This window comes from Asterias amurensis, chromosome 8, assembly GCF_032118995.1.
Source record: "Asterias amurensis chromosome 8, ASM3211899v1".
Lineage (NCBI taxonomy): Eukaryota > Metazoa > Echinodermata > Asteroidea > Forcipulatida > Asteriidae > Asterias > Asterias amurensis.
Window position 1 is genome coordinate 24,000,230 of NC_092655.1, and position 143,635 is coordinate 24,143,864.

The following is a 143,635-nucleotide window of genomic DNA, read 5'->3' on the forward strand; positions in this document are numbered from 1 at the left end:
ATTTTAAAACTAATTGTGAGTTGATTTTTATCTTCTTAAAAAAAATTCTTGCTCCCGAGTTACTGACTATTGTTAACGCCATTAGTTCTCTTTTCGGCAGGTTACACATGTTATTATGTTTAATTATCCAACGGGATATTAGTTTAATAACCTATTATATGACCTTGAAATCATCTTCATTGAGAATATCAAATTTTAATCTACGTTCTTGGCATTAGTTTGATAACAAAATGATCATATATAATGTACTCACTAAATTACAGCCAAGCAGCCTGTTGTCGGTTCAGTACTCAGTTGACCTTGCTTCAAATGATGAAACCAAAATATCAAGACTATATAGTCTAACATGAAGATGAAGTTAAAATGTTGATATAATAATCGCTGGAAAGATGATATCAAACACTCAATGTTTTTTCAAGTCTTTGTGCTGTAATAGTTGCGTCATTATCCGTTAATTTATCCAACATTTGTCCTTCATTTTGTAGGTCTACAGCATCCAAAATAAAAAAAAAGCGAAAAAGCGTTACTCAAAAAAGAAATCTCCAAACAAACAAAAACGGTGCTCTGGTCACTTAACTCGGCATTTGATGCATTTTAGATGATTTGAATCTATTTCCTATAACGATAACAACACCAGTAACATCTTCCACTAGTCCAATCAACAGCTTCCGTTTTATATCAAGATGGCGTCTGACGATCACTGTAGATGGCCACAAAAGACAAACGAAACGTAAAAAGGTTGACGGTTCGGCACTTATCCATTCAGATTGACAGCAATCATAGTTCAATAGACTGTTAGTTTCAGATGGTTTCAGTTAAATATCAATTAACTTGTAGATTAACTCAACGGTTGATCTATTGTCTTACATCCTTAGATACAATTACACAATTATTGAAGAATAGCGTCAAATCAACAGATGATATTGTTGTTCTTACAGGTGTCTCCTGCGGCGAACTGGTTTCCTGTCCCATTTGTCTTCTTTGGTCGTTACTTTACCGATTGTTCGAATGATTTGCCCACACGCACCGAACTGAAAATTGCCTCTGTAATCTGCCTACCCAAATGGTCAAATTAGTTTAAAAAAAGACAACGACTGTTGACAAGGGACTGCGTGTTAATTTACACCGATAGCAACTACCATAGCAACAGGTGACTTGCTATAGCGTATTGTCTGATGATCGTGTACATCACGTTGTCTATTGTCAATTGAACAATGTCGTGATGAGGTTGGGTGAGGTCTTCATGGTTTCAAATTCTGAGAGGAGTCAAAGGGTTTGAATAAACAGGCAGGATCTCAGAGATTTAAGTTTAAAACTATTGATTCAAATGAAACATTGACCATAAATGCCTATGCGGTAGACTTGTTCTGTTTCCCGCATTGGTTCCATTTGTCCCCCTGATTATATGTTTGTAATGAAGACATACATGTAGCATTGTCCAAAGGTCAATGACGAGTCAACTTGATTCAAAATGGACAATCTGACCTTTGACATTCTGAAATAGAAATCAGGTGGTGGTCCTCCTCAATTCCAATGTTTGACTCTCCGTCATCTCTAAGCGGTTTTATGATCTTGTGCAGTTTTTTTATTTTGCTGCATTTTTAAATGGACTTTTCGGGGGGGGGGGTTATGTAATTTTGTTTGTTTGTTATGTGCTGTAATTTTGGTAAGGATTTGTTGTGCAATTTTGCGCCTTCGAACATCCTCAGGAAGAGAGTGCACACAAGAAATGCAATAAGTTGTTACTTTTATAAACTAGATCTTTATATAATAATTATTTATCGTAATCAATCTCAATTTCAAGAAATACGTATCATGACCCCTTTGAGCAATATGCTCTTTAATAGGCCCAGTCATCATTATAGCATTCATTATTCATCTGCATCTTTCGATTCAGACGAGCGACTCGGACTGCGGGGTTGTTTGGAGTAGACTGCACTCAATTGAATATAAATTAGTATTTTATTACTCCCATAACTATACGTGATGCAGTGTACCTAATACAATAGTCAACATTATAATAACGCACATTGTCAAGTAGGTGATGTTCCTCCCACATCTCAAACTGAACAACTTTTTCCTCCTCGTGTTCACATAATAGAACCAAAGAATCAACAGTCTGGCGGACTTCCAGATGATATCTTAATACTAATCAATATGTTTCCTTTGGACTTAAATTCAACCAGTCCTCTGGTCATAAACTATTTGCCTACTATTTACAAAAAATTAATAAGGAATTCCATACACAAAATGAGTGTTGTTATCTGCTTATAGCGAAGCAATTTTGTTTTCTTGTGTTGTTGGCCCTATGCATATTGTTACATAAAAGCTGCATGACGTGGTAGAAACCGTATGGTTGAAATGCTGCAAGGATGTAAGCCTTTTGAAACACAACCATGCAATTTCTCCCCAATAGTAAGATTTCAAGATGAGATGATTGCCATCGGTTTGGGATGGTGTGATGGTGGTGGTGGGGCTGCTGCTGCTGGTGGGGTCTATTTGTTTGTCGGGCACAGAGTTCGGAGTAATTCATTGATAAAAAGGGAAAAAACATGCAACTGTTATTTTGATGATTTAATGTAAGTTCAATTATCACTTAAATAATTGTTTATTTTGGACCATGAGATTGTGGTGACACATCTTTATATTATGACAGTTTTCTTGTAAACACATGTTGTACTTCCCTGAAAGAATCGGGTGAAGATCCCTAGAGGAGGGATTTTATTCAATCTATATTAGGATACAATACTGACGTGACCGACTATTTGTAATACAAACTACTTTTTGAACAGTTTAACAGCAATGACAAAAAAAAACATGTTATGCTTTTATTAATATGATCTTCATAAGGGTTATCTTAGTGGTCATTTAGAGCTACTGAAAAAGGACGTGATCATTTCATTTCGTCATTATTTAGCATAATGAGCGGTCAATAGACTGTCACTGAAGACACTATTAGCTTAATTCAAACTGGTTCAATACAGACTAAGGTCATTTAACTCTTTATTGCAATACGGAATTCAAATATACATCTCAGGTTGAGAGAAAATCGTGATTGTCACTTTAGGCTTCACTTGGAGAGAATAACAGTAACTTTTCCACAAAACAATTTAAATAAAACTATTCTTTATGCAAAGGTCATATTTTAATTTAATAATCAGCAATTATCAACAGTTTAGTCCAATATTTGGTCTCAAAACAATTTATTTCACATGTCTAGTTTCACTTCAGAAAGAGCCAGGGACCAGTTTAATTGAGAGAAAGTATTTTCTGATGAAGCAGCTCCTTTAATTAGGGCCAAGGACATGGGGAAGATGAAGAGGAGCTGTCACGTGATTGCTGACCGTTCTCAGTATTGTGATTTTCTAATGACTACCATTGTTATTTAGGATTTGTAGCATTTCTTTATAAGGAACAAACGCTACCTGGCAAGGTGGCGCTGCCGCAGACCAAATATATATTATAACCATTGTTATTGTTATAATTTCATTATAAATGATGTTCTTATATACAAATACCATGAGTTTCAACGTAGGATATAACGCCACAAGACAGAATTTTGTAAATTATCTGTAAAGGTGATGAGAAAGGCCGATGCAATGAAATTATATTCTTACAAATTATGATTTATACGAACCCTTCACAAGTAATTAGCGAGCAACATTTACAAAATGAAACATTGCGCGCGTAAAGTTAAAGGCAGTGGACACTATTGGTAATTACTCAAAATATTTTATTACACACAAACTAACTCGGTAACAAGCCATAAAGAGATGTTGATAGTAAAAAAAATTGTGAGAAACGGCTCCCTCTGAAGTAACGTTTTTTCAAGAAAGAAGTAAATTTTCAATGAATTTGATTTCGAGCTCTCGTATTTAGAATTTGAGATCTCGAAATCAAGCATGTGAAAGCACACAACTTTGTGTGACAAGGGTGTTTTTTCTGTCATTATTATCTCCAAACTTAGACGACCAATTGAGCTCAAATTTTTCACAGGTTTGTTATTTTATGCATACGTCGAGATACACCAAAATGAGAAGACTAGTCTTTGACAATTACCAAGTGTCCAGTGTCTTTAACATTGTGGTTACAGTGCATAGTATCTGCTACAAAAACATTACACGCCGTTGTGTGGATACCAGCCGTTGTGTGGATACCAGCCGTTGTGTGGATACCAGCCGTTGTGTGGATACCAGCTATACGGTTTCTAAATGGTTACCAAAGTAACCGAGTCTTCCATTGTCATCATGATTAGGACCAGACAATGCCAATTATGGAAACAGCTAGCAAGGGTGATATAAAGATCCATCATTATTGACTCTTAAAGGTATATTTTATACTTTGTAATAACATTGTAAAAGAGTTTGTGTATTTTTTGTATCCACCCAAAAGCCTTGTTGTGGAGATGGTTACGAGTATAACGTGAAGTATCTTGCCAATCTTATTTCGTCTGGGTGCCCCCCCCCCCTCCCTCGGGTTAATGTACGTTGCAACATTTGATTCTCCGAAGCTCGCCTCGACTGCAGGTGACTTTGAAGTGTCCTTGGTGTCTGATGACCGATGCCCTCAATATGATAAGAGTTGCCTGATACCAATCATAGACTCTTCCTCTGTGGTGTACAAGGCCGCCAGGGCTACCCATGGCCATTATCGCCAAATGATGATGGTTTCAATTTATAACGAAAACACAGTGAGAGTTTTTTGCCGTTTTCTCAACAAGCAAGCACAGGCCTGTATGCTTCGTTTTTGAAAAGTCAAGGGCACCAAGGCATTTTCTTTTTGGCATAGGGTACCCTATGAGGAAATTATAAATTTCTACTAGAGCATTTCAAGGGCACCAAGGCAATAGCAAGGGGCAACTGAGTCAATCACCCCCGTTGCCTCGTGAAGTATCAGGCCTGCAAGCACTATATTGAACTGAAACTTTGACGTGTCTATTATGGGGTACGCATATCTTTCTTGGAAATTGTACCTACACCCGCGATTAGATGTTGACAAAACCAAATGATACACTGGTTAGCTACCTAAGGCTGTCAACATGTTAGATTTTACTCTTTGGCTCCGTGTGCAAGTATTAAAGTTGTCATTATTTTCTTCAGCAACTGTTGAAAACACTTTAAGTTGATTTGAATTATGGGTTGCGACTTTTCTCTGATGGGAATGAGACCTCCTATTAAAATGTCAGTTTCGCTTAAAACTTAACTATTATCATTGTCTATAGATTACCATATTTTTACATGGATAATCTCAAATAATGATGTGGAGGCTTAAAAGCTTGAACATTATGAAAGAGACCCTTTGTACAGAACGTCTAATTTCAGATGTAGAATCTTTCATTTTGAAATAAACTTCTAAATTGGTCATTGGTCTTTGGAATTGAAGTTTAAGTTGATTTGACAGAGTTCAATGATTACACAATGGTCCACATCCTTGAGTGAACATTATTACACCATCACTCATCAGGGAACGATCATTGGATACCGATTAGAGAACGATCCCAGTTTAAATTTGCTCCATTGGTTTTGCACAAAACTACTCCTACTTATCTTTCACCCAGTCGTTGTCTCCGGTCCGCATGTAGACTTGAATCAAGTCCCGTTCTCGTGCGGGGGTCAAAGCATACTCATTGCCGTCAATATGTAGCCAAGTCTAGTCCGTAAGTGGACATCGAACGTTCCCCATGTAAGTTCTAGCTAGAGAAACATTCAGTGTAGCTGTCATTACGGGTTCTTGGAGTTCATTTCTATTTCGTTAATTACTTTTATGTGCGCTCAGTTCTTGATGGAACGGCGCATTATAAATTGTTATCAACACTGAAATATCAGTCAATACGGTATCGCATTCAAGAGATGGGTTTGACTGGAATGGAGTGACTGCTTCAGAATTCAAATGCAGTTTCAGTTTACAATCCAACGTTTGACTTCCCAGCCTATGCTGGATAATTATGTATTAGTTAAACCGCGTCAGCCATGATCAAATGGGTTAAACAGGTTTCGACAAACATGGCTCTAAGATTACAATAAAAGCTTAACTGAAATCATAACTGCAATGAAACTGTCCACAGACTTAAGGAAGCTTAAATGTTGATAACTTGTTAAATGTTTATTTATCACACACATGTTTTAACCCTGAAAATATCTTAACATAAAGCTTATGAATTGCAGAACTGCAGTAAAAGTTGTAGATAATTAGACAAAAACAAGCATGGCGGAGAATAAGCACAAGATTTTCGCTTCACTAAAATGACGTTTGCATAGAAACCGACACCACAAGGTCAAGATGAACAACCAATTTACAGTTCCTTAATTTGAAGTAACTTTCCTGGTTACTGTATGCTCAAACTTGATACATTGGACTGAACCATCTGTTGATCACATGGTTCAATGCAGTATTTGCTCACAGCAACAATCATATCAGTATATTATGGCAAATAATCCATTATGGTAACATGACAAAGATCGTCCCAAACCACGTAACATAGCAACACTGAATAAAGCATTTTGAGCATTCACTTGTGACTGAGCCAGGTATAATGCAAATCTTGTTTCCTGGTGCATAAACAGAACAAGACAAGGGGAGGGAGTACCCCCCCCCCTTCCCAACTAAAACCCTCTCCCCTAGGCGAGATCCAAAAAAGATGCACAGAAGAATGGTTAGTTACATTAAGCAACCTCCCATATTTATGTCTTTGTCCATGCTTGCCCCGCCCCCAATGTCTGGTAGTTAACATATACATGTACATAGGGTTAAATTTTATCAATAGATTAAACTGAAAATCATTGATGATCGTCTAAATATGTAAACATTTGTTTTTATACACAGGATGACCTACAAATACCTACCAAAAAAAAAATATATTTTTCTTACTAAATAATCTGGAGGGGGTCTGGAAATCAGTTTAAATAGGAAGACTATTGTATCTGATAATATAAATAGAATTTAAATTGTTACATAACAAATTGCATCGGCTATTCAGCGAAAAATATTCTGTTTTGTTTTGAGGCTTCCATCTGTGTATGTACTACTGTAGGATAAACTTACAAATTTTAGAATTACATCATTTAATTTAATGTGGAATAATTTGACCATCCCATGCAAGAAACTTTCCCGTATCACCCATGGTTAATCCATCAACAATTCCAAGGATACATTCTGCAGAATACTCTGGAGTAAATATCTTGTCTTTTGGTACACTTCTGTGGTATGGTCGGGATAGATCAGTATTTACTGTGCCTGGATGAATGCTGACACAAACAACAGGAGAGCGCCCTCTAGCGAGCTCAATGCTTAGGTTCTTAGTTGCCATGTTCAGTGCTGTTTTAGACATACGATAGCTGTACCAACCACCAAGACCTGTAGAATAACAAATTGTTAACATTTAGTAATATTCTTTTTCTCTTTATCGACAATTTTGAAATTAATTAAAGGGCAGTAGATTCTTAAAAGGTAGTGTGGCGTTAGTAAATCAATCAGTAGTTTCGCCCTGCCAAGAGCTAGAAAACAAAATTGAAAGATCCTTTTTGATATCATGTGCAAAAATAACAGAAACAAAAACAAAATGGTCGAGTGCCCTGATCAAGGGCAAAAAATTGTCATGACGGTGATTCGAACCCACACTCTGCTGATGACAACACTAGAGCTTGGGTTTGGTGAACTTGACCGCTGCTTGGCCAAATACTAACCTATATTATCTGAGATGGATCCAACTCTTGCAGATACATTCACAATAATTCCTGAATGCTGTTTCTGATGTGACTTTGATCCATAAGCTCCAGAGCCTTTAGTTAGTAATGGTGCGAAGTGTTTAGCCATCAGTAGAGGTCCAAATGCGTTGGTTGTTACAGTAGCAGACAAACCCTACAGGAACACAATAAAATCAATCTGGTTTTAGTCAGGATCTTTTAAAAGGGTGTTCAAATGTGGTGGAAATTTAAAAAAAAATTGGGTGTCCAAATTGTTCAGTTACAATACATTTACATGTACGTGTAAATGACAGATAAAACAGGCTGTCCAGATTGAAAACAGGGTTCCAAAAGACAGCCAGACACCCCTCAGCCTAACACTATTTGCAGTGCAGAATTTGATTGTTAAACTCATCAAATCAAATCAAAACACAAACATAACAATCTGCACGAATCAGCTATTACTGAATTACCTCCAATGTAACATCTCTCAGACTTGTTTCCCCTTTGCCCGATGGATGTAACATCCCAGCACAATTTATGAGAAGATCCAACTTTTTTACTCCATTCTGTTTGACTTTTTCTGCTACTTCTTGGATACCTTCTGGATGAGCTAAGTCAATCTTTTCTATCTCTAAACGGTCGCTATTTGCACTCTGCCAAAAAATCAAAATCAAATAATTGTATTAATTTACTTTTAATCAATCATTTTGTTTTACTTTAAGTCAGGTTTGAACATAACGATGGGAAAGGGCAAGCAAATTTTGAAGCCTTCTTAGTAACATAGATTAAATTAATATAAGAAAATGAAATAGAGATGTACATAAAACACAAAATATGTGATATTTACCTTGAGACTCAAGAGTTCAACAGCACTTTGTGGATCACGGCAAGTTGCGATGACATGAGTTCCTGGACGTTGTTGTAAAAGGCTTCGACAGAATTGAAGACCAAGCCCTCGGCTGGCACCTTGTACCAAAGCAACAGCAGAAGCCATTTCCTTAGTCCTGCTTCCCAGTGGGAATACAATAAAAGAAAAATAAAAACTTATTATGTCACAAGACACAAAATGAGAATTGGTAGAGCGGCGGATGTTACTCCGGAAATTTGTTGGTTTAATTTCTACCTCCATGGTTTAACGGTTTAAACCCTGCTCAACCCATGCTCAACTCAAGTCAAGTTTCATTTTGTTCCATCCCCAACAAAATCGAAGGAAAAGAAAGGAAGTAAACCAAACAAAACAAATGCAAAAAATAAAAGGATTTTAAAATATGGGAACATGGGAGCTATGGAAAATACAGGGCCAGCAACTTCAATTACAAATTCCCACATGTCGGACCCTTCGTACCTTTGCCACTTCGTACCCTGGCCACTTCGTACATTCGGGGCACGTCGTACCGTAACTAAATTGGTCACTTTGTACCGTGGGCGGGGTACGAAGTGACCATCAGCTGAGTCACTTCGTACCTTCAGCTGAGTCACTTCGTACCTCCATTAAAATGTGTATTCCTCAATAATTTAATGTTCGTTGAGATAAAAGTTAATAATACATAATGAATTATAAATTTTGTTTGAATATGTGAATGTCATTTTTAATGTGAAATTAGTATTTTGTATAAGTTAATTACCGCCAAGAACAACATCTTCCGCCAATACTTTTACAAATATTTTAAAGTCAAACAATCACGCAATCGTGAAAATGGCTCCTTGGTGTCCCAACAAAATAGTAACAGTTGGTTTGATTTGCTTTTATTTCATAATCATTCGATCACAAAGCACAAAATAATCATAAACGATGCAGAAATTCCGAACTGGTACGAAGGTAGGAAGTGTCTCGTGAGAAGATACGAAGTGTCTTGTAAGAAGGTACGAAGTGTCCAAGGTACGAAATGTCCAAAGTCACTTCGTACCTTGAAAAGATACAAAGTGTCCAGGGTACGAAGTGGCAAAGGTACGAAGTGTCCTGACACCATAATTAGCCCTGGTATGATGTCATACAGTCAGCGTCACTGCATGTTGCATGCAACGGAGGAGTCTGGTCTGGGCTAACAAATTACTATTTATATAATAAGTTGAACAAGTCTTGAATGAATGTACTCTTAAACTTAGAATGAAAATGGCCCACATAGATTCAATGTTGCTCGACTGATTAATAATTAAGAAAACTGTGATGGATGAGTGGAAATAAACTGAACATAAAAAAATGACCTAATAAAAATGTCTGATAAAATAAACTAGCTACACAACATTATAATAATATTAACAGCGGCTCTTTAAAAAAGAGTGTTTGGTTCTGAATACTGAATACACATGGTATACGCAAGGAGTTTCCTTTCTCCATAAAACAAATATGATGGTACACGATTAGTACAGTCTCTGGATTTTCTTCTTCTATGAAATCCAAGTTAGACTTTAGAGAGCAGCAGAGCAGTGTTTTTAGCGTAAACATGGTAAATATCGATATAAACTTTCTCCATGCTGAAACAAACAGATCTTTCGACAAACCTTTTAATCAGACCAGCCACATTACTCCCCTGCAGTTCCTTATTATTATTGCACACTCCGTCTGTGGAACGAGAACTTTGCCGTTCATCGGAACCAAATCATAACAAACATGCAAAACTTACGCAACACAAAGACATTGTCTACACCATGGGCGCAGCCATCTTGTTTCATAACTGTTAGAACGGCCACTTGTGCGCATGCACGACTGAGTTTAATTGACCAATCAGATTACGTCTTTCTTAATTGAGAGCAATCTTTAAAATGGTGGCTTGTGCAGTTTGTAGTGTAGCGTTGTGTGTCACCGTGCAGGCAAAAGGCTCGATTTCTGGAGTTGCTTTTAACAATTTAAAACGGTAGGTGTGGCTGTAAAGCTGTGTTTTGACAACGAGCAGTTTTTTGCTCATTTAATTTAAAACCATTATTTTACCTCGAGCTAAGACGAGAGAGAGGGAGAAAACTGACACTGTAAAAAAGCACTGAACGAATTGAATGAAAACAAAACAACACACACAGCGTCAAGCCAGGCCTGCAGTCGATTTCACGAAACGCTAGGATTAGGCCTAACTCGAGTTAGGACGAGTAACCCGTCCTAACTTAGGATGGGCTCAATGCGTCCTACGTATTTGGATACAGAACTGAACCCGTCCTAAGCCCTTAAGATTAATCCTAAGTTAGGAAGAGTTTGATGAAACCGACGGCTGGTCAATACAAGCAATACATTAAATCCAGTGTATCTGTCATGTATGTTAAAGCCATTGGACCCTTTCGGTTCAGAAAAATCGGTTCTCTTGAAATATTGTTCCATGAAATGCTTTACTTGTTGAGAAAACAGCAAAACAATATAAATTCTCGTTAACGAGAATTACAGATTTATTTTAAACACATGTCATGACACGGCGAAACGCGCGGAAGCAAGGGTGGGTTTTCCCGTTATTTTCTCCCGACTCCGATGACCGATTGAGCCTAAATTTTCACAGGTTTGTTATTTGATGTAGAAGTTGTGGTACACAAAGTGTGGGCCTTGGACAACACTGTTTAAAGAAAGGGTCCAATGGCTTTAAGATGTGGTTGCCAGTGCATGGTGCCAAGTCAGTAGTGTTATTTGAATTTGATGTAATTTTTGTAATGTTTTAACCCCACTCTTTCACTTTGCTTTTCGTCAATCTGCATGCTTGAAAGTTGAATTGATTCTTTTTTTTTGCAACCATATGGAGGTAGCAATTTATTTATTTCATGCACTCAAAACAAACAACCAACATACAATTTTACAAAAGAATAGAGGACAAAACAGAGTAAAATTATCAAGCACAACTAAACCAAATCCTCAACTTTGTAATAAACTTATTAATATTACATGTATCATTAATTATACAAAAGGTATGCATTGCATTTGTTGAGCCAGTCGCAATCTTTTTTATTCTAATTCAAAATAAATTTTAATAAATTATTAACAACAGAACAGAATACAATTACAAATTTTGCTTTTTTTTATTAAACCTACTTCTAAATAGAAGCTCTAAATATCATCTTCTTTGTCAACAAAATGCAAAGGTTAAATAATAAGTCTGGCTGGTCAGTGTTGTTTTGACCCAAAAGAATGGATTTAAAACTTAAACTTATTTCCTTGTTTGACAAGCCTTTCCAGCAATCTTCAAAAATCAAACTCTTCCCAAATAGGTTGATTAAATTCACAATAAAAAAACAATTAATGCTTCATTTATCATTGTCTCTAGAAATTCAGAGCAAAAGGAGCAAGCATTGCTATTAATAATTGGTTTAAATTTGATTAATATTATAAACAAGATTCTACTGATTTTAACTTGAAAGTTGAATTTCAAAATTTTGTCATTATCGCCGTTATTGGTCGAAATTTTGTCATTATCGGTCATATGCCCGATAATGACAAAACTTTGAAAAAAGGAGTACAGCTCCCCAGTTTTTTTTTTTTTTACTAAATTGGAGAGTAGCTTCCCTGATCTGACAAACATGACAAATCAGTTGATGTTCTTCATCCTTGCCGACCTTGTCATAGGCAGAAAAAAATCATAATGGCTTGAACGACAACGACAACACCAACAACAAAGCAAATACACTTAACATAGATAAACATGTATGTTGTGATAAACGTAACCCTCCATCCTCCTGACCGACCGTAGGGAGGATCGAGGGTTACGATTATTGCATTGCAACTATTACCATGATTACTAATGTGCAGTCACACTCACTGGCACACAGTAGAGTGACACTCGCTGTGTGCCAGCACTTGACAAATGAAAAGTTTTTTCGGTAGTTGTGATTAGAGTAGTAAAAATACAAGACTGATTATAGGGAGTTCAGGGAGATGTTTTTATTTAATATCAAAACAAACAGCAAAACACACAAACCAAAGTCTGATAATTCTACTTTTGTGTGAGCAATGTATTTAAATGTATATTCTGCTTTCTTTCAGGAATTAATAAAAGACTGTTAAAACAAAGCATGCTGCAAGCAACACAACATATCCATATTGACCTTAGCAACTGAGACTGAGTGAGACTACTTGTACCCACCATGGCTTTCCCCTCTCGAGTGATCAGAACTTACGGACGACACAAGAAGCGAACGATTGCAGCCAATGTCTGGATCTCTCCTGAGAATGAGACCAAGTCACAGCAGCATGTTTTCAGCTCACCTGAGTTGTGTGACTTCTCAATTGATCTGAATAAAGATAGTCACTCCTCTGCACTCACTAATAGTAACAGGTTTGTGAAAGATAAACTCTATTTCTTTGGAGCAAAATAAGTTGGTGAGCAGATTCCTTTGTAGAGTGTCGTAGCCGAGTGGTTAAAAGAGCATCACATTCAAGTTCTGGTGGTTAAGTCACCAGAGTGTGGGTTCAAATCCTGGCCGTGTCCTTGAGCAAGACACTTTACTCTAATTGCTTAAACTCTTCATCACTGTGCGGGGGAAAAAATGGGTACCTGCGAGGGTAGAGGTTGATATTTATTCTTTCTTCTGTCTAGAGTGTCTACTCATTCTTTCTCCAAAGTGGAACACTGAAACAAGTCATAGAGCAAAGTTGCATCAATTATGGTTTGAAAACAAAATGGTTCTAACTTCTGTTTGTTAAAACAAAAGTCCTTTAAACGCAGATGAAACAAGGACATTCTAAACATGCAGGACAAGGTTAAATTATGGTGTTCTTCTTAATTGCGCTTTTATTTTCAGCAATAATGATAAGAATAAGAGCATCTTTGAGATTTCATCCGGTGATGAGTGGATTCCTCGTAAGAGAGACGCCAGGCAAACCAAGAAGGCGCTCAAGGTGAGGAAAACATTTAAAGGAACACGTTGCCTTGGATCGGTCGAGTAGGTCTATAAAAAGCATTTGCAACTGTTAGTTATGAAATGCATGGTTAGAAAGATGTTTTAAAAGTAGAATATATTGATCCTCACAAGTATCACTCAAAATTGCACGGTTTCCTTTTACGTTGCGAACAAATACCGTCAGCCATGTATGGGAGTCAAAAATTTTTCTCCAGTAAAATGGCCGACCGTGTAAGTCGAGGTAAAAAGAAAACCACGCAATTTCGAGGCATATTTGTGTAGATCATTGTATTCAACTTTTACAACATCTTTCTACCCATATGCATTTTATAAAAAACGTTTACAGAACGCTTTCAAAGGCAAGGCTACGCGTTCCTTTAATTAGATTTATGGAAGACAATCAATTAAAGTCAACAATATTTGGTTTACTACATTCTGTTTAAAGGTAATTTTGTTATTAATTACTGCGTTAAAAATTCATTCATCATCATCATCATCATCATCATCATCATCATCATCATCATCATCAACAGTCGGCTGCACAGCAGGAGGACACAAGCTTTTCCCATTCTCTCCTGTGTTGTGCTATTCTCCGAATCTCAAGCGGGGTTAGCAGAAAATCCGGGGAGACTAATCTTCCAATGTACTCTGGGTACAGCAGGTGCTGACGACCTTGTTTGCGCCGGCCATGCAATGGGGGGTACAGAGCATAGATGTTGGGTGGCTCGTTGGTGGGTTTCCGCAAGATGTGTCTAACTCATCTGAGTTGTAGTTTTTGGATGGTCTGAGCTAAAATTAATTCTTTTTACCAATTCCCCCCACTGTGTTGAGTTTCAATTTAAAAGCACAAAACACAAAAGCGATGCACAATATTACTAGAAACATTATGTTGGTGTGTTCAAATAATTGGGGTCTGATATTTGTCATGCATGTGTACATTGCATAAATAAAACATTTTTATGGTTGTTCCAGTGCCAAAATGCTCCTTAAATTACACTTGTGTTAGAAGTTTGAAATTGCCAAATGTATGTCACTTAAAGGAATATGCAACCTTGAGCTATAAAAAGTTTTTTTTATTATGAAATGAGTATGTTGGAAAGATGTTTTAAAAGTAGAGTATAATGATCTACACTATTAAACCTCAAAATTTTGTGGTTTTCCTTTTACTCTGTGAACTTAAACAGTGTGTCAGAATTTATTGAATCAATAGTTTGACTCCATAACACTATAATGCAGACTGTGTTAAGTAAACAAAGTAAAAGAAAATCCTCATATTTTTAGTTAGTGTTGAACATTATATTATACTTTAAAACATCTTTCAAACCATATCCAAAACTCCAAATCTGAAGGCATGGCCTTTGAAAAACCAGGGTGTACAAAAAACCAATGAGCGCCGAGATAAAATTGTTTTGTTTGCATGAGAAGATTCAGAGTTTTTGCACTGACGAGATGTTATAATTTTCATTTTATTTTAGGGGAGACCTGGCAATACTGAGCAGCCACGGACTAAATCAACTAGAGCAGGTTTGTCAAGAAAAGCAGCGACTGGCAAAGAAAATCTGGTTAATTCAAAGGAAACTGTGAGAGACCTTCCACCTACAGCTGGAAGAAGGAAGTTTACCAAACTGAGTCGAAAAGGGCGTGGGAAAAATGGGTCTAAAGATAAGGGGGATGTAGAGACATTGGAGGTGAAACCTGAAAGTCAAAAGTTAACAAACTTGTTGACTCGTTTTGATTTGATTCATTCACCAATTGAAAGAAGCTTACAATCATTGAGCAAACGAGGACGGACAGATACACTGGATTCCATTTTTGACACAAGCTGTGATCTCTTTGGCTACTCAGCTGATGACACTAATTCTAGTGATAAAGCTAGGGTTACCAGGACAACCTTAGAGGAAAGTGTCTTTGACTCGCCAATGACATCGTTGTGTACAGGAAAGAAAGGTAGTGTTGAAACCAGTACTCCAATAGGACTGTATGTCAACCCATCAATACCCCACCAACTAAATGAATGTTCAGTTATTCAGTCAGGAAAGCCAGTAACAAGATCCAGCATTGCTAAAAACGGTAACTCACATGCAAGAAATGGCCGTGATAATCACCACAGATCAAACTGCAGGTGTGGAACATGTAAACTGAAATATGCAGATACACCAGACCTGTTTGATCTTTCTCATGAGATCTCACTTCTCGATCTTAATAACTCTTGTGCTAAAGATGTCAAGTTAGATACACCACACCAGGTGACTGAAGGAACTCATATTAATGGCAAGAGTCTACAACTACAACAGATTATTAGTCCTTGCTCGGTGATTGTCACTCCACTATCAGACGCTTGCCTTAGTCAGTATTCAAACTCTTCAGTCTCGTCTTATAAATCTGTCCAGAGCGACATAAAGGACAACAAAGATGAAGGTGATGATAGGGTACCTGATACAAGTAGCTGCATTTCAATATCATCTGATGATGAAGAGGTTGATGAGGAGAGGAATGGTGGGACGAGAGATGTGACGTCAAGTCTTGTAGCTCAAGAACAGAAACCAGTTGATGAAGACATTGAAGACGTTGATCATGAGAAGAGGAATAATGGGACGAGAGATGTGACGTCAAGTTTTGTAGCTCAAGAACAGGAACCAGTTGATAATGACAGAATTCACGATATTTGTTCAGAGAGTAGAATGGAGTCAAACGGTTACAAACTTGCTCGTAGTTTCAAGGTATGTGTAACATTGTCTCATCTTTTCAAATTGTACTCCTTAAGAGTTGTTTATACTTGTTGTTTTTCTGGGAATGAAACCAAGGATGCCTCAAAGTGAACTTAACTCTTAAGCCGGAGGAAATCTGTAAACTAGGGAGCCTGCTACAACTGCATGTGAACAAGAAACACTGGGGATTATGCCTTTCTTTCCAAAATTAGTGTTCTTATACCAATCCTAGTACACAAGATCTACAACTTAATGTCCCATCGGAAGATCAATTCAATTATGGTAAAGTATTTTACTCAAAGAGACAAGTGTCATGACCGAGACTCAAACCCACACTCTTCTGATCAGAAACACTCTTCTGAAAGGATTCTTATAAATCCATCATGTACATGTAGATATTGAATATTTCAACACCCCTCACTGCCCTCATCTTCCCTAATGTTTTTCTTCTAACCAACAAGTTGGCCTCTTACAAACTTTTGTTTCTTTGACTATGACTGTAATATTGTAATTTTTTTCAATGGTTTGCAGGAAGTTTTAACACCAGTGAAGAGCCGCTCCACAGGTTGTTTGATCACCGCCAGAGAGAAGATCCTACAGCAATGTAACCAAGAAGCCCCTATATCATTCAATCAGTGTATTACTATGGCTATGATGAAGAGTTGTATTAAGATTGGTGAAGGGGTGTATGGAGAGGTGTATCGTACCATCAATGCTAAGAATCAGAAAGTTGCTCTTAAGGTAAGGAGGGATGCAATGTCTATCATTCAATCAGTGTATAAATACAGCTATGATGAAGAGTTGTATTAAGATTGGTGAAGGGGTGTATGGAGAGGTGTATCGTACCATCAATGCTAAGAATCAGAAAGTTGCTCTTAAGGTAAGGAGGGATGCAATGTCTATCATTCAATCAGTGTATAAATACAGCTATGATGAAGAGTTGTATTAAGATTGGTGAAGGGGTGTATGGAGAGGTGTATCGTACCATCAATGCCAAGAATCAGAAAGTAGCTCTTAAGGTAAGGATGGTTGCAATGTCTATCATTCAATCAGTGTATAAATACAGCTATGATGAAGAGTTGTATTAAGATTGGTGAAGGGGTGTATGGAGAGGTGTATCGTACCATCAATGCCAAGAATCAGAAAGTAGCTCTTAAGGTAAGGATGGTTGCAATGTCTATCATTCAATCAGTGTATAAATACAGCTATGATGAAGAGTTGTATTAAGATTGGTGAAGGGGTGTATGGAGAGGTGTATCGTACCATCAATGCTAAGAATCAGAAAGTTGCTCTTAAGGTAAGGAGGGATGCAATGTCTATCATTCAATCAGTGTATAAATACAGCTATGATGAAGAGTTGTATTAAGATTGGTGAAGGGGTGTATGGAGAGGTGTATCGTACCATCAATGCTAAGAATCAGAAAGTTGCTCTTAAGGTAAGGATGGTTGCAATGTCTATCATTCAATCAGTGTATAAATACAGCTATGATGAAGAGTTGTATTAAGATTGGTGAAGGGGTGTATGGAGAGGTGTATCGTACCATCAATGCCAAGAATCAGAAAGTAGCTCTTAAGGTAAGGATGGTTGCAATGTCTATCATTCAATCAGTGTATAAATACAGCTATGATGAAGAGTTGTATTAAGATTGGTGAAGGGGTGTATGGAGAGGTGTATCGTACCATCAATGCTAAGAATCAGAAAGTTGCTCTTAAGGTAAGGATGGTTGCAATGTCTATCATTCAATCAGTGTATAAATACAGCTATGATGAAGAACTGTATTAAGATTGGTGAAGGGGTGTATGGAGAGGTGTATCGTACCATCAATGCTAAGAATCAGAAAGTAGCTCTTAAGGTAAGGAGGGATGCAATGTCTATCATTCAATCAGTGTATAAATACAGCTATGATGAAGAGTTGTATTAAGATTGGTGAAGGGGTGTATGGAGAGGTGTATCGTACCATCAATGCTAAGAATCAGAAAGTAGCTCTTAAGGTAAGGATGGTTGCAATGTCTATCATTCAATCAGTGTATTACTGCAGCAATGATGAAGAGTTGTATTAAGATTGGTGAAGGGGTGTATGGAGAGGTGTATCGTACCATCAATGCTAAGAATCAGAAAGTAGCTCTTAAGGTAAGGATGGTTGCAATGTCTATCATTCAATCAGTGTATTACTGCAGCAATGATGAAGAGTTGTATTAAGATTGGTGAAGGGGTGTATGGAGAGGTGTATCGTACCATCAATGCCAAGAATCAGCAAAATGCTCTTAAGGTAAGGAGGGATGCGATGTCTTCAAGATGTTCAATTTACATCAGGATATTGAATATTATTTGGTTTAACCCTTAACAACGATATGTGTGTAGGCATCGGTACTCAGTTTCTTTCCCAAGTTCTTTGAAGAAAGAAAAAAAAGGAGAGCCGAAAAAATACCTGTGATTTTACTCACAGATTTCGGGAACGTACCGAGTGAACAGTGCTTGCTCACCATAAATGTGTATGGGATAGTCTTTAAGATAAGTCACAGCTTTACAGAGCAGCCTTTGCATTCAAATTTATAGTTGAGTTGAATTCTTTCTGTTTCATGGGTCATGCAAGCTTGCAACTACTGTACAATGTATTCAGCTGATAAAGCTCTTATTATCAAACTTTTTTTTTAACGCTAAAGTGCTGTAAAGAAAAACGTGTTTTTCCATTTCCTCTTTTCTGCAATTACAAAGTTGTTTGTCTGGTGTTGTAATGATAAGAAACATAAAGTAATAAACAACAAGGGAAACTGACAAGGTAAATGTTTATTGACTTCCCAAGAAATGGAGACCACCAACATTGGGCTAGATAGCTCAGTTGGTAGAGCGCCGGCACGTTAATCCGAAGGTTGTTGGTTCAAATTCCGCTCTAGCAAATTGTTCTCTGTTCAACCCCAAATTGAAATAAGAAGTAAACATGTAACTTTTTTTGTCTTTCATTTCTTGTTGTAGATCATTCCAATCGAAGGAGACTTTGAAGTCAACAGTGAACCACAGAAGTCTTTTGAGGAGATTCTTCCTGAGATTGTCATATCAAGGTTTGTTCATTGATACATGTATTGACCTTTAACCCCAGTGGTGTAACAAGTAGAGAGCACTAGGCAGTCTTGATTGCAAGGCTGTCTTGGATCATTCCCTTTGCCTGATGTTTTGACTGTTGAGGCGATGTTAGGCCATGGCCAAATGAGTTTTGGGTTGGTTTCTTGTATGTGTCAACTTTCATTGAGTGTGTAAAGACTAGCACTATCTGCATCAAACAAGTTTTGTACAGTATTACACTTTCCAATGAAAATGTCTCGTTTATACAGCACTGCAGTGCACTGCTTGTTTTTTTATCTAAATTCTTCAGGTCAGGTGTATCTCCGTTATTTTTTTTATCCTGAAAAAAGGTCTTTTCAAGTTTCTTTCTGATTTTTTTATTGGCATTGAGATTAATAAAAAATTCTTATAAAACTTGATATTTTTTATATTTGAAACAGGGAGTTGAGTGGTTTAAAACGAGGTATTAATTCTACAGGTGGATTTATTCAAGTCAATAGTGTCTCATTGAGATTAATCTATAATTGATATAAAACTTGATTTGTGTCATATTTGAATCAGGGAGTTGAGTGGTTTACAGGAACGAGGTATTAATTCTACAGGTGGATTTATTCAAGTCAATAGTGTCTCATTGAGATTAATCTATAATTGATATAAAACTTGATTTGTGTCATATTTGAATCAGGGAGTTGAGTGGTTTACAGGAACGAGGTATTAATTCTACAGGTGGATTTATTTAAGACAATAGTGTCTCATTGAGATGATCTATAATTGATATAAAACTTGATTTGTGTCATATTTGAATCAGGGAGTTGAGTGGTTTACAGGAACGAGGCATTAATTCTACAGGTGGATTTATTCAAGTCAATAGTGTCTCATGTGTTAAAGGAAGCTACCCTGATAGACTACTTACTCTATGGGATGAATACAAGGCAAGAAAAGCATCAGAGAATGACAGACCAGGTGAGTACAAAAACACCTTCAGGTTTCTTTTTTAATTCTCATTTAAATTTTACGTTTAAACTTGAACCGTTTAGGATGAAGTACATGTTCTATGTTGTAGTCTCACATTACTACTGCATTTTGTATGGATTTCATCATATTGTTGTTGCCTGTTTTAGTGCTCAGCCCTCTTGGTACATTTGTAAGTCATCAATATTGGTCTCCTAAGATATTGTTGGTATAAAGATACATTCAGTTTCTAAGAATGTTTTCATTTTTCACTTGAAAACCTTTTGATTATTATGAGTGTGAAACCTAGTATGGACTTGCAATAACAACCTTATATAGCACTGAGTCTAAAGATGTATAATGCAAATAAATATGCAATTCTCTGTTAAATTGTTTTTTCTTGAAGTTTAATGCTTCCTAAATTGTATTATATTTATCAAGGATAGCTGTAGAACCAAAGAACCATCCCAACAGCTTTATTTCACGAGTTGCATCTCTTTGGAACTCCTTGCCTGGGATTGTTTCCCTCCACCATACAATCTAGACTGTTATAAGAGGAATATCAATTCCTACCTTCAGCTCCCCTGAGTTATTTTTATTTTAAATTGTTTCTTTTTCTTTTAGCCTCTTACCGAGAGTGGCTTTTAATTCTTGTTTGATGGAAACTGCATTAAAAACAGAGAGAATTTTACTTTTGCAAATTCACATTTCAAAATTTTCTATATCTCAGATTATTATATGTAATAACGTTTGGATTAATATTAATTGTTTTGCCCAGATGTATTTGGCGATGGTCAGCTGTTTATTGTGTTTGAGTTTGCTGATGGAGGTGCTGATCTGGAAAGTAAGACGGTGAGTTTGTATCTTGAAACATTTTGATTAGTAGATGATTGATTTAATGAACAGCTCCCTCTATAGTTGGTATTTGTAGCTCACACATCCCTGGAAGTTGAATTATAAAACTGATCTTAATTTTTAATGAAAGACCCTTATTTTGTTTGTATTTTTCTGACCGTAGCTTGAGACTATCCATCAAGCTGTTAGTATTCTACAGCAGGTAGCCTCATCTTTAGCTGTAGCAGAGCAGGCATTGGAGTTTGAACATAGAGACCTCCATTGGGGGAATATCCTTATCTTACCTACATCTAAGAAGACAATAACGTTTCATCTTAATGGAGATGAGATTAAGATTGAAGCTCATGGAGTACAGGTTGGAATGATTGACTTCACTCTGTCTCGACTCAGAAAAGGTAAAAGTCTTTTTCTTTTCTTAACAGAACTAGAAGACAAAGCGCACATCCCAATAAAATGTTACTCAACTTTCTGAACATGTGTGCTCTAAAGAACCGAGCATTTACCTCATTTACCTGACTTTATAATCTTGGTTGCAGCATTTTTGGGAGTTGTTTTCCCATTGTGTATGAATAATAATATCAAAAATATCAAAGTCTTATATAGTGCACGGTTCTACCAAACAAGGTATTCAAGGCGCTGAGTATATACAAACTTTCAGAAAGATAGGTTATTGCAGTGATGAACTCTGAGACACAATTACTTAGCACCTTCTGAGGGTTTACAAGGTGCTACGGCGCATACAGCAGCCACAGCCAGGAACTCAATGTTTAATTCAGTTCATAATAGATGTTATTAAATTGGGTTTAACCATACACTGAGTCCTGTGAGAAGAAAAAAAACACGGGCATATTACTCGGATCGGATTCGAACTCAAGACCCTTGCAATTCTATAGCAGTGTCTCACCAACTAGATCACAGAGATTGCCTGGTAGCGCGAAGCAGTTTGAATCCTTTGTTTCAGCTAAGCTTGGGCGATATCACAATATTATCGAATATCGCGATACTAATTTGGAAACGATTTCGATATCGGAACGATTTGGTTTTAATCGAAATCGCGATATATCGCGATATCGATTAAGTATCGCAATATCGCGATGTATTACCTAGCTGAGACATCTTGTACCCCATAGATTTGGAGTAAAACCAGAAGAATAGGTCATATAAGAACACCTCTCTTATGCTATGATTGTCTCTTCTACAACTTTCACTGGGAGTTTGAAGACTGATGATGTCAAATTTAATTAATCGCGATTATATCGAATATCGCGATATATTGTCGGCGATATATCGTGAATAAAATAAATCGATATCGCCCAAGCTTAGTTTCAGCAGTGGTTACTGCAACGATATAACAGATGTTAAACTCAGTTTACTTGACGTAATCACCATAACCATCTTGGTTGTGTCATTTTGGGAGTTGTTTTCTTGTGATTTCATGTTCACTACTACCTCAAGGAGACCTGGAAAAAAAAAGGGGGAACACAAAAGGTTTCCATAGGGGAATTCTAAAGACTGGGTTGCTCCACAAGGAAATGTTTAAGTCTATCAGAGGTCTTTTAACAGGGACAAAGGAAAGAACAAAAGATGTCTCCACAGGGATGCAATAGAGAGTGTGTGTGGTACAGTGTGTGCATTTTAGGTCACACAGTGTTTAAACACTTACCCATAATGCATTTTTCCTGTAATGATGAGTGTGATTAACAGTAGCCATGTGTTGTGTTGGTGCATAGGGGTTAATACTTTGTGACTTAGTGGGATATGGATGTTTTTCTTTTAAATTGGATATTTGTATTGCCATTATTGCCATTCTTTTACCTACTGGTTTTTCTGTTGTCTGCATGATGATGAAATATAGGTATAACAAATATACAGTCTAAAAGCCAATATGAATGTACAATGTATGCTTGGTGTTTTGTCTGGGACAAGTCTTAAAGCAATACACACTGTATGCATTCTAGGTATTTTGACTGGTACAAATTAAGCAACTAACAGGGCCCTTTCTAAAGCCTCTACTTGAGGGCAGGCTTAGGCTTAGACTCCGCGTGCTGCGTATGCAGTGGAAGCGCAGCTTGGTCTTTAACCTGCATTATTGGAGCAGCGCGAATTGCATGCAGCGGTTCGAACATCAGTAGACGGAGCCTGGAGCCCAAGCCGAGGTTTGAGAAAGGTCCCAGGTGTGTACTCTTTGATGTGACTGCCATCGTGTATCTATGTATAAGTGCCGTTCATTATTATTATTATTGTTATGTAATGTTTTTTGTGATCTTTCTGAAATTGAGCCTTGATGTTTGGCTTTCTTGATTCAAATTGAAAATTAAAATCCCCTAAATTAAAAAAACATTGCGCAACTCCTTTATGTGGTTTGGTATTTTCGAGTCTTGTCAGCCATACACAACTACTTTTTGTGTAGATTATACTGAACAGGAATAATTATTATAATCTACTCCAGTAGCTTTTTCCCTCGTACTGCATCTCTTTGGAACTCCTTGCCTGGTGCATGTTTCCCTTCGTCCTATGATCTTCCATCTTTTAAGAGAAATATCAATTCATAAATTAAAAATTATAAATTATGCTCTTTTTTTAAACCAATTTTCTTTGACTTATCTTTTATCTTTCTTTAGATGATTGCACAGTGTATTGTGATTTATCAAGTGATGAAACATTGTTTACTGGACGGGGTGATCTTCAGTTTGAAGTCTATCGGAGAATGAAAGATGAAAATGAGTAAGTACAGAGACAAAGGCGTTAATGGAATAATGGTGTGGCCAAGTTGCCAAGAATACTGTACTCAAGCTTTGTCATTTCTGATCAGAAGGGTGTGTTTTCAAGTCCTTGTCTTAACACTTTCGTCCTTCAGCAGGACACTTGACCATTTGCTTCGTCCTTCAGATGAGATGTAAAGCCATAGGTTCTGTGCGTTGTAAATGCACATAAAAAGAACCCAGTTTACTCACTTGTCTCCAAGTGAAGAGGTTTGCCTTGAGTTTGAGCATATTGCTGGATACATGCGCTAAATATAAGACTCCGCTATTATTATTGTATCTGTTTTTGTTATTGTGAATACTAAGTAGTCAGAGTCCATTGTTTTAGTATTGCTCTTTGTATTCCCTACATTGGATATTGTAACCAGTCCTTATGTAAAACCACCACTTGAATAGAAATGTCAATACAGAAATCACACTTTGAAAGAAGAAATTGAGATGTTTGATTGAGTTTGTAAATTGCTTCTTGTGTTAATCTCCTGTTGACAGTAATGATTGGGAGTCGCACAACCCTCACACCAATGTTCTCTGGCTACACTACCTTGTAGACAAGCTTCTGAATAGTAAAGCGTACTCAAGAGCTAAATCAGACCCATCTCAGAGATCATTAATGAGAGAGCTACGTAGCCTTGGGCGACACCTTCTTGGATTTATGTCAACTGAAGATGTGATTAAGGAAAGTGAGCTGTTAGAACTAGGTCAACGTTGATCCAAGAACCAGGCAAGATGAAATAGTTCAGGTCTAAAAGAAACTGGACATGCTTGGTAATTACTCAAATTATATATAAGCATAAAAAGTTACTTGGTAATGAGCAAAGGAGAGCTGTTGATAGTATAAAACGTCTCCCTCTCAAGTTCTGTAATTTTAAAGAAAGAGGTAATTTCTCACTAAAATATTTGAATATGAGAAAGACTTCTGGCCTGAAGCCTTCTCAGGTATCCAAAGGCACACAACTTTGTGCAACAAAGGGTGTTTTTTCTTTCATTATTCTCTTGTAACTTCAATGACCAAATTAGCCCAGTTTTCACAGCTTTTTTTTTTTTTTTGGGGGGGGGTGGGGGTGGGGGTGGGGCGTCGGGGGGGGTGCATATGATGGGACACACCAACATTTAGCCATTACCAAACGTGTCAAATGCATTCAAATGCTCATGTCTAAAGATAAGGGTTTGTAAATATTGCTCAGAATCTGTTTTATTTTAGATGAGTAACTGTCAATGCTGTGTTTTTTACATTTTATTAGTGAAATGTTTAATCTGAAAAATAAAGAAGACTAAAGTAAGGAAAATAAGTCGCAGTAAAATTTAAGTAGTTTAGAATAAAAGTAGGCAACCAAATCAACTTATTTTTAAAGTCTTTTTATATTTAATATTGAAAAGTTATCTTCAAGCTACTTTTATATGCATGGAATTTCCTGCATGGAAAAGACCTTTGCTATGTAGTCAATGGTTACTGATTGCTTTGTAAGAAGGATTTGCTTCTTTTACTAGTTGGAGTATAATAAGGTGTGGTTTGATGTAACACCATGAGTAAATCTCTTTTGAGTAGTGTTTGAGAGGAACCGGGGGAACTGATTGTTGGCTCACTGTCAATTTAACTTCTACCATAGGAAAAAGCCATAAAATCATTTCAAAATTCAGTTCAATTTATTTTCAAAATTCAGTTAAATTTAATGGGTTTTTTTATGATGTAATGAAAGCAATCAAGCAGTACATGGACATGTAATAAAATTCTTACCTAAACCATGACTATGGGCGGTCTGTTTTAATTTTATTGTCTGTATGGTGAACAATTTCAATCTAATCCAAATCATACCACTACTATGCAGTAGTTTTATGTTTGCTAAAATGGTGACTTCATATAAAGATCTATTCAACAAGTTTGTTCCGAGTATAGCAATAGTAACTTATAGTTGCTTCATGGTCAAGTTACTATGCATCAAGTTAAAGGAAACGTTTGCTTGGATCGGTCAACTTGGTCTTTGAAAAAGCTTTTGTAACCGTTTGTTATCAAATGCATATGGTTAGAAAGATGTTGTAAAAGTAGAATACAATGATCCACACAAACATGCCTCCAAATTGCACGGTTTTCCTTTTACATCGTCGGATAACACGGTCCGCCATTTATGGGAGTCAAATTTTTGACTCCCATAAATGGCCGACCGTGTTAGTTTGCAAATTAAAGGGAAAACCACGCAATTTCGAGGCAAATTTGTGTGGATCATTGTATTCTACTTTTAAACCATCTTTCCAACCATATACATTTTATAACAAACGGTTACAGATGCTTTTTATAGACCAACTCGTCCGATCCAAGGCAACGTGTTCCTTTAGTACAGGGTTTAAACAAATATGGTTTTATGAGTGTTTCATTTCCCTATAAAACCTAAGCAATGTAATGTTGTGTTGAAAGTTGTGCTGCAAAACATTAACAAAGAAAAACCTTTTGCAAAATGTCGAACAGACAAAACCTCTACTTCTGCTTAGAGGTTTTGTCTGTTCACAATTTTTTCTAAAAGTTGTTATTGGTTGATCGTGAAGGACTCACAATTCACGCGATGCAATCACTGAGACGAGCGTACATGTACATATATTTATAGACCCTCCCTCAATGACAACCCTACATACAATCAAGAAATAATGTCTTTCATATTCAAATAGTCGACTCATTGTCGACGTTTGGTTACTCGTCAGAAAAAAAAACAATTAAGTTTTTGTCCGCTTCCTTTTTGATAATTGGATGTAGACTGAAAGTAATATGCCCAATCAAGAAATTAATGGTCAGCGAATACATGCGTGCATAACACCATTTCGAGAGTTAAACAATTAAACATTTACATTCCATTACATTTTGTTTTCCTTCTGCTGTTATCAACCTTTTGAGCCACGCTCTCGATTTAAGATCCTCCTATTTGTGTTTCGCTGCCTCAATGCCTCAGCCCCTTCATATCTCACTGTCCATCAAAGAACCTGTCAGAAATCTACATTTTTGTCCCAAACCCTCAATTTAAAATTGTCCCAAACCCTCATTGAAAAAAAACACAGTTTTGGGGATCGTGTCTTTTCTATCGCAGCACCAAGGATGTGGAATCATCTTCCTCAGAACATCAGGCAATCTTCTTTAGAAAATTTCAAAACTTTGCTTAAATCTCACCTTTTTTCGAAAGCCAACTGTACGGCGCTACATGAGCAACGACTGTTGGATTATAGCGCCTTAAATTAAAAATTTAACGATTGATTGGTTGATTGGTTTATAGATTCTTTCACAAAAAAAAAAAAAAAAAAAAAAACATTTAATGACTACACATAGTTTGGAAGGTGAAAAAAACACTAGACTTGTTATTTTGTAATAATAAACCGGTTACACCATCGAGGTATAAATAGATCGAGTTCTACCTCAATGGTTGCGGCGACCTGCATTATTATGATTTCAAACGAACTTGCACTATCATCGCACTATTGTCATGTATTCAATGTATACCTATAGCGATTAGATTGTGTGTGGGGGTGGGAGCTTATAGTGTATGGTTAACTGGCATAATTGAGTCTGCTTTAATGTAAACCTCATTGTTTGATAACAATACATGTAGACCTACCAGTACCTTGGCATTCAAGGGCCTTTCCATGGGCCTTTCCCTTTCGTGTCTGTGTAAATGCTTGTTGTTAACAACCACCACTAACAAAATAGAATTATAGTAGTCCTGTTAGTTTCACCTCCCATGGTTGGCTGGTTTTGTAAAAACTCTTTTCCCATCCCGTCAAAACACCTAGGCTCTAAAGTGATTTTTGTCCATGTACTTCCTGCTAACTATCATCCCGTTTCTTTCTGCTACTTTATGCCGAGGTTAGCAGTTTTTACCTGAACAAATTATGTATGAACAAATACAGAAGTAGTAAACACTTGGTATTGTACCGTATTAAAGCCAGTGGACACTATTGGTAATTGTCAAAGACTTCTCTTCTACCTTGCTGTATCTCAACATATGCATAAAATAACAAACAGGTGAAAATTTGAGCTCGATTGGTCGTCGGAGTTGCGAGATAACTATGAAAGAAAAAAAACACCCTTGTCGCACGAAGTTGTGTGCTTTCAGATGCTTGATTTCGAGACCTCAAGTTCTAAATCTGAGGTCTCGAAATCAAATTCGTGGAAAATTACTTCTTTCTCGCAAACTACTCCACTTCAGAGGGAGCTGTTTCTCACAATGTTTTGTACCACCAACCTCACCCCATTACTCGTTACAAAGTAAGGTTTATGCTAATGTGTCCACTGCCTTTAAAGAGTCTCGTTTGGTAATGACTCTGCTGAACATGAATGACATTAAACACATCAGCTTTGGTAATGACTCTGCTGAACATGAATGACATTAAACACATCAGCTTTGGATAGTATCATGCACTTCCAGAAACATTTTACTTCAAGTTCAATGTGTTGCGGTTATGAAAAAAACATCACTTGTTAAGTTTGAATTACAAGAAAACTCTTATAAGACACGTGTTATTTATATACGGATTATTCTTCCTGCGTGGACATGTTTACTCCGGATTTTAGTCTGTATTTACTTCCAATAGGCTCCGACTACTCCGGCTCAAACTCGGTTTGGTCATTTGGGTCACAATACACACCACCATGACAAAACATAATCTATGTTCACTTGGCATTGGTTCAGTCAATGCGCAACGTTGACTTTATTCGGAAGGTGCATACATCTTTGTTTTCTTCTTCCGATAAAACTCATCTTAACACTCATGAATATATAGATTAACTTACGGCAAACACGCCGTCTCACACTCTGCTGCTGAACTTTTAGTCTACTCAATCTATGGTTTGACCTAGACAAAATTGCAACACAAGTGTCTCTTGAAACCCTCTAAAACAACATCTCCAAAAAGTAGAAAAAAGTAAGCAGGGAAAATATGCATAATTTGCATAAATTAAAAATTACAGTTTTCCCCCTAAAATACGTATGCACACCATATACAAATAGATTTTTTTTTTTTTTCACATATTTTTTTTCATGGGAATGGTCACTGCATTGTTTGTAAACATTATGAGTACAAAGAAATTCAAGATGGCGGCCATTTTCCCCACCAAAATCGATTTAACGCATTTAAATAGGGTAATAATCTGAGTTAAATAACCGCTACACAGATGTACATGCTTTAGACTCTGTGGTAGGTTTAAATGTGATTGTTCAATGTTTATAAGTGACATTATTTTTATGTCCCATGATAGTTCTTTCAGTATTTATCACTAAGTAACCCAATTTTACGAACTATACTTGTGAGAATGGTATATTCAAATAAACAACTATAAACTTTATTACACTTATATAGCCTACATCAGTGTTTGAAAGTATAAAGCGTTTTAACTTGGAAGTCTCGTGGTTTAGGTAAAAAGACAAAGTTTTCACCCAAAATGTGAAACCGAGAAGCGTTACGGCATAACGTGTCTCAGAGTGTGTATACCTATTAGGCTTTATTGTGGACAGAATATTCGCTCTGGATTTTTAGCAATATTTCTCAAATACGCGAATTTCAGATGTTAGTTTGATTGTATATTTTCATGTACATAGGATTAAAACAATTAAACTGTTGCAAAAGCCATAGGTATACTTTGCCTTTAAGTTAAAGCAACGTGGACTTTATTGGTTGTCCCTTAAACACAGTTTAGTTAAAGCAACGTGGACTTTATTGGTTGTCCCTTAAACACAGTTTAGTTAAAGCAACGTGGACTTTATTGGTTGTCCCTTAAACACAGTTTAGCTGTGTGTTTGCTATAGAGACTTCATTCAGCGAGTAAACCTAGATAGGAAAAACTGAAGAGCCAATCCTGAAGAGACAATCCATGTGTAATATTAACTGGACTCGGTATCGATCTGTCCCTCTATAACTAGCTTGTAATGATACGCAAATAGCTTACCTTCAGTTGGAATTAGACACCATTGGACCATGGGAAATAATGCCTAGGAGGGGAATTCAATCCCCCAGGATTCAGTGTTTTCTGATGATGCTAAAGGAGTAAGGATAAATCCTTATTTCTCACCCAACCTTTATTTGTGTACATATTTCTTATCTTAAATGCCCGCGTAATAAAGTTATCTAGTCCGGCTAGTCTGTGGTGCCCTCGGTTAAATAAAATTAATAATTAACTACAATTTCAAATTGTAATTAATTTTTAATTCATAAAGTAAATAATGATAATTATAATAAAAAATAATAATTAATGAAATGCACTTATATAGCTTCACACAGTTAAAGATGAGCTTAGGTTAATTAAGTTAATTGTATGCCTACTATAATGTAGCTTATTCACTAGTTATTTTTCCCCTTGAATATGTAACGTCACATCGTGAACACTTAAATATATTTGTCTTACAGTAGGCCGAAGTTGCTACGTTTTTATGTTATTCAAGATCTGTAAAACAGTTTCTTCTCTCCGCCTAGTTTTACAAATCCTTGAGGATTATCCATTGGACACATGCTAAACGCTACATGAATTAGTAATTGGCATTATTGATTAGTTTATCCATTGTATGCAAGTTTATTGTCTCTGTTTTATCAACCATGGGTTGATAAGATCATCGTTAGAGAAGGTAGACATGTACCCGGAAATGTCCAATATGAAACCCTTTTTGTTCTTAAATTAATTGTAAACCTGTTCCAGCGAAACGAACCCTTTAAAATATCAGCCGGAGTAACTCAATACCTCGACAGTTCTAGAAATATACCGAATACTAATCCTTCACCAGTTACAGTCATTAGAGTGCAGGATATACACTCTGTCATTATAGTTATATTTACTCCCTTCAGATTGGACAACATATCACAGGTGGATAGTTTGTTTAAAACTTGAAGAAGCTGCTGACAAATATAGACCTAAATTACTACTACGGTGACAGGGGAAGTGTAGTTGGAAAGAGAGTCTCTTGTTTCTGGATGGGTCGATGTACTAGTAATCAGAGTGTTTCATGTTTGTGAATGAATGGATTTATGGCTGTACTGTAGGCGATGTTTAGGTAGCCATCATAACATGTTATCATTTGTTTAAAGATGCACTTTTTATCACTTACTATCTCAGATCTAGAAATGGGTGATAAACTCGGTTGAATGTTATCTCAATTTGCGTATAATGATTGATAGGCTGCTTGCTTCAATTTTACCTCACATCGAAGTTGTATCAAGAAAAGTACAAGTTCTTTCATATGCAAGCGTTTTGAGACGTCATTTTTAATGATTGTGGTTTACTTTCAACAACTGTAGTTAAAGTACTACCATTGCAGTCATAAAATGATGTACGCGACTTTTCACCAAAGACGTTTAAACGGGCAATTAACCATTATTGTACTTAGACTATTAGAAACAGAGTTGCATTCCAGAATGGGAATTCAATATGAATTTTTGTTTATGATTATACTACAATAAAAAGGAACCCCCGTAGCATGTGTAATAGTATAGTCAGCTCTATAAGGGGAAACCGACGGTAAAACGAGTATCACTTGGGGAGTGGGTATAAACGATCTTCTATTCAAAAGTGTTATATTACTACATGTATACTGTAGTATTGGTGACGTTTTGCTTAAAGGGAAGGTACACGTTTGGTAATTACTCAAAACAAATTTTAACTTAAAAACTGACTTGGTTACGAGCATTGGGTAGCTGTTGATAGTATAAATCATTGTGGGAAACGACTTTCTCTGAAGTATCGTAGTTTTTTAGAGAGAGGTAATTTCTCACTAAAATAATAAAATACTTTTTGCTAGAAGTCTTTTATTCCTATCTGAAAGCACACAAATTCGTCCAACAAGGGTGTTTTTTCTTTCATCATTTTCTCGCAACTCCGATGGCCAAATGGGCTTGAATTTTCACAGGCTTGTTATTTTATGCTTATGATGGTACACACTAAGTGAGGACACTGGTCTTTGACAATTACCAAACGTGTACCTTCCCTTTAAAGAGAGTTTGAATGTCAGTTTGTAATGTTGTTTAATATTGCTCTATTGCGTTTGTGCCTATAATACACTAAGCCGATTTATTCATTTCGTGAAGACAATAAATGCAAGCACAGATAGAAATGTCAAACTCTAACCCACCCTTGATTTAATAACGTACAACAATTATTAGTGGTTTTACTTCCTCGGAGAGTAGACGAAATCTTCATTATGAACCGCATATTTTGGATTAAAGGTCTTTTCGTTAAAAATAGTTAGGACAAAAACAAGTATTTTAGATTTCAATTAAATGATTCAACGACGGGCAATAGTGACACACGGTTGTGCATCAATATTATACCAATCATACCCTGTTACCTATTTTTACAGACACATTTCAATACGTTAAAGAAGTTAATTTAATATTTAAATTAAAATTAACCCAATTGGAACTCCATCACATACCCTGTATCTTTAAAGTCACCCATAATGGAAACATCGAGAATGGTTTATTTTCCCTTGAACTGCCCCCACACATCGAATTCAGGTGAATTTTCTTTACAATCAACCTGAAAAGATTTACGTCGTACACACATCGTCAAAGTGCAGTTCAGTCGTGCATAAAACCATACAAACATAACCAAATCTACCTATAGTATGTACATTATTTGGAACTTCCTTATGACGGGAATTCGAACTGTATTGTATTTAAAATATCATGCACTTCTGCGTTGGTTCCGACGGACTACAAGTCATTAATAATAGTCACGGTTTCGGATGGTGAGCTTGTTATCATAGGTTTGATCTCGTACAGTCCAGCTAGCTATCCTTAGCTCATCAGCACCAGCAGATTGTGAATATCTCGGTTTCTTCATGAAGTTATTTTGAGTGTAGTAGAGCGATTGATTCATTGTAAGATAGTATTTGGAAGTAGGAGTTTGAGCAACACAGGCGCTGATTGAACGAGGGATTACCATTCGTTGCGTTGCATGTTCCTTGACACACACGTTGATATAGGAGCTTATATATAGGGGCGTTTTGAAGAGACGCACAACCATTCAAATCTCTCCCTGGCACTGGATGTGCAGCTTGTATATCTACCGGTGCTAACTGATATCATTGTTGGCTGATATTCATCATGGTAAGTTAGCATTTTAAACTATTTCAAATAGTTAATCAACAAATTTCCCAATAATTATGTTTCCAAAAACTGTTGATTAAGCGTCAAAAGTGCTTGAATTTCACCTGTATATGTTATAAATGTGTATTACTATAATCAAGCTTACATATGATCGGGAAGTATAAGTTGGTCGAAGTAGCCACTTTGTCCTATTCTTATGTGTTTGTAATTTTCTAGGATAAGTAAACAATCGGCACACAAGATTCTGCGTGTATTACATCATCATGAGCAAAATACTGATATCTCATTAAATTTACTTCGTTCTATTAGCATCCGTATACACAGTCAGTGCCCTATCCGATTGGATCGCCAGCCCCATCACGATTGCAATAATTGGAAGTGTGATCGGGAACGGCTTTATAAGGCCGGACTGACATCACGTCGAAGGAGCCCTGTCACATCAAAGATTAGAGTTATTAAAATATATATATATATTAAAGGTCGCTTGTGGCTGCATCGAATTACGTGATTGAAATTATATAGAAGAGTTTGCGATAACACCATGTAATAACTATCTCTAAATGAGTTGGTGTGGTTTCAGAACCACCCCAACTCATTTAGAGATAGTCATTACATGGAGTTACCGCAAACTCTTCTATATCTTATTTCCACCATGCAAAGTTTCAAATCCTACTTTTCTTGAAATTAAATGAAATCTCTATCTATTGAAAAATTCGTTTGCTATGATTATTTGTCGTAAATGGTATATACATACGGGTCTCTATACGAGGAAGTTGGCGTTTCGTGTGAACTTGTTGCCATGCATTGACTCTTGAACAAAACACGTCATTATGGTCTATGTAAAATTACAAGGAGCATACGAGGTTCGAAAACATGCCTTATTAGTATCGAAGTATCGGTATCGAATCAATGCTGCATACAGTCAAAACAAACAAACAAAAAATAGTATAATGGTATAAATTCAACTAAAATCCTATGCTGTATATATGCAATACTTATTTTACCACCACAAAAAAAAAAAACGATGGCATCAATTGATTATATCTGAAAATGGTGTGAAAACACCATCTCAGTGGTGTAGTTAAATTACACAAACAAAGTTTAATTTAATTTTACTTCAAAAAGCAAACCATTTCGAATGTATGGGTTACGGAATCATTAAGTGTTTTGGAAAACTGTGGATTCATGTAGGTTGCCATAGTCCCGATACAGTGTAGCGTAAAGTGGCAAGATGCCAAACAAACTAAACACAAACTCAGGTTCCACACTATAGCCATTCAGTTATAGGCTGTAGCTAAAAGAATGATATTGTGATGTCCACACATCCACTTAGCCATCTCAAAAACAGAATGGTGCACTCTGTGCCTCCTTCACACTGTAGCCTACATTCTAAAGACCGACACGGAAACTGCTTAAACATTGGCTTTTACCTTTGACTCCGTTTCAGGTTGACCCATTTCCGGGTCCAAAGCTGACCCAGGTTTGGGTTAGGCCCCACGTGACCCGGAAGTCGGGTCAATTCTTTAATATACGGAAGCAGAACGACCATTAAAAAGCACTAATAGTAACATGCTATCAAATTCAATGTATACGAATGCCGTACTCTGACCGAGGCATTTTGGCAGTTTATTGTCTACACAATAACAATCAAAAACTTTTTGGACTTAACAAATACATAAACGTTATCCCCTGCGGTATTTTGCCGACCTTTTTTGTTGTTTCTCTCCAATAGCGGCGAGTGTTTCATTGTTACGAATAAGGAAAATGCATTTAGATTTAGATTTGTAATGCCTCAATGACCTATACACCACAAGGGAAACTTATTGGCTATAAATCACACATAACGTAATCTCCTATAGCGAAGTATGTTTAAAATAATTCAAAGAGTAGGCGTAGAACGCTGTATTGTTTTTGCAAATTTTGCCGAAGTCTATAGCTTGACTTTTAAGGGTCCGAGCTCAGATCTAGTATACCGGTACACCATGAATAACTACCCACCAGGAGAAAACTAGTGGATTATGATCTAAAAGCTATATAGCTCAACAAAGCTGAGTATTAAAACAAGAGTTATGACATTGGACTGTGGCAGATGCTCGACATTAATTCATTCTAGGAATTCAAGGACTGCTGCTTTACAGAGATGTAAAAATCCATTACAATCAAAAGGTTATGATCATGATTGTGTATAACCATGGATTTCCGATGAGTCCATCACAACATCCCAACACCCTCTTCATCGATTCTGTATGCACCAGCAATGGTGGCTTTCAAAATCAATTCAAAACGTGATCTGGTTTTTAAAACTGGGTCTGAAATTTCCCAAGCTACATTACTAAAAAGCCTTTTGCTCATGTGTTTAACATGTCGTAACAAATCAATGAAATTGTTCACTGAATTTGCCATTGTAGTGTTTTGATGGAGAATCATAAATAAAAGGAACTGTTGAACGGATTTTCTTCAAGGTAGGGGAAAACCCTTCCCTCCCCTCTCGATTACCGTGACACTAATAAAAAATAACTAGGCCTACTTACTATGGCCCAGTACTTTTATGAGTAATTTATTACTGTATTTACAGGTGGCTATGGGATTTGAGGCATTGCATGGTGAGGTATCAATAGATTTATTTTAGCAGTCCCGGCCGATTTTCAACCTTCCGCCCAGGTAGCAGTTGATAAGCAGGACAGTTCTTTTCAGAACCGAGAAGTCTCCCGACAAAAAATCGAAAATCTTGTTTGCGGTAGTAGAATACAATAGCAAAACAGTTCTCTAAAAATGAGCTTATAGGCGCTTTACAAAATGTCTTATTATTGTTATAAGATTGTTATTAATGTCTTATTATTAATATTAAGGAACAATCTTTACCTGGCAAATAGATAAACAGTGTTGCTGCAAACCAGATATAAAAAATCATGTGGTTTTCGGATACATATTTATTTGGCAATGAGTCGAAACAGTTCATAGGTTGTTTATGTTGTATACATACTTCAGGACTTAACGTTCACTCTATTTCTATATTTCTTATAACTTATGTTTTTTGCTTTGTAGAAATTGTCTGTTTGGGTTTTGTTCGCAACGGCTCTTCAGAACCATGTACTTTGCCAAACGTATGCGGGTGACGTCATCGATGACGTTACAACCATAGAGCTAATTGTGGAGTACAATGCAAGTGAGTTAATTGCCTTTTTAAAAATTTTTTTAGTTATCAAGTGGTTCATTGTCTGTTTTAAATGCGTTTTGTACCGGTGTCGTATGCAATTATGTCCTCTATGCGATACTATCCGGAGGACATTATTGCGTATGCAATAATGTTCGCCGGACGAATTTGCATATGCAATCGTGTCCGCCCGGACACATTTGCATATGCAGTTGTTTGTGCCCCCGTGCAAAACCGTCCTCGCAGTAAATTAAACGCCCTTGGTCGACGGAACACGTTCGCCATGTTTTTACAAGATAAGTGCATGTCATGAATGACATTGGAAATATTCGGCCGTTGGGTATTCGCTGCAATCATAAAATACGTGAATATTCATGCTGCATAATACTTAGGGTCAGTGCCATAGATATAGAATAGAATAACTAGATCGGCCGCGCGTACATACGCGGGTTCTGGCATGGGGGCCGCCATGGCCTATCTCCCGTGTACATTTTCTGTGCTTTGCCGTCAGCACGTGACTTTTTGCCGTCAGCACGTGACATTTAGCGCGTCAAAAGCCTTTCTCCCGTGTTCATTTTCCCGTGTTCAAATTTTTACCGCGTCCATGGCGAACAAAACCTTTTTCTACACAGGCAATGGCGCATATGTACGCGCGGCTGATCTAGTTATTATAATTCTATATCTATGGTCAGTGCATGCACGCTCGCTTACGCGCGCGTATACATTTACAGTCATGTATGTCCGCCAACTGTTTTTGCATAGCCCCTGACACGATTGCATATGCTAAAGTGTCCGGAGCGGACAGTAATGCATGGCGGACACAATTGCATCTGACACCGGCATTAAGAACATTTTTAAGGTTGAAGAATAAGTCACAAAGTTGGTTTGAATTATTGTAAACTTAAAATCTACCCTAGACTTTTAAAACAATGTCTGCGTGTTTAAACAAACCTGCTTATATTAAATGCTGATGGTACGTGTGCTTTTCATTCAAAACTACTTATAAGGTTTGTTTCCCCTGTATATGTGCATTTTCGTAGCAGGCTCAAGTGACTATGAAGATCTGAATGGCTCAGCAGTAGACGAGGAGTGTGGTGTGTGTGAAGCAAGGAGTAAGTTCATTCATTGACGACTTATTAAGAGGGGGTGGGGAGGGTTTGCCATTGAAGTGGCTTGGTCTATGGTTCTGTAGCACTCTCTATACCGTAGACCAGGTTTCCAATACCAGGAAGTGTATGCAAATATTGAAAGGTTCATTTGCATAATTGATTTATAGTATAACGTGCACGTATCTATGACGCCACCAAAAAAAAGAGACACATAACCAGGATTCACTGATGTGACAAGTTATACACACCAGTATTGTCAATTCTAATAGGTACGGTGGCCCTGCAGGGACACAGAACATAATGTGAACGAGTTATTTGTACCAAAAACTCCTCGAGTCAGGCTACTTTCGCAGCCTTATAACTCAATGGTTGCATCATTCTCGTTCCCAAAATCGCTGGAACCAGTGGAGAATAATGCCTGCCAGAAAATGCTCAGGCTTGTTATGGAGGTGAAATTGTCCATTCATCATGAGCCTGGTCTTTGATTACATCTTTGTTTCCTTAATTACAGAACCCTGGGCGTGCCATCAGGACGGTGATGCAGTTTATGTGACGTCAGAGGAAGACATTCTTGGTCAGGTAAAGGGTATTTTCATTATGCTCAATGTTCCCTTAAGGTGGCGCCCTTTATGGCCGGAGTGTCTTAATTATTACACAAGGGACACTGTACGGACGTTATCAACTCTAAAGTATATTTAATGCGTTTTAAGATTTAATGCGTACCCGGCGTTCTCGGTGTTTATCAGTCTCAGTTTAATACTCTCTGTTTCCAGTAAGAGATTTTAATTTAAAAACACTGGACACTGTTGGTAATTGTCAAAGACCAGTCTTCTCACTTGGTGTATCTCAACATAATATGCTGTGAAAATTTGAGCTCAATTTGTCGTCGAAGGTTCGAGATAATAATGGAAGAAAAAACACCCTTGTCACACGAAGTAGTGTGCTTTCATATGCTTGATTCCGAGGCCTCAAATTCTAAATCTGAGGTTTCGAAATCAAATTCGTGGAAAATTACTTTTTCTCGAAAACTGCATTACTTCAGAGGGAGCCGTTTCTCACAATGTTTTATACTATCAACCTCTCCCCATTACTCGTTACCAAGAAAGGTTTAAAGACAGTGGACACTATTGGTAATTGTCAAAGACTAGTCTTCACAGTTGGTGTATCTCAACATATACATAAAATAACAAACCTGTAAAAATTTGAGCTCAGTTGGTCATCAAAGTTGCGAGATATTAATGAAAGAAAAAACACCTTTGTCGCACCATGGCCACACGAAGTTGTGTGCTTTCAGATGCTTGATTTCGCGACCTCAAATTCTAAACTTTAGGTCTCGAAATCAAACTTGTGGAAAATTACTTCTTTCTCGAAAACTATGTCACTTCAGAGGGAGCTGTTTCACACAATGTTTTATATTATCAACCTCTCCCCATTACTCGTAATCAAGAAAGGTTTAATGATAAAAATTATTTTGAGTAATTACCAATAGTGTCCACTGCCTTTAATTAAATTTAATCTACACTAATTTTATTTTTAACAGCAAACATTATTTATAAATCTTTCCACAGACATTGAGAGTTATTGTGTACATTGGCTTCTCGATATCTCTGGTTGCTTGTATCGTGGCTAATATTATATACGTCATAACAAGGTCAGTAGTCTCAATTCCAGTCGGTTTTTAGGATTGATATCGCCCTTTTTGGTATAAAGCCTCAAATTCAATATTCACAACTTTCTCTCTGTGCAGGAGAAATCTGAAACACAGCCCTTATCATATACATTGGAACCTCATAGCATCGTTTACAATGTACCACGTGGTCTTTCTGATTGACGTCACTGTATTGCCAACATGTTACGTCACCAATGTTGTAAGTATAATCTTAAAGGCAGTGGACACTATTGGTAGTTACTCAAAATAATTATCAGCATAAAACCTCACTTGGTAACGAGTAATGGGGAGAGGTTGATGGTATAAAACATTGTGAGAAACGTCTCCCTCTGAAGTAACGTAGTTTTCGAGAAATAAATAATTTTCCACAAATTTGATTTCGAGACCTCAAGTTTAGAATTTGAGGTCTCGAAATCAAGCATCTAAACGCACACAATTTCGTGTGACAAGGGTGTTTTTTCTTTCATTAATATCTCGCAACTTCGACGACCGATTGAGCTCAAATTTTCACAGGTTTGTTATTTTATGCATATGTTGAGACACACCAACTGTGAAGGCTAGTCTTTGACAATTACCAATAGTGTCCACTGCCTTTAAACATCTAGGTCAGAGACAAAAGGTATCAATTTGTAACCAATTTGTGTCAACTTGTAAATGTTGACATTTTTATTCCCCAAAACATGTATTATTGCTTAAAATTGTCTTCTTAACACTGATAGGCTAACTATAGTCGTGAATAGGTCACACACGGGCTGCATTTTTGACCAGAAACGTGTTAATATGAGCTTAATTCTTGATGGACGATTGTTTCTGGTTAACTTTTAGCATGTCCGGAATCTTCTGAATGTTCTCTTGGCATACACCGTCTTGGCAAACTTTTTCTGGATGCTTGTAGAGGGATTGATACTGTTTTTCATCGTTGTGAAGAGCTTCTTCGACAGGCAAGAGGGTAAAGATTTCATCAAATGGTGTCTTATTGGATGGGGTGAGTAGACAGAGATCAAATGTTATGATAATGATCTTTTACGATTTGCATATAGTCTTAATAATTTTTAGAACTGATATGTGACATAGATCTTGGTTGTTGATTAACAGGTACCCCGGCATTACTGGTAATCATTTGGATCGTTATTGAAGAAGTCACCTCGGCTGGCAGTTGTGTGTAAGTACACATTGTATATTTACACGAATAAAATATTATGTAGGCCCTGCACTAAACTAGTAATTATCTGCAAAGCTTTCTGTAACAAACACTTGAAGACGCAATGAGAAAAAACAACCTCAACCAATGTTTTGTATTAACTGTAACAATAAGTGTATGCATGTTTGAGAGTGTGATGACTGTTTTGACAATTTAAGAGGTCAGTATTTCAAAACTTCAAGTTTCATTTCAGAGTTCAACTGCAAGTATCCAAAACAAATGGGAGCGGCATTGGCTGTCTGGTTGCTCCCGTATTTGTGATTTTACTGGTAAGGATTATTCAGGTAGCAATACAGATTTTAATTTTCCGTAAAACCGTGTAGTGTGGGCTATTAAATGAGCACGCCTATTAACATTTCGATCAGTATCCTATGGTTATCAGATGATGACCTTTATTACACCTTCCCTTTAAAAGAAACATTAAACCCCAACATTTTAGTCGAATTTTACTTTTAAACAAATGTATACAATCGCATATGTAAATGCAAGATTGTAAAATGACCGAGATGAAATACCTTATCGTGACAATAACATTTTATTTCATTTTAAAGGTCAACGGAGTTGTTCTGGTTGTTGTGATTCGGAATATTAGTTTAAAACTTCGAGCAAACCACAGCAATAGATTAGAGAGTAGATCACACAGGTAAGTAAACATGTAAGGACAGAGATTGTGTAAAATTGCAAGAAATGTTTTGATGATATTTACAATGTTCAATGATATTTACAATTTACAAGGCATATACAGGATCCCGTCAGATCCCGTCAGATGTGTGCTCAACATTTGCTGAACGTAAAGATAATATCCCTTTTCAAAAGAAAATCCATGGGATGTTTTGAAGTTATTAAACAATTTTGCTGGATTTGATATCTTTGCTCAGGAGGACAGCAAAGTCTACATTTGTACTGCTGGTTCTTCTAGGCACCTACTACTCATTGCCAATCATCGTTGCTTTTATTGGACAACCTTGTCTTTTTGTCAAGATCGTCAATTTTATTGCAACTACTATCTCATCTGTACAAGGTTTAGCTGTCAGCACGCTCTATGTATTCTGCAATGGAGAGGTACGTGATCAGGTAGGCTTGTAGTAATCTGGACTCAATCAAGAAAACTAATGTTATTCTTAAAGGCACTGGACATGTCTGGTAATTGTCAATAGCCAGTATTCGCACTTGGTGTATCCCAACATATGCATAAAAATAACAAACCTGTGGATGAAAAGTTTAACTCGATTGCTCATCGAAGTCGCAAGAAAATAATGAGTGAAAAATATTCTTTTTGTTTCACAATTAATTCGTGTATACATTCAGATGCCTGAGAAAGGCGAGTCCTGAAGTTTCTCTCAGATTCATTTACCTCTTTCTCAAAAACTAAGTTGTTTCTCACAATGTACCAACATCTATCAGCTGTTCGTTACTAAGTAAGTGTTATGCTAATTTAGTGTTATGCTAATTTAGTGTTATGCTAATTTAGTGTTATGCTAATTTAGTGTTATGCTAACTTACGAACAATATCCAGTGCCTCTAACATCATCTGCGAATGCTGTTTAGGAAACATAGTTACCGACTTTATAAAGTAAAGGGTTGGCACATTCCCAAAAACAAATCACGCTTGCCAAAATGTACCTTTTTTCTAGACGAGTAACGTTCCCGATTGTCTTGTCTTTTCAGATAAAGCGAGTTCTTAGCAGACGTTATTCAGAATGGGGACCAGTTACTATGGTAACAGGTACTACTCCCATGTCATCCCAAACTTCCTCTAAACGTAACAGTAGCTCTTCGGGTAGTGAAGGAAGTAAACATCATCGTCTTCATCAACAAACAACAACAAACCTAGAGATGAAGGTTCGAATCCCTGCAGAGGATATCAACAGCAACGCGGCAGATGTACTCTTGGCTGAGGACCCCAACACAGCAACTAAAGATAACTTTCCCTAAATCTTCAGACGTTCATACCCTAACCCTAACCCTAACCCTAGTCCTAACCAAACGTAACCCCAACCCAACACCACACAGCTAGAGATAACTTTCCCTAAATCTTCAGACGTTCATACCCGGCCCTAGCCCTAGCCCTGACCCTAACCCTAACCCTAACCCCAACCCAACACCACACAGCTAGATATAATTTTCCCTAAATCTTTGGACGTTCATACCCTAACCCTAACCCTAGTCCTAACCCTAACCCTAACCCCAACCCAACACCACACAGCTAGATATAACTTTCCCTAAATCTTTGGACGTTCCGACACCAAACAATTGAACGTTCGGAAAGGGACGCTGTGGTTGACTGGCAAGTGGTGCGCATTCCCCTCTTAAAATATTTTTTTCCAAGTTTGGTGAGTAGGCCTAACACGTTATAAGACTTGGTATTTTAGTTTAATTTCAGTTTGATAGTTTATACAGTCCTTGCTTGATGGTTTTAGTCCAAATGACAATGGCATCTGCAAGGAAAGATTTAAGAATGGTTAGTGTTTGTTCTCGATGGACTCCTTCGTGTTCCTCTTACGCCGCTGTTAAAACATAGTTCGCATTGTTTATCTGTTTACAATAATTATTCTCTTATGCTGTAATACGCGCAGGAGATCACCACACGTGTGGTGATCTCCTGCGCACCCACATTTAAATGCATTTTTATGAAGTTTGCAAGACCGAAGGTTTCATCTTTTTAGACTTGTTTCCAAGACTCTTGCATTTCGTTTTTATTTCGTTTAGGAATAGTTCAAACTTGAGGGCGCTGTATATAGTATAAGAAAGTAACTTTCTTGACCAAACCATAGCAGTGTAAAAATAAGAACATGTATATATTTTATAAGGTTTGAACACGTGATTTATATATATTTTTTACTGTAGTGTGAGTTATCATGTAAATATATAGTCAGCTTGTTTTAATCACTGTACAATCATAAACATCATAAGTAATTCTTATATTTATACCCTAAGTGGCTTTTTAAGAAATTAGTGTTAGCTCTTTTGTGTGTTTTTGTAAGAAAAAAAGTCATTATAATACTGCATGACTTCTTCAGTAAGAGCCACATTTTTATTTTGTATGGACAGTAAAGACCAGTGACTTAACTAGACATTTTCACTTGTTGGTCCGGGATGCGGGGTAAATACCATTCATTTGTGATTTTTTTTCCCTCTTTGACAGAAGTTGACCCTCCCCCCCCCCCCCGCCCCAAAATATTGTAAGGAATTCCTGAGATTCCCAGAAGACTTAAGACACAAAAGGAAGGGGGCACCAATTAGGACTCTCTGTTGGTGCTCGTCTTGATTTCATACGACGCTCCAATGCGGAAACATTAAGGTTTAAATTGGCGTCTTTTGTGCAGCCTCACTTATCGAACTTGCCATTCCATAAAACAGTAGAGCAAGGATAAAAACTGAGCTTGATGTCGGCTCTGGATTTGCATTGCTCTATGTGCTTACACCATGAAGTCTTCGTTACGGTAAGAAACCTAATCATTTCACTCGTTAAGCAAGTTTACTACTGCTTCCATTGGTGTATTTTGTTTCTTCAAAAGCTTACAAAACTAGCACTTTCGCATCTGATGCTTGGATCCCCAAACTATCACAAAACTGTGTGGAAGAAGAACCGTCGGAACCGTCCTATATATAAGTCTATTATGTGGTCACGAGGTAAAATGCACGGAAACCTTTGGTGTTGAAGACCAGTATTCTCGCATCCCAACATATGGATACAGTAACAAAATCAGTGAAAGTTTGCACTCAGTTGGTCATCAAAGTTGTAAGGGACAAATGGAAGAAAAACTCACCTTTAATTTGGTTGCACAAACTTGTGTGCTTTCAGATGCCTAATTAAAGGCTAAGGGCATTAAAGGCAGTGGACACTATTGGTAATTACTCAAAATAATTATTAGCATAAAACTTTTCTTGGTGACGAGTAATGGGGAGAGGTTGATGGTATAAAACATTGTGAGAAACGGCTCCCTCTGAAATGCCATAGTTTTCGAGAAAGAAGTAATTTTCCATGAATTTGATTTCAAGACCTCAGATTTAGAACTTGAGGTCTCGAAATCAACCATCTAAACGTACACAACTTCATGTGACAATGGTGTTTTCTTCTTTCATTATTATCTCGCAACTTTGATGACCGATTGAGCTCAAATTTTCACAGGTTTGTTATTTTATGCACATGTTGAGATACACCAACTGTGAAGGCTAGTCTTTGACAATTACCAATTAGTGTCCGTATGGCGCCACCACTTGTTCACCTCATTGAGGTAAATTAGATACTATATTATTTCATATCGAATGAAAAAGTGGTGGCGCCATACGGAAACTTTTCCAGCTTGTTATGCTATCAGGTATTTTGAGTAATGACCAGTGCCTCTATACAAGAACCCAAATTCACGTTTATGAAGTCGTAACCCGTGTCTTGAGATAAGTTGTTATTTTTGAGAGAAAAGTGTTAACTTTTCATTGGCTAGCCCTGTCAAGCCACATTCGTTTTAAGTCGAAATGGAATTTTGTTTGAAGTGTATGAAGTATACTATTTAATTTCTATCGCAATTATCTTAAGATTTATTGTAAATGTTGTACAAATTAATGGATAAGAGGAATACTATAAAAATACACAGAAATAAATGTAATTTCTTTTTACGTATATTTTAGTTCAGATCAGAGTTTGTAAAGTTCTTATGGCCATGAGCTAGGACCAGAACATTGCATTGCACAAATCCCATGGTAGCTCAAGGTCCTGTAACAATCTCCAATTTAAAACTTTTGTTTTTGGTAGTTAACAAAATAATGTGTAGTGTTATGATATTTCATGCGGCCAAAAATAAGCAAAGTCAAATGTTTCGTTGGATTAGGAACCTTGCATCAGTTGTATCGAATTACATTTAGGTGTAATACCCCCCCCCCCCCCCTCCCCAACCATCACCATCACCTAAGCACTAGTTGATACAATTGGTAATTGAGAGCATGTTCTACATGTACCTCAGATGTAGAGATGTGCATTGTTGATTACTGAACAATATTCGATTTAAAGACAGTGGACACTATTGGTAATTGTCAAAATACCAGTCTTCTCACTTGCTGTATCTCAACATATGCATAAAATAATATATATAAAAAAAATTGAGCTCAATTGGTCGTCAATGAGTTGCGATATAGTAATAAAAGACACTAACACACTTGTTTGCTTTCAGATGCTTGATTTCGTGACCTCAAAATCTAATTGTGAGGTCTCGAAATCAAATTCGTGGAAAACTACATTACCTCAGAAGGAGCCGTTTCTTTGCTTGTTACCAAGTAATTTTGTATGCTAAAAATTATTTTGAGTAATTACCAATAGTGTCCAGCGCCTTTAACAATTATATCATTGTCCCTCCATATAGTTTGTTTTTATTTACCAACTTGTTTTTATTATTATCATCTTATTACAACCCGACTTTAAAACTTTCAGAAACATCTCACTTTTTACATGATTGGAATTCTCTTATCAAATAAAATATATAAAGTTTATTCTTTATCTAGTGTTTATTCTGTCCATAATAGGCTCTTATTATCTAAAAAGTAAAACCATGATTTACAAATAAAACACATTGACTATTTTAAGTAGGCGACATAATTATGATGCTAAAACGCATAAATACACCATGCAATCCAGGAAATTCAATTTTAAGGGTCAAAATATTTGTTATAACTTTGCAAAATAATAAAGTCAACTATCTTTTCAATAAAGTTACCAAACCCTGCTATCATTCAGTACAGCATACTGGTTTTTCAAACTAAGATAAAAAACCTTTCCCTCTCTACTTGTTCATTTTTGTGCTTTTATAAAACAATTATTTTTTCCATCCATACAACCATTATTATCAAACTAATTTAGTCAATAGTAAAATGTCATATTAATCTAAAAACCATTTCATACCTTGCTATGGAAGCATTAAAGGCTTAATTGAGCAACAGAAAAGAAAGTCATAATCATGACTAAACATCTCATAAGTACTATTATTATTATTCTGGTTTTCATAAAACATTCAAATCTTGCAGTTCAAGGGCTGAATTCCCTTTGAATCTATAAAGAGGTTAATTATGACATTACATGTAGTCCAAGTCATAGACTTATACCCAGTAAGCATATCTCATACTTTGTTAGTTAAATCTCATAATTATGACTAATGGTACAGGTCATAATTATGACAATATAAATCAAGCTAATGACTCTAGTTTCTGTTTTGCTCTCCTTCAATTTTAACACTTCCGTACATTTAACTTCTAAAATATTAATATAAAAACCGATTGTCAAGGCACACTGACCTTCAAAGTTCATAGGGGACTAAAATGCAGGTACAACCGAGTCAACTTTTACCCTGAATATTAAAATCGTTTTAGGATTACACTGTTTATCATGTGTTTGTGTGTAAGTTCAGGTGTGCTGTAACAATCTATATAAGAGATGTTAAATTTGCATCGGGATGAAGAATATTAATTTTGGTTTTTTTACCCATACACCGATGTGTGTTAGCACTGTATACTCAGTACTTTCCCGAGTCGTGTGAAAAAAATATCACAGGCATGTTACTCGGGTGGGATTCGAACCCACGACCCTTGCAATTCTAGAGCAGTGTCTTACCAACTAGACTACCAAGGTTGCCCGATAGCTAGAGGCAGATGTAACAATCTAGGGCCTTAATTCAGATTTCTTTAATTTCAGCCCGTCAATATTTAAAATATTTAAACCAGGCATACAATCCCATTTTCAAATTTCCATCAGAACCAACTCAAATTAGGGAAGTATTTCCAGTCAACGTATGACATGAAAAGTAAGCTTTTATCTCGACACATTGAAATTAAATCCTAGTTGAATTGTCACTTTGGTTTTACCCATATACACTGATACAAGTTCTGAGAAAAATAAACTCCCAGGCACATTTTTGAGACATGTTCATCTGAATCTCAAATGATCTGGTGCTTTAAAATTTCAACCTGTCAAGTATAAAAAAATATGTATAAAATACATGATCAAATGATGACTAGTTTAAAAACCCTTTAAAAATACATCGAATTATGACCCCACTTTGAATGAAGTGACGGTCGGTCAAGTCTCTAGAATCTACACAGGTCCAAACTCTGTCAAGATTATTCAAATATGCTGTCCAGTTTTTAGGGATTTGAGTAAAAATGGCAAGGATGATACTCATGTGTAATACCAAGGGTTTGGTTTGGAGAGTGTACTTCTTCAGTGTTCTTAGTGTTACCACTTCATTATAGTCTTGGGTTGAAAGACCAGGGCTCAAGATTGTGGCTCTTCTTTACACGTAATGATCTGGGTAAAAAAATAGTGTAATCTGTATGGTTTGGAGAGTGTAGTTCTTCAGTGTTCTTAGTGTTACCACTTCATTAAAGTCTTGGGTTGAAAGACCAGGGCTCAAGATTGCAGCCCTTCTTTACACGCAATGATCTGGATGAAACATCAGGGGTATGGTTTGGAGAGTGTACTTCTTCAGTGTTCTTAGTGTTACCACTTCATTATAGTCTTGGGTTGAAAGACCAGGGCTCAAGATTGTGGCTCTTCTTTACACGTAATGATCTGGATGAAACATCAGGGGTATGGTTTGGAGAGTGTACTTCTTCAGTGTTTCTTAAGGTGGCCTCAGGTCGACCTTGCGTCAAAAAAAAAAAACAGTCAGCGACTGACTTTACAGGATCACACTGCGCCTGAGCTAAGACCATCATGAACTTTTCAGCCGGCAATTATACAGACCTGAGCGTAACTGCCAAACAGGCGCCGCTCGAAAAAATTAACAGTCGCAAGAGTAAAACAATTTCAACTTGTACGACGTGATCCTGATGGTCGGAAACCATTCGCAGGTGCACGATTTCTCGGTTAACCTGAGCATATTTTGTCTGCGGGCTGCTGAGGTTGCAGGCGCAAGAAAATTGTAGGTCGACCTGACCCTAGCTTTAGTGTTACCAGCTCATTATACCCTTTGAGTGAAAGACCAGGGGTTTAGATTGCAGTTCTTCTCCCGTGTTGTCTTAGTGTTACCTCATATTAGTCTTTGAGTGAAAGACCAGGTTCAGTGTTTCTTAGTGTAAACTCCTCAAACTCTCTGGGTGAAAGATCTGGGATTAGAGTGTGGTTCATCTTCAGATGTTTCTTAGTGTAAACTCATTTCATTTCATTAATTAATTCTGGTTGTGAAGCCAAGGACTCTCAGAAAAGTGAATTTTATCACTGTACTAGCCAAGAACCCAATAGAGAGAAGACAAGGAAGGTAGTTTCAGTTTTAGATGTGGGAGGTCCATAAAAAAACACAGTCAGGTATTTGACTGAAAACCCAATCCACATTCAGGGCTTGATTCGAACTGCGTCCTAGAGGTAGAAGGCGGGGATAGATACCACTACGCCAGCCGGACATCCTTGTCATTGTAATCTCTGGGTGAAAAACAGGGGTCCATAGTGTGGTTCTTTGGCGTTCTTCGGTGTTTTCTCAATTTCACCGCCGTATGATAGTCTCTCTCTGTGTGAAGTACCAGTGGTTTAGAGAGCATTCCTTCTTCAGTGTTTTCTAAGTGTCACCTCTTCATTACAGTCTGTGTGAAGGACCGTGGATACAGTCTATAATTCTTCAGTGTTTACTCAGTGTTATCTTATTGTCACCTCTTCATTACAGTCTGTGTGAAGGACCGTGGATACAGTCTATAATTCTTCAGTGTTTACTCAGTGTTATCTTATTGTCACCTTTTCATTATAGTCTGTGTGAAGGATCGTAGATTTAGACTGTAATTATTCAGTGTGTTCGCCATGTTTTCTTAGTGTCACCTCTTCATTGTAGTCTCTGCATCATTGCATCTTTTCCTCTGACATTGATTATTTCTAAAACAAAGTCAAACAACAAAAGGTAGAATTCAAAATTAAAAACAGTGATGAGAATACATAAGTTACCTCAAACCTTCAACTATTCAATGACTGGTTTTGTCAAAGCTGTAATAATGGCATCTAAGTTGGCAGAAGGTTGCATCGCAGCACCTTCTAAACCAAGCAGTTTAGAGCACCGGACTCGAGCTCTGGTGTGCCTAATGAGCAGAGTGTGGGTTCGAGTCCCAGTTCTGACACTTGACCATTATAACTGTGTCCTTCTGATGAGAGGTAAAGCCGTGGGTCTTGTGTCTTATGTAATGCATCCAGTTACACTTATCGCTAAAAGAAGAGGTTTGCCCTAGTGTGTCTGTAGAGTTGGTGCTGTAGTTCACACTGCTTATTATAGGATTTAAACTGACCTCTCATTACCGAGTCTATAAAATGGTCTAGTGGTTAAGACATCTGCTGATGCAAAATGCATGGCTTGTGGGTCCGAATCCCACCCAAGTAGCCTTGGGGTTTTTTTCTGGCAGGACTCGGACAACACCAAGTAATACAGTGCTCTCCATGCATTGATATATGGGTAAATTTAAAGATATGGTTTGAATACCAGTCATGTCTTAGAGCAAAATGCCTTGTTATAAATGCTTCTCTTCCCCGAGAGGTATAAATGGGTACTTTTGAGGGTAGAGGTTGATAATGTTTATGAAAAAGCCTTCTTAGCGCCACAGCAGCTGGGGCTGTATACTCCCAAGGAGCTATTGTAAAATGCGCTATATAAGAACTAGTTTCATCTTGAAGAGTACCTACCGATTAAATTCTTGATGAGAGAGAAGTTGAATCCTCATCTCATGTGATTCCTTGATGTAGTCCGGGATGTTTTCTATAAGACATGGTGGCAAGATACTTGGAATGTATTTAGCAAACAGGCCTGGGTGTAAGTCCGCATAATCTACAGCAAGAACAAGATCAAGTATAACAGTGGGTAAAACAGAATCAAATCAATCAAATTTAGGCAAATTCTTGAGATGAATCTTGGAGGAGTTTGTTTGGTTAAGTTCTGGTTTCTCTCTGTCGCTAGACAACCAAGGTTTGAAACATGTTGAGATTCACCAATTCTTGTCTATCTCCCATTAAGATGGGAAGTTCGGCTGGACGCACCCCGATGTCCCTGGCAACTGCCATGACTTAATCTGTACAAGTGAGCTTGTGTTTTCATCTATTTTTCCTCCTATGTATTGGTGCCCAGGTGATAAGCTGAGAGGCCCGTTCTTTGGTGTTTTTGTACGAGTGCCCTGCGAATCTCAGATGTTGCTGTTTTTAGTACATAGTTTTGGTTAATTGCCAAAGTCTGGTTGATGGTTTCTGTATGAATGCCCTTCGAGTCTCAGAAATTGCTGTTTTTAGTAGATAGTTTTGGTTCATTGCTAAAGCCTGGTAGATGGTATCATTCTTTTAGACTTACCTGGATTAAAGGAGAAGAGTCCATGGACTATATCTGATGCAATAGATGGATCCACAGAGAAAGGTTTTTCCTGCGCTTCATGTAACTGCACTAAAAGTTCAACAAGGAATAGTTAAATATTGGTGAGAATTCTCTATTGATCTCAGGAGTCATACATCTTACCAGTTTATTTGTAATAAGTTCAAAATTGAAACTCTTAAAGTAAGATGAGATCAGCTCTCCTTGAAACTTGGGACCCAACTTGTTTACCCATCAGGGTACAGAGACTGGCTCCCTCCATGTAGATCCAAGAACCTTTGTAACTCCTTTTTGCCGGACAGAAAGGTTTAAAAACAGCCCTATCCCAGTTTTAACTAAATTTGTATATGTTTTGTGTGTATACTTTATCCTTTAAAAATTTTTATGAATCTTTGCATGTTTTTATCTCTTTGTAAATTAAATTCAGATACAATTGGCCTCGCGCCACAAATTTTGATACATTTCAATAAACCAGAGCAATAATAATAATAGTAAATTTGGACTGATATTTTAAGTTTTTAACTCTTGTAAAGGACTTTGTACCACATTTTAATGTTGTATTTTAATAATTGCTTGGTATGCAACAAACCATGATACTCCCTAAGTAACAGCTATCAAATCTGTCAATTCTTACCTAGTGCGTGATATATAGTTGTATTCAAGTGCTGTAAAAACAATTTCTCCAATTCCGGTCTTAGTTCTGTCCTGAGCTTCTGAGTGATATAAAATCTATTCTGTAAAAAAGAACAAATAAACAGAAACATTATATTAGTGCGTTGGATCTTATCATACAACATTGGTAAGATTCAACAAACAAAAATGATTATGGCTTCTGGGTGACACCCGTGAATGAAGATATTGACAAAAAAGGGAGACTGCCAATATAGGCTAGATAGCTCATTTGGTGGAGCATCTGCACATTAATATGGAGGTCGTTGGTTCAAATCCCGCTCTAAAGTCATTTTTCCAAATAAAAAAAATAGATTAAAAACATTCACAAAGACAGAACTTACCAAAAATGTAAATATGGGTACTATTCCTCCAAGAGCTACGGTGTATTGCTTGAGCACAGAATGGAATTGCTTCAGAAACTCGGTCCCAGTGCACATCTAAATGACAAATCAAATAAATATTTAAGTGCTTTCAACAAATGCAGAATTGAAGAACTTATTAAATCCGTAACTACTAAATCACTTTTTACAATCATAATCTGGTATTACAAAACCTTGGTTTGCTGTTAATTTCTGTAGCTAGACTTGTCATTTCACAAGTCCATCAGCTTTTTCATCGGTCAAACTTTATTTTTCAACACTTTCATTAAAGCCATTGGACCCTTTCGGTACAGAAAAAAAATAAAAAGTTCACAGATTTACAAATAACTTACAGGGTTTACAGAAGGTAGTGGTGAAAGACTTCCCTTGAAATATTATTCCATGAAATGCTTTACTTTTTGAGAAAACAGTAAAACAATATAAATTCTCGTTAGCAAGAATTACGGATTTATTTTAAACACATGTCATGACACAGCGAAACGCGCGGATACACGGGTGGGTTTTCCCTTTATTTTCTCCAGACTCCGATGACCGATTGAGCCTAAATTTTCACAGGTTTGTTATTTGATATAGAAGTTGTGATACACGAAGTGTGGGCCTTGGACAATAGTGTTTACTGAAAGGGTCCAATGGCTTTAAACTGATGATATGAAGCGGTTTACATCAGATGGGACTTCAGCAATGAACAAGCCAGAGCTCGAGTCACATGCTCTTAACCATTCTTCCACTGCACAACCCTCCCTCCCCCCCCCCCATAGCACACTTGTCTACCTGTTCCAATACCTGTAGATAAATGAATTTATCCTGCAAGTAAGCAGTGATAAGTCTCCTCAAATCCTTGTACATCCGCTCTGAATATTGTTGACAAACACATTTATAAACGCAACTGTGGAACAAACAAAATATTCATAATGTTAAGTACACTTAAAATTTTGGAAATTTTCTCTTAAAGGGAATCATTAACTGATTTCAAAAAAAGTTTAAGGGAAAGTTTTACATGGAAATTAAGACATCAAATCTACAATGACTGCAAGTTTGATAACAAAAGGATCAACATCATGTTTGTTTACTTGATAAAACAATCAATGAAGAGTGATACCAGCAATCAGGGAACCTTAACTACCCTAGAAAACTGTTACATGTTCCCATCAAGAGCTAATGAATCACTCAAAATTCACGACAAACTCATGATATTCTTGTCAACCACATTGACTTATTCACATAATGCAAGACTTCTTTTTTTCTGGAATGAGGTATTTGATTTGAATTGATTTGATTAGTTACCTGTACATCTGTTCATAAGATATTCTGATGGAAACTCCTGGTTGTTGATAAAGTAACTGTCTCACTGCTTTGTCTAACTGCATCCAGTAACATGCCACATAATCATCATCTGTCATTACTGTATAATTAATTTAAATATAAATTAAATTACGGTAAAAATTAATTTATCTTTTTTTAATGTAAAAAAGAAGAACAACAAAAAACCAACATAATACTATAGTTATTTAAACACTAAAACTAACCTGTCAACGATACGTTTTCAAAGGTGATCACGTTTTTAATATACATATCACACAAGATTCATAATTGGAATCCACAGTAGGTAGTTATAATAATAATAATAATAAACAAGTATTTATATAGCGCCTTATGCCAGGGCTTCAGGCGTTTTCCACTAGAAAACAATATTTTGAAAAACAACACCAAAATACAGAAACTGCAATATTAAAAATCAAAAGAAAGGTAAACAAAATTAAATTAAATTAAACAAAACCACCAGGGGCAAACCATGTTTAAAAAATACTTCACCATAGAGGTGAGAGGTTACCAGCACCTCGCCCTTACGTCAAGAACCTAAGCAACAAACATAAAATTATTTTAAAAATACTAAAAATATTTAAATACAATAAAGAAGACGAGAAGAGCGAAAATAAAATCAATACATAACAATGTTTATATCATATTCATAAACAAACTCGATCTTCATTCGATCAGTTGAATTAAATTTTAGAATTAGAACATATTAATTTATTATATTAATTATATCATTAAAAAAGACATTTATCATTCAAGATCAGAAAACGAAAAACCAACTATTGTTATTGAACTATTGCAATAATCATAACCCTAGATCAATCCCTATGAACGATTATTACAACATAGCAACACACAAAATAGGCCTACATCGACTCGAGCTAGTCCCGACTGGTCACTGTACACAACCCAACGACATTGGTCGGAGGTCGACTTGTCTCGGTCATGGTCATGTCAGCGAATTGAATGTCACTCAAAATGTTTTAGTTACACAACCACGTATTTACCTGCATTCCCGTAAGTAGATTGAAGAAGGGTTGATTCGCCGTTACTTTCTGGCCCATGAGTCTTTTTGGATTGCTTTCCATGATCTTCTTCGTGTATGTTTTCCATTGTTTGGAAATTTGGCCTTTTTTTTTACCCAATCATTTGTTCTTGTATGTTTGTAAACAGTGTGTGGCGCAGTGCTTAAGTGGTAGTCTGGCCCCGAACAATCAAAATCATATAAATTGAGTTGACGTATGCTTGGGTTCCATACATACAAAACAAAAACATAGGGGGCGCTATAATCCTTTCATCATAACATTATCAGCTAGATAATGAAAACAGGTTGTTTTGGTTTTAATTGAGTATGGGTCGACAACTCTGTAATTTTAAAGATTGCTTCTTCTTTTTTACAGCACACGACGTGTTTTAAAATATTTCAAAACTTTACTACATAGAAAAACTTTATATAAAGAACAATAGAGGGCGCACTTAAAAAATTGGTGCGCCACACTCGGACAAAGCTCAAAGTTAGGCCGTGTCCGAATTGGCGACTTCGGCTACAGCTCATAGATATAGAATTAAATAACTAGATCGGCCGCGCGTACATACGCGCCATTACCCGTGTAGAAAATAAAATTGTTCGCCATGGACGCGGTAAAAATTTCACGTTCGAAAGGCGACGCGCAAAAATGAACACGGGAGATAGGCCTTTGACGCGCTAAATGTCACGTGCTGACGACAAAAAGTCACGTGCTGACGGCAACGCACAGAAAATGTACACGGGAGATAGGCAATGGCAGCCCCCATGCCAGAACCTGCGTATTTACGCGCGGCCGATCTAGTTATTCTATTCTATATCTATGCTACAGCTACGGCTAGGGCGCGCGCGTCTGCTATTCTTCAACACTGACAGACGCGCTGATCTAGCCGTAGCTGTAGCCGAAGTCACCAATTCGGACACGGCCTATATCTGGGAAAAAATAGTTAACAGTCAAAATAAAAGTCTCTCAGTCTTTTTTCTTGGTATTATTTTTTTCAAGACCTAATCAAAAACTATATCTGACCACTAAGACCACTAACTTGAATTTGATCACATTTTTTTTTTTAATTAGGCCGTTGACTTGTGGTGGACTCATCCAATTAGGACACTCTGGCCACTAGCAGGCAGCGGGCCAGCTCAGCATAGCGCATTTTTCCCGCAGTACTAGATTAGCGTCTACAACACAAAATGTAAGCAAACGAGACAACACAATAGCGTTCAACAAAAAAGTGAGCTTAAGATGGGAAATGGAAGTCACATTAATTTGTTGGCTATTTTAGGATCGACACGATCGACGAGATCCCATGACGTGACAGGATTAAATGTTCAAGGTAGAAAGTCAACAATCCATCCCAGGGGCACCCTTTGAATTTTTTCCCCCAATACATTAAAGTTTCTCCCCAACCCCCTGATGTTAAAATCGCTCATAGCCGAAAACTAAAACTACCAAGTCGTGAGCATGGCCCTCCTCCGTGATTACAGACTTTTCACAGTGCGTCGGACATGCACGTCCATGGTGGGTTGAGGAACGTGCCGGGCAGAACGCAACCTCACTGCAGCTGACCCCGGCCCCTAGCGCCCGGTGCAGAATAGCTGTACGGGGCATACTGGCTTGCATTGGGCCATTTTTCTAGAGTTAGGAAAATTGCTAGATTAGCGCTTTTTACTTTAAAATAGTTTGTTAAAATAGTTATTTCGGTGATGTACTGTAGGCACTGTACACGTAATTGGTAATTACACAAAATATTTTATTTGCACTAAAATCTTACTTGGAACGAGCAAAGGAGAGCTTGTGAAACACGGACTCACTCTAAAGTAACGTAATTTTGGAGAACGAAAAATTTCTCACTAAAATAATAAGAAGCCATTCCTACCTGAAAGCTCACTATTAAAAGTATAACTTAAGTCAACACATATAGGATCCCACCTTGCAATTGTGTAGCTCAATTCCTTTTCTTTTGAACTAACATGGTCCGCCATTTTTGATGAACCATTGCGGACCGTATACATGTATCACGAAATAGTACAAGGAAAACTGGACCACACACTTGAACCGTGTGGATCATTATAATCTACTTTAAAAACATCTTTCCAACCGTATTCCTTTAATAACAAAGGCTTGTTTAAAGCGCCAAATCCGAAGGCAATCCGCAATTGGAGCGTGTCCCTTTTTATAAGTGGGTGCGTTCGTTTAGCTTCCCTGTGTCATTCCCGGTCTGCCCCGGTGCGTTCGAATAGCTTTTGACGTCATTCCAAGGGCTCACCTAGGTCAGCCCCCAATGTCCTGCTTGTGGAGTGGGTCACTTCTAGCCCCAGTTAAAGGAACACGTTGCCTTGGATCGGTCGAGTTGGTCTTTGAAAAGCGTTCTGTAACCATTTGTTATAAAATGCATATGGATAGAAAGATGTTGTAAAAGTAGAATACAATGATCTACACAAATATGCCTCGAAATTGCGTGGTTTTCTTTTTACCTCGTCGACTTATCACGGTCGGCCATTTATGGCAGTCAAATTTTTGACTCCCATAAATGGCCGACCGTGTTAATTCGCGACGTTAAAGGAAAACTGTGCAATTTTTAGTGATACTTGTGTGGATCATTATATTCTACTTTTACAACATCTTTCTACCCATATGCATTTCATAACAAACGGTTTCAAACGCTTTTTATAGACCAACTCGTCCGATCCAAGGCAACGTGTTCCTTTAAACGACGTCACCCGAGTGAGCACCGCGGGGTAGACCCAGGGAAGCTAAACGAACGTGCGTTCGTGGTGTTAAACGAGGCGGGAAAAAACACGAAGAACACCAATAACTACATGTTCAATGGGAGCAGTACAAAATGTACATGTATTATCTTGCACAACAATAACATGAACGAAATCAAACGCCGCTCTTTCAATGTTTTCAGATATTTAATTCTTTGCTGTTTTAGTTTAAACAAAACAAATTGTCAAACCTTTGAGAAAAATATTGTTGACAAACAGTTGAAACAAATGAAACCGCGGCAAGTGTTTACATCTGATTAAAAGGTACACAATGCTTTGGATTATCAAAACAAACTTTTGAAAAAGTTGGCAAAAACAAATGTTTATGACAATTTAAAGCACTGTTAAATTTGCATCGGCGATGAAGAATATCGGGAGTATACAGCTAAGTTCACATCGATTGTAACAACAATTATATTATTCGTTATCCTGATGCAAAACTAGCATTTCATAGACGTTGTTACACCAAAATTTAAATGAGAGAGATTGGTTGTTGCAAGCTTGGTGTTTATATCCCCTTGTGGGAATGCCAAGTCCCATTTGGGGAGATCATCTTTAAAAAAAAACATACAACAATGTAAAATAATCGGGTAATTTATTCTTCATAGAATACTTTCTACTTTATTTCTTCTTTCCCCTTCATATGCACTAGGAAAAGAACGGACGAGTTAAAACAATATGGAATTTTCAAGAAGGTTTTGTAACCAAACTGATATCAATATCAACCCTCGTTTTTCCCGTCTTTCTTCAGCCAGGTGACATCATTGAAAGAAACTGCTGCAGATTTGTGACATTTCTTCTACCCCATTTCTTCTGACCATTATTTGCCATCAACCCATAACACAATTCACAGTCACTGAGGCATGATGACTTTTAATTTAATATCAATTTTAACACAATGCAGTTTGTTAAATAAACCATAAGGTAAACTGAAGAATGGGTAAATTTTAACGAGTTGGGGTTGAACAAAGATAAATTTTCGTTGGTCTCACCCCATTACCCCAAAACATAATGAAATTTTGATCACATAAACAATTCCAAGTATGTCCATTCAAATATAAGCAATAAAATAAACTATATTTTGAGCAAGAATAGAAACGTTAGTTTATATGAATAAATTGAGCTGAAAATATAAATTTGATATCTGAAAAAATCATGGTTTCGTTCTTCAGTTATAGTTCAAAATGCTGTACAACTGGAAATGTACACTCATGTTATGATGTTGTCTCCAAGGAACACATGTATACTGCATATGTTCTGGCGTCACCATGATTGAAGAGTAACAGCTATACAAACTGTACTTGATGGCTGGTCCATGATCAATTCAGTCAAACAACCTTGTTACTGATGGTCCCAATCTCATCAATTTCACATTCAACCACATCTCCTCGCTGAAAAGAAATAAAGAAAGATGAGAATGATGAGTAAATTAACTGACCGCATCTCATTCCATTGTTCAATATTAATGAGATATGCTAGATGTGGTACTTTTTGTACTCAATAAGTTGATAATGGTAGTAGCAACTGAAACATATGAATGTTTGGGAATAACTAACTCTAACTAACTTTAACCAAATAAAGTATATAATATGCTCACCTTCAGATAGACTGGTTCTGGCTTCCGAAACACACCAACACCTGATGGTGTCCCTGTTAGAATAATATCACCAGCCCGCAACGTAACAAGCCTGTAAAAATATACAATTATTGGGAATTGGTATTTGTAAAACTTAGCTTCTTGTGATCATACATTTTAAAAGATTGGAAAATAAAATTACAAAAGAAAGAAGAAACATACCTTGACAGGAATTCAATGGTTTTCATTGTGTTAAATATCAGTTGATTTGTGTTGCTATTCTGCATTGTGACACCATTCACTCTGCACCGGATTCCCAAATTATGTGGATCTGCAATTAACAACAAAAACAATTACTAAATTTTTCTTCATTTATGGATAAATTGAGCCTTGTAAAAGCCTTGTGAGATTATTCATTTATATGATATTATTAAAAAATACATGATGTATGGCATTAGATCTGTAAATATTCTCTAGAACTCCGCAAACTGCAAACGGGGATTCATGATTATTTTCTTGTTAACGATGGTTTACCTGATAATTCATCCTTAGTAACAATAGCTGGACCAAGAGGACAGAATGTGTCCATTGTTTTCCCAATCAACCATTGTCCACCATTTCTTTTCATCTGCCAGTCTCTTGCACTAACGTCATGTGCTACTGTGTAACCAATCACATGGTCCATAGCTTCTGACTCCTGAAGAGAAAACAATAGGGAAACAAAATTAACAATAATAGAATTAATTTAGAGCGTACAGTAAAATAAGTTCAACAATGGTAATTTCCAAATCACTGCTAGTGTAGCCCAATAAATAGTGACAATTATGCTGGACCCCCTCCACTGTATTGGAACTATTTGGGGCTTTACTTCGACAAGCTCTGTTTTATGTACAGCCTACCTACTCCTAGAACTATGAGGTCTATTGTCTCCACTATCGTGAAGATGATAGCGGAATGAACCTCATAGTTCTAGGAGTAGGTAGGCTGTACAACAGAGTACATCCTACTCCGTCCGTACCCAGTCATACCTTGATGTTTTTGCCACCTTTTCCGATGACAATAACGAGCTCCACTTCCCAATCTAAGGCTGTTGTGACTTCTGGATAAATGATGTCATCTCCTGATGCAATGATGGTACTCGCAAACTTATTGAAGAATATTGGCTCGGTGGGAATGGGGAATTTCTGCTCGATACAGTGTTCTCTGTAGTTCATTCCAATACAAATAACTTTATCACAGTTATTTATTGGCGCGAGAAGGGATATTGTGTCTCTCTTTAGAATATGCTGGCCTGTTGATATAACTCTGCAAAAATTAAATACACACCATTCATTAAAGCCATTATGCACTTTCGGTACAGAAAAAGAAAGAAAAAAAGTTCACAGATTTACAAATAATTTACAGGGTTTACAGAAGGTAATGGTGAAAGACTTCTCTTGAAATATTATTCCATGAAATGCTTTACTTTTTGAGAAAACATTAAAACAATATCAATTCTCGATAGCGAGAATTACGGATTTATAGTTAACACATGTCATGACACGGCGAAACACGCGGAAACAAGAGTGGGTTTTCCTGTTATTTTCTCCCGACTCCGATGATCGATTGAGCCTAAAATTTCACAGGTTTGTTATTTAATATATAAGTTGTGACACACGAAGTGTGGGACTTGGACAATACTGTTTACCGAAAGTGTATAATGGCTTTAAAACAAAATAAAATAAATAAACTGAGCAGTGAAAACTCACACAATTGTGGCCAGGGCCTTATATTATATGGCCCTGGCCACAATTGTGTCTTTGTTTATCAAATGTAAATGTTTCCTAAAATAAAGCACTTCAACTGAAAACAAGTTCTTTAAAACTTAAACAATTCAATTAAATAAATGAATAAAATGTAAACTTATGACAACTGCATGTATGTATGACTATAGGATCTGGACAAAATGATAAACTTTTCCGAGCCAAGAGAGTCAATGACTGAAGTTGGGCTGTGTTTCTGTAAATGGCTCTCTTTTAACATTACATGTATGTACATGATGATGGATGGGTCTTTATATATTTATCGAGACGACTCGTGAGACGAGAGTCACAATACATCATAATTATACTTTTAAGTTACCGCCCAACCAACAACTACTTACTGCTTAGCTGCATATAAAACATCAATCCCGCCTTCCAAGAAACTCTTCATATCTCCTGGGATCTTGGAATCCCCTTCGCACAGATCAACAACATCGCCATCCTTCGAAACCTCTGCACCAACACTCACTGATCCACCGCACTGTTTTCTAAACTGCACCAATCTCATGTTTACTTGAGTTGAAATTGAGAATAACCTGACGGGTTTAAATCTAGCGATCTGTGCGCCAAAAGTGTGTTTGTGCAGCTGAAGCACAGCTGAAAATAGACGATGAAGTTTCATGTACACGCCCCACTTCCCTGGTTGGGATTACGCAAACAAATCCTGGATAATAAAGCACTGTATCATCGTTTTGTATTTTGAACTTTTTGTTTCCACACAACTCAACGAGAGAGATAACAGTCTTGATCTAGACTCATTTAACATGCTTTTAATATGGTTATTTATAGTGTGGTGCTAAAACAAGTCATGTGATTTATCACGTGGTTATTCAGACAGAAGTTTTCGCTGGTATTCGCATGTTTAGTGCGTGTGGTTTGATTTCTTTCAGACACCACTGAAACCCTTGCAACCCTCCTCCTCCTCTTTGGTTTTTTGGTGAACTGCAATAATGGCGAGTTACGGAAAGTAAGTGTGTTTCTTCAAAATAGAAGAGTAATTGAAGGTTTTTGAACATTTATATTTGTCATCATTTCAATTCGTTTTGTGTTGACCAGACTATGATGAAGTGAAGGCAGTTGAGTGAATTACACAACAGCCATCTGCAAAGTCAAATATGTTGTTGCTATTTCGATGGTTTGGACTGTTCTGTTTGTTGACGTCCTTGCTTGAAAATTAGTTACACTAAATTCCTAAATCATGGATAGATAGAGGAAGAAAACCCACCAATTACTTTAATTATCCCGTATCTATTGACAACAATTTCGTGTAGGCCTGGTGTACTGTTTCATTTAATTTCAAAATAATTGACTTTATTTTTTATGATTAAGGTTAAAGCCATTTAATGATTATTAATTATACACTTTCGGAACAGAAAAGAAAAACAAAGTTCACAGACTTACAAATAATTTACAGGGTTTACAGAAGGTTATGGTAAAAGACTTCTCTTGAAATATTATTCCATTAAATGCTTTACTTTTTGAGAAAACGGTAAAACAATTATCAATTTTCGACATCGAGAATTACGGATTTATAGTAAACACATGAAATGACACGGCGAAACGCGCGAAAACAAGGGTGGGTTTTCCCGTTATTTTCTCCCGACTCCGATGACCGATTGAGCCTAAATTTTCACAGGTTTGTTAAATATATAAGTTGTGATACACGAAGTGTGGGCCTTGGACAATACTGCTTACCGAAAGTGTCCAATGGCTTTAAATTTTTGGGCAGGTAGGAGGAAATCAGGCACTTTCAATTTTGATTTTTTAAAGTAAACCCCACAATTCTATCCTAAAAGTGTTAAGTGTACTACAAATTACTCAACTTTATAAAGAGACGAGTCGGATTAAACCATTCTGTGAGAGGGGTGTTACAAACCTGTGCAGCAGTGCGTGGGCGCTTTATGCGTGAACGGCGGGTATAATTGTAAACAAACAGCGCATGCACTGCCACACAGGTTTGTATCGCCCCTTTCATAGAATGGTCTAGTCCGACTCGGCCGCGGCTCGGCAGTTCGTCGATCTACATGTAGTAGGCTGGTGCGTGATTTATAAAGCCTTGAGCATATATTATTGAGAAGTCAAAAAACGTGCTATCACTAAAAAAAAAATTACCCCACAGCTTCAAATCTTTTCCAACTTAACTCTTTCTCCCTTTTTTATCTCCAACCTTCTGACCTTGATGTTGAATACTTGTTTGTGTTTTATTTACAGGTTACCGTGCCCTATTGAGGCTACTACTAACTGCAAGGATCCTGCTTGTGATGGTATCGTCTTAGTAGCGAGTAGTTTAGACAAACTGACTGGATGTCTGGAGTCTTATAAAACTGCTCTCCACTCTCAGCTGAAGGTACGTCTTACACAAGCCCTCCTTGTTGGGCAGTTCAGCTCTCTTTTAACATCAGTCTTATTATATTCGCCATTAAAACTCACTATCTATACTGTCTGAAATTCAAAGATTTCAAATTCTGAGCAAGTCGTACCAGTTTGATTACAAATTTCTCTCACTTATAAACATCCCACACTACTCAAATGACTTTGTATTCCTTACATTTGTGGAATTACTAAAATACAAGCCAGCAGGGATATGGTGACTTCATCGAGGCCAGCAGGGACAAGGTGACTTCATCGGGATATGATGTTTTGAAAATGGCAAAAAAAGCATACGTAGTACAAAAATTACGTTCAAGTTCGTTGTGACTGGGGACCAGGAGAAGTCAGGTCACTTGGCTAATCTTCCAAGTCATTTAGATTATGTTTGATTAAGACTTTGTTTTGCTACACTGCAGTAGAACAGTACCAATATTCCTAGGTGGATAAATCCTTGGGTCAGTCTGTCTCCTTGATTGCCCTACCCGTTGACCCTCCTAACGCCTTGATCCTTGTTATTATTCCTTCTAGGTGGATAAATCCTTGGGTCAGTCCGTCTCCTTGATAGCCCTACCCATTGACCCTCCTAACGCCTTGATCCTTGTTATTATTCCCTCTAGGTGGATAAATCCTTGGGTCTGTCTGTCTCCTTGATTGCCCTACCCATTGACCCTCCTAACGCCTTGATCCTTGTTATTATTCCTTCTAGGTGGATAAATCCTTGGGTCAGTCTGTCTCCTTGATTGCCCTACCCATTGACCCTCCTAACGCCTTGATCCTTGTTATTATTCCTTCTAGGTGGATAAATCCTTGAGTCAGTCAGTCTCCTTGATTGCCCTACCCGTTGACCCTCCTAACACCTTGATCCTTGTTATTATTCCGTCTAGGTGGATAAATCCTTGGGTCAGTCTGTCTCCTTGATTGCCCTACCCGTTGACCCTCCTAACGCCTTGATCCTTGTTATTCCTCCCTCTAGGTGGATAAATCCTTGGGTCAGTCTGTCTCCTTGATTGCCCTACCCGTTGACCCTCCTAACACCTTGATCCTTGTTATTATTCCTTCTAGGTGGATAAATCCTTGAGTCAGTCTGTCTCCTTGATAGCCCTACCCGTTGACCCTCCTAACGCTTTGATCCTTGTTATTCCTCCCTCTAGGTGGATAAATCCTTGGGTCAGTCTGTCTCCTTGATTGCCCTACCCGTTGACCCTCCTAACACCTTGATCCTTGTTATTATTCCTTCTAGGTGGATAAATCCTTGGGTCAGTCTGTCTCCTTGACAGCCCTACCCGTTTACCCTCCTAACGCCTTGATCCTTGTTATTATTCCCTCTAGGTGGATAAATCCTTGGGTCAGTCTGTCTCCTTGATTGCCCTACCCATTGACCCTCCTAACGCCTTGATCCTTGTTATTATTCCTTCTAGGTGGATAAATCCTTGGGTCAGTCTGTCTCCTTGATTGCCCTACCCGTTGACCCTCCTAACGCCTTGATCCTTGTTATTATTCCATCTAGGTGGATAAATCCTTGAGTCAGTCTGTCTCCTTGATTGCCCTACCCGTTTACCCTCCTAACACCTTGATCCTTGTTATTATTCCCTCTAGGTGGATAAATCCTTGGGTCAGTCTGTCTCCTTGATTGCCCTACCCGTTGACCCTCCTAACGCCTTGATCCTTGTTATTATTCCTTCTAGGTGGATAAATCCTTGGGTCAGTCTGTCTCCTTGATTGCCCTACCCGTTGACCCTCCTAACGCCTTGATCCTTGTTATTATTCCTTCTAGGTGGATAAATCCTTGGGTCAGTCTGTCTCCTTGACAGCCCTACCCGTTGACCCTCCTAACACCTTGATCCTTGTTATTATTCCGTCTAGGTGGATAAATCCTTGGGTCAGTCTGTCTCCTTGATTGCCCTACCCGTTGACCCTCCTAACGCCTTGATCCTTGTTATTATTCCCTCTAGGTGGATAAATCCTTGGGTCAGTCTGTCTCCTTGACAGCCCTACCCGTTGACCCTCCTAACACCTTGATCCTTGTTATTATTCCGTCTAGGTGGATAAATCCTTGGGTCAGTCTGTCTCCTTGATTGCCCTACCCATTGACCCTCCTAAAGCGTTGATCTTTTCTCCTACTGGTCCAGTCAATCGAGACTACGATGACGTCCGGCGTTTTGCTGATGCTGGTGGAGCTGGTATCCAACGGTAAGATGTCCATATTATAAAAGTTGTCCTTAATTAAGTTTAAGGAAATGTCAAGAATTGAACTTTAGTATCTATGAAACTTAGGCTTAGTTGGTTTCTCTACTCATTTACACACCTTTTGCAGGCAACTTGGATTACCAATTGCAGTGCATTATAAATGACCCTTTTGGTAGTACATGTGTCATTTTTCAAACAGTGTTTTCCAATCCCAACGAATAATATGTGAATATTCAAATGTGAATACCTTTCCTTATTGGTTGCCTGGAACTGGTTGCCTGTAAGTTGTCTCGTGTGGATTTAGCTGCAATTACTAGAGCTTTTACCATGACTTGTAATACCTAATTGTTGCTGATCTTTGATTTGTTATAGTGCCATCCAAGCTGGATGTCAGACACCACTCTTAATATGTGCTCCTGATGATGTCTTCCCCATGACCAGTCTAACTGCATTACTGGGTGCTTTGCAAAAGCTCTATGTGGTAAGTAATCATTCTCCTATCAGGTTTGCTGTTGTTGCAAACACAGCATGAAGGCAGCTTCTAATACTTTACAGAGGCTTTGGAGGCAACTCCGATGCCCCTGGTCATTGCCTCGGTGCTCCTTGAAATATTACAATACAAATTAACCAAGGACAAAACGCCTTGGTGCCTTTGCTTTTCAAAATCAAAGCATCAGGCCTGTGAAGAAATTCTAGCTGAAACAGGGTTGCTCGTTTTACAGTCCATACGGATGTGTTAGGCTTGGGTATCATCAGTCCGAAGCCTGGCCGATAATGCAGAAAGCACTACCTCCCCTAATTTTACGTAGCAAGTGTCACGACCGGGATCTTAACCCACACTCTGCTGGTCAAACACTAGAGCTTGAATCCGGTGCTCTTAGCTATCGGCCATGACACGCCACATTATAAACAGTGTTGTAGCTAGACCAAATTTGGAAGTTAGCTCTAAATCAAATTGAGTCCACCCAGGGCAAGTGGTTCAACAAAACAAGTTATTCTTGTTTATATATGGGGTCATCATTGTTGATGTGCAATCTTGGGGAAACTGTGCTGGGCAGCACAGTGTATTTTGCTCAGAGTAGTGGGCAAAGTGTGTTAGTTCTTGGCAGGCCCGCCCGGCTACAACTCTGATCATAACTCTTATGTGTAATTCCTTCCATTATTTTCTTACTTAATCAGCGTTATCTATATGGAGCTAGTTTCGTTTGTTTACGTTTTCCTTTCAGCCTTTTGAGATAAGAGAAGATGTTCCAAGCAAGTCGCAAAAAGTAAAGAAACTTCTTGTGTGGTGTGCTGATGAAGCATCTAAAGGGACAATTATGAAACAGGCAGTGGCCATAGAGAGTGGAAGGTAAGATCAAAAGGTGTTGAGAAGCTGCTATAAAACATGAAGCCTCAGAAAGACTAAAGCATAATGCCACATAGTCTCAAATTGTACTCCTCAATTATTGTTGCCTCCTTCTGCATGTATTTTACAGTTTTGTTTGTGGAATTGTCAGTTATCTGTGAATGTTACGAATCAAGTAATAAACCCTTGTGGTTCATTACTTTCTATATAATATTAGAAAGTCACATCCCCTTATAAAGGTTATGCCCTGGCTGATGCTTCCTTGGTTGTATCATAAACTTGAGTGTAATACCTGACCATGCTGACTACACGGCAGCTAGCGGTTATTTGGCTTCTGACTGGCACCCCGAACAAAGATTTTGACTAATTGAGAGACCACTATCATAGCGCTGGAAAGCTCAGTTAGTAGAGCACCGGTACGTTGATCTGGAGGTTATTTTTCTTAGATTAACTGAAATGTTACAAGTTACAAGTCATATGCTGAGAAGTATAACTTACATGTAGTTCTGTTTTGTCTTTTCAGGCTTGTGGCTCGTGACATTGGTGGATCTGATCCAGAACGAATGGCTGCTCCTAAGGTTGCTAACTACATGGTGGAACTCTTTAAGAACTCTGCTAATGTCAAGGTAATTAGTACAATTCAACTCTATTCAATACATCATTTATTTCACTTTGACATCCTCAACTTATATAAGGAAGATTCAGTAGTTTCGAGCAGAAATAAACATATTTACAGTGAATATGAATATTTAATTGTTTATGTTACTTGCACAATTGACTGTAGTTAAATACATATTATCAAGTTACAAGTAGCTAATGAGTATGACATTAAATCACTATAGCTTACACATTATAGTATTAATAACTCATCTCAACTTCCATGACCTACTTGCAGTCTTTATCACAGTCTACAGCTTTCTCTTTGAGACCATTAAAGGCAGTGGACACTATTGGTAATTGTCAAAGACTAGCCTTCACAGTTGGTGTATCTCAACATATGCATGAAATAACAAACCTGTGAAAATTTGAGCTCAATCGGTCATCGAACTTGTGAGATAATAATGAAAGAAAAAAACACCCTTGTCACACAAAGTTGTGTGCGTTTAGATGATTGATTTCGAGACCTCAAGTTCTGAACTTGAGGTTTCGAAATCAAATTTGTGGAAAACGACTTCTTTCTCGAAAACTATGGCACTTCAGAGGGAGCCGTTTCTCACAATGTTTTATACCATCAACTTCTCCCCATTACTCGTCACCAAGAAAGGTTTTATGCTAACAATTATTTTTAGTAATTACCAATAGTGTCCACTGCTTTTAAAGCATAATGATTCAAGCGTTTCAAGTCATTTCACTTCCGGTTCTTTTCAGGATCACCCCAAAGTCACAGAGAGATTACATATTTTGTGTTACCTTATATCAAATAATAATAGTAATAATAATATGGATTTAAAAAGGGGCATTTTTCCAGAAAGCCGATTAAGGCGCCTACACAAAAAAGAAAACAAATGAAAATGATGGGTATCAAATACTTTCAATGTAGTAGTTAAATTAAAGGAACACGTTGCCTTGGATCGGACGAGTTGGTCTTTAAAAAGCGTTTGAAACCGCTTGTTATGAAATGCATGGTTAGAAAGAGGTTTTAAAAGTAGAATACAATGATCCACACAAATATGCCTCGAAATTGCGTGGTTTTCCTTTTACCTAATCGACAAGCTCGGTCCACCACTTATGATGGCCAACCGTGTTAGTTCGCAAAGTAAAACGAAAAACCACGCAAATTCAAGGCAAATTTGTGTATTGTATTCTACTTTTACAACATCTTTTAACCATATGCATTTTATAAAAAAACGGTTACAAACGCTGTTCAAAGACCAACTTGACCGATCCAAGGCAACGTGTTCCTTTAAACCTGATGTAAGTCTAAACAAGTTTGACTTAAGTTTCCTCTTGAATTTGTTGAGTGATGGTATTTGACAAAGTGTGAGAGGGAGTTTATTTATTCTACAGGGAAAGAGCAGCTTGGCAAAAGCACCGTCTCCATATCAAATTGTTTTTGATCTAGGTTCTTCAAACAAGTGAGATCGTGCAGACCTCAGAGGCTGACTGCTTTGCTCGGTAGTTCCACTTGTCTTGCTTTATTAACATTGATGCTAAACTTTTATTAAGCTTTGTATTAATTAAAATTTACATAAATGGATTGTTATGATTGGCAGGTTGGAGTCATTGCAGATGATAGTGCCCTTCTTGAAGCTTATCCATTATTCTCAGCTGTCAATCGTTGTGCTAAGCTTGTTGGACGTCATCAAGGGCGTATTATTAAGCTGGAGTACAATGGTGAAGGTGCTGTCAAGACAACTCTAATGCTCGTTGGCAAGGTAAGGTTTATGTGTGGTAATTACAATAGTTATTGTAAAACCCCCTTACAATGGTTCTGCCTTTTTATTGGTTTAGAATGCGTCACATGACTTGTCTTATTTTGATTAGCTAGAAGGTTGCGTGAATCTCAAGGCACTATACCAGTAGCAACCGATTTACCATCCCGTAGCAACTTATGACCTTTACCCATAGCAACAGCAGCTTCTTGGTATCTTATCAACTAGGCACAATTTATGTATGGGGTGTTTTAAAACAGATACTAACTGCTTCCCTTGCTATGGTTAGAACTACTCTTTCCATGTTTCCCGGAGTGTTCTATTTTCCCTCAGCTTCGCCACTGGAAAATAGAACACGCCTAGCGAACCACCTTGGGAGCTGTACCTGTAACCATAGCACTCTGAGCTGTCAATATTTGTATACTGTCACACTCTGTATTAAATGGACATCTTTTGTGAGCCATCCTCTTGCCTAAATAAACAGCTGTGTTCCAAGAAGTCTTTAATGAATCTTTGCATCTTTCGTTTGGTATGGAGTGGAGACATTGAGCTGTTTGATGTTTTTATATTTCAGGGTGTGACGTATGATACTGGTGGAGCTGATATCAAAGCTGGTGGAGTCATGGCTGGTATGCACAGGTATGAAACAAACCTAACCCTACACCATGTATTAGGCTCACGTTCATAGGGCTGCTATTTATCTCTGGGATTGCAGCAACAGAATAAATGTGGTTAACCCCAAATCTCCATAACTATGGGATTTCTTGTAAAACACATAAACGCTGAATGAATATTAATTTTGGTTTTTACACTGTATACTCAGTACTTTCCCGAGCTCTGCAAAACAAATCACAGGCATGTCACTGAGTATACGTAGCCCTGGCGGCCTTACACTTTCATATTGTACTACAGTGACATCCTGGACATCAGGGTACATTTCTGGGGCGGAAAATTTTCACAGCTTCAAAACTCAAATCTTATCTGCAAGAAGTCACTAATTTCAACAGATTCACATTCCATGGCAGCATATATTTTTCTGCGGTGGGTTTTGATCATCACATATTCTTCACAAATCCGTCATTTTCATGAAATAATGCAGCTCCCAACATTAAGAAATTCAAATTTGTGTTTTACTCTCAAAGTCTGCCGTGTGTACGCAAGACGCACAACGCGCAAATCTTGAATTGCGTTTGCGTATTAATGCTGTGCAGTCAAGATACGGTGACCAAGAATTCATGCGTCTAAGCTTGCATCATGCGTCTTCAGTGTGTTGCACACGAATGTATCTGCGTACGCACGGCAACAGACAACACTGTGAGAAAACGATCAAAACGGGGATTTTTTAACATTGGGAGCTGCATTATTTCACAAAAATGATTTGTGAGGAATATATGAGGACCAAAACCCACCGCAGAAAAATGTATGCCGCCATGGAGTGTGAATCTGTTGAAATTAGTGGCTTGTTGCAGGTAAGATTTGAGTTATGAAGCTTTGAAATTTTTCCGCCCCAGAAACGGGCCTTAATAGTTACATGTAGGACTCTGTATCTGTGTACAGAGAAAGAGTCCTATATTCTTTGTCACTGATGTAAATTTAACATCTACATGTATTAAAACGCTGTATGAAAACCTGTAGATGAACATATTAAAAGAAAGAAAAGAAAAATTTTAAACATAAGACAGACAGACAGACATGGACCAAAGTCAAATAAAACAGACACATCTGAATACCGGAGCATATAGTTTTCTCTTTTCTCTTCAGATGCTAATCCTGCATGACATACATGCATCTACTCAGGGATTTCAAAATCTCATACCATTTCTTTGTATCTCGCTAGTTAACTGAACTCTTTCTTAATAAACACCGGTATTTAGAGTTCAGATTTCAATTGAATTATGGATCATTCTTATGATCATGATCATTCTAACAGCAATTTTCTAAAACTACATATGTACTTTCATTCCTTGTTATGTAGTGTTGTGCGTTTTCATATCTGATATTTGTTTTTTACATTCACAATTACTTTTTGCATTTTTAATTTGAGTGGATTTAATTTTGTTCTATAGTTAGGTATTTCATTTAAATACACATTTGTGTTTGTTATGCTAGTTGATTCATAAATTGATGGGTATTTGTTTTAATATTACTAATTAATTTTGTGCTTTTAATATGGTACTATTTTTATAATGAAAATTTTAGTGGGCTGTTAAATAAAACAGCTGAAGAACTTACAAGTTTTACCTACTTTAATCAAACTAATATTAAGATTAATTGATCATTGACTCACTTTGAATCCAATAGAGATAAGTGTGGAGCAGCAACCGTTGCAGGATTCTTCCAAACTCTGGATATTCTGAAACCTAAAAACATCCGAGTTGTTGGAACTATGGCTATGGTCCGTAACAGCGTAGGAGTAGGTGAGTGTGATAATTACAAAAATGAATAACACATAATGAAACCTGGATCAAACTTCTTAGGCACGAGCCTTACCATGATTATTTGATGTGTTTAAATTTCAGGTCTACCACAAAACAGGGTTTTGGACATTAACTTTTTAAATACAGTTTGTCTTTTGTTGTTGGTTTTGTACACTGCTTACTACTTTTACTTGTCTTTAACTTTTAAGTGCGATTTCCTTGCCTTTGGCTTAATTAGTGGCATACTTTCCTTCATGTTGTCTTGTTTCTGTATTTGCTAATCAGTTTGTACAGTGCGTAGAAACGTTTTGGTTTTTTTGCACTTCATAAATGTTTCTTATTATTTTTATTATTTTTATGAGGCATTTGATAAAAGCCCACAAATTTATCAAAACTATACAATACGTGTGAAGTTTCCTACCTAAAGTACCTAAATTGTTTTTTAATATGTGATATGATGGGTCATTCTAAGCTCCTGGTGAGTTATTTTTGTGGTTTGTTGTTTTTATCTGTTTTCAAGACAATGCTTATATTATAATTTAGTTGCTAATATTAAATTTGTATTCATTCATTTTAATGTGTGTAAAAAAGCGTGTGTGTGTGTGTATTTTTATTGTGTACTTTCTTGTATTTTTATTAATATTTATTAATTGTTGAGTTTATTTATTTAAACAAATGTTTATTGGAATTTGCGCTATACAAATTATTATTGTTATTATTTATTATGAGCCCCCTTTTTCCATCAGAAGCTGATGAAAATCAATCTTTAGAAAATATAAGATGTACTGTTTTCTGCCATCCATGGCTTTTTCGTAAGTATGTGATGTTACAGCTTACATGGCCCAGAAACATTGCTGTTACTAAAAGTAGTTTTTACTTCATTGAGTTTGTCTTGACAGTATGTTGTTATTTTTGATGAAACAGAGAGCTATGTGTCTGATGAAATCATCACATCCCGAGCTGGTAAACGTGTGCGTGTTGGTAACACAGATGCTGAAGGGCGTATGGCTATGGCAGATTGTCTCTGTGAAATGAAAGAACAGGTAATGACTGAAAAGCAATAGACCCTCTGCACATTGTACATGTGTACATGCGCATCTCCTCTGTCCGCCATTCCAAAAGGAAAGGACTCCCCAAAAAGGCAGAAATGATAGAGGCACAAGTACCATCCTTTTGTTCGCGTTTTTGATGCACAAATGGCAGACAGCAGAGGCACGTGCAAGTCAGCTGCGTGTTTTGCAAAGAAGAATGTATGTAGAAAGAAGCTGAGCTGTCACTTTTATCTTAGTTACGCTTTTGATACTCCCCTTTACAGATTTTGAAATTGATGCAATGAATGCATTTGAGATAAAGAATGTCAGTGATACCCTTTCATGGATAATAATAATAATAATAATAATAATAATAATAATAATAATAATAATAATAATAATAATAATAATAATAATAATAATAATAATAATAATAATAAGACATTTGTAAAGCGCCTAATGCAAAAGCCTCTAAGCGCATAAAAGAAACAATAAAATAAACAATTAGAGAAAGATACAAGATACAAATAGGCAAATTACAAAAAAGAAGCTTTAAACAAGTGAGTTTTCAACAGGGACTTAAAACATTGTAAAGACTTAGCTTGGCGAATATGCACAGGAAGACTATTCATGGATGTGTGATAGCCACTTTATACTCTTTGCTTTTCAAGCCCTGTTGGAAAACAGCAATTATATGGTTGTGGGTTCGAGTCCTACCACTCAGAAAGTATACATTTCTGATCATACAAGCATAGTGTTAGCCAGAGGGGTGTCTGGGTGTCTTTTGGACACCCTGTTTTTAATTTGGACACCCTGTTTCATCTGTCATTTACATGTAAATTTATTGTAAGTGAACAATTTGGACACCCAGTTTTAAAATTTCCAGCAAACTTGGACACCCTTTTACCAAATCCTGGCTAAAACCTTGCATACAAGGAACAACTAGAGCTTTAAATCATTGATAAACACTTTGTATTTTTGTTGGTTGTAGAATGATGACATTACTTGATTGATAAATACATAAAGTGAGATGAGGCAGGCCAGGGTATCGTGATAAGCCATTGGCTGTATGGAAATGTAGTGAATGTAGTGGAAACCCATGTTTATTGTGATTTGGGGGTGTTATGACCAAGTGGTTTAGAGCATCAAAATAAAGTTCTGATGGTTAAGTCATCGGTGATAAGTCATTGGAATATGGGTTTCGGGTCCTGGTGACTATACTTGTGTCCTTGAGTAAGATACTTTACTATAATTGCTTCTCTTCATCCAAGGGGTATAAATGTGAACCTGTGAGGGTAGAGTTTGATATCACGAATGAAAAAGCCACTAGAGCACAACTGTTGCCCAGGTTGTATACTCCTCAGGGAGCTGATGAGATAGATTTATAGGAATGTTATTGGACCAATGACCAATGTAAAGTGCATTGAGACAGTTATCGTGAATTGCGCTATTATATGAACTAGTTATTCTTATTATTTTGGACTGACAACCTGACTGTCAACCTGATTGATATTGTTCCTCAATATGAAGCAGCAATATCTTCTAAAGTATTAACAATCAACAAATAAATTCTTTCACATTTGACAACCATTTCCAGAGCAATCTTGATATGAAATGTGCTGGAGAATTTATGGTGCATATTAGTTTTTATGTGCCTATCAATTTTATTTTCTTATTGTCACGCTCTTGTTACTGACTGAAATGAACTTCCCAGTTATTGATAATTTTGTTTTCATTTGACAGTATTTCGATAAATACTTTTTATGCTGCGAAATAGTTTTTTTTTTTTTCACCCCTGGTAATTGGTAATTTTACCATCAAGATGCAGTAATGACATCATAAATTACAGTTTTTAAAGAGATTTTTTCCCCAGAAACAACCTTTATAATGCCCAACTACTTTGGCTTCAGAGCTCAAAACAAGGCAGGGGAATAGTTTTTTGCTCTTAATTTTATTGTTGAATGGATGACAACATGTGTAATTTTTTACTTTACAAATATTGAATGAAAAATGAGAAGTGTTTTGGGGCTATTGCCTGAACATCTAAAATGTGTTTAAATGATTGAGTATGCTAAGATGAAGTAATTACGGTCATAATATCCAGTGTTATTAGCCTATAGTATTTATTACAATGTGTTAATACATTATTGCGGTAACACCATGCGGTAACACCATGCGTGTATCTGTGTGTATCTACTTACCTGGTACATGTAGATACACACATGGTGTTAAAGCGATACCTCATCATGCAATGCCTCAGATCATATATACACATGTTTTGTACATACTTGGGTCAAGCTAAACGTTGTTCAAGGCTTCAATGCTTGAAGCACTCAAAACTTAATTCAGAGGAACTAATAGTAATGTGACATATCCTTAGGCTTAGACAAGCATACTTCATACGTACATTGATCTTAATCTGGCAAACTCATAATTACATTGGTACATTGCAAGAAATATTACATCTACATATGTGGATTTATTCAGTCAGTGAATCTACAATGTGTTTGTTGTCTGTTACTCAATTCAAACTGATTATATCTATTTTTCATTATTGTAGAGAAGATGAAGATCTTGATTATATTTTATTATTTTAACTACTACTTCTTTTCCTTCTTACAAAGGAATTACGCAAGACCCTCCCAGAGCAATACAATCCTACAATCTTATAAATCATCTTTTTATATTTAATGTAGGCGCCATCCGAAACCAACGTTCATCTGTTTACCATAGCAACATTGACTGGACATGCCATACGTGCAATGGGACCAGCCTACACCGTAAGTGCATTCATATTTATCAGATTTCATTTATTTAATGTTTGCAGTTTGTCAAGTGTTGCTGTTTTAGTTCAAGAAGTGATTATTAACCAACAGTGTTTTTTTTCTTCTTCTTTAAAATTCAATAAAGTATGTGAATGTTCCGTACCAGACAATTATGACAGTGTGAAACATGACTTGAACTTTCTGCGACCTCTTCAAACATTCCAAACTGAAACTGCTCTAGATACAACTTGAGAAAAACAATTAAATTGTTATTGTCTGATGTTAAGGTTTATTGAGTCTGACCTGGTAAGTAATCCAACATAGTGCAATGATCTATATTGTTTCTTATTATCATTACCGTGACAACCCTAAGGCTGAAATCTGTTTATGATGTTCTGGCAGTGTAATTTGTATCGTTTATCCTCAAGTCGTTGAGATAATCTTGCTGCTTGTATTGCCGCTTGCTGCTTAACTCAATTTAATCCCTCTGACTGCACCAGAAATTGTGCCAAGAACCACCCTAGGGTGCTAAGTTACGCTGATCCCGTTAGATTTTAGTTTAAATAGAAATCCATCTGTTGTAACAAAATCTTGAATATTCTCCTGTAACTGGCTACAACAGGATGACTATACCTTGGAAAGTACAGTTTATGATCGTGAGGTCTGCAAACAAGCTTGTCTCTTGATCAGGACTTGAGTGTTCAGTGTGACATCATGATTTGGTCATTTAATTTTGTTTGCAAAGGGTCCCTTAAAGAGCAAAGGACACTATATTGGATGAGCAATTACTGCATGAATTTTAAAGCTTTTATAAAATATATCAGATCTTGGAAGTTTAGTATATTTCACAGCTGGCTTAAAGGTCTTTTTCCAGTGAGTTATTTTAACAGCTGTGTTTTCTATAAACTGATTATTCATAGTAATTGATATCCATGTTCATAACACCACAAGTATCTCAAGCTAGGCAAATATCTGGATGTCTTTGATGTTTTCTTTAGCTTCAAGGACCATTGTTTCTCTTTGGGGATAGCCTAAACTTATCCGCCTTTTGTGCCGGGGGGGGGGAGGGTTAAAGCCAAAGTATACCTTTAGTTTTTTAATCTTTCGATAGTTTTCAGTGTTAATTTATTCAATAAAACTATGTATTAAATCAAATGTGAACATTATGATTTTTTATTGCCGAAAATCTAGATCAGTTATGTCCATGTAGGAAGAATAATCTCCAATAATTATATACAATCTGAGAAGATAGACCTTTTCAGATTCAAATTTTGGGCGTGCAAACTTGTATAGTACTACATAAACATTTCTTAAAATGCTTTATAGTTTTGAAAGCTATGTAGGCTTCTAACCAAGTTAAATTCATTGCCTTTAATTTTAAGAGTGATAACAAAATGTATACCTTCCCTTAAAAGTCTTTATAAACAAGGCAGGTTACTATGAAACCAATAATTGTTGTTGAGACTAAATTCTTCACTAATATCATTGTTTTTAAAATAATGATGAAAGTAAAGAATTGAATAAAATCATGTTTTTCTTTGCCTTCAAAATGTAGATTTATTCTTAGCAACTCTGTCTTCCTACATGTACTTCTCTTTAAATGTCCCTAACCATATAGAAAGACTGTCTTCCTACTTCTCTTTAAATGTCCCTAACCATATAGAAAGACTGTCTCCCTAAGTTCCTACTTCCCCTGTAAATATCTCTAACCGTGTAAAGTCTGGGCATTTTGTCTTGAAGTGCCTGCTGTTGGCAAAGTATTTATGGAGCTGTTCCAAGTGGCTAACTGAGTTAAGACTGTACCAAGGCCTCTTCAAACATAACAGCTCGGCGCCTTAGACTCCTAGAAATCTGGATGTTCTCTTCTAAAAGTTCAATAATGTTTGTTCATCCCTGAAGAGCAAACGGCAATTGAAAGTCCATTTTCAGATCAGGTTATGTTTTAAAAACAATTCTATGAGGGTGATGAAAGTGGTCAAATAAATAGCACACAGGGAGAAAAAGGTCTGTTGTTTTTCTTGTTTAAAGATAAATAAGAAATTCAAGTCACTCCTTCTGATGGTGTGTTTTCTTGCTCTTTATTCAGATTGTTCTTGATAATGGCCCCGCCCAGAAGGAATCCCACGCCATGACTTTGCAAGCTGGTAAGATATCATTGGCCATTTTTAAAGTAAAAACTCAATCTTTTTGATTTTCTTAGGGATGTAAGGGTCCAGGGATGAAAGGGTCCATGGATTATTTGTCAGCTTTTCTTGGAGCCAGACAAAGGTGCTTTATTTTATTGTATTTTACGTCATAATAATAATATTAAATAACTAGCTGCTATTTAGTGCATTTTACAATAATGTATCAACTGCAGCGCTTTACATAAGTGCTCTTGTAATCGGATTATGTTAATAGATTATCGTAGGATATCAGTGTATAGGACACATTCTCATGTAATTATTTTGAATATTGTTTTACAACTGTATGTGATGTTTATTATTTCTTGTTTATTTCAAAGCTGGTGATGTGATGGGAGATCCATTTGAGATTTCAACCCTTCGCAGAGAGGTAAGTTGTTTCTAATTCTCATTTGACAATTTTGTGATTTAGTCCAAAGTGTGACTACCTAAGCCATATTCCCTTAACACACAAACCCTAATCCACCCGTAACACCCAAGACTCATCCTTAAACTTCCATTTGAGATTTCAAACATTCTCAGATAGTTATGTTATATCTAACATGTCTAATAATAATAATATATGCAGTTCTTATAAAGTGCTTTATCTACTCCTGATGGGCGGCTTAAGGCAATCAGTATTTTTCCTACAAGCTACTATGTGAAGATACATGTTTGAGTATTATGAGTATTAATTTACATACATTGTAGCACCATTCACGAGCGATATCTCCTTACATGTGTGGTTGTCTGGTTTTGATAAGGGCCACCTGTTGGTCGAAGGGGGAAGCTGTATGATTGGCTGGAGTTACGAGCAATATCTCCTTACATGTGTGGTTGTCTGGTTTTGATATGGGCCACCTGTTGGTCGAAGGGGGAAGCTGTAGGCTGCACACAGAGCCACCTATTTAGGTTTGAAGTGAGGAGCCACCTTTTTAGGTTTGAAGTGAGTGGCGACCTGGGAATCCCATTAACATTCCAGAGTTGATGTTTCGCAAAGCATGCAGAGGGGTAAATGGCATTGTGTATTACCATTTTGTACAGGGGGGTTAATTTCGTGTGTTATTAAAATAAAACAATATTAAAGGAACACGTTGCCTTGGATCGGTCGAGTTGGTCTTGGAAAAGCATTTTGTGACCGTTTGTTATAAAATGCATATGGTTAGAAAGATGATGTAAAAGTAGAATAAAATGATCTACACAAATATGCCTCAAAATTGCGTGGTTTTCTTTTTACCTCGTCCAATAACACGGTCGGCCATTTATGGGAGTCAAAATTTTGACTCCCATAAATGGCCGACCGTGATAGTTCGCGACGTAAAAAGAAAACCGTGCAATTTTGAGTGATACTTGTGTGGATCATTATATTCTACTTTTAAAACATCTTTCTAACCATATACATTTCATAACAAACGGTTTCAAACGCTTTTTATAGATCAACTCGTCCGATCCAAGGCAATGTGTTCCTTTAAGGCTTTATGAGAAACAAAAATACATGCATCTGTTAAGGATGTGTTTATTATAATTAAGTCACTCATGTAGGCCTACCCAACTTTCCAGCATTTTTTAAACGCATCAAACAGCAACCCATTGTTGTTAATAACTTTATTTGTTCCATATAAAAATAACCATGTACCATTGGTGGTACAGTCCTTATGTCATGCCCCACATACAGAACGTATACACACAAAAGTTGCAACATTTTCAAGAAGAAAGTGAATACATTACTGATTCTGTTCATATAGGTTTTGCCAGTTCTTCAAAAGAGTACACGAAACTACCGTTAAAGAGTAGTATGCTTTCAGAGTTACAAACTTTGTGAAACATCAACGGCTGTTTTGAAGCTGTAAACTAACATTCCATTGGTCAAAGTTCTGAAGCAACAAAATTGTTAGAACTTAAAGCAGTTTGGTCAGGACTCAGGATGTACATTTTTCCAAATCCGTTTTGTATTAAGCAATCGGCCGTCGGGTTTAATTTCGCGTGTTAATTAAAAAATATTTATGAGAAACAAAAATACATGCGCCTGTTACAGATGTGTTTATTATAATTAAGTCACTCATGTAGGCCTACCCAACTTTCCAGCATTTTTTAAACGCATCAAACAGCAACCCACTGTTGCTAATAACTTTATTTGTTCCATATAACCCTGTACCATTGGTGGTATGGGGTACAGTCCATTATGTCATCCCCCACACACAGAACGTATACACGCAGAAATTGCAATAATTTATTTGCAAGAAGAAAGTGAATACATTACCGATTCTTTTCATATAGGTTTTGCCAGTTCTTCAAAAGAGTACATGAAATTACCGTTTAAGAATAGTATGCTTTCATAGTTACGAACTTTGTGAAACATCAACGGCTGTTTTGAAGCTGTAAACGAACATTCCACTGGTCAAAGTTCCAAAGCAAAATTGTTAGAACTTAAAGCAGTTTGGTCAGGACTCAGAATGTGCATTTGCCAAATCCGTTTTACGGTATTAAGCAATCGGCTGTCAGGTTGAGCCCTCATGTGCGGCTGAATCGGGTACTATACATTTTTACGAATTTCTCCATGCAAATATAACCAAACTGGGTATACAAACCCTCAAAATAACAAGGCTAATGTTTTCTAAAAGTGAAATAAGTGAGAGGACGTAGGAGTAGTTATTAAAGACCAATAAAATTACCATTTCTATTAATTTAGTTTGTATAGGGTTCCAGAGATATGATAACATAAAATTGGATGGTTTATCAGGGGACTTCGTCACGCGGGGCGCGCGCCATGGCGGATGTTGACCGGAAAGTTTACATGAGAATAAACTGATATGAGAGAGGCCGACGCTCTGTTACTCCCCAAAAGCGGTGGTAAAAACAGTAGATTATCTGTTGCACAGCATGTTCCGAAAACTCGCTTTATTTGGTGCTCCGACAACTTTGTATGCGTCGTTTGACGTACGCTCGATAAATCACGATGGGGGCCTAAGATTCTAAAATCATGTGAACATTATTGGAAACAAAGCAGCAAATCATATTATAGCAAGAGGGTACCACTTTCAAACAAGCCTTTTTAGTCGGGTATCTCCTCTGCTATTAGCAACGGTGATGATTGTTGGGGGGGGGGGGACCAGACTCTCCTTGGCTATCAGTGACTTCGGATTTGTTGCGGAGGAAACCAAATACCACTGCTGATTCCAAATTCATCGTGATATACAATTGTCTGATTGGCTCTTTGACAAAGACCGAGTGTTGTCGGCAATATTTGAATTATACCCAATGTGCTCAACACAATAAAGTAAGTGTGTAATTATAGCAGTGTACGTGCTATATTTTTAGTCGACTAAGTAATTACCCTTACAGTCATCTTGGCGGGGAAATACTCGGTGCAGTGAATAAAACTAATACAATGACAAAAGCCGATTGAATTAAAAGTATGCGTAAAAGAGGCGAAAAATAATCCATATGTCTACAGATAATGCATTGGCCCGCTCGATCAACACTAAAATATCACGAAAAACCCTACATATCATGCCATGAACCATCATTGCCAAGTACACCCTTCCCCAATATTAAAGCTCAATTCCAGAAACACACACCAATTCCTTTAGTTGGAACTATGTTGTGCACGCTCAACGATTTATCAAAATACAACAAATGACAATATTCCATACCGATTATCTATACAATTTCTAATCCAATCCTACGAAATGATTATTACCTTTAAGAATATCTCCCTTTACCCACATTACCTTTCACAACATTTGTATATACTAGAATCCTCCTCATCGCTAGTGAGTATTAATTTACATACATTTTAGCACCATGTAATGGTATACAAGGTGCTGTGGTGCGATATGCTGCCAATCAACCAAGAACACTGGGGCAAACCGCTTCTCTTTTACAATAACTGCGCTGGGTTCTTTTTATGTGCATTTCACGACACAAGAGACCTATAGCTTTAGGTCCTATCCAAAGGACGCAGCAATAATTGTCAAGTAATTTGCTTAAGGACAGAAGTGTCACAACCAGGACTTGAACCCACACTCTGCTGAACAGAAACACACGAGCTTGAGTCATGTGCTTTTCTCCTCTCGGTCATGACACGCCAGTCAGGCAATATTGTGTCTTTTAGTCTAAAGTCCAAGACTGACTTAACATCAAGTGATTCATAGAAACCATTATGTCTCAACAGAATCCTCAGTATTTGATTTGAAATATTATTCTGAATTTCCTGAAGTGGTTGGTGTGCACTTGAGGGCTGCATAGTGTAAATAAAGACCTGTGACTGTGAGGGTAATTGCAACGGGGATGTTTGATGAGGAAAGAGGCTAGATGTGTGCAGATGGTTGTTATCATTCATACGAGTTATCCAACAAGTTAATAAATAAAAAACGAAATCTAATTATTAAGAGATTTTTAACTGTTTTACATCTCTAAGAATATCCAAATGTAAAGATGTTATATTTCAGAGTCCATCAATCATACTGTAGTTAAGATCACATTAAAAGGAATGTGTACATTTGGTAATCCCTCCAAAATTAATAAGGGATTAAAAGGGTAGCGACAAGTTCTTAAACGGCCGTTTCAAACCGGCAGGGTCGTTGCCTTGTGATAGGGCCTTTATCGCATGGCAATGGCCCTGCAAGGTTTTAAACGAACGTTTAAGAACGAGTCACTACTCTTTTATTCCCATTCATAAATGCCCTTTCAGTAAAAAAAAAAACGTTAAAAAAATACACACACTCTATCAATTGAAAATTTGAGGTTTTAAATATTTTTTCAATTTTTTTGTAAAGAATCTGTGTGATGCGACCGGGTTGTGTGTTCGCGCACGTGCTTAGATTACCGGCCTTTACTAATAGTTATGAATTGTGTTCCACGTCATAATCTTACGCTCCAGCTGTGTTTAAACACCCCACGTGACGCGCTCTCCACCAATAGGAGTACAGAAACAGTCTGGGGTATTTATAAATGACCATTAACAACTTACTCGATAAGAAATACAGCGGCTTTTGATAGTATAAAAGCATTTTGAGAATCGATTCACTTATATCAGTTAAAAAATTTCAGTTTTTCTCTTCCAAAATTTTAATCTGCCAAGTTTATTGAAAACCTGGGACAAATATAGTTTCTAAGCAGAAAGAATAATCCCTCAAACAGCCATAGAGCATCTTATATTCAAATTTTGGAGGATAAAAAGTGATATGTATTTTCTTTTTACATAACTGCAGTACAAGTGAAATGTTTCACAAAATGCTTTAAACTATCCAAAGCTACTTCTTTCCACATAATTTGTTATTGCCATTGTTTTTCAGATCATTACCAAATGGCATGTATACAGACCGGTTAAAAATACACACCCTTGATTTACAATCATCCAACAGAAAGTTACTATCTCTAATGAGTTGGGGTGGTTCTGAAATGAACCGTTGGTTTCTACTCAACGTTTCGCTCAGTATGCTCTGATCGTCTTTTAGAGAAAGCTGCGTTCTTCAGAACCACCCCCAATCTCATTAAGAGATTATAATTACATGGTGTTACCGCAAGCCTTTCCATACCGTTTTTCCACCATGCAAAGTTTCAAATCCTACTTAAGTCTGATGTTAAAATCTTTATTTTTTTTCATTTTATTTGCCATAACAAAACAAAATACAAGACCATATACCCCAAGATCCGCAAGTGACAACCAAAGCAAATACATACTATGATTCTTAGATCTGTTGCCCCACATCATGCAGTTATTAATCTGTGATTGTCTACTATATTGCCCCACGTCATGCAGTTATTAATCTGTGATTGTCTACTATATTGCCCCACATCATGCAGTTATTAATCTTTGATTCTCTACTATATTGCCCCACATCATGCAGTTATTAATCTGTGATTGTTTACTATATTGCCCCACATCATGCAGTTATTAATCTGTGATTGTCTACTATATTGCCCCACATCATGCAGTTATTAATCTGTGATTGTCTACTATATTGCCCCACATCATGCAGTTATTAATCTTTGATTCTCTACTATATTGCCCCACATCATGCAGTTATTAATCTTTGATTCTCTACTATATTGCCCCACATCATGCAGTTATTAATCTTTGATTCTCTACTATATTGCCCCACATCATGCAGTTATTAATCTTTGATTCTCTACTATATTGCCCCACATCATGCAGTTATTAATCTGTGATTGTCTACTATATTGCCCCACATCATGCAGTTATTAATCTGTGATTGTCTACTATATTGTTTCAGGATTATGAGTTCCATAAAGGCAAGTCTGAGTATGAGGACATTCTACAGGCTAACAATCTTCCATCTACAGCTACTGCACGTGGTCATCAATCACCGGCAGCATTTCTTATCATGGCATCTGGATTGGATGGGGTGAGTTTACTCAAATACTTGCACTTAGAACTCACAATTCTAGGCATTCCTGATGTATGTTTTCCATCTGGTTGGTCCCATTTTATAAAAGGGTCGGTCAGGAAAACAGCCTTGCCAGGCCATCTTGCAATTGTTTAAAATGCAAAACTGCATGTCCTTGTAGACGACATGTTGCTGTGTTGGTAATCATAAACTGCAACTCCTTCAAGTACAGTATGTTAACATTTGATAGAACTTTAGGTTTCCAGGACATTGCTTCAATGTATGAAGGAAGCAAAGTTCCTCATATAGACGGAGCCCAATTTTTGTACATGAAAGACTTGTACAGTGTATTTGATGTCAATGTATAAGGCAGGCTTTGTGTCTTGTACCCTGTACCCTTATTTATTGCTGTTGTCAAGTCAAATTTAGAGTTCTGTCTTGATGTACTTGTGTAGTTCCAAAATGTGATTATTTCTGATTATTTTATACAAATCTGCAACTTTTTCATAAAAATGGGGCATAGAGGAGTGGACAGGCTGCCACCATTATTTATCACTATATTTGGCTCAATGAGAGGTGTATGTAGTGTACATGTAGGTCCATATTCCAGCATACCATCATGGCAGATTATCAGCCTGGTTTTCGGTTCAGTTATAGTTATTCTAATATTTTGACATCAAATCCCAAGTGCTTGTTGTCTTCCTTTGTCAAGTTAGGGACTCATTGTGACACCGATAATCTCAAAGATATCCATATAGATGCTTACTGTAATACATGTGTTCTGTACAGAAAATAAATTGTTTAATACCAACATGAAGTCCATGCCTTGACTCTCAACTAGTGCTCAATGGCATCTTCCTTTTAACCTCAATGAGGGCGCTGTTTGGACCAGAGATATCATTTGCATATGTAAATTAGTAATGTCTGTCATTTAAGTCATTTTTGTCACAATGATTAAACAAAAGCTGTTACAGAAAGTCTGCTGCCCTCTGGTGAGAATGTGGCGCCAGTACCCATACTTACAATCAATCAATTACATGGACCAGGTAAAATGTTTTTAATGCAAAAAGTGTAACTGAATACATAAAATTCAATCTTTCCCTCAGTTGAAAAACGGTGTTTAAAACAGAAATTTAAAATAGCTTTTAATATAAAAAATGGATGGTAGAGTATCAATACATCACTCATGTAAACTCAATTGACAGATGAATAATCAAGATCCCCCTCTGAAAGATGTCATATGACGGTATGATTTAAGGTTTGCTAAAAGGGAAGGAGACCCTGAGAAGCTTTTATGATAATCAGATGTAGGTTGAGTTATGATCACAGTGTAATCTGAGTTAAAAGACAGACAGAATTGACAGTTCATATTTAGTTTCATTGTAATTAAAGGCTGCATTACATGACGCCCCTAGATAGTTGAAAAGGCCATCTACATGGTGTAGAGGGAAGGGAAAGGAATGAATTAAATCAAGAAGAATTTTCCAGGGGCACAGTGAGTCTAGGTGGTGGAGATTGTAATTAGAAAAGTGTGTATTCAAATAGATTTTTCAACCCATGATTAACTTCACTTGAATCAGGCATGGTATTCTTTCTACTCTAGTCTGTTTTCCATATTGTTTGCTTTTGGGAAAAAAAAAAAGGATTTGAAACTTTGCATGGTGTAAATACAATAGGCCTATAGTAAAGGTTTTCGGTTACACCATGTGTAAAAAATGAAAATCTCTAAATGAGATGTGTTGGTTCAGAACCATTGGTTTCAACTGATCTGATCGTCTTCTGGAGAAAGCTGTACACAAATTGTGGTTAATTGGTCTGAAATGTCTCTTATTGCCTAAACCATGTGTACATGTAGGTCAGCTCGTGCTCTCGATAAAATATTCCTACTTTTTTCCCAGGACCAAATATCACGCCTGTTAAATGCGATTGACTATAATGCCAACATATTGCACTAACTACGTCATCGCCATTCTTGGCAGTTATCCTGGCCTAAATACTTCCCAAACAGCGGCCTACTTTATCCTTTTATATTCCTGCATTAATGAAAGCACTTCAATAGACTTCTCATGTTTATGAAACAAATTCCAGCTTTCTATTAAGTCAGTGATATACAGATAATGACACAAGAATTTGCATTATGATTTAGAAAACCTCTACAGTTGTGCTAAATGTCAAAATGTTATTCATATCATGATATCGTTAGAGTTTATTATATCAAGCTCTCAGATATTGTGCACTTTTTTGGTGTATTGTTTTTGTAACTGAATCGTTTTTTGCCGCAAGCACAGTCTACAATATGCATTGTATACAGATTAGGATACATCTGTACTTCTGTATCAAACCTAACTGAGTCTTTAGGATCTATAGAGACTATAAGATGGTTTGATGAAATGTTCATGGAATTTGAGGTTTCAAAATATCCTCTCAGTTTCCTTAGATTAATTGAATAAGAACAAAAGCAAAGCAAATGTCTTAAGAACAATGCATTCTTTATAATATAAAGTCAATGTCTAAAGAACAATGCCTACTTTATAATACAAAAAATAAAAGTAAAAAAAATGCAAACTTTTTTATTCCTAAACTCATTGTCTAGAGAAGAATTCATACTTTGTTATTGATTAAGTCATTTTCATTTTGGGGTAATACTCAACCATGCTTGGTGACTTTATTATTCCTAAAGTCATTGTCTAGAGAAGAATTCCTACTTTGTTATTGATTAAGTCATTTTCATTTTGGGGTAATACTCAACCAGGCTTGGTGGCTTTTTTATTCCTAAAGTCATTGTCTAGAGAAGAATTCATACTTTGTTATTGATTAAGTCATTTTCATTTTGGGGTAATACTCAACCATGCTTGGTGGCTTTATTGTTCCTAAAGTCATTGTCTAGAGAAGAATTCATACTTTGTTATTGATTAAGTCATTTTCATTTTGGGGGTACATGCATACTCAACCATGCTTGGTGACTTTATTAATCCTAAAATCATTGTCTAGAGAAGAATTCATACTTTGTTATTGATTAAGTCATTTTCATTTTGGGGTAATACTCAACCATGCTTGGTGACTTTATTATTCCTAAAGTCATTGTCTAGAGAAGAATTCCTACTTTGTTATTGATTAAGTCATTTTCATTTTGGGGTAATACTCAACCAGGCTTGGTGGCTTTTTTATTCCTAAAGTCATTGTCTAGAGAAGAATTCATACTTTGTTATTGATTAAGTCATTTTCATTTTGGGGTAATACTCAACCATGCTTGGTGGCTTTATTGTTCCTAAAGTCATTGTCTAGAGAAGAATTCATACTTTGTTATTGATTAAGTCATTTTCATTTTGGGGGTACATGCATACTCAACTATGCTTGGTGTCTTGATAACCATGCATTGTTATTCCTACCTGTATTGAGAACAAAACCCCCGTCTCGAGTGATTCATCAAGCTGAAAATACATGTAGGTCAATTGAATTAAATGAAGTCATTTCAGGGCATGGTGTTGTTATCCAGCAAACTGGAAAGTGTGAATTTAACCATAATATGTTACCATGGTAACAATGCAGTACAAGCAGATGATGAGGCTGATGTTGATGTAGTTTTCGCTTATTAGTTTTTTTAAATCATAAAATTCATCTCGAGACGAGGGGAAATTATTATTTGAGGGTAGACAGTTGACCTGTTTTTATTTGATGGACTGTTTTTTAGATATTGTTGGACATTGGGAAGACTTGAGATGGAGTTATTTTTATTGTTATGCTGAATCATTCTAGATACATAGTTAGTCAGAGGGATGTCTGGGTGTCTATTGGAAACCCTGTTTTTAATTTGGACACCCTGCTTTATCTGTCATTTACACATTTATTGTATGTGGACAATTTGGATACCCAGTTTTTAATTTCCAGCAAATGTGGACAAAAACCTTGTTTAGATGTATAGGTTTTCCTATGAGTGAAGCTTCAGCTGTATTACTGTATACACAGGTGCATTTTAGAAGCTAAATGGCTCCCCTGCTCCCCTGTACATCTGATAAAGACTGACATTTCACACCATTCTTTTTGTTTGTAACTTGTTCTAAGCAAAAGCTCTTAAGGCAAACTCAGTGCCAAACTTGCCTTGTTATGGGTTATTGTTACTCGCATTACTATCATCAGGTTACTGTTTCATTTCAATATAACTCCAGGTCAAACTGGTTTTATTGGATAATTTCATTCTCCCTTTGCATGTTTTCTGGTGTTTTTTCTCTTCAATATAATTTTCAGTTTCTAGCAAATACACAGTCATTGTGTGAAATCAATACAAAAAATAGACTGGAAAAAAGGCAAGATTCTTAGCTCTAAGAATTCACAATGCTCCTGACTCCGAATGTAAAATCAGACGGTTGCGATTTATTCCTTATTTTGTATTTATTCAATCGCCTTGGCAACCTAATTCAATTTACACAGCTTATGCCTTGATATAAATTATTAAGGTGGATATGAATATTCATTAATCTAATATTACAAGGATTAAAGCTGTTTCACAAGGATTGAAGCTACAAGGTCTTATCAAGAATTGACTGCCCATTGTCACGAGTAAAGATAAATTCAATGTCACTTTGGACAATGGCTGTGTGTGCAAGAATAGAAGCTAGGAATTAATTGTCCTTGTGTTTCAAGTTGTTTAGCCTGATTTACAACGGAATACATTTTTGTCTAGATTTGCTACACTGTTTCAAAATAAAAAACACATAAAAATGATTTTAGTCACAAAAGCAGAGATGCACTGGATAATAATGTCAGGAGCAAGACAATAACTCATTGATCATTAGCAGTTTTATTTTGTTCAATACCTTAAATCAAATCTTGTAACTTTCTTGAATCTACAAAAGTATCCATTTAAAGTTTATCTAAAACTTACAGTCAAATCAGCAAAACAATAGACTTTGTATTATTTGTATAGTATTGGAATAATCTTTAAACAAATGTCAAATCTTGAAAACTAAATAGTTAAATTCAAGTTAAATTATTTTTAAACTTCAGTTTAGTAGAATTAAATTATACTTTTGTTTACAGTTAGTCTTGGTCTTCTGTTTGAGTGGAATTTGAATTGCAAGATGATTGAGCACGTTGAGTCGAATGGATAGACAGTAGAAGGAATTTTAATTACAAGATGGTCAAATGCACAATGTGTTTCACCCAGCAGGTGAATAATTCAATTTGTTTTCCTTCTAATTTTCATCTTAAGCGTTAAGGTGGTAAGCGGTTTACTAATAGTTTTTATCCTCGTGCAGTGTGTGTTTTTAATGGGACCTTGCTTGTAGGTTTTTTTCTGCTAATGTAATTTATTTTTATTTTCTTTGTGTAATTTATAGAGAGCTTGAGGTGCACTAGAATTTCCGATGTTTAGGATTTTAAACTTTTTAAACATTGGCTAAATAAATGATTGTCTTATCTTTATGTGAAATACTTTTTTTAGGATTAGAGTAGACTGGTTACAAGATGGAGACATACTCTAGGGTTTGAGAATGATGAGTGGAATTGCAAAATTAGTTGACAGGATTTGAATGTCAAGGTGTAAGAACACTTTAGGGTTTGAATTGAGGATGGAGAGTGACGTAAAGTATTATGATTGATAAGAGTTCTAGTTGACAATCCATTAATGTATCAGTCAGCAAAGTCTTTAAGGTACTGATTTAATACACTAGCATTTATTACTGCCTAGTGACACACACCATGCCATCAAAACAAAACTTGCCAACGGGATTGTTATTACTCAACTTGTTATTACGTGACCAAGTCATGATGAGAAGGATCGCCACGTCAGCCTCTGAAGTCAATGTTGTGCCTGTCAGTCTATATTTGCTATCGTTGTAGTATATTGATGTAAAAGAGGCAGGAGGGCTAAATGATGTCGCTAAAAGAGGGACGTAACTTGATAATGGGATTGTCCCAAGGGGGTCAGATAATCTAGGTCATACTGGGGATGGTAGAGCATTCACCTTATGTGGGAGGACAGAAAAGGAAAGTGGGTAACTCATTGAACAGACGGATAGACAAACAGACTGACAGAGAAGGACAGACAGATAGACAACAGACTGACAGAGAAGGACAGACAGACTGATCGAGAATTCACTTCATGATGAGGAAAGGAAAAGAAAGGAAATAGTACAGGTTGGTATAGAAAACTCATAGTAGGACAGACAGATAGACAAACAAACAAACAGACTGACAGAGAAGGACAGACAGACTGACAGAGAATTCACTTTGTGATGAGGAAAGGAAAAAGGAAGGGAATAGTACAGGTTGGTATAGGAAACTCATAGTAGGACAGACAGATAGACAAACAAACAGACTGGCAGAGAAGGACAGACGGACTGACAGAGAATTCACTTTGTGATGAGGAAAGGAAAAAGGAAGGAAATACATGTAGTATAGGTTGGTATAGAAAACTCATAGTAGGACAGACAGATAGACAGACAAACAGACTAACAGAGAATTCACTTTGTGATGGGAAAAGGAAAAAATAGTATTGTACGAGTTGGACTCACTGTGGTTGTCACTTCTCCCTCCTATCAACTTCAAATGAGAATAATGTCAGTCTGCAAAATGTGTTCTTTAAACCTTCTGAAAGAAACCATCAGTCAGCAAAATGACAATCATTACCCCCCCCCCCCCCCCAATGGAAATGCTGCTACAGGAAGGTAACAGTATTGTACATTTTTTTTTTTTTTACAAACTGACCATTAGTAAAGCACCTTTTCCTGTGGTAACAAAGAGCTTCGACAAAGCAAATGGAAAACAACATATAGACAAACAAGTGAGTTTTACGCTCCTTTTTTAACTGGGAAATGGAGGTCACATTGGCTAATGAGCAAGGTATTGAGTTTCAGAGTGAAGGAGCATTGCGTGAGAATGAGTGGTAGCCAGCTGACCATTGTATAAAATCTATGATTGAATCTGGATAGATAGTAATAGATAAACAGACACATTTACAAATAACATCTAAGATTCAAGGACAATATTCAATTTCGTATCCTGACAACCACAGTCATTGTACAAAATAAACTAACAGTTAAGATAACACATTGAAACCCTGATAACAGACAAATAAGATTCAGACATAACAACAACCTTGTAATGTTAGTACATGTAGATTATTGTATTGACATTACAACCCCACTGACTATGATAAAACTTAGCCTATAGGTAAGCTAGCTTTCCTAAGCTTCCCTCGCTCTTCGTATGTTGTAACCTTTTCCCAACTGATACAACTTATCATCGTAAGCCTACAGCGATGTCTTATCATCCACACACCCACAGTCTACCCATCTGACTAAAGTACTGTGTCTTACCATTCTATCATGTGCTTCACAATGATTGATGAAGAGCTCATTGGCTTGACTCAGGAATAAATAATCCTACGGTCTTGCCACTTTTTAAAATGAAAAATGTTTGAAATATTGAAACCATCTGTCATGTCTGTGGTGGATATTAAACAATGATTTCAAATGGTTCATGTTTTGTCATGTTATTCTCTGTATGTAACATTTGCAGATGATATTTATTAGTTGGAATAATGTTGTTTTGAGAGAGTTGATAGGGAATTGAACATTACTTGGCTTGGATGTTGTTATCAGTTGTCAAATATGCACGTTACTGTTGGTTTATCGCCATAGTGACAGTAAACGTCTTTGGTCTCTTAAAATGGAGTGTTTGATGGGGGGGGGATGCCTTTCACCTGCTTCAGTAGCCTCACACCTTACAGCAAGAACCGACCAAGTATCTTTGCATAATTGCAAGCATAGAAGCGTTGAAGCACGTGCCGTCCTAAGACTCATGTACAGAATATGTTAGATGGTCAATTGGAGATGTTTCTGGTGATAGAACAGGGGATTTTGGGAGTGTCCTTTTAGTCTCTGATTCAATATAGAATGCTGGATTGCACTGCAGGACTATGCATGTCAGAATCTCAAATCAGATTTCAGATTTTTAAAAAACACCTTGATGTATTTGAATTAAATTACACAGCAAAGGAATATCTCAACTCAGTACAAGCAAAATGGCGGTTTCTCAGTTAATTTACGTTAGCAACAGAGGTGTCTGGGTGTCTTTTGGACACCCTCTTTTAAATTCGGTCACCTATTTGTATCTGTTATTTACCTGTCGGGTAAATGAATTGTAAGTGAATAATTTAGTCACCCAGTTTTTAAATAAGAAGCAAATTTTGACACTCTTTCACCAATCCTGTCTGAAACCTTGGGTCTCGATGATCACAGGTACTGAAATTTTGTTTGCTACACTGTTTGTTAAAATGTTCTCGAATACACAATTCTCGATACACAGTATAAACAGATTTCTAAACCTTGAATTTTGCTAGAATTTTTTTCTGAATACATAACTTAATACTAATAAGACTAAGAGTACATGATCTGGAATGAAAGTAAGAAATTACTATGTCTAAATTTTCAATAGCAGAGGAAACCCTTTTGTAGTGGTACATGATGTTGCATATCACCGTGTAATTATAAATTGTTTTTATTAAAATGAAATAATAATAATAATATGAAGGTTTTTATAATGCGCTTCTGCAAAACATGATTAAAGGGCATGAAACAAACAAAAGGATAAAATAAAACTTGCAAGAAACAAATCATTAATCTACTATTTAGGAAAGAGATAGTTTTTATTATTATTATTATTATTATATTATTATATTATATATTATATTATTTTATATATTATTAAGTTATTATTGAGTTACACAGATGTGTAATATTAACCTGGGTCCTCTGAAAAAAACCAAGGGCTAATCACATGGGACGGGTTTCGAACCCACAACCTAAAGATGTCTTACCAGACTGGCCTGGTGGCCAGAGGCAGTTCAAATCCTATATTGAGTGTTGCTGGTACCACAGGGATTCAATAGACAGTAAAATCCAAGGGCTAATCACTGGGATGGGTTTGGAACCCACAACCTTTGCATTGCTAGTAAAGATGTCTTACCAGACTGGCCTGGTGGCTAGAGGCAGTTCAAATCCTATATTGAGTGTAGCTGGTACTGCAGGGATTCAATAGACTGTAAAACCCAAGAGCTAATCACTGGGATGGGTTTCGAACCCACAACCTAAAGATGTCTTACCAGACTGGCCTGGTGGCTAGAGGCAGTTCAAATCCTGTATTGAGTAGTAGCTGGTACCACAGGGATTCAATAGACTGTAAAGGGCTAATCACTGGGATGGGTTTGGAACTCACAACCTTTGCATTGCTAGTAAAGATGTCTTACCAGACTGGCCTGGTGGCTAGAGGCAGTTCAAATCCTATATTGAGTAGTAGCTGGTACCACAGGGATTCAATAGACAGTAAATGGCTAATTACTGGGATGGTTTGGAACCCTCAACCTTTGCATTGCTAGTAAAGATGTCTTACCAGACTGGCCTGGTGGCTAGAGGCAGTTCAAATCCTATATTGAGTAGTAACTGGTACTGCAGGGATTCAATAGACAGTAAAGGGCTAATCACTGGGATGGGTTGGAACCCACAACCTTTGCATTCCTAGTAAAGATGTCTTACCAGACTGGCCTGGTGGCTAGAGTCTGTTCAAATCCTATATTGAGTAGTAGCTGGTACCACAGGGATTCAATGGACAGTAAAGGGCTAATCACTGGGATGGGTTTGGAACCCACAACCTTTGCATTCCTAGTAAAGATGTCTTACCAGACTGGACTGGTGGCTAGAGGCAGTTCAAATCCTATATTGAGTAGTAGCTGGTACCACAGGGATTCAATAGACAGTAAAGGGCTAATCACTGGGATGGGTTTGGAACTCACAACCTTTGCATTGCTAGTAAATGTCTTACCAGACTGGCCTGGTGGCTAGAGGCAGTTCAAATCCTATATTGAGTAGCAGCTGGTACCACAAGAAGGCCTTTATCGCACGGCAACGACCCTGCAAGGTTTTAAACGGACGTTTAAGAACGAGTCACTACTCTTTTATTCCCATTCATAATGCCCTTTTGAAGCCAGCTTGTTATAAACAGCTCCAGCTGGTCATTATCAAAGGTTTAAACACCTCTACGTGATGCGCTCTCCACCAATAGGAGTAGAGAAACTGTCTGGTGTATTTATGAATAGCTGTTACCGTTGTATCTAGGATAAAGAATATTATTTGGTTTTGGCCCTTACACTTAATTAAGATTCAAGAGAGTACAGAGTATACAACATATAATAAAACGATGTTCCAAAATTAATTAGATTGGACAAATCTTGTGGGAATAAATGATTGATTCCTTAATCCAACATTGCTTGAAACCCTCATAGCTGACTATGTAAGCCTGCTACATTAAATAGCAATCATAATGACTACAAGCTGAAATATTCATCTTGATGTATCTGAATCATTACTTTGCCTGGCTGTACTCATCGGAGCACAACTCATCCGAGCATGTTGTGTACCCTGGAGATTGTATTGATTTTCTTGTAGACATCACTCCATATAAAAAATCTTGCCTTAGGCCGTTTTTCCTTTATGGTATTCCAGGGCAGACTTGTGCATTGTACCATAACACTATCATCCTAGCAATGGTAAACGTCCTCTTCCGATCAGCTTAAGTAAGGAGTATTATCTTTGAATTAAAAATAAATTGACTTGGAAAGAGGTAACAATTTCTATAGAAAGGAAACACGCTGACATGATTGTTTGTAATGAATATGTGAGGATAGTCAGAAACCAGTGAGGTTTTATTTCACAGAATCTTGTAAGAGAAGTGGCCCCCCTCCAAGGAACACGCTCATTACATTCTGTAAAAGAGACAAGAAAAACCAAACTTGATGTCCATGTGGTCGGTATGTCTATGTGGTCGGTATGTCTTATTCATGATCCTTATGGTCAGTGACTTGAAATGCAACTTGAGATATGTGAGCAGTATTCCCTGGTGTCATGTGTTCTTGTGTCATTACTACTGACTATTGATAAGCAGATTCACCCAAGCAATCACTAGAGTCTTGGGGACATTAACCTTTCCTTAAAGGAATTAAAAGACTCTTTTTATTTATTTTTAGTATTTAGCAATCTACTCTCGAAAGGTTTCTACAATAGTCTCTCAAATCAAACCATATGCATAGAAGAGACTTGTCCCACACTCGGCCAAATTTCATAGAGCTGCTTAAGCACCAAAAGTTGCTTTGAAGCACAACCAAAATTATGCTTACAAGAAAAAGGTTACCAGCTGAAACACCATTTCACATGTCATCTGTGACTGGTATCCTGCTTCTTTTTGATTAGCAGAAATCGTTTAAGCAATATTTTCTGCTTTATAAGCAGCTATAGGAGATCAGGCCTTGGAGTTTAGTGTGAGATTTGGCCATCTGAGATTTCCTGAATCTGTTCCTTCAGGTTTATGAGTTTTCTAAAAACCATTTCACACTATTTTAGCCTGTTAAACAGGTAGCAAATGAACACCAGTGGACACACATAGCTAACCCCTACTCCAAAGAAGTTGGTAGCTATTAGTGTAAAAAGGTCAACCAATTTTCCTAGGGAGTTTGTATAGTGTGTATGTGACATTGTATTGACGTTGTCGGTAACTCTATTTGTAAATACAAATTAGACATTAGATATTAAATATCTTCTGAGCTTCTGTTACGCTGAATGAAATCTGTACGTGTTTCAGTTTATATAAGATGTTTGAGATTACCTGCACCCACCCCTTCCCCCAATTTATTGCATTGAGGTAGTAAGTCAATACCCTGTACTGTTATCCCCAGACATTCCTGCAGTCTTCATGGCCTTATTTCACAGAGCTGCTTAAACAGAAATTATTGCTAAACAAGTTTCTGCTTAGCAAAAATTAGCAGGATACTAGTCACAAATTGAACATGTCTCATAGTGGTTTGGCTTGTACCCTTATTTTGGTGAGCACTATATTGTTGTGCTTAATAATAATAATAATAATAATAATAATAATAATAATAATAATAATAATAATAATAATAATGATAATGATAATGATAATGATAATGATAATGATAATGATAATGATAATGATAATGATAATGATAATGATAATGATAATGATAATGATAATGATAATGATAATGATAATGATAATGATAATGATAATGATAATGATAATGATAATGATAATGATAATGATAATGATAATGATAATGATAATGATAATGATAATGATAATGATAATGATAATGATAATGATAATGATAATGATAATGATAATGATAATGATAATGATAATGATAATGATAATGATAATGATAATGATAATGATAATGATAATGATAATGATAATGATAATGATAATGATAATGATAATGATAATGATAATGATAATGATAATGATAATGATAATGATAATGATAATGATAATGATAATGATAATGATAATGATAATGATAATGATAATGATAATGATAATGATAATGATAATGATAATGATAATGATAATGATAATGATAATAATATTTAAAACTTATATTGAGCCCCTAACATACAAAATGATCAAAGGCTCAGAACACATAATAGCAGGTTTTTTTTTGTGTTAGCAGCTCTTTGAAATCGGGCCCAGGTTTTGAACTTTTACCAAATCTGCATTTAACTGGAGGAAAAAAATTATCTGGTCAATGACATCATTTATTGGAGCATTCTAGTTTCATTGGGTAGGAACTTCCCACGGATTTATCAAATCCTGATATATTTCCTTGGTGGTTTTAACTAAATCTCTTTGATTTCCGTTTCATCTCATGAAGGATGACGATCTAGTGATGAATATTTTGATATTTGTGTTTTCCCAATTGCCTGCTATTCCCATAGGATCTTCTCAGTGTGTGATTTTCTAGAAAACACTGATTTGTTTGGATAAACAGGATAATTATAGCTGTGTGACCTACTAGAATCTAGAGATGAAAGCTACTAAGGTTGAGCAAATAAAGCTCTTCATACAAACAATATATAATGCAGTATTTGTAATGGTTCATGGGGGCGTGTGGGCGTGATAACGGACTCAATTCAACAATGCTATATGTAACAAATAAGAGTCTCAGTAAGAAAACAGCAGTTGGTTATCATTTAATCGCAATTAGTTGTAGTAAGTTTTGTGAGGGGTATCTATTATCTCTCACCTGAATCATTGACTGCAATGGTAACCAGTGGTTTTTGTTTTTTCTGTTTCTTTATAGCATGGAATTGACTCCAAAGTGCCCTTGAAGTACTCGCATCTTGACATAGCAGGATCCTCCGGTCCGTTTCCTGGGGTACCCACTGGCGCCCCTATCCCAGCACTCACCCTAAAATACCTACTATCCTAGATAAGAGGTTTATCCTTTGAGGTACCCATTGGTACCAACTTGGACTAAAGGTGTCACCTTGACATAGCAGGATCCTCCGGTCCGTTTCCTGGGGTACCCACTGGGGCCCCTATCCCAGCACTCACCCTAAAATACCTACTATCCTAGATAAGAGGTTTATCCTTTGAGGTACCCATTGGTACCAACTTGGACTAAAGGTGTCACCTTGACATAGCAGGATCCTCCGGTCCACTTCCTGGGGTACCCACTGGGGCCCCTATCCCAGCACTCACCCTAAAATACCTACTATCCTAGATAAGAGGTTTATCCTTTGAGGCACCCACTGGTACCAACTTGGACTAAAGGTGTCACCTTGACATAGCAGGATCCTCCGGTCCGTTTCCTGGGGTACCCACTGGCGCCCCTATCTTAGCACTCACCCTGAAATACCCGCTGTGACCTGAGGTCTTACCTTGACATAGCAGGATAGGTCCCATCCTTGGGATAGGTTCCATCCTTGGGATACCCACTCACCCTGATATACCTATTATCCTAGATAAGAGGTTACCCACTGTGACCCGAGGTCTTACCTTGACATAGCAGGATAGGTCCCATCCTTGGGATAGGTCCTATCCTTGGGATAGGTCCCATCCTTTGGATACCCACTCACCCTGATATACCTAGTATCATAGATAAGAGGTTTTTCCCGTTGGAGTACCTACTGGTACCCACTGTGACCTGAGGTCTTACCTTGACATAGCAGGATAGGTCCCATCCTTATACCCACTCACCCTGATATACCTATTATCATAGATAAGAGGTTTTTCCCTTTGGAGTACCTACTGGTACCTATTGGGACCTGAGGTCTTACCTTGACATAGTAGGATAGGTCCCATCCTTGGGATAGGTCCCATCCTTATACCCACTCACCCTGATATACCTATTATCCTAGATAAAAGGTTTTATGTCTTGCCCTGACCTAGTAGGATCTTCATTTCCATTCCATTGGGCACCCAACAACCCATACTCCAGATTTCTCCTGACTAGCTGTAAGTCATTATTGTTTTTGGACTAAATATATTTACGTGGTCCGTAAAAGCATGGTAAATTTCATTATTATTACTATACTATAATACACAATGTTGATAATTAATTGTAAAGACCTAAACATGGCTTTATCCAAACATTCTGTTTACTGGTTTATGCTATAATAGATGTTAAATTTGCATCGGGGATAAAGAATATTAATTTTGTTTTTTTACCCATACACCGATGTGTGTTAGCACTGTATACTCAGTATATTCAGTGGTTTAATTAAGGTTGCATTGGGGCTTTACCTCAATGGTAATTCACAGTAGGTAATGTAAGTCTATGTAAACGAATTCTAACATTAAATGTTTTTAATACATAAACAAGAAACACATACAAGACTTCTCTAAGAAAATAAATTAATGCAAAAGTGAAAATGAAAACGACGTTTTTTAGTGACAGAGAAACTAGATATTCTTGACAAAACATTCTTGGTTTTCAGCAGAATGTAACAGAAGCTTTCATAGTTAAACTATTTGAGTATCTAACTTGCACGTTCTCTTGAATGCCTGATTTTTTCCTCCTTCTTGTTCTTCTTTCCTTTTTATCAATAAGGAATATTTCTTGAAGTGGTCACAGTCAATATCCTACTGCCCGATAACATGATACACAAAACCTTTCCATCGGAGAAACTCTTCTCACTGTTCAAACAAAATTTCATCCCAGATGAAGAAGCGGGAAGAGGGAGTTCAAAACAAGATTCTTTGACATTTCTCCACGAAGACTTTGCTTTTAACTTCATTATAAGGTTTTGATGTCGTCATACACAATGCATCTTTTGAATATTTTGTTTAAGCATCAAGGGATATACTGTTACTGCGATTATTCCGTCAGCGTGGATCGCAGATTACGTACTTGAGTTTCAAATAACAATCTCGCGGGATGTCTAGTACTTCAGATATTGAAGCAGTAAAGAGATACATTTGGACGAAGAATGACGAATATTTTGTGCCGATTTCTTACTTTTATATGTCTTTACATTCCGTAGATCCGTTTTACACATGAGTTTCTGTGAAATAAAACAAGAGTTTCTGTGAATGTTCGATGTAGAAGTATGGTTTTAAGAAATATACTTCAATCGTCTGTTGTGTTACTGATTGATATGACTCTAGTCTTAGAACCATGAAATAAATTTATTGCAATCTGTCATTTTCGGCAAGTGTTTGAATACATGTATTAACATTGGATTTTGTTGTGTTCCGGTAAAAACCAATCTCTTCAATAAATGCACTTCTCACAAATCAAGATTGTTTTCATATTTTCTGTCAGTTGTGTCTCCTCTGTATTAATGTCTGGTAAAGACAATGTTGTTTTTAGGGTGATTTATACTATTTTTGATATGGGTTAAATAAGCCTAGAAATGAGGAAAGTAAAAAATGCAGGGACAAGAATTAAATCCTTACTGTGTAATATGTAGGCCTAATGGGGCTCAATGTGCTGGATGGAAGGAAATCGCAATATTAAAGCCAGTGGACACTGTTGGAAGTGTCAAAGACCAGTCTTCCCACTTGATGTATTTCAACATATGAATAAAGTAACAAACCTGTGAAAATTTGAGCTCAATTAGTCGTCGAAGTTGCAACAGAATAGTGGAAGAAAAAACACCCTTGTCACACGAAGTTGTGTGCTTACAGATGCTTGATTTCAGGAACTAAAAATCTAATACTGGGGTCTCGAAATCAAATTAAAAAATTTTAGTGGGAAATAACTTTTTTTCTCAAAAAATACTCTAGGGAGCCGTTTCTTACAATGTTGTTAACTATCAACCTCTCACCATCACTCATCACCAAGTAAGGCTTTTTGCTATTTATTATTTCGAGTAATTACCAGCTAGTGCCAAGTGCTTTAATAGATTTCCCCCGTCTTTATTTGCTTCCTGTATGAACATTAGTATGCAGAGCTTTTGTAGACAAATTTGATCCCCCAAACGTTACCAAACGTCGAGGTGATTTATATACTTGCATTAAACACAAGTCGTTTAGCTTGATGCAACTTCCTTACTCAATGTAACCGTTTTGCAACAGCAAGATAAAATTGGTTTTGCTTTGAGCAAAGAACAAGTAATTCTGGTAGCGATCTTATTTCCACTGTGTTCTGGGTTAAGCTCTGGGGATCACGAACCATTGACGGTGCGGGTTTTATAATTCTCTACTGGTTCAATATCAGAAGATTTATTTACAAATTAGTTTGTGTGTTTTACATCATCATTAATTAATGTTCGGTTGCAAGGATATCGCGTGCAATATCCAATCCTTATATGAAATTAATTTATCTTACATCATGTGGCTATTGATCTGTCTACTGTTAACTCAACCATTCGGAGACTAGACTTGTTATCATTGGAGGCTGTTTACTCCATGAGAATTCTCTCACAAAAACACTTCAGATTCGAACTGCCAATTGACTTTCACAAGGTTTTATCTTAAAGGCATGCTGGAACTCAGATTAAATAAGAAAAAGAATAACAATTCTGAAAGAAGATTACGTAAATGTCGCATTCTATAATATTTGCTGTGGGTGATTTAGCAACCCATGGTTATAATAATGATTAACATTCAATATCAGTGAGTAAAGAAACAGCGAGCCATGACATATACGATCATGTCTTTGATCTTTAAAGGCAGTGGACACTGTTGGTAATTACTCAAAATAATTATTAGCATAAAACCTTTCTTGGTGACGAGTAATGGGGAGAGGTTGATGGTATAACACATTGTGAGAAACGGCTCCCTCGGAAGTGCCATAGTTTTCGAGAAAGAAGTAATTTTCCACGAATTTGATTTCAAGACCTTAAGTTTAGAACTTGAGGTCCCGAAATCAACCATCTAAACGCACACAACTTCGTGTGACAAGGGTGTTTTTTCTTTCATTATTATCTCTCTACTTTGACACCGATTGAGCTCAAATTTTCACAGGTTTGTTATTTTACGCATATGTTGAGATACACCAACTGTGAAGGCTAGTCTTTGACAATTACCAATAGTATCCACTGCCTTTAATTTAATCAAATTTAAAATTCTTCCTAATGCAATAAGTCAGTGGCATACAGCTTCCGTTTCCCTTGTTTTAAGAACTAACGTTTATTCATGCATTAATCGTAGAAAACGCTAGCCTGGTGGACTAACGTAATTAACCATCAACCATTGATCCTCAGAAGCCATAACGTATGCATTTTAATATTCTTCGCATAATCAATTCATCTTTAAGACAGGCATGTTTCGTTTCAGCATGAATTGTCAGCATTTTTATCCAAGACGTACATGCCCGAGTTTAGGTGCTACTGCCACGGGAATGTCTTTTACCCCTCGAGCCCTAGTCACAGAGGGGAGTTTACAGTGGTCATGGCCGGCCATTCTTCGGCTTGGACATGTCGATCCTTACTCTGAGTACTCCGTGCTTATGGGTTCGTTGGCGGTCGACGAACCGATGGGGTGTCAAGTTTGAGTCCAGTGTTTATCGTTTGACCATTGGGATTAAAAACAGAGTTGAAAATCAGTTCTTAGTACAGATTGCCATCGCACTCAGTTCCTTTAGTCCTTCCTCCATGACGTGACATGTTATTCTGAAATATGACAACAACTATAAGTATAAATATTAATAGTAAACTTGCGGGTACAACCATGGGTAAAAACTCTTTTGAAGGAGTGGTGGCTCTGAAAAGAGCCGGTTTGGTCTCGACGTTTCGAACAGTATACTCTGCTCGTCTTCAGGAGAATATAACAATTAGTTGTTTTTTGTGTGGTGTTTTCATAATAACCCCACGAGTACAAAATACCTTTGTATAAATCTTTCTGGTTGCACATGATCTGAACAGCATAATCTTTTAAGGCAATATTATTATCGCAATAGTTTTATTGTGTGTGCAACATTCGTGAATGATGAGGTGCTCTTTATTTAACAATCCATCTGTGCACCAAGAAGGAATGGTAACCACGTGATCCCTAGTGATCGTTCAGACATGAAGTTAGGTTAAGAGATTGGCTCTATAGACTCCTATCGTAACCAGTTTAAACATTTCATAACGAGCCCGCCATAATAACTCGTTTTAATGTCCATGTTGGGTTCTGAGTGTTTACCAAACACCTTCCTTTAAAAAGACAACTTCATATAAAAATTAATCTTACTCCAGTATTCCTGTAAATTTTCCTTAGTAAGTTTGTTTTCCTTCCAACTGAATAATTTAACCTATCAGGAAATTAAATTGTGTCAACCTTTTTTTTTATTTTTGGGGTTGAACAAAGAATTGACTAGAGTGCGATTCGAACCAACGACCTCCGGATTAACGTGCCGGCGCTCTACCAACTGAGCTATCTAGCCTATTTCGTCAATATCTTTGTTCAGGGGTGCCAGTCAGAAGCCATACAACCGTTAACTGCCGTGTAGCCAGGGATCACACCCAAATTACGATACAACCTGGGAAGCGGCAGCCAGGGGATCACCTTAAGGGGATGCGACTTTTTGTTACAGATATCAATATAAACCACAAGGGAAACTGACTGGGTAAATTTGTAAATGATTTTTGGGGTTGAACAAAGAATACACGGCAGTTAACGGTTGTATGGCTTCTGACTGGCACCCCTGAACAAAGATAGTGACGAAATAGGAACACCGCCAATATAGGGCTAGATAGCTCAGTTGGTAAAGCGCCGGCACGTTAATCCGGAGGTCGTTGGTTCGAATCCCACTCTAGTCAATTCTTTGTTCAACCCCAAAAATCATTTACAAGTTTACCCAGTCAGTTTCCCTTGTGGTTTATATTGATAACCTTTTTTTTGAAGTAAAAAATATAAAATCCCCATTTTCGATACCCTTAGTCTTTGTCGAGTATGGCAGTACTTTTTCTTTTTTTATTCAAAGTCAAATATTTATATTAAATACTAATCTCTACAAAGTCTTTCGGCTAAATCTGTAGACATTTCATGATTTCATTTGCATCTACCGAACAAAAACACTATTTGTATTGAGCTTTCATTTGGCAAAATATGTATTCTTCCTTTATGATCCGGCAGGGTTTTGTTTTCTAAGGGAAAACAAATTAATTCAGAATAAATATGTTTGGAGGTCACCCGATACATGAAAAACGTTTCAATCATGGTTTAAGTAGGGACGGGAAAAGAATCATTTCTTTATCTGAATTTACTCCGTTTATTGGACGTCTTGCATTTCTGACATATTATTTCAATCAAGTTTATGAAGACGATTGGATTGCTTCTCAAGCGTCGTGCTCTCCCAAATAAACGCTACTTCTGTGTGATTAAAGATGGCGGATGTTTATTTTAGAGCAAAGTGTTTTTATTACATCAAGGACGTTATCAAACCGAGGCTTGTAAGAGCCTCAGTTTGAACACACCAGAGGTTACATGGGGTTGATGGGCTATGTTCAGATATAAATGTATGGTATAACATAATATACTAATTTTTATGTACATTGGGGCATGAATTATGTATTTTTTTTTTACAAAATATATGTTGAAATAGAGTGTCCCCTACACCATGCCATCCACTTTATAGAGATGTGTGCTACTCCCTTAGGGGACATGGCAATGGGGCCATAGCAATGGGGTCATAGCAATGGGTATCAGTATTCTACCGAGGAAGAGTTGTATCAAGCTCAATTCTCTATTCCGAATAATCAGTCTGATTCCAAACTGACCCTCTCTGAGCTGTGTATAGATGAAATGTCTTAATTCCCTCTCCATTTATACAGAATACCAGATAGATTCTGATTTTGAAATAACCATGGACAACTAAAGATGGTTATTGCTTCTTCATTTTGTGCCGTTAGAACATAATTGAGTTATTCGTTAATGAAGAGCAAAAAGCCTTTTCCTATAACGGTAGACGAATGTTTTGCAAGATTTATTTCATGAAGATAACACTAAAATATCGATGTACGGATTATTTCAAGGAACCCTTATATCAGACATAAATTCTTAAGATTGGAAGACTATTAGAGGGCAGAAGCTTGTCAAATTTATTCAGTTTCTTGTTTTTCTGTTTTGGGTGTTTGTTGTGGTGACATAACGATATGTTTTGTCGAAATTGCAAATGAGAAGTTATCAGAAACTTTAAATGCAAATTGATGATTGGTTTTCTCTTTTACAGGCTCCCGTTTGGGGGTGTTTTTTGTTTGTATCGTGTTCGTCACCAAAAACAATGTTCATCATTGAAAAGAAAGAACAAACTCTACCTGGCAAGTAGATACACACATGGTGCTAGAACAAACTCTACCTGGCAAGTAGATACACACATGGTGCTAGAACAAACTCTACCTGGCAAGTAGATACACACATGGTGCTAGAACAAACTCTACCTGGCAAGTAGATACACACATGGCGTTACCGTAGACCATAAATATATTGATACCTCACCATGCAATGCCTCAAATCCTATAATGTTCATCTTGTTTTGACTTTACCCGGATACCGATGTGTGATAAGCACGCTGGTTACTTAATGCTTTCAGAATCCTGTAGTCAACGATCCACAGGGTGCTCGGGTGGGATTCGAACCAATGACAGAGCATTGCCTCAAATCCTATAATGTTCATCTTGTTTTGACTTTACCCGGATACCGATGTGTCATAAGCACGCTGGTAACTCAATGCTTTCAGAATCCTGTAGTCAACGATCCACAGGGTACTCAGGTGGGATTCGAACCTATGACAGTGCATTGCCTTAAATCCTATAATATTCATCATGTTTTGCCTTTACCCAGACAGCGATGTGTGATAAGCACACTGGTTACTTAATGCTTTCAGAATCCTGTAGTCAACGATCCACAGGGTGCTCAGGTGGGATTCGAACCAATGATCTACACAGTCTATGTGTGAAAAGCTGGTTAATAATTTGAAAATGTGATTTTAGCTATTATTTTGTGCCAGTTTGACCCACTACCGGGTAATTTTGATGCAGAGTTTCGGTCGCACCCTTGCTCTATGATCGCACTGACCTGAAATGAGTCGGGCCCCCGGCCCGGCACTCGGAACAGGGTCAATTCTGACGAAGGAGTTTTAGTTTGAGTGAAGCGTGCTGTTAAGTATTGCTATCCGTCACCAAGATTGAGAATGAATTAAGAACTGTATGTCTCTGCATGACACTGGTATCAAATTCAAAACAAGTTGACATGTAATGCAATCATTGCATGTACAGTTTCAGGTTTCAAGTTGTCACTTACTACATTTTCGTGCTGGTCTTGTAGGCGGATTTGAAGGTATATATTTCATACTATCTACCCGTCCAACCCGTAAACTCAAAACAAGGTTTCGTGTTTTATTCACGTCAAAGGATTTAGGTTTTTCCTGCCGTTGCCTAGCAACCGCACAGCATTAGCGACTATTTCCGTGGGTTTTCAGCTGGTTTGTTTTTTCATTCTGTTTGTTGTACCTAGTTGTTTTCATTCGTAGTTTTTCCACTTTGTCTTTCGTTGAGAATACTTTAAGAAAATATGGAAGGTGTGGGGAAGATTTTCTTGTAGGCTTGTTTATCATCTTAGAGCAAAATTAGGAGGCCGAAGTGGCCTGAAGTTTTGATATATAAGAGTCTTTTCTAGAAGGCTGAAGATAAAAACTCTGCATGGGTCGACTCGTCAGACCATGAACTAAGTTTGGCATTTACCATGTTTTACGTTATTTTTGGTTGTTTAGCAGCTGGCAAGTAATTATATGTTCTCATTACCATCATTGATGGAGGTGCTCTGCAAGGTCACTTCTCAACACACGCAATGCTGTACAACATGCTACACCCCCCCCCCCCCTCCCCTTTGAAAATATTTATGCCAATATTGTCTTAAAGGCACTGTACACGTTTGGTAATCGCCAAAGACCAGTGTTCTCACTTGGTGTATTCCATCATAAGTATAAAATAACAAGCCTGTGAAAATTTGGGCTCAATCGGTCATCGAAGTTGCGAGAAAATGATGAAAGGAAAAACACCCTTGTTGGACGAATTTGTGTGCTTTCAGATAGGAATAAAAGACTTCTAGCTAGAAGTCTTTATTATTTTAGGGAGAATTTACTTCTTTCACAAAAACTACGTTACTACAGAGGGAGTCGTTCTCACAATGTTTTTACTATCAACAGCTCTCCAATGTCCATTACCAAATTACCAAACGTGTACCTTCCTTTTAAAACGAATTTGCTTGATGTTGGTGTTTTGGGGTGAAATTTAAAATTCACTTTTAGTACGTCATTTATTTTAGTAAGTTTAAGTGCTTAACAGTCCGGCCAAGATCGTTTTATATTTACAACCACGCCACGCGTAGATGAAAAGGCCAGATGCAAGACCACAAAACGGAACTTGTATCGATCCGATAGACACCGTAGAGTAGAAACTTTAGTTGAATTAATCCTAGCCTGGCCAAATCAACAGCTATGGTTCAAATTGAGGTCACGACCAGGCCTGGGCCATATATCGACCCGTGATATTAACACTTTTACCCCGGTATCCTAAACCCAATCACGATCGCTGACTCATGTCGCCCAAGGACTAAAGTTTCAACATTCAGCGTTGGTTTTCCTTTTCATTAATTTCTGCCGTAAAACAAGACTATCTACCGCGATGAAAATTAGGTTCCTAGGGAACTGATACAAACGGCTAAATCCCATGAGGCTATTTCTTCAAACATGGAACCACTGGCGACCATTATTGGCGACATATATCCCTAATTATTTAACCAAACTTGATTTGCTAAATAAATCTTAACAACAAAATCTAATTGGTTTTGTGTCCTTCCCCATGAGTCTATGCTTGCTTATGACATCCTGTCAATAAGTCTTTGCACTGGACCGGTAGCCTGACCATAGCCTTGAAGCCATATCTAGCTGCCACTGGATACTGGATGGGCTAACACAGACATCCAATCCCAATATACCTTGATATCAAATTGGGTCAGTGGATCTTGAGGTATACACTGCATAAATTAAGCTATGATTGACTCGTTGATGGTCACTCCACAATTATAGGCAGCTACCGTTTGTGTGTTTAGTTTTGACTGTTGATATTCAAATCATAAAGAAAGGCACGTGTTATAGCTTCCATTTTACAAAAGCTCGAACTCCGCCATTTTGATTGGTTGGTTACATTACCAAAATTACCCAAATTACAAAATCTGAAGTGCAGGTTTTCTACTTGATATTAATCTGAGACGCTCTCTGATCCTGTGAGTTGATTTGACCTTCATTCATTATGTTCCCCTTGACGAGCTACCGCTGGATCGCTACGCGCCCAAACGGCAACTAAATAGCCTTAATTAGTATGTGTAACCCATAGCAGCCAACAAGCAAACACAGTGTGCATTTCTAGCCGTAAACACAGTCTAGTGTAGATTTCTATTCTATGAAAACACTAGCGATCATTGTAATAACATCCACGAATTCATTGGAAATATCTTGACCTAGATGTGCTGTGCTTGAAATAGCTTCAGTAAATATAGCTCATATCAACGTAGACACCAGGTATTCATTTCGTATTGTGTAAACTACTTCCAAGCTTTTTGAAATAGTTGGAATATTGACAGAGCCTTTGTAAAAGTCTGCATATTTGACTCCGCAGAATCACATCATAGAATGCATGCACATAAAGTTTGTACAATGTGCATCTGACTACCATTTCTTTTGTTTTCCCAAATGCTTGTCAATTAGAAGATGCAAGCTCTTTGTTCGTAGATTTCTAAACTTGGGCCGTCTGGCGAAATTCGGGGGTTATACTTGACACCGAAACGTAACATCTTTTTGGTCTGGCCATTATAGATTAGCGGTTTCTTATGTATTTTTTATAATAGCATGATGATATGATGATAAAGCAGAAATTTTCTGTTCTTAGAGGTTGGTTTACTATACTCTCTTTCCACACCAGTATTTCAAGGTGAATTATTGATCCTTTTCAGGGCAAATATTGCCAACTCAAAGTGGGTCACTTTCGCTGAAATGGCTGCATCCGATCTCTTGTAAAATATGTGCTTAGACTCGTAAACGTTCTTCTAATGTCAAAAGAGATTTTTGTAATATGCTGTAAAGTAGGTAATGAAAATGTCCTTGATTGTCCTTGTTGCTAACTGATTGTACCACAGCAATGGACTGGAATGAATGAAATAATAAGTAGGCCTACTCCAATTATTAGCTTCTGGTATAATTCATCAGACATAATCTTCATGAAACAAACCGCACACAGTCAAATTCATCAAATGTTTATGTTAATGTTATGTAAAGTCATGAATAAATGCAAGGATAAGAAAAATAAGACAAACATACAACAAACATGGTGTTGATATTAATTAAAAATCAGAAACAAAGCAACTGAACGGTTACAAACAATTAAAAAAGTCAAAATTAAAACAGAAAACAGCAGTTGCAATAACAAACGATGCATAAACGGCAATTAAATGGCAATTAAATGGCAATTAAATGGCAATTAAATCACCCTTATGGTTGAGGTTTATGGAATCATATTGAACCAGGGATATAAGTCAAGACTGAGGAATCCTTCAACTCATTCTAAAAAATATCTCTCTTGTTCCATATATTTCCTCAAATTTATGCAATTATCATATAATGAAATTTTCAGTAACTTTAGCATGATTGTGTTTTGAAACCACAGTAAGTAATACATGAAAAAAGCCTTTTAAAATCCACACTATATTTATTGCGGTAGTAGTAGTATTTTAAATTTTCGGAAGTCTAGTAATATTAATATTCTGCTGACGATCCAAACACGACCACTGTCCCTTAATGATTAACACTAACAAATTGCTGTCAATGTTTAATAAAATTGTAGTGAATTAATTCCATCTACTGGATAAAAGGGTGAAAGAATGGACAGGAACATGGCAATATCTCCATTGTAAACTTACGAGAATTTAATATCAAAACACAATCACAAGGGAGTGGGTTTTATACGACCGTGCAAGCACATTATGTGATATATATTAAACAAGGTTTGCATTGGGAGCTTGAGGCGATACCATGAAAACGTGCCGAGCTTTCTGAAATTCTCACCAAAAGCTTCACTAGGGATATCAAATGGTGAAGAAAAGACGTGTTAGAAGTCATAGAATAGAGCTCGAGAAGCAAACAAGGGTGTGAAAGTGTGCTTTTTAGCCCTGGGGTGTGGCCTAATTGGCCTAATTCATTTGTGACCCAAGCTTAGTGTAATGGTTAACTCTCTTTGCTTTAGTGGAGTGTTATACAAGCCTGTAGTCATACGGTGTGCTACTGTGCGTCTTAGCTCGATCTTAGCTATCAACTTTAAACCAGCCCGGGGCATGGAAAGATTTTGAATTCAGCTTAAAAGGGGGATACTGAGCTCAAAACATTTAATTTGTCTGAAAGATCTGTATTCTATAACACAAAACGTAAAGACAGACTTGAGTGCATGACCACTTTAAAAGTGCAGTGGTTATTAAAAACCTAGCCGCGACACTTTTGTAGAGCGCAGTTTTCAATTTAAACTGGTTTTAAGATAATATTTAATTTTGTAGGTGTTCTGAAATTTCAGCAGTTTAAATTAACTATTTTTCTTTCCCCCTCGGGACTTGGTATCTGATGTAATAATTATGCCAAGCTGTTATATTTACATCATCGGAACCTATAATATTCACAATGGAAAATGAGTTGTTAAATAATATACGAGCATGATACGAGGTAAAGTAATGTAGTGGTAGTCTGTGAACATTATCAGCTCATACGAATTGTAGACGTGTTGTTTAAGTTTGGTTGAATAGCAAAGGTATTTGAAACATTAGTACTTCTATTTCAGTCAATGTGCTATGACATTTGAAAGAGGGATCATTCGTTACAATTGTACCATTGTGCAAGAAACATTAACTTCAAGTTGCTATTCCCCTACGGATAAAATACTTGCCTGCGGGGTACCTGTGAACAGCTTGTCTGCCGAGATACTTCCTATGGGAAGTTTGATTGGTTCGCGGCAAGAAATCTTTAACTAGGTCTATGTCTTCCAAAACGGCCCTGGAAAATGTAAAGTGTTTGATTTTATTGGCACTGATGTGAATTTAATTAAATTTACACGTTTTGGTGTGACGAGTGTCAGGTACATTAATAAAGTAGGTAATCATATCGGGGTAAGCAACAAAGGTCGAGACTATGGTGTTGGTGATGTGTGTAAATATCAGAAATGTCAGCAATCTTTGCAATATCGATTCGACTGAATAAAGTACCATGGGTGGAGGTCTAGTCTTTATTCAAGCTATTTAATACGAGTTAATGAGCTAGCAGTAACTGTGTCAAGTGGCCCGCCCAGTCTGTAGCGTAGCTCTATCGTAATATAGGAGGATTGTTTTAATTACTGCATCTTGACTGTGATTTTTACCATTTGTATACTATTGCATCTTAAAGGGAAGGTGTACGTTTAGTAACCACCCTTAAAAGGCAACCTTTAAGAAGCCTATAAGCTTTCGATAGAATAAATCATGTTGAGAAACATTTCACTTTGAAGTAATGTGGTTGTGTAAAAAGATATCAGTGTTTGTTCCCTTAAAATTTGAATCTGAGAAGCGTTACCGCGACGACACTTTTCATATTGTGTATTCATCTTAGATATTATGATTACTGAGGGGACATTATTCGCTCCTGATTTTCGGCTAAAAAACGCGACCACCTTTTCAAACGAAATTTGTGCGTTTAGCTTTTTGTAAACATCTTTATTCATAGATATAACAAAAGGTATACACGTTGCCGTTAAACACAATTACTTTAATACTTTAACAGTGTATATAATACGGCTTAACAAGAAAATAAAAATAAACGGAAGAGTACATGTATTAAAGGGGGAAAATAAAATAGAGGTAAAGCATCTTAACTTTTGTTTTATTATAGTAATACTAACGAACAAGTATTTCAAGAACTTAATAATGATTGAAAATAATTCATAAACAGATTATCTAATCAATTATGACAATAAATATTATCATGTAACATGAACAACTTAATATCGCAACCACCTTTATTATGACCTTGAATTAATCTCTTTCCTAAGGCATTGAATGGTACTCGAATTCCCCAAGACATCCGACCTTTTCGAAATAACAGTCTGGTCTCTTGCTTTTAGAAGGATGTTGTGCTCATGCTATAATATGGTTTAGGTCATATCACTATCAGGGCTGTATGCTTTGTTTTTCAAAGGGCAAGGGCACCAAGGCGTAAATGGCACCCGTTATGAGGCAATTGTAAATGTTTACTGGAGTATTTCAAGGGCAATGACCAGGGGGCATGGAGACAATCACCTTCGTTGCCTCCATGAAGTATTAAGCCTGCACTATAGACGAGGAAACTATACACAATAATAGTAAACATTTACGCCATGGAAAGATCTCGCTTATTTTAACCTATAGTTGTAACCTACACTTTAGCCTTTGTTTCTTTTCTTTTGAATGAAAACAAACTATCGTATTTAGTTTCAATTTGTGACGGACCGGATCTGCTTTGCAGCCTTTCTTGAGGGTTTTCAGCCATGTACAATCCTGTATTCAACGGGGCTTTTCCTGCGATTAGATCCTTCTTCATCTACCGCTGTTTGATGATACACTATGACCGAATAGAGGCTTTTATAATGCTTGGATTTGATGACTTCCTTGGGTCAAAGCGCTTAGAAGATTGCAAGAGCTGCTTAAGGGGTCTGATGAGATGAATAAGATGGGAGGGAATGAGTTTACGGCTGGGATTGCTGTTTCATATTACACTATAGACTACTCTGGGTAGATGTATCTCCAATAAGATCCAATGGCTCTATGTCTCCATCAGCTTCTCAAGGAGGCGTGGGCGTGTTTTTTCTAGACGTGCTTTATTTTTAAGATATTTGAACCATTTCCTTAGATTTGTGATCTTCTGCATCAAAACCTTCTTAGTCGTCATTCCTAAGGTATTTTACGGAATGTACAAAAAGTCAGGACACATTTCTAGACTTTAACTTTGTCTTAGGGTCTGTAGCCTGCTTTTGGACGGACACGTTAAATTTTAAAAGATCAGACAATACTGCTAATTACAAGATCAATCTTTAGGATTGAAAACACTCAAATAATACAAAGGTATTTAACTGTTACCAACCTACACCTTATGCAACGAGAACGAGATTACGTGTTAAGACACAGTTATTTAACCAAGGAGGAACTCAAAAACGCTCAAAAGGCTTTAGTTGCGACTGCATCTTTACTAAAGGCAATGCTACGTGATATGGGTACGACCATAGGAATTAACAAGCCCTCTCGTAAGCTAGTCTGATCATAGATGTACCATGGTCTGATTGATTCTAAATTAACTATTACACTCTTTGTTGTAAACAAACTACAGCACACGGATGTTTTTACATCTCAAAAAGGTAGTAACAGAAAAACATGAGGCTGGCGTTTGAGTTGGTTTCGATGATTTAGGTCAATACTTGAAGGTGCTTGGGTTGTTTGGCAGTAGTTGGTGGCACGTCGTCTATGGGGCAAATGTGACCGGATGAACGGTCAATAAACTAGAGGTGGCCAGGTCGGCTATAGCATTGTGCTCAGTTTGCTGAATTCTATGCCAAGTCACTCAGTTCAACAACAACGGTTGGTTTGCAGTTCTAAAGAATCGCAGATGATGTTCCTTTGCTGAACTAGGAAGTGGAAACGACACTGGACAACTTAATGAGGGTTATTTTTATCATTTGGAGTAAGCATTGACGATTCATGGAACTGCCTTCTTTGAATCAATTACATTTTGTTAACCTTCCCTCAAATTAAATTAGTTTGCTGGGTAAAAACGAAAACATAAACCTGTAATTTACTCAGCAATGTTTGGACAACCCAGATGTGGAGTTGTGAATTGAAACATTCTGAATGTGAATTTTTTTCTCTGTATATATTAACTTAAAGATTACGTCTAACTTCGTTCTGCCAGGGTCACCTATGCATGGTTAACAAGCATTTCCCTTCTGGGTATGAGCGCGTGTATATTAGTTAATAGCAGGTTTAGTCCAGTCGACACCTGGGGATGATACAAATTGAGTTATCGTTTTGGTTGTATACACCTCCCCTACCTTATTCAACCATAGACAAGATCAGCTTCCTTCAATAACATTATAAAGGATTAGCTTCTTGCTGTTTAACAATAGATCGTGGTTATGAATACTTACTCATCCTATGGACTAACAGGTAGAGCCACCTGACCCTGTCTAAACCCATTTAGCTTCTTCAATTCCTACTGACATCCTTGGATCAATACACATCAATGTGAGAAGTACACCCTCTGGATTGTTTGTCAGAATCCTTTATACTTTAAAGTCAATTGCTTTAAATTTTACTGACATTTAAAACTTTTGTTGAACGGATTTGAGACTTTGAAGAATGTCTGTTCTTGAGTCATGGTTGTTAATGTTGTGTAGGTTCACACAAATGTAGATTGCCATTTTATCATGTTAAATGGTTGATCCTTAACAACAAATGGTTGTGACATTTGAAAGTATTAAGGAGTTTATTTAAACCTGCGGAATGAGGATGACTTTTTGTTTTTGCTGTTGTTATTACTATAAAAAATAATGTGATCGATTCGACTAGAATCAGATTTTACAAGATACACTTACAGAGACAAGCTTAAGAAAACAAGCTTTGTCATGTCCTGTGATGTTGACTTGAGTTGGGTAAACATCAAGCAAGATGCCTACAAGAAATTATCGGTCAACGTAAACAAGTTTGTTTTGAAGCGGTACATGAGTCGTCACAGTCCTCTTTCCTGGAAAACTAAAGTCTGACTTTTCTCCCGCTGTTTTGTTTTTCGTGATGAGTTTAGAGACCTTCTCATGACTTGAAGCTGAACAGGTTTTACTTCTCTTAAATCCATAGTAAATTATCAACGAGTGAGGACAGAGACTTCTTACTCTATGGAATGATCATCTATATTCCTAGAGGTGCTCACGTTAAAGGTCATAAGGCAAGGAGGCTGCAGGGCTACCAAGACCTCAGAGTGTACCCAGCATTATGCCCTAAGCTATATCTCACTTTACCATTTTACCATCTCTCTTTATTATTCATGTCTAAAATAAATGCTTGGTGCATCTTGGGTTTTGAGTTTTAAACCGCTTTTGTTTACTCGTTAATTCTCTCCTTCGGATTGTACCCTGAAGCTAAAGATATCCCTGGTTGCAGGTTGAAGTATATCACTAAAATGTGAAAGTTTAGAGAGGGGCACTTGATATGTTAGAAGAGAAAAACTAGACAGAAGTTAAAGGAAAAGTACAATGTGAGATGGATCTTTGTACGGAGATCGTAATCTGGGTCGTTACCCCCCCCCCCCCCCCCAACAAAAAAAAGTCCGTCCAAAAAGCAAAAACAAAGTAAAGAAGACAAGTCTGCATCATACATGCGCAACTTGCGTAAGCGCAAAAAAAAATGTTGCACCAACAGACTTGCAGCACGGCTTTGTTCTTCAAAACATTTCTAGACTCCCCCCCCCCCTGACTTACATCTCCTTGTCAACAGCAATCCTGGTTATGGACCTGATCGTGATGAAAAAAAATTGATAATTGAAAACCCAATCTCACCCCATAAGATAATTTTTTTTAGAGAATGTGGTCTAAGACAAAGTCGTCTTATAATCTTATAATAAACAAGAATTGTAAACTGTATCCTCTACCATTACCCCCGACATACTCTAGAACAAAATAATATGCCTATAGAGTCGTATAGTGTAGTAGAGTGCTAGAGAAACTTGGGTCTTTAAGAGGATACGTGGTGGTATGATATTTGCAAAGCATGTCCATTTCAACAGATACCTGTATCTTATTGAAATCATCTTATTGTAGAATAATGCCTTCGAATATTGTGCCTTTGTAAGGAGGTCATATCGAAGTGATAACTGCAAAGCTTCTTTGCCTCTACAGCTGGAGAGGTCGTCCAGAAGATTTGCAGTTATTTGGATGGGATACGGACGGTGTTTGCAATCGTCACTCCATCATGCATCCTCATCAAAGACCCAAGATCAGCAATCTTATATGCAATCATCACTCCATCATGCATCCTCATTATAAAGACCCAAGATACAGCAACATTATTCCAATACTATAGGATGACTTATGTAAAGGTTAAAGGAACACGTTGCCTTGGATCGGACGAGTTATGGTTAGAAAGATATTTTAAAGGTAGAATATAATGGTCCACACAAGTATCACGCGATATTGCACGGTATCTTTTTGTGTCGCGAACTTACACCGCCGGCCATTTTTACAAAATAATTTGTTTGACTCCACAAGATGGCCGACCGTGATTCTTCGTAAACCGTGTAGTTTCAAGGCATGTTTGTGTGGATCATTATTTTCCCTTTTTAAATTATCTCTCTAACCATTTGCATTTGCATTTCATAGCAAACGGTTGCAAATGCTTTTCACAGACCAACTCGACCGATCCAAGGCAACGGTGTTCCTTCAATGACTCTATATTATTATTTGTTTTTAATTCTAATGGAGTCCCTACTCACTGCTGTAATTGCTTTTTCTTCTTCAAATAAGGTTTGTTTGAAAGTCCCAGACTTGTAAAACTGAACCCTGCTTATATACATTAATGTGTTCAATGTGTTCACAGTAACGTGTTCGCAGAACCATGCTTCCGACGCCGTGTGTATAGCGCAGTGTTCATGTGAACACACTCATAATTAAGGAGTGCTTCTAATGAAATATTTATCACCCATTATTTATAACCACGAATGTCTTAAATATAAAACCCTGAAATTAAGAATTTGCCATATTTTGTTCACGATGGATTTTATACAAGACTTACATAATAAATTAAGATGAAAGGCCTACACGATAGACTCGAGCAGTAGTAAAATAATAGTTCTCATCTTTTCAATCTGGAGTTCTCAAAGTGGAGAACAAAATTCTCCCCCTTATATTGGCTATCATTGTCTCATAGACATTAAAATAACAGAGATCCAATGATTCGCTTTACTTCTATATTCATTATTGAATCGCTCCCTTCCAAACATTCGTGAAAGATAATGATGCGTTAGTTTTGAGAGACCATTCAATCCGAACATCTAGTTTCAGGAAAGAAAAACCACCACTCTCACTTCTAAATCCCTGCTAAAGACAGTGGCCATTATTGGTAATTGTTAAAGGCCAGTCTTCTCCCTTGGTGTATCTCAACATAAATACATAAAATAACCAACCTGTGAAAAGTTGAGCTCAATCGGTCGTCGAAGTTGCGAGATAATAGTGAAAGAAAAAACATCCTTGTCACACGAAGTTGTGTGCTTTCAGATGTTTAACCTTAACGTCAAATTCGTGGAAAATTACTTCTTTCTGAGAGTTAACCCAACGGTTCTTTTCAGAACCACCCCAACTCATTTAGAGATTGTTATTACATGGTGTTACCGCAAACTCTTCTATATACTTCTTTCTCGAAAACTTCATTACTTCAGAGGGAGCCGTTTCTCACAATGTTTTATACCATCAACCCCTCCCATTACTCGTTACCAAGTAAGGTTTTATGCTAATAATTATTTTAAGTAATTGCCAATAGTGTCCACTGACTTTAAGACATATATTTTGCTCTAAACATCCCTGTGCTTAACATCCTTCCATATTCATTGTCGCAAAACTCTTGTGGATTAGGACTTGCTCCCCTGTTGAGACCTTTTGATGTTAAATTGTTGTTCTCGGTCTTGAGAAAGTAGAAGATACTAAACTCCACCTATGAACTTTTTCATCGGGTGTTCCCGTTTTAAGAAGAGAAAACTAGCCGGCAAATGTTTTTGTGGTCTAAAATTCGTTAAATTTTGTTTACGTTCTAGGACTAACGTGCCTTTGTTCGGCTTGGCGAATGGACACACAGAACCAGCATGGTGGCCATTTTCGCCTCGCACTTTAAAGAATTCGAAACATGAATATTTCTTCAGATTTTGTACCATATAGTTATTTATATTAAAACACAACAAGACGAGCTTTCAGATTAAAGCAAAAAGACGATTTATTAGTGATTGACAACCAAACCAGTCTTATTTTCTACCTATAAGGCAGTATAATATGATTGGTGGGCCTCATACTTGCTACTTCCTGAGTGAGTTTGTTCTAATGTCTGACAGCAAGTAGACAAAGTGATGTGTGTTGTTTGATAATCACAGACTCCTCAAACAATCTGTCTCGTCACGTCACCCATGACCTCTAATTCCCAGTAGACCCTTTTGAACAAATTGACCCCTTCTAGATGTAGGTCTACGTGCTATCATGCCTCAAACAGTTCAGGGTTTTTTTATCTGGTAGATTTGCAATGAACAAGAGTGCTTTTGCGTAGGAAGGGTTTTCTGTTTCAATTAAATTTGAACCCAAATGTTAACTTCCCTCAATGCTTAAACCTTGATCTTTGGAAATATCGGAAACTGCCTAATTGTTTTCGATCACAAATTTTCTGTTTTTCATATGTTCGTTTAAAACCTTTTTAGGTAATCAAACATATTAAAAATCCACGTTTTGTAAATAACGAAAATATATGAAAAGATTTAATGTATTGTCACGAGTAATTTACAGATAAAATGTTGAGTTATTAAACATAATTAGATTAGTGAAAGTATGTTCTTGGCTATCGTTTTGGTCTTTGTATTCAACAAACTGATATGAAACGTGTCTTGTGTTATTGTATTTTGCACACATCGAACGTGTTTAGAATTAACCACACTTCTTGTATTTAATGATGTATTGAAACGAATGGGAATAACAACTTGTGTTATTTCAAATTATTCCAAAACCATTTGATAGATCAACATAATTTGGGTTGCTATTGACTATAATGTTGATACCAAGAACCGCTGTTGCCTAGTAACGGCATTTTGAGCTATACACACATGTCTTAGAGATAAAACGAATGTCATGTCTTGATGACTGACGTGAATTTGGCGGTCAAGGCCTCGAGAGCAAAAATAGCCTCAATTTCAATTCACGAAATGGCAGACATTTTCTCCAGGGAGGTTTTTAGCCTCGGGGCTAACATTGGGAATGGCAAGATATTACTGTATTATCAGATTGCGGTTTTATCTCCCCCAAAAAATTGATATGAAAAAGATTATTCAGTCTTGTCAAAATGGGAATTTAAACCAAAATATTTCAAATTTATTTTCTTTGTGTGTTTGGTAGATTAACATTAATATAATTACTCTAAAACCATACTCGTTCGGTGCCTTTTAATTGCTTTTTGATTACAGTACTCCATTATTGACACTAACTTATTTTGTGAAATGGCGAGGATTGGTCGACGGACATTATTGTGTGCCTCGCCTTTGAATATTCCTTACTCCCATACCTAGTCAATTGTATCTGCTTTAAACCATTGTCAAGAATGGTACCATTGTCCATGATACCCTCAAAGCAACTCCTAGCATATGTTTATATTTGACATTAATATCATATGACTCATGGAATGCTAAATTTAGTTTCTGTCTCCTTGAGAAGAATGAGTTAACGTGACTGGAGTAGATAATTTGAAGCCTTAGTGATTGTAGACGTGTTCACTGCTATTAGTCGTGTTAGATACCCAAGTACCCTCACAGCTAGAGACACAACATGCCCGTCAAGACTCAAGCAAATGTGACAACTACTAATGAGCTCAATCATCACCAATTCATGTTCGCTCTTGCGGCTGTTCCAGAACAAAATCAGATATTTGTTATATTAGAACAAGTTTCTCGAGACGTCGTTAATTGCTCGTGACTGTTCCCCTTAAAGTATAAGGTTTACTTTCAATTTGTTTGTTATTAATTATTTGGAAATAGGGAAATGCGTTCGAGTAAGATTTCACTGTTCATTTATTTATTTGTCGCTGCGAATGTAATCTTTATCTATAGTATTTCAAGATGCAAAATATGTGTGTTTTAATCTAACCATTGTAGCCATTTCAGCCAGAATTGTGAGTTTACCATGGCAACGATTGTTGAAGCTGTCATTATCATATCACAGTAGACTGCATTCATTGAATGGAACCGTAGTCAGGTAAAATTAATTCGGTGACAGACCTTGAAGCATCGCTGATGTTGCACGCTGCATGTCTACAGGTATGCGTTGTACCTTTAGTGTGGTAACCAAAGCGTAGCTGGGCAATGTGAGACTTGACTTAAAAACAGTCATGCTTAGAGTCCGATAGATAAAAAAACTCTCTAGTTGGGATTAAACAAATCAATATGGAGAAAAACAACTTGTTTACATTATGCATCTTGATTCAGTCCGTCGTTTAAAGGCACTGGACACCTTTGGGAACTGCAAATACCAGTCTTTTCAATTGGTGTATCTCAACATAATGCATATAAATTAACAAAACTGTGAAAATTTTGGCTCAATTTTGTGAGAAGCTACATAACTACAGAGGGAGACATTTTTCACAATGTTTTATACTATCAACATCTCTCCATTGCTCGTTACTAAGTATGTTTTTATGCTACCAACTATTTTGAGTTTTTTTTTTTTTTTAGTAATCACCAACAGTGTCCATGTACAGTGCCTTCATTGGATACTATATACATCAGCCTGGATTCTTACGCCATAGTCCTACAGTTTGGATGTAGTAAAACCGTGGAGTGCACGTGCAGTCATTTGTGATTTGAAATTAACAGTCTGTGAGATTCTGTGCAGTGCTCACCTGAATACGTAATTATAGCTATCCCCAATCGCAGATTGCACTGAGCTTATGATCCGTCTTCTTTACTGAATGAGAAAATGATGACTGAAATAATTCGCTCATCAATCAAAGCACAGACATATCAATATAGAATTCTTTATCGTACAACTTATTGGGTTATATCTGATTTAACACACATGCGAAGACATTATATTCATATTAAACCATAAAGGTATCATACTTCAGTGGATGTGAGTATGAACTAATAAATTGAAAGAATAAACTTGTCTGTAGCGAGGAGGATTGAAGTGTTTGAGACTGACTGTTATTACTAACGGTAAACCTGCAGCGATACATTGAGCAGAGTAGTCTTGGTTTGCAGTCGGTTTATGTTTGTAGAATTTCTGATTTATGTTCTATATTTAGGCTGAGTACACACATGAATAAAAAGTATATTCGTTAAACTTCATCCAGGTCCCTTTTCGTAACTAGTTCACGTCGCAAACTGGCGCAGAAGTACATTCGGGTAGAAAACGAAAAAATGTTAATATTTACTCAATTTATCTGAAATGCGCCGTTGAAATTACCTCTGAACTACTTTCCGTAGTTCAAATAAAGACAATGTTCCTCTGGAGAGTTTATGAAGTAAGTTACAGAATCCAAATGTGAACCGACCTACAAGTGTATCCAGCTGCTCAAAGACCTTCTGTAACTTGAATATCATTTTGCTGGCTGATTTTAACTCATGCATGTTCTTATCGTTCTACATCCTATAAATACAAATCATCTTTAGGCGAGTAAGGAAAGCTGTGTACAAAATATTCACCTGGCATTAAAGGTCACACTTTCCCTCCTTTAAAACAGGTCGATTTTTCTAACCGGTTGCGCCTTTAATCGAATAAATGACTTGATCGTGGCTAGTGGTTTTTGCCTTCTCTTTAAGGTGAATTTCTCGGAGGTGATCCTTTGTAAGTTGTTCTCCCTTGAGACCGCTAGGTTATATCTGCCTCAATGGAAGCCAATATTCTATACGCGCCGAGGACGGACTATGGTGTGGGGTTTATATGGACTGTATTATGAAACAGAGTTCGGAATTACATTCTCATACAGCTTTACGCCTTCATCTTTCAACTTCATTTTTAGGTTCGAATATTTAAATTTGAAGTGGGCCTATATTTTGTTCTTCGTTTTTGTGCAGAAACAATTGTAACATTTTCAATGCATAATTTTTGTGTACGGTATATGAGTTTTCCTTCTACATCGTACATCTTTATAAACTGACTTTCAAACATCAAATCAAAAGGCTAAATACGACGGAGGGATAATAACGAAAAATATGTGAATATCATCAAATAAGAATTACTTGTACTATTGAATCAATCTATATGTTTAAAGTATTTCTAAAAACCAAGAATCTTTGAAACAAGCGCCATCTTAGATACTGAACCTGTAAAATATCTGTTCGTGTGATCAAAATCAAAACGAACTAATTTATATTTGTCCGTTCTTGTTATTAGAAACACGAAATGATAGTTATACAGTTGCGTTCACTTCTCAACGACTGTTTAATCATTAATCAACTTTCATTCTCTATTTTAGCGAGTGGCGAATTGTTTCGTGGTACGACCGTACGATTGTCATGAATAATATTTCATGAATTGGAGTCAACAGTATGACGTCATCATTTGTGCTTTACGTTGTAATGAATAATTATTCATTTTAACGAACACGTTCAAGAAATATGTTACACAAAATAGGCGTCTGTCATTCATTTCTCATCAATGTCAAAAGACAATTATTTTGTAAGATGGAATTTTTAACTTATCCTTTGGCCAAACATTTTCTTACATTCAAAATGTCAAATAATTCTGCCGCCTCTGTTCAAAATTATTCCGATTTGACAGCTGTACCCTCACCTCAAATCAGACGACTCTTGCAATAATTTTGACTTAGTTTTGAAAAACCCTTACCCGTATACAATAGATTGAAATGTACAGAAAATGTGACAATGAAACAAGTCTTGTAATAGTCGTCGGGTATTATGACGGTTCAGTCATTGTCAGAATTGATGTTTGCATGGATGAAACTCAAACTATCCCAGTCCGCATCTCAGCTCGCACACCGGCGGGTTGAATCGGTAAAACTCCCACCAATATCTTCAGCTTGGTTTGGTCAACCATACATATGAAGCTTAATCGATATCTCAACAAACTTAGTTGACATAAAATAGCCATCTGTGGGTGGGTACTGCAAGACTAGGTCCCTCGTGAATTCCTCAAGTTTTGCTAGGGAATGAAAAGAATGATTGTCTCGTCTGAGGATAGTAAGAGTATAGTCACATCTTTAAACCTTTCCATCAAAGCTTGAATCTTAAAGATCACACGAAATAGTACGTCACTGTTTACTCTGTCAAATATTAGAGCAGAAATAGCACTAACATTCATTTAATATCAAAAACACTCAGAAATCCTACTTGTGCGAGATTCAGTATTATGCCGCTGCGTGTGTCATAACAACGTTCGTGATGGGTAGACAAATGTTACAATATGACGATGAAATATTTTCTCTTGTTTATTTATTGATACATACATATTTCTGTACTTTTGTCGTCTGTTTTAAAATGTACATCGTTCATGTAAGGATTGATTCCTCAATTCTTGTTCCAAACAACCTCATCAGTATAGGTGACACTTTGAGATTTACGATTTTCAAGTAGAAAGATAAATAATGTTGTTAGAGAGGACTTCGTCGGGCCAAGAACTGACCAAACACCATAAACAGCTTCAATCGAGTCCATTGTTTTCATATGTGTTTGTGGGGGCTTTACATAATAGGTCACGAATCGTTATTCGAGAAAGCCAAAGTTTCAAAATGAAAATTTAGACTGCAAGTCTAAAGTCAACTTTGACAGTGTTTAATGCGAAGACTTCGCATCTTGACACGCCTCCTACTTTAATTAAAATGTTTGATTACATGTCAATACTTCATTTTATGAAAACGTGTTTCCTTTGACGAGTGAGTTCGTGTACTCTCTAAAATGTAAAGGAGTGAAAAACACCACTCTTTACATTTCTAGTTGTCCTTCAAATGGCTCTTCAAAAAGAGTGGTGGTTATTTCATTCTTTTAGAGGGGTTTCACTACAGAGTGGAAAATCACTCAAAAAGATGCAAACTTCAATCTAAAGTAGTGAAAGACCACTCGAAAAAGAGTTGTCCCTCATCATGGCTCTTCAAAGAGTTCTTTTTCACTCTTCTGCATTTAGAGAGTATTGGTTAGATACGGTAGCCCTGCAGGGATAAATATTGACGTCACTTTACATGGCAGAACTTGTGCCCCGATACCATGAAGATTCAACTTGTCTAAAGTCGTGAATATTGACGACACAAATCACTACTTTTAATCGTTCATTATATTATTAAAGCACAAGTCAATAGGCAATGTAATTTCACTTGATAACAACATACATAATTGACTAGTAATTTTCTTGGTTATTTTTGTTTTTAGCATTTGTTCACTTTTTTTGTTTACTCTTTTTTTTCGAATTTATTTAAACCTGAAAACGGGACTTTTATTTCAATAATTATCGGGAAAAGACAGAACAATTCTTTTAAGCTTCGGGTTGATTTTAACAATCAATAAATGTGTATTATAAAATTCAAGTTTGAGAATTATTTTGTAAGAAATAATAATTTTGAACAGCCATTTTGTTTCTATGAACCAAACCATGGAATGCCATCTTCGTTGAAAACCTAAAGTGGTGCGTTCGCTCGTAACAAACTCAATTTGTATTTAATTTCACGGAATTTGATGTCAAGTCTAAAGTGGGCATGTACATTAAACTAAGGTACATATTGACAATTCGCTGAATAAGACGTAATGGTCTTTAAAGCTAATTCATTTATGAACATCTTGAGTGTGTGTGATGTTGAATTATTACAGGCAAAGTGAGCCTTGAACCTTGGTGCTTTCCAAACGAGCAATGCATTTATCAAATTGTGTATCTATTATTCTTTGCCTCGTCGCTTATTGCGCCATCGATTTGCTTATAATGGGCGGCTTGTTTGATGCAATATTTCCCAAATGGTGAACGAAAACATGTTTTTCAAATCAACTTTGATTACTGAAGAAAACCTGTACACATGTTATGAAAAGTACGCTAGAAAAAAATATAAGTATGTTTGTCTCTGTTTCTGTCAATAATGTATTGTCGCCGGACTTGGACTGTTCTTGTTGAAAATGAATCCTTGTGCACTTGGGTTGTAATAAATATAATAAACTTGAATTGTTCATCAGTTTATGCAATTAGTTGAATATTTTCTTTGGCAGTTTTTGTGCCGTACAAAAATGCAGAACTTATGCTAATTCAATACCAAAAATCAACCTTTTTAAGCATTCTTGGTTAGAGACGGAAATTGTGCATGATGGTAGGTATTGACTTGGCAGCCCTTAGACGATTCCTATATGCATAAGCTGGCTATAGATCGTCAACGAGATTCTCCTAATTCTATGCGCATCTTAATTCCGCCAGTGTTCACTTTGAGGTGAAATGTGCGGAAATGTACTTTTACTGCCGCCTCGTTCAAAGCATAAGAACGTCCCTCCTGATCAACTCTGACAAAATTCATTTAATTTATTTAATACAATCTACTGTTATTTACATATTGAGCCTTCATGACTCCAACTATAATGTTATCTTGAAATACTTCTTTTTGCATTGTCACGATTGTTCTGTTCATTAAGGAGATTGGTGTTTGTTTCTAAAGGAAAACGAACACAGACCAGTATTCTGAAAATACTTCTGTATTATCAAAACACACATGAAACTACATTAATAAACATTCTAATTCAATCAACTTAATCCAAGGACTGGGCAAAAGAAATATACAGATAAACTAAACTACATAAAGCAAATCCTTCGTTCATGAGGCATGAGATAAATGAATCAAACTGTATGCGAATTGTGAACAGTCTTGACAGAACCTTCAGAAGTTTTCATCATGCCGTGAATTGAACTTCTCGTTAATCTGAGAAGAATTAAAACCCTTTACGTGGTTTGAATTTTATAGAAAACCCCAGAAATAAGAAATGGTGAGAGGAATTATTGATCGGATGGTACGTAACTTACACCGTCAACGATCGGTGGAGATTTGTAATTTAACTTCAATTACCTGGCTAGGTTTCAATACAGGAAAGTAATCACGTACGCGCAGTCTCTCATATTGAAGTTCAATCTTTTAAGTTCAAGATTTGCTCATTGAAACGTGGGAGTGTAGTCACTTGAATATATATGGAGTGTTTCTCATATAATCTCTATACCTATATCCACTCTCTCTATATGCTCACTGAGATTTAGAGAAACATATGAAAATAATTACAAAAGACTGGGAGATTCTTAGTACTGGGACGTAGTAATACATTCTCGCTATTCTCACTGTACATTTGTAGATGAACATTTCTATCAAAATACTGATAAAGTAAAGTAGATTGTTACTCCTGGGAAGTAATAACAAATTCTTGAAGTAAAGTGATGCGGAAATACACACAAACAAGTTATCATAATGGCATTCCTTCAGCAAATGAATGGTGGCGTCTCTTATAAAATAAATAGAGGTGGATTAAACCAATTTGATGAATAGATTAGAGAAGAATGGAGCATAAAAGAAAGAAAAGACGAACATACCAGAACGGAATTCAAGCAGATATAAGATGTAACGCATGAAGCCTTAAGTCAAAACTCAAAGCAAACCAACTCTTTAAATCAATAATGAAGCGTCAAGTGAATGAGGATTGTTAAACTCTAAGACATACCAGCCCTTTAAATCACAAAGTCCATTCTAAGATATAACGCATGAAGCGTTAAGTCAATGAGGATTGTTAAACTCTATAAAGCATACCAGCTCCGTAAAGTCACAAACACGCCATAAGTTCTTGCTATAGTGCCATCCAGTGCAACCTGTCTGATTTCATTTACTCTCTCACCTCTCATCCTGCTCTCATAAAGGCTCCGTAGTTCTCATTGTCGACAATTGCTCTCGGGTCTTTAATCTCAAAAACCCTCAGGCTTTTTATTCAGATTTGTCATACATTGGAAGCAATTATTGTTGATCGGAATCTAGCAAAATGTAGAGGACTCAAAAGGTGAGAAAAACTATTTTAATAATAATCACTTTTTCTAGTTTTAATGGGGCTGGTCGCGTCTTGTTATTTAGCAAGCAGAATTAGCTAATTCAAACTGCTGGGGCTGGTCGCGTCTTGTTATTTAGCAAGCAGAATTAGCTACTTCAAACTGCTTACTATAACCATGGAGGAATAATTAATTATTCCTCCATGCTATAACCAACAGGACCTGTATGACAAGTGTACAAAAATAGTTAATGACCTGACGTTTTGACCCCGACAGAGTCGGTCTCGTTGTATTGTCATTTAGCCTTTGAGAAACATGTCATTATCTATTTATCTAGAAAACATTTTGACCATTCCATAAAGCTTGTGTTTGCATACATGTCAAGCCTGCGATGTGAATAACCACATTGTGCAATGATTTCTTAGCAGTGGAGAAGCTAGTTTTATTCGCTACAAATCTTTCAATATTCTGTCGTAATTTTGTGAGCCGTCAATCAAAACAGTCTTACCACTGTTTAAATAAAGCTTTGCGTGTCCCAACTGCTACTTTGTTGCGATATTGTTTATGTAGAGAAGATGTTTTGTTGTGATCGGCAGTTCTTTTACCTCTGTTTCGTTTGATTGGACAGACTTCTTAAAAGCTTAATCCATAACAACTAGGTTTACTCTGACACCGTTCTAGTTTCTTTAATTGTAATATCCAGGGAGCAAGCCTTCAGGCGTTTTTGGCACTTAACTATTATTAAGCCAGACACACTTCGTACACACATTGTCTATTTCATTGATGGATTATGGACACCAATTGGTCCGGTGAAGAGATTGGCAGTCCGTTCAGTTAGACCAGGGACAGAAATGACAGTCACTCTTTTTAAAAGAACACCTGTTTATAGTCACTTTATGACGTCATCTTACGTTTGTTTTGGTCGTAACTCTTGTGGATTGTCTCTAGAGTTTGTCTCTAGAGTTTGATAACTGACTGACTTATGACGTCATATCCTTGCCGCAATTCTCACTAGTGGGTCATCAGTCAATATCTTCTTTTTATGTGTAAATAAGACGGCATGACATAATCTCCACTGGATAACAAGTTGCTGTTTCTACGAAATAATGTCTCAATGGTATTTAAACCTGTTACTGTTATTTGTATACTGCGCTGGACTACATATGACGTGATCCCTTGTTGTAATCAGTTACGCGCTTCATTGTACGTGATGGCATTAACATTGAAATTATTTAACACTTACTAACAGTTAATACCGTTGGTGTTAGTTACGACGATGATGACAAATTGCAGGCGATTCGCATATCTTTGATATTTTTTACAGCGCCTGTTTTGCATTATGTTTGATAGAACAAAACACGGTCGTCAGTGCTTTCTCGTCCCCAATGTGTTAACTTCCAATTACACAATAGTACAGTGTGCTTTTGAAATTTATTATTAAATTTCATTAGATGTAGGTTGATTGAACTATTATGTCAGGCGGGAAATCAATCAATCTTGTCATATTTCTAGACTTGCAGCCAACGATATACATCCCCAGTCGGGGTAACTCGATCCTGGGTAAAGTCCTTATCATGGCACACTGTAGAAGGGTTTAAGAAGTTGACTATGACGTCAGCAATGACATCAGCAAAGAATCTGAGCTAAATAGAGGACATTGTCCCGTTTCCATGGATTGGTTTATAACGGTCATTACACTGAGGATCGATGACACAAGACTGTACAGGTAAAATCAACAACTCAATACCGTATACGCCGTATTGCTTCTTCTATTTAAATCTTCCAAAATAGTTCTTGTTTGTGACGTGTTTGTAAATCATAAATATAGGACAAACTAATTTGGGATTCATCAAACCAACACAGACCTACAGAGATGACTACATCGTGAACTGCTTTTTATGATATCGGATGTTGATAACGTTTTGATGTCAAACAGGTTGACATTGTGTTATAAAACAGATGCAATAATGGACACAACACCTACATCAGTCACAAGATCTATACTCTAGGGGGGACTTCTTGGGACAAATACTTTTCAGAAAAAGAAGAAGCAATTCCCAGAGGTTGCTCTAGAAGGGACCGATCGAGACGCTCACTGAGTTGTCAAATTGCTTCACTGTTCGATTCATTATTGCTCCATTTTGAGACAATTGCGTCAATTAAGTGTTATATGAAAATGAGCTATAGAGGGCTGTGTAATGCAGCGGTCCGGCTAGATTCTATTTCAACCCCAAGCATGAATAAATGCATTCCTTACTGCTGGTTAAATCTAATTCCCTGCTGAGTTGTTTTCCAGCACACTCTGAGGTTTCTACTTTCCTTAAAAATCATAAAAACATATCAAGTAAGCACTGAGCTAGATTCCGGCTATAAACTCTGATAAAACTCCGCCGTACACCATTATTCAATTTTCTTATTATGTTATTCAGGAAATTTATTTGGCATCACAAATATTACATGATCACAAATAACAACGAAACAGTCATACAAAAATAGATCAACTTGAAGCAAGGCTAACGATGAGTTTAGTTTCAGAATACAATTGACTCTTGTTGCTAATAACGCTACCAAATAGTACATTAAATAGGGTTAAGAATTGTTAATTAGACACAATAGAATAATTTGCAGCTTTAATATTAATGTACCAAGCATAATATACTTCACACATGATAAGGAACTTGTAATCTAAAGCAATGACACTGATGTATTTAACTGTTAATAACTGCATATAAATGTAGGCTCATATACTTTCTTTTGTTGAAAAAACATTCGTCTTAATGACGTCATTTTGTAAATTGTATATCAGGAAAAAATAAGTATTTGAGAGCCCTTTTGCGATTTATAGAAACCATTCTTTGAAAAATACTTTGTTAATGTGACTTTTTTAATTCACCTTTCTGGAGAGTTCGTGTTAAGTTGTTGATATTTTGTTTTCTACAATATTATTTCTCCATGGTATATTAAATTCTTTAACAAACATCAACATTTAGTACTACAAATAATTCATAAATAAATAACCAATGGACCAGCCAGTGGACAGTTAGAAAGTAGTCATAGTAAATTTTTAAAATATTCAATATTAATATAGGAATTAATCCGACGTTGTTTAGTTACTGTACCTGAAAACTGTCTTCGACCAACTAGGGCCCTACCTCTTGAAGGGTTCAAAGGGAACCTTGTGATCTAATTTGTTGTCTTTGTAACTAGAGGTGAAAGTATTAGTCAACAATAACAATTATAGCCCGCACAACATAATAATGACCTATGAATTATAGCCCGCACAACATAATAATGACCTATGATTATACAGTCTTATTAGTCAACAATAACAATTATAGCCCGCACAACATAATAATGACCTATGATTATACAGTCTTTGTCCAAATATGACAACAAATTCCCTGAAGAATAAGGATTGATATATTTAGTTTTATCATTGTTATTTATTGAGTATTTCTAATAAAATACTAAAGTATGTTTCAGTTGCTTCAGCACATTCCCTGCTAATTAATTAACAACGGAATGGTAATTAATTTGTAACCAGTTTCCGTAAGTTGCACCATGTTGTCTTATTCATGGTTTGTTATTTCATAAGATTATAAAAGAACAGCGTCTTTCTTATTCCGTTACAATACATCGTCAAAATTGTACAATATTTTATAATAAATACTGCAGTTTCGATACAACATTCACTGCTGTTCGCACAAATCATTGCATGACAAAATACAATACAATATTAGAATAGTAAACCTTATACAAATACATCTTCCACATCATAACAATGAAAGCCATGACACATTATAAAAGTTTAATAAAAATGGTAAACTCATTGAAAATGACTGTTGCAAAACAAATAGTGGAGTTTGATTTATTGAAAATTACTGTTGCAAAACAAATAGTGGAGTTTGATTTATTGGAACTGATTTGAGTCCAGTACGAGGGAAGATTTAAAGGGAAGGTATATGTTTGGTAGTCACTCTTAACATGAATGGCAATACAAACTGTTGGTTAGAACCCGACATCAACTGCCGAAAGCTATTTTGAGAAACATTTCACTTAGAAATAATGTGGTTATGTAAAAAAAAATTTTTTTTAGTATTATGCCCAAAACATTGAATCTGTAAAGCGTTACTGCAGAAACGCTTGTCAGATTGTCTATTCTTGTTAGGGATTATTCTTCGTACATTTCGCTCTGGAATTTCGGCGATATCTCAAAAACGCGACCACCTTTTGAAGAAAAAAAAAAACATTTCATTTGGATTCAAACAATGGAACGGTTGCAAAGACCAGATGTTTATACATTGCTTTAAACATCCCTTGGACTTTATTCAAAGACAATAAAATAAGAGCTCAGTGTATATTGCTTTGCTATACTTTTGTTGATTGTTGTAGTCGTGCAATCCAACAAATCTAAATTGAAACCAAAGTAGCAACCATCGACTAAATAAATCAAGTTAACAATTATTCCTTCGGGCAACGGAACCTCTCAGCCGGTCCTTCGGGCAAAGGAACCTCTCAGCCGGTGAGCTGAATTTAGATTCCATAGCCTTAATGGTATGCGCATGTTACGTAGTGAACGCTTTGAAAAGAACACGAACGAAATTACAACAAAATCTGCAAAACAATCAATAAAGTGATCAATTAATATAATCAACAAACTATGTGATCCAAAATCATCTTCAACCAGCGAAGAAATCGCTCCACAAACATGATGACTATATGGACCAACCAACAGGCCGGTCAATCAATCAAAAATCAAGCGATCAATCAATCATTCGACTGATCGACCGATCCACGGACCGACCACCAAATCAATCAATCAATCAGCCATTTATACAAACTTATTGACAATATAGCGCACATACAAGTATTCTTGTCTCAAAAAATTAACATGTTAGATACGCCCTACAACCTTTCTGTCACACAAAATTGCATTTTGTTTTTAACAGTTTGACGTCACTGAATTACATTTAAAATTCAAATTAACAGATACATAACTCAGAGCAATATGCTTCATGTTTACCATATTCACTGATACTATTTAAACCATACAAAGTTAATACAAAACTATATAACTGTTCCTTCTTTCATTTTCCCCACCGGGTCAGCTAAAAGCCATCTGCTTTCCTCACTCCAAGTTGGACAACACGTGGCAATACGGAAGGGTTTCCGTCAGTATATCTCACCCAGCATCAATATTACTAATCACTGTTAACATTGATTTTGTGGCTGGGTATTTGTCCGTAGATATAATTAGACGGGCCTAGCATGAGGTAAAGTAAACAGTCATATTGCAGTACAGCTGCAACTGTTCTACACTTTTAGTTGTTTCACTTATCCGATTTAGGAATCAATAACAGCTAGCTTTGACAATGTAGACTACCGCCCCTGGCAAACGTGACATGCCGTGAAAATGACTTTGGGTTTAACACATTGAAAACAGTATCCATGACAATGCCGTCTGTAAGACATGTAATATGAGTTGCTAAAAATATACTTTTAGGTGTTGCAACTCAACCAGAAAAAAATACACAACACGTTTAAAAGATAAATAAATGTGTAAACAAAGGTGTGAGTTAACACCTTCGGTTCTGCAGCAAGTTTTAGTTCAGCTTCTTCAAGATGAAAACAACTCAATGTCAAACCTTGTAAAATGGACAACTAGATTGTTTCACTTAAAACACAGAACAAAATTACAATGATGATGAATTATTTTAAAGACTTCTTTGGTGAAGCATTAGTTTATAATTTTTTTTTTTTAAACCAACGTTCCAAGTTCACGACACGACACATTGCATTAAGTCATAGATAAAGCATTGAACTGCGAAATAAAACACCTACAAGTTAGTGTAACTTTTTTTAGAAGTATGTTGGCCGTATTGCGTAAAGATTACGTCGTCTGCCGCTAAAAATGCCCGTCGAAGAATCTACCTTCCGGTGGTCTGGTGACCGGACGTGGACGACTTGACCTTCCGGTGGTCTGGTGACCTTATCGTAGACGAGTCGACCTTCCGGTGGTCAGGTGACTTGACTACCATTCTCTCCATATTTATAATTTTCTTTTAAATAAAAACAACGTTCTCAAGTTCACGACACGACACATTGCATTAAGTCATAGATAAAGCATTGAACTGTGAAATAAAACACCTACTTAGTGTCACTTTTTTAGAAATATGTTTGCCGTAACGCGTAAAGGTTAGGTCGGCCGCCGCTCAAAATGGCCGTCGAAGAATCGACCTTCCGGTGGTCTGGTGACCTGGCCGGTGCCGTCGACGAATCGACCTTTCGGTGGTCTGGCGACCTGACCGTGGACGACTCGACCTTTCGGTGGTCTGGTGACCTCAATGTAGACGAGTCGACCTTCCGGTGGTCAGGTGACCTGACTACCATATTCTCTCCATATTCCACTGTGGTGTAAGATGAGTCTGGTTCCATATTACTCATTGACATTGCACGGCGAGGTCTCCGTCTCTTTTCCCATTTCTCCGGGTGATACCGTTTTGGCAGGCAGTCGCAGATGATTTTGATAAAGGCACGCTTAAAGTTTCGACTGGTGAAGGCATAAATGGCTGGGTTTAGAGCGCTGTTAGCATACCCTAACCATGTCACAACAGGAAATGTAATGTGTGGATTGACTACACATTCAGGGCAAACTGGTGCCATTACATTAACGATAAAGAATGGTAACCAACACATGATAAAGACTCCCATAACGATACCAAGAGTTCGAGCGGCTTTATGTTCTCGATTCATTCCCGCTAATAAAGATCTCCTAGCATTATTAACAGCACCTTTAGCTCCACAATGATGATGACCACCTCCTGTTACTCCACTATTCTTAGCATTATAACCATTGCTATAACCTGCTAAACTGTGGTTGTTATTCAATGTTCCGCCTCGGTGTATCCGTAAGGACATTGCCCCTTGCTTTGGACCAACGCTAACTTTTCTCTGTCCACTACGGATGACTTTAACTTGTTCAACAGCAGTCCGGTAGACTTGGGCGTACATAAAAATCATCATAGTGGATGGGATGTAGAAGGAAATACAGGATGAGATGATTAAATAAGTCGCATCTTCTGGAAAGACACAATCTGTTTGTGGTCTGTCTGGTGGATCTACAGCATGCCACCATGCTATGCAGGGGAAGGAAATCAGTGCTGAACAAACCCAAACTGATGCTATGAGAAGGACTCCAAGTTTCTTAGTCATTCGAGATGGGTAACTCATAGGGCGAGTTATTGCCCAATACCGATCCACAGCAATAACGCACAGATTGGTTATAGATGCAGTACATGCCAGTATATCTATTGCATGCCACATATCGCACCAAGGTTTACCAAACACCCACTTACCAAAACGCAACTCATTGTAGATCGCGAATGGTATCACTAATGCTCCAATGATGAAATCAGCCGACGCAAGAGATGCAATGAAGAGATTGGTTACAGTTCTTAAACATCTCTCTCGATAGATAGCAAGAATAACTAAAGTGTTTCCAAAGACGGTCATAGTTCCAATAACTGTCAATAAAATACCTACGACGATATCTCTTGCGAGTGTGTCTTCAACTGGTGGCTCACCCGTAACAATATCCACGAAGGAATGGGTATTATTCGGCCAAATCGTACCCATGGTTGAACTGGCATCCATCATTGTTGAAGAGGAAACAATTTCTACGGTAGTCCCAGAGTCATACAAAACCGTCTGCGTTGCCGACGCAACGCTAAATAAAAGCGTTGAATTTGTGGTTGAGTATTGTGATGAGAGCGTAGGCGAGTCAGTTACAGACCCATCGTAAGTGGTAGATTCAACGGTCGATTGATGACTAGTCCACGGAACGTCAGTCTCTGTCGTCGTAAGCTCCTGAATATATGTAGTAGTAGGTTGCTCCGTTGTGGTCGAGTCCACCGTGGAATCGGTGAAATAGCCTACCGTTGTCTCGAAGGTATTCCCCGCCCAGGTACGCCACGTACCTGGTCCGGTAGTTCGCACCGAGGGAGAAACAGCCATCACTAAACCCGTTGTGACCCTCTATTATTACCAACTATCAAGAAGGGTGGATAGAGAGGTGAGTGAGAGTGCAGGCTAAGAATAAATGTCTCTCCTGGGGATTATTGATCACGACGATGTGATTGGCTGAGGAACATGCAAGAGTGAGCAATAACTTTGAAGAGTGTCTGGGAACTTCTTGAACATTCAAAGGGCGCCACCAAGTATAAAGGCGACAAAAAGGAGGGGAACATTATCATGAATTAGTCACGAGGGAATTGTGTCATCTAACGAAGAAATCATTAATAATACTAGGTTGGAAAAGTATTTCTGGGAATTGATTGATTGTGGTTTCTGAAACAGGTGTTTGGGTATCCGGTAGGTATAATTTTAATTAGTAAGAGAAATAGATACGAAGGTTCCTTTTGATTGGCTAAAACTGTCGGTTTCTGGGCTGACGGTAAAATCAAAACGTAAGGGGGCCTTCCACTCGCCAACATGTTGGCATTCATGGCCTTTGCAATCAAAAGATTACTTCCATTAAAGTTTCCAGTAGAATAAGTCTTTGGATTTTTGTTTTATCATTCGTCGTCGCATTTACATTTTGTTGTTTAGTTCTGAAGTCAACAGACAGACAAACAGTTTTACTATAGTTCGACCAAATTCATACCAGGTTGTTGCAGGTGAAAGATGAGGTACTACTTTCCCCAGTTGCCCCGAATAATAACAAACTAAGACTGTTTAACCTCTTTCCTCTCTTGGTAAGTTACTGAGTTCTTAGCTTAACCCAGTGGCGTAGGCAGAGGGGGTTGCAGGGGCGAGATCTCTCAACCCCACCCCCTCCCCCCCCCCCCCCCCCCCGCCCGCAGAAACCTTGCCTATACATTTAAAACCCAAAAGAGCACAAAATGGTTAATGGTTTGATATCTTGAATAGCCCGTCCAACTAATGTTTTTACCCTCGCTCATTATTGTGTTCCCCAACCCCTCTGTGGGGCAACTTTACTCTTTTAACTGTAAAGGGAGTCCGTAATTCTCACAAGAAATATAAATAATTACTTTACATTAAAGACAGAGGACACTATTAGTAATTGTCAAAGACGAGTCTTCTCACTTGGTGTATCTCAACATATGCTCAACAAACCTTTGAAAATTTGAGCTCAATTGGTCGTCGGAGTTGCAAGATAACTATGAAAGAAAAAACACCCTTGTAACACGAAGTTGTGTGCTTTCAGATGCTTGCTTTCGAGACCTCAAATTCTAAATCTGAAGTCTCGAAATCAAATTCTGGGAAAATTACTTCTTTCTCGAAAACTACGTCACTTCAGAGGGAGCCGTTTCTCAGAATATGTTATACTATCAACTTCTCCCCATTACTCGTTACCAAGTGAAGTTTTATGCAAATAATTATTTTGAGTAATTACCAATAGTGTCCACTGCCTTTAAATTAATAGGGCCTACTTGAAATGTGGCCTTAAATCAGATCTTTTTTTTTAAGTTTTAGATTTTATTTTCTTCAAACAATGTCAGCCTTCATTCACACTACATCGAAAAGCTACATACAGCTGGTTGTTGGAACATGTATACCTGGGACAATCCAATCCTCAGATATATCTTGTTTTATTGAAGTAAATTGAACCGAAGAAGCTTTTACAATAATCTAAGCTACTCCTAAACACTATCCCACTCCTGGGCTATTTTCGACTCCCTGTGGGTGATTCCATAACTGACACCCTGTGGCAAGTAATCTAATTTTAGAAATGTATTGAGAAATTGCGACAACCGGGAGCGAACTGGGTAGCTGCGGTGTATAAGTCAGTACAGGGAAAGGTCGCAGGTATTTCACATGCTGCACGTCATATTGACCTAAAAGTACCCCAAACAGACGTACTCGATTCATTAGTCTCTATTTCAAGCCTGCTGAATATTTTTGACAGAGTCGATTTGTTAGTTTATAAACGAGACACGCTATCCATTTCCTCTATAATAAAAACGTCAGGATGCCTCACAGTTCCACTCTTCATATTTTATGGAGTGTTTTGACAAGACGTTCAATTCTCTGGAAAGGTGATTATGTTTTTTGTCAATACCTCGATATCGGGCGGGACTAGGGTCTGAGGGACGATGAAGCGACAGACCTTGCCTGCCGCGCTCTGAAAGTACTTTGGGTATCGAATATCATGCAATGATGGAGATAGAATCTCGTAGAAAAAGGATGGAGTTGTTTTTAACCTAAATATCCGCCTTACAGAAAAAAAAAAACGTCGAGCTGTCTGAAACTGCATACTTTATTGTGGTAAATTTCACCAGACTTATCATGGGTTGTCTTTATAAGCAAGCCGATCACCGGGGGCTTTACGAAGAATCTTTTCTTGCACTTTTAGTCCTAGCTAGGCTATCCTGCAGAAAGTGCAAAATAGAAACTTGGGTAGCGCCTATTACGAAGTGCAAGTGACCTACAATCTACAATGATAATTCCTGTCTAAACATGTTCAGCATCTAGACAAGGTGAGAAGACAATGAAGAAATTTAAGTTTTAGAAGTTGGAGAAAAACCCCAGAGAATTGTTCTAGGGAAAACCCACGAAGTCAAGTTAATTGAAGGACTAACAAAAAAACCAATCCACATAATTATAGTGCCCGAGTAGAATTCGAACCGGAGTTCCCAGAGGTGGAACTGGCGAGGCAAGACACCACTGTGCCAACCTAACTTTATGTAAGGATTTCTCCAGAAGACGATTAGAGCATACTGATAGAAACGTCGAGGAAACCAACGGTTCTTTTCAGAACTACCCCAACTCATTAGAGATAAGTAGGATTTGAAACTTTGCATGGTGGAGATAAGATATAGAAGAGTTTGCGGTAACACCATGTAATAACAACCTCTAAATGAGTTGGGGTGGTTCTGAAAAGAACCGTTGGGTTAACTCGACGTTTCGTTCAGTATGCTCTGATCGTCTTCTGGAGAATGCTGGACTCTGATGCTGCATGCTGCTTAAGTACTAGGCGGTGGATCAGCGGTGATGCACGAAGGCGGGAAATGGAGTACAGCGCCCCACCCCAAGTCATTTAGAGATTGTTATTACATGGTGTTACCGCAAACTCTTCTATATCATTAGAGATAGTCACTACATGGTGTTACCGCAAACCTTTTCTATATCATTTCCACCATGCAAAGTTTCAAATCCTGCAGGCCTATTAATTGCAATAATCAGGCCAAGGGTACGATTTATCGGTCAATGTGACCTTGGATTTGTTAGGCATATTATACTGCACTAAATCCAAAAAGTATGAAAAGTATGGAGGGCAAGAAATATTACTCTAGGGGGAGCTAGCTCAGTCCTTTGGCGTTATCGAGCGCCCTCTAGTGACGGAGATTGTTTTCATTCGAGCGCCCTCAATCAAAATACTTTGTTAAGAGGTACAGTATCCATTCGGTAAAGGGAGAGAATTTGGAAAGGTCTTCAACTTTACAAAATAACAGATATTTAATCGTTTTAAAAACCAATATTATTAAATAAATTTAATGCTCACGCTTTCTTTAATGTTTGTTTCGTTTAAGGTTTTTTTTTTTTTTTTTTTTTTTTTTTTTTTAACTGGTTAGATCCAGGCTGCCTTCCTGTGCGGCATGGGTTTTCCACTGATCCTTATTTACTTATCACACTTCAACAGGGAACAAAATGCTGTAGTGTGTGATTAGTTCAGATGTAACCCAAATCATGCAATTTGACTAGTTTTGGTAGGTAATACGAGTTCATAGTTGACAAACTTGATGGATTCCTTTGGAAGCCAAGCCCTTCTCCATGCTGCATTGACAGGGGATAATAAGGGAAATAGAGGTACGTAATCGAACCAATCAAAATCAAATAATATTATAATAGTAAACACACTCACTTCACACTGTTGACTGACTGTCACTGCACAGCACACTGGTAGGCCTACTGCCAGTCTGCTGCAGTCCGGTGGTCACTGACAAGACCTGTAGTACTTTATAATGTAGGTAGAATTATATCTCCATTCATTGCTGACTATCACATACTTGACTTGTTTAACTGGTTTATAAATTATAAAACATATAATATTATAATGGACTAGACTAGAGTAGAGCCTGAGGTTGACTGAAGAATAGACCCAGAAACTGGGGTGCTGTACTGGCTCCCTTTTTCGAAATGTTTATCATTATTTATTTAGATTGGTCCATGGAGGTAGAAGGTAGAATTCTATCTCCACTCATTGCTGGTTTAATGTTTATAATACTGGGGCACTGTACTCCTTTTTTTCGAAATGTTGTCATTATATAGTATAATAATATACTTGATAATGACAACATTTCGAAAAAAGGAGTTAAGCGTCATAGTTACAGGGTCTAACTAAAGAATCAGTACAAAAAAATTTAACTTGTTCAATTTATAACAGTTTACAATATAAGGAAACCTATCAAATCCATCAGTTCTTGTCTCAATAGTCAATTATTAAATTAGAAGTGTTCTTAATTGTAACCAACATACTGGTTTTAAGTTTATATATAATTGACAAATATTTGATCATTCTTTTCATTCTCACAATAGAGTCTTGTGATCCAGAAGTTGAATACAGAGTCAAAAAAGGTAAATATAATTTAAACAAAAAAACCACACATCATCATTGAGTTGATGAAACCCTTTTTCCTACTTCAGGCTGTTGACTTTTCTACATATTTAGCCATTGTGTTTGTGGCTTGCATGTTTGTGGCTTGCATGTTGATGGTTTGTATTGTTTGAAGCAGTACTTGAGGGTATACAACAATACCATGTGTAAAAACCCTGTTGTGGGTCCAAAAAGAGCCGATGTGATCTTGACATTTCAAACAGTAGTTAAACTGCTCGCTTCAGGAGAGACCACACCGTCTTTTTTCAGATCCGACTCTCCCATAAAAGAGAATACACATGGCTGTAAAACATAGGATTTGAACTGCCGTTTAGCCATCGTTTTTGCAGCTTACGTGTTGTTGGTTTTGTTTCCCCTTTACATCAATAGCAGTTTACATGTTTTTGATTTGGTTTATTTAACTACATGTAGATTCATGTTTGTTTTTAACCCATATACACGGATGTTTGTTAGCACTGTATACTCAGTTCTTACCCTAGTTCTGTGAAGAAAAAAACACAGGCATATTACTAGGGTGGGATTTGAACCCACGACCTTTGCAATTTTAGAGCAGTGTCATACCAAAGACCACCAAGAATGCCCTGTAGCTAGAGGCACGTTGAATCTTACGTCTTAGCAGCGGGTACTGCAAACATGTAGGTTCTTGTTTATAGTAAGCCATTGTGTTTGTAGCCTTACACATGTACGTGTAGAATGTACTTGATTTGGTTTACTTTTTTTCATGTACAGATTTAGCCCATGTGTTTACATCTTTATACTTGTAGGCCTAGTTAGTTTGGTTTACCTGTTGCATACATCTAGCCATTGTGATTACATTTTACATGATAATTTGGTTTACTTTGAATGATGAAAGATATTGATACATATTTTTATTTAACATTTTGTTGCCATAGTGACAGAGAAGTTTTCAGAGTGTATGCAGATTATTGCTAATGAACCATCTCTTGCGTTATTCCGAATTCAAGAACACATCAGAAAGTCACTTCCAAAGCTTGCAGAATGTAAGGTAAGTCTCAAATGAAGATCAGGTCCTACATGTATCTCTTGTACTTTGTGTGAATTTGCTAATTCGTCTCCTGACGATGACTAGAGCAAGCTAGTCGAAACGTTGAGACCAAGAACTGACTCTGCGGTAGTACAGTTAATCACAATCCTATAAGCTAAAGTAGTCCCAGCCTATTTCTATACCATCCGCCCAGGTAATAGTTAATAAGCAGGACAGTTCTTATCAGAACTGAGAAGTCTCCCGAACACCGGAACAATCTACTCAGCGGTAGTAGAATTAACCAAGACAGTTCTCTAAGAACAAACTCTACCTGGCAAGTAGATACACACATGGTGTTACCGCAAACCAAATTTACATTGTATTGATACCTCACCATGCAATGCCTCAAATCCTGTAACTTGCTAAGTGTTACTTGAAAATTGATTTGTATGTTGTTACTTGATAATTGATTTGTTTATATTGTTACTTGATAATTTATTTGTTTATATTATTACGTGATAATTTATTTGTTTATATTGTTACTTGATAATTGATTTGTTGATATTGTTACTTGATAATTTATTTGTTTATATTATTACTTGATAATTGATTTGTTTATATTATTACGTGATAATTTATTTGTTTATATTGTTACTTGATAATTGATTTGTTTATATTGTTACTTGATAATTGATTTGTTTATATTATTACAGATGGAACTTGGGCAAATGCAGCAACTTGTACAAGGAGCATATTATGACGTGGATTATGCAATCAGGTATGACCTTTGACCTCACTATTAATGTTTTAGTTTTTCATGAAAGGTGATCAGTAGTTTCAACTCAGTGTAGGCCTATTGTTACATTGTAGTTTAACAACACCTCAGATTGGTTTATGCCACCACCGAAACAATCATTTGCTGTGTTTAGTGGTCCAACATTAAGACAGGCACATCTTAACACTGAGATCAGGTGTTGAGGCAGAGAATTAAGAAAGACTTGGTGAAATTAACTCATAAATGCAATTTGTAATTGTTTTTCCTTAGAGCCGTAGGAGAAATTCATAACAGCAGTGAGTCTTTTTCATCAATGGAGAACCTCTTAAAAGAATCCATTCAGAGAAAGAAAAGACTCAATACTCTCTCACAAGAATCTAAAGCTGCTAAATCAAGGTATGACTCAATATCATGATGAAACTAAGGCTATTAAATCAAGGTATGACTCAATATCGTGATGAAACTAAGGCTGTTAAATCAAGGTATGACTCAATATCATGATGAAACTAAGGCTGTTAAATCAAGGTATGACTCAATATCATGATGAAACTAAGGCTGTTAAATCAAGGTATGACTCAATATTGTGATGAAACTAAGGCTGTTAAATCAAGGTATAACTCAATATCATGATGAAACTAAGGCTGTTAAATCAAGGTATGACTCAATACTGTGATGAAACTAAGGCTGTTAAATCAAGGTATGACTCAATATCATGATGAAACTAAGGCTGTTAAATCAAGGTATGACATGATGAAACTAAGGTTGCTAAATCAAAGTGACTCAAACCTCATGAAACTAAAGCTGCTAAATCAAGGTATGACTCAAACCTAATGAATATAAAGCTGCTAAATCAAGGTATGACTCAATATGATGAAACTAAGGCTGTTAAATCAAGGTATGACTCAATATCATGATGAAACTAAAGCTGCTAAATCAAGGTATGGCTCAATATCATGATGAAACTAAGGCTGTTAAATCAAGGTATGATTCAATATCATGATGAAACTAAGGCTGTTAAATCAAGGTATGACTCAATATCATGATGAAACTAAGGCTGTTAAATCAAGGTATGACTCAATATCATGATGAAACTAAGGCTGTTAAATCAAGGTATGACTCAATATCATGATGAAATTGAGGCTGTTAAATCAAAGTATGACTCAATATCATGATGAAACTAAGGCTGTTAAATCAAGGTATGACTCAATATCATGATGAAACTAAGGCTGTTAAATCAAGGTATGACTCAATTTCATGATGAAACTAAGGCTGTTAAATCAAGGTTTGACTCAATATCATGATGAAACTAAGGCTGCTAAATCAAGGTATGACTCAATTTCATGATGACACTAAGGCTGCTAAATCAAGGTATGACTCAATTTCATGATGACACTAAGGCTGCTAAATCAAGGTATGACTCAAACCTAATGAATACAAAGCTGCTTAATCTTGTTATGACTCAATACTCAGAAAACTAATCAAGGTTTGACTCCACACTCTTGAAACTAAAGCTGTTTAAAATCAAGGTATGACTCAATATCAGGAATCTAAGGCTGCTAAATCAAGGTATGACTACTCAGAAAATGGTTGGGGTCCCCAAAACGCACTCCTATATATCGCCTCACTGAAAGAAGGCAAATCAATGGTTGATAGCTGTTCTTTGTGCTCAAAGATTCGCACATGACCTCAGCGTCCATGTAGCATTTTGCATTATGCAAGGTATATTTTGATACATTCTTTGTGGTAATGCATCTGAGTGGTACATGCAGTGTGTCCATACATGAGACGCAACACACCATCTGTATTTGCAAACATAACAAAAATAATAATTATAATAATAACCAATTCTTATAGCGCATTTCACAACATTCGTATCAATGCGCTTTACATTAGTGCCCTGGTCATAGGGCCAATAACATCCCTATTTAAAGAGCTAATAAAGGATGATCTCAATATTTCAACTATTACCTTTTTATGGCCAAATAGACATCGTAGATACCGGTTAATAACCATTTTACTCTCTAAATTTGCATTTAGTAATAAATAACTCTATAGTCAAAAATGCACCCCGCCGCGCGGCTTTTTCAGCCGAGAGTCAAAAACGGCTTATCTAGGTTTTTATTTTTATTTTTTATATTTATTGTGTGCTTTTTGCTTGAATAATTATTGTTTTTGTTATTACTTTGATTGGTTCGTTGCTTTTCGTTTAACTTTTGCTGTGCTTGTTGATGTACTTGTTTTTGTTGAGGTCAAATAAATAATAATAATAATAATAATAATTATAATGACCTCTTGACGCCAGTGACAATATTGCCCTAATTGGGTGTGAACACAGTTCTCCAGCTTTGGCAAACTGAGGGCGCTATTTTCCACACCAAATAGCCGCCACTGACGTCACGATTCCTTTGTCGCGCAGGTTTGTTTGACCCGCATTTTTCAGAAATTTGGCTAGAAGCGTTCTGTAGAAAAACCATTTTTACCATGTTTTAACGTGAGGTAAGAGACTCGTTATATTTTTGTATGTTTCCTATGGAATCCAGCTATTAGAAAACTGTAATATCTATATATTTGAGATCATCCTTTATTGGCTGTTTAATGTTTCTCAGGTCCCTTGAGCGTATACCACCTGGGAAACATTTTATATCGCTCCAAAGGTGTTTTCATTCACAATATCAACCTCTACCCTCGCAGGTACCCATTTATACCCCTGGGTGAAGAGAAGCAATTATAGTAAAGTATCTTGCTCAAGGACACAAATGTCACAACCGGGATTCAAACCCACACTCTGGTGACTTAGCACCAGAACTTAAATTCAATGCTCTTAACCACTACCATGACACTTTACAAAATGAAAACAGTTAATTTGATAGCTTCCGAACCAACAAACACAGTGCATACAGACCTTGTACACAACAGTAAGATTGTTTAGGGGCCATTTATTTAATCATGTCCATGTCCACAGAGCCTAGATTCGTCTTACTTTTAGTGAAACTCCATGAGGTATTTATTAAAGACATTATGAAAGTCGCATCTGTAAGAACCTGTGATCTGAAAATAGCATCATAAACTAATTGTCAAGATTTGTTTAAGATCTTGATTGAGTATTGTTATCTAATTGAATACAGGGATGCTGCCATGGCAACAAGTCATAAAGATGATACTGGAGACACAGAGAGCGCAGGATCCAATACTTGAAGAGCTGAAGCCATTTCCATTCGCAACATGAATGTTTAATGTAACAAGGATTGAAAGTGTGCATTTTGCTATGAGTTGCTTGACCTTGACATTGGAGGAGGAAACATCATCATCAATGCTAACCTTAAAACCTTGCTGTACAGAGCGACATGCAGCCATTCCAGCCAGTGGATAGAAGGCAAGCCAGCTATCCTTGTCTTTCATTAATGTGATGTCTCAATTTATAAAATGGATAGATCTCTGAATATTGCACTCTCCTTTCAGTCAGACCTAGCCAAGTCTTAGTTGACGATGCTGTATTTTTATATTAGTCACCAGTAGAGGGCGCTACTATTGGCCGACTTGGAGGGACTGGCCAAGTCTTTGATCTTGATAGAAGCAACGTCTTGCCAGCGTTTTGACCCATTTGATCCAGACAAAAATATCTTTTCTCCAGTGATTCGTGTTGCGGACAGTGAATTGTGTTGTGATATCGGCAAGTACGTTAACTCAATGAACGCAGCCAATCAAGGAGCCGAGCCATGTTGTTGGCTCGCTGTACTTTTGTTCAAAACTCATTGCAGTTTGATTTATTCATTGTAAAAGCACGGAACCATATGGGTGAACGAACGCACAGAAACATTGGATTCGGTGCGGAGGGAGAGCGTACCTTACATGGAGTGTAAATTGAGTTGCCTAAATTAGGAGGAGGTGAATAAATGACTACTAGGAACAACATAACCTAACTGGGTGTGTCAAGCATGAATATTCAATTTGTTTTATTATCGAAATGATAAATAGGACTATGTGTCTGATACCTGACTGTGAGTTGCAGTTGCCATTTTGGTTTTACTGAGATAAATCAGTCTTAATAAGGGAATCAATGTGTGGTGAAGAGGTTTTCAACTAGTGTTAAACCCAACGAGGCCTGGTTCTTGATAATTTTACCGAGACGAACCCATTCATAAATACCTTTTCGGTCAAAAATCATCAACACTTTTTGGTCAAGAAATTAAATAAATGGAAAAATTATAGTTGTTCAATGATTTCTTTCAACACAACACCCCTCCAGCTATGAAATGGTAAGGCCCTCGGGTAAACAACTCCTTATAAGGGAATTATGT

General features: G+C 36.9%; 8 protein-coding genes across 14 annotated transcripts in view; 4 read left to right on the plus strand and 4 right to left on the minus strand.

Moving 5' to 3' along the window:
- Positions 1 to 6,076: 6,076 nt before the first annotated feature.
- Positions 6,077 to 10,401, minus strand: LOC139940909 (C-signal-like). Of its 4 annotated transcripts, none has more exons than XM_071937302.1 (5): positions 10,310 to 10,401; positions 8,533 to 8,689; positions 8,156 to 8,338; positions 7,683 to 7,857; positions 6,077 to 7,353 (listed from the first exon to the last, which is right to left on the minus strand). In XM_071937302.1, the coding sequence occupies exons 1-5, from the start codon at positions 10,384 to 10,386 to the stop codon at positions 7,067 to 7,069; spliced, it is 879 nt and encodes a 292-aa protein (XP_071793403.1). In that variant the 5' UTR covers positions 10,387 to 10,401; the 3' UTR covers positions 6,077 to 7,066. The 4 variants fall into 4 exon arrangements, with proteins under 4 accessions (XP_071793403.1, XP_071793402.1, XP_071793404.1 ...); XM_071937301.1 differs by having other exon boundaries at positions 8,533 to 8,692; XM_071937303.1 differs by having other exon boundaries at positions 10,188 to 10,341.
- Positions 10,402 to 10,424: 23 nt separating this feature from the next.
- LOC139940908 (uncharacterized) lies at positions 10,425 to 24,865 on the plus strand. The gene is made up of 11 exons (XM_071937300.1): positions 10,425 to 10,540; positions 12,637 to 12,928; positions 13,395 to 13,491; positions 14,969 to 16,213; positions 16,733 to 16,942; positions 19,176 to 19,261; positions 20,071 to 20,225; positions 20,992 to 21,065; positions 21,232 to 21,463; positions 23,690 to 23,792; positions 24,320 to 24,865. Exons 2-11 carry the CDS (start codon positions 12,738 to 12,740, stop codon positions 24,537 to 24,539), a joined length of 2,613 nt encoding a protein of 870 aa, XP_071793401.1. The 5' UTR covers positions 10,425 to 10,540; positions 12,637 to 12,737; the 3' UTR covers positions 24,540 to 24,865.
- Positions 24,866 to 32,451: 7,586 nt separating this feature from the next.
- LOC139941224 (vasoactive intestinal polypeptide receptor-like) lies at positions 32,452 to 48,214 on the plus strand. Of its 3 annotated transcripts, none has more exons than XM_071937687.1 (12): positions 32,452 to 32,899; positions 35,945 to 36,065; positions 37,094 to 37,165; positions 37,674 to 37,741; positions 38,731 to 38,813; positions 38,910 to 39,030; positions 39,657 to 39,816; positions 39,927 to 39,993; positions 40,226 to 40,301; positions 40,584 to 40,675; positions 40,911 to 41,106; positions 41,701 to 48,214. In XM_071937687.1, exons 1-12 carry the CDS (start codon positions 32,897 to 32,899, stop codon positions 41,965 to 41,967), a joined length of 1,326 nt encoding a protein of 441 aa, XP_071793788.1. In that variant the 5' UTR covers positions 32,452 to 32,896; the 3' UTR covers positions 41,968 to 48,214. The 3 variants fall into 3 exon arrangements, with proteins under 3 accessions (XP_071793788.1, XP_071793790.1, XP_071793789.1); XM_071937689.1 differs by having other exon boundaries at positions 40,911 to 41,094; XM_071937688.1 differs by having other exon boundaries at positions 37,097 to 37,165.
- On the plus strand, positions 43,398 to 98,498 carry LOC139941223 (putative aminopeptidase W07G4.4). The gene is made up of 16 exons (XM_071937684.1): positions 43,398 to 43,475; positions 60,776 to 60,852; positions 62,097 to 62,232; positions 64,297 to 64,445; positions 64,815 to 64,923; positions 65,669 to 65,793; positions 66,314 to 66,416; positions 68,004 to 68,165; positions 68,737 to 68,801; positions 70,464 to 70,579; positions 71,504 to 71,622; positions 74,307 to 74,390; positions 76,462 to 76,519; positions 76,879 to 76,928; positions 82,777 to 82,908; positions 96,044 to 98,498. The coding sequence occupies exons 2-16, from the start codon at positions 60,836 to 60,838 to the stop codon at positions 96,170 to 96,172; spliced, it is 1,554 nt and encodes a 517-aa protein (XP_071793785.1). The 5' UTR covers positions 43,398 to 43,475; positions 60,776 to 60,835; the 3' UTR covers positions 96,173 to 98,498.
- Positions 43,469 to 53,913, minus strand: LOC139941226 (CDK2-associated and cullin domain-containing protein 1-like). 2 transcript variants are annotated; one of them, XM_071937691.1, is made up of 8 exons: positions 53,722 to 53,913; positions 52,682 to 52,799; positions 52,169 to 52,283; positions 51,359 to 51,454; positions 50,980 to 51,079; positions 50,328 to 50,417; positions 49,673 to 49,814; positions 43,469 to 48,877 (listed from the first exon to the last, which is right to left on the minus strand). In XM_071937691.1, exons 1-8 carry the CDS (start codon positions 53,825 to 53,827, stop codon positions 48,820 to 48,822), a joined length of 825 nt encoding a protein of 274 aa, XP_071793792.1. In that variant the 5' UTR covers positions 53,828 to 53,913; the 3' UTR covers positions 43,469 to 48,819. The 2 variants fall into 2 exon arrangements, with proteins under 2 accessions (XP_071793792.1, XP_071793793.1); XM_071937692.1 differs by having other exon boundaries at positions 44,926 to 48,877; positions 52,181 to 52,283; positions 53,722 to 53,912.
- Positions 56,598 to 60,597, minus strand: LOC139941225 (oxaloacetate tautomerase fahd2, mitochondrial-like). Its single transcript, XM_071937690.1, has 6 exons — positions 60,227 to 60,597; positions 59,112 to 59,388; positions 58,618 to 58,780; positions 58,306 to 58,414; positions 58,105 to 58,195; positions 56,598 to 57,898 (listed from the first exon to the last, which is right to left on the minus strand). The coding sequence occupies exons 1-6, from the start codon at positions 60,505 to 60,507 to the stop codon at positions 57,836 to 57,838; spliced, it is 984 nt and encodes a 327-aa protein (XP_071793791.1). The 5' UTR covers positions 60,508 to 60,597; the 3' UTR covers positions 56,598 to 57,835.
- A 30,267-nt stretch (positions 98,499 to 128,765) lies between the features above and the next one.
- LOC139941044 (dopamine receptor 2-like) lies at positions 128,766 to 132,958 on the minus strand. Its single transcript, XM_071937457.1, has one exon. The coding sequence runs from the start codon at positions 132,951 to 132,953 to the stop codon at positions 131,106 to 131,108; it is 1,848 nt and encodes a 615-aa protein (XP_071793558.1). The 5' UTR covers positions 132,954 to 132,958; the 3' UTR covers positions 128,766 to 131,105.
- A 3,628-nt stretch (positions 132,959 to 136,586) lies between these two features.
- The window catches only part of LOC139941009 (BLOC-1-related complex subunit 8-like), a 9,209-nt gene continuing 2,160 nt past the window's right edge, over positions 136,587 to 143,635 (plus strand). The window contains exons 1-6 of the mRNA XM_071937421.1: positions 136,587 to 136,769; positions 137,499 to 137,537; positions 138,471 to 138,583; positions 139,276 to 139,340; positions 139,608 to 139,733; positions 142,463 to 143,635. The exon at positions 142,463 to 143,635 is cut by the window's right edge and continues 2,160 nt beyond it. Of these exons, the coding sequence (XP_071793522.1) occupies positions 136,703 to 136,769; positions 137,499 to 137,537; positions 138,471 to 138,583; positions 139,276 to 139,340; positions 139,608 to 139,733; positions 142,463 to 142,532 (480 nt within the window). The 5' untranslated portion in view covers positions 136,587 to 136,702 and the 3' untranslated portion in view covers positions 142,533 to 143,635. The remainder of the gene's footprint in view (positions 136,770 to 137,498; positions 137,538 to 138,470; positions 138,584 to 139,275; positions 139,341 to 139,607; positions 139,734 to 142,462) is intronic.

Bases quoted from the DNA above. Each gene is read 5' to 3' on its own strand.
- LOC139940909 (XM_071937301.1), bottom strand. From the start codon at position 10,386: ATGCGCACAAGTGGCCGTTCTAACAGTTATGAAACAAGATGGCTGCGC. The intron at 8,339-8,532 runs GTAAATATCACA...ATTTTTTGGCAG, and splicing joins TTGAACTCTTGAGTCTCAAG to AGTGCAAATAGCGACCGTTT. The intron at 7,354-7,682 runs GTTAGTATTTGG...GTTATTCTACAG, and splicing joins ATCCATCTCAGATAATATAG to GTCTTGGTGGTTGGTACAGC.
- LOC139941223 (XM_071937684.1), top strand. The intron at 74,391-76,461 runs GTAAGTGCATTC...CTCTTTATTCAG, and splicing joins CAATGGGACCAGCCTACACC to ATTGTTCTTGATAATGGCCC. The intron at 76,520-76,878 runs GTAAGATATCAT...TTTATTTCAAAG, and splicing joins CGCCATGACTTTGCAAGCTG to CTGGTGATGTGATGGGAGAT.
- LOC139941226 (XM_071937691.1), bottom strand. From the start codon at position 53,827: ATGGAAAACATACACGAAGAAGATCATGGAAAGCAATCCAAAAAGACT. The intron at 50,418-50,979 runs GTAAGAATTGAC...TTGAACTTTTAG, and splicing joins AACTATATATCACGCACTAG to TGCAGTTACATGAAGCGCAG. The intron at 48,878-49,672 runs GTAGGTACTCTT...ACTTTGTTTTAG, and splicing joins TCTCATCAAGAATTTAATCG to AAATAATCAATGTCAGAGGA.
- LOC139940908 (XM_071937300.1), top strand. From the start codon at position 12,738: ATGGCTTTCCCCTCTCGAGTGATCAGAACTTACGGACGACACAAGAAG. The intron at 12,929-13,394 runs GTTTGTGAAAGA...TTTTATTTTCAG, and splicing joins GCACTCACTAATAGTAACAG to CAATAATGATAAGAATAAGA. The intron at 23,793-24,319 runs GTAAGTACAGAG...TCCTGTTGACAG, and splicing joins AGAATGAAAGATGAAAATGA to TAATGATTGGGAGTCGCACA.
- LOC139941044 (XM_071937457.1), bottom strand. From the start codon at position 132,953: ATGGCTGTTTCTCCCTCGGTGCGAACTACCGGACCAGGTACGTGGCGT.
- LOC139941225 (XM_071937690.1), bottom strand. From the start codon at position 60,507: ATGAAACTTCATCGTCTATTTTCAGCTGTGCTTCAGCTGCACAAACAC. The intron at 58,415-58,617 runs GTAAACCATCGT...TGTTAATTGCAG, and splicing joins TACTAAGGATGAATTATCAG to ATCCACATAATTTGGGAATC. The intron at 57,899-58,104 runs GTGAGCATATTA...ATTTCTTTTCAG, and splicing joins CAGAACCAGTCTATCTGAAG to CGAGGAGATGTGGTTGAATG.
- LOC139941224 (XM_071937687.1), top strand. The intron at 37,166-37,673 runs GTAAGTTCATTC...CCTTAATTACAG, and splicing joins TGGTGTGTGTGAAGCAAGGA to AACCCTGGGCGTGCCATCAG. The intron at 39,031-39,656 runs GTAAGTATAATC...GTTAACTTTTAG, and splicing joins CATGTTACGTCACCAATGTT to CATGTCCGGAATCTTCTGAA.